Source organism: Pelodiscus sinensis, chromosome 9 (assembly GCF_049634645.1).
Source record: "Pelodiscus sinensis isolate JC-2024 chromosome 9, ASM4963464v1, whole genome shotgun sequence".
Classification (NCBI taxonomy): Eukaryota; Metazoa; Chordata; order Testudines; family Trionychidae; genus Pelodiscus; species Pelodiscus sinensis.
The window spans coordinates 42245067-42389245 of NC_134719.1; the positions used below are offsets into that span (position 1 = coordinate 42245067).

General features: G+C 41.0%; 1 long non-coding RNA gene across 1 annotated transcript; it reads right to left on the bottom strand.

Annotated features, from left to right (window-relative positions):
* Positions 1-37829: 37829 nt before the first annotated feature.
* Positions 37830-103182, bottom strand: LOC142830593 (uncharacterized). Its single transcript, XR_012905970.1, has 3 exons — positions 102976-103182; positions 81424-81514; positions 37830-38962 (listed from the first exon to the last, which is right to left on the bottom strand). It is a non-coding gene; the product is annotated as an uncharacterized LOC142830593 (long non-coding RNA).
* Positions 103183-144179: the final 40997 nt, after the last annotated feature.

Genomic DNA, 144179 nt, shown 5'->3' on the forward strand with positions numbered 1-144179 from the left:
TTCCCAAGTGAAGTTTTGTCCAGCTCATGATGGACAGTGTTTGGAGTATGCTGCATGGAGATAAAAGCCACGTGGTATAGCAGCCACTAGCCCAGGTCAGCTGACTTGAATTCATGGGGCTTAGACTCTGGGGCTAAAAATTGGGTTCATAGACCTTTGGGTTTAGGATGTAGCCCCGGTTCTGGAACCATCTATCCTCACAAAGTCCCAAAGCTCAGGTTCCAGTTCAAGCCCAAACATCTATACAGCAATTTCTCAGAACCACAAGCCTGACTTAGCTATTGCTGGCCTGCTGTAGGCTTCTTATCCCTTGGTAGACATACCCTTTGGCCCCTGGGCTCTGCAAAATCCTGTGATTTAGAAGAGACCTCAGTCAACTGTATGCAGACCCTTCCCTTAATAGCTATATTCCCTCTAGGTTCCCCATAATCTTCATTGCGCTCTACAAAGATGGAGGGAAGTATTTGGGTCCATATTTTTAGCCTCTCTGGGTCTGATTACTTGTTTCTTCTCTCGTGTTAGTAAATTCTCCCAATTTATTAAGTTCATTACAATGCTCTGTAATAGAGCTGGTGGAAATTTTTCAAATGGTTCTGTCTTCAAAAGGTGACATGTTTTCCAAAATACCTGAAATGGAAAAATATCTTTGCAATTTGTTATTTATCAAAAACAGTTCTTTTCCAGAAAACAGTTTACCAAAAAGATCAATGAAAAAAGGCATAAAATGTATTTTGATTTTGTGATCAGCTGTTGTTTATGCCTTCTTCCAGATCATTAACAGAGCTGTTAGATAATATAGCAATATAAGATATATTAAGAGCAAAGTCTGGATGATCATAGCCTCTCAGTTCTAGTGAAGGACCCTTATACCCAGTGTTACAAGACATTTTGGCAGGACTATAAAGAGATGGGCTATGTCTAGACTGGCATGATTTTCCGGAAATGCTTTTAACGGAAAACTTTTCCGTTAAAAGCATTTTCGGAACAGAGCGTCTAGATTGGCATGGACGCTTTTCCGCAAAAGCACTTTTCGTGGAAAAGTGTCCGTGGCCAATCTAGACGCGCTTTTTTTTGCGCAAAAAAGCCCCGATCGCCATTTTCGCAATTGGGGCTTTTTTGCGGAAAACAAATCTCAGCTGTCTACACTGGCCCTTTTGCGCAAAAGTTTTGCGCAAAAGGGACTTTTGCCTGAACGGGAGCAGCATAGCATTTACACAAAAAGCACTGATTTCTTTTAGTAGGAAGTCAGTGCTTTTGCGGAAATTCAAGTTTTTCTGGAAAAGCGGCTGATTTTCCAGAAAAACTGGCCAGTCTAGACACAGCCATAGAGTCTGTGCACTCTGTACTGTGCCTGTCCTCACTATATCTCTTCTAAGGATCAATAAAGGATCTCAGTCACCAGGACTGTGTCCACCAATTTTTGCCACAGTAACTTAGATGATTTTTTTATATTGTTTACATGCAGTGATTTTTCTGAAAAATCAAAATGTATAAAATATCACTATAAGCAGAATTTGTTCTAAATTGTATGCTTTTCAAAGTTTTCCATACTGAGTCACTGCATCTTTATGGTGAGACTAACACCTATTTTAGCATCAATTCAAAATCTAAATTGTGTATTTAAACCAAAATATTCAAACATCTGTGCATAGTATCACAAGTACAATAGCAGATGTAATGTCTTCACTCTCTTCTCCAAATTGGATAACAAATCATTAGCCAAGACATTTAGAAAACCTACACCTATTATTATTAGCATGACCACCTTCCTAATTGCTTACACCTAATGTTTAATTTTTCTTCCTTGACATCATAATTTATCAATTAAGAATTGGCACAGCTGAAATCTACAAAAGCAACAGGCACTGATGGGTTCGATGCCAGACTACTGAACAGAGGAGCAACACCAACAGTGTAAACCTTTAGCATGCATAATAAATCCTTTTAAGGACAAGCTGATTTCCTTTTCCATGGAAAACTGCCAAGGTGACTTCCCTCTGTAATGTAAGTGATGGATCAGACACAAGTAAATACTTACCTGTGTATGTCATGTTTCTCCTATTCAAAACTATTGAAAAGGTAGATTTACCACTGTATTATGATTTGAAATTTAATAAATGTTTACCAGTCTGAATTTTGTCCAAGACAATGTACCTTCATAACATTACTGAAATTTACCATCCATGTATGCATTCATACAGGTAAGTGACATCTGCGTGGGATTGTGTTTCTAGGATCTTAAGAATGCTTTAAATACATTCTACCACTCCATCCTCTGCATTAAATTACGTGCATTCAGACTATCTATTAATACTATTCAGTGGCTTCTGCTGTTTCTTGGAAACAGACTCCAAAGAACTTTTTTGAAAATATACAACAGGGGATATTTTATATGAAATTAGTGATACATCGGAGAGAGGCCTTTAACTATTTCTTTGTTGTGCCTTATTAATGGCATACCAAGATGTGCTCATGTCAAAGGATAGACAAATTTCTTATTCATGGAAGTAAATGTTGTTTTAAGAAAATGTGTCTGCAGAGGAAATGGTTGGCTTTACCAAAAAAAGAATTAATTGAATTTAACTGCAACAAATCAGCATGTTTAATTTCCATCTCACCAAAAACTTAACACTGTTATTTCCATTACTGTGCTGATCTAGGAAACGTGTCTTCCAAAATATTACCAGTCATGGTAATCTCTAGGGTTTGAAAAACTTTCTGTTTAGCAAAATCAGTAGTTCAGATTTGTGCTAGGAAGAAGGGACTTCCAGAAATAATTTCCGAGGGTCATCAATTTCAAGGCCAGAAAAACAAACATTGTGATCATTAGTCTAATCTCCTGTATGACACAGGCCATAGATCTTCCTCACAGTAATTCCTCCTAGCCTACATTTTTTAGAAAAGCATCCAGTCTTGATTTACAAATCAAGAGTGGTAGAGAATCCATTTGACCCGTCTCTTCTTGAATACACTGAGCTGACAAAACCAATGAAAAATCGTTTCACTTAAAGCAATAACACCATGTACTCTGGTCCTGCCCAATCTCAGTAGGGCTTCACCTCTTCATCACTTAAAACATGTAAGGCATATGTACTGGTGCTGGTGATTCAGATTGTGGTTCTCTTTACCCTCAGTCAATGCTAAATACATGCCCCATTATAATGAAGGGCTCTTTGAGGCTGACATATTGTTTTCCAAGAGACATACATTCAAATGCTCTGACTGCTTGTGATAAATAATAAGGCTATTTTTCCAAGAGTCAGAGTGTGACTGTTTTCCATGGATTCCTGGCCAAGTTCTAGTTTAGCCAATTCTACATAGGTATGTGCCCCATTCAGTTTCAAAATAGATAATTATCCTTCAATTCCTTTCAAACTGTCGTACTCTAATATAGACTCCACATCCAGGACCATTCTCTCTGTTTTAGACAAGTATAGATACTGTCAAAAATTATCAAATCTTATTCACATTCATAGGGATTATACATCTACATTATCAGAAAATCTACCCAAGAGATGTCTGTTATTTACATAGCAAGGAATTTAGCTTTGCATAGATTCATATGGAGCCTATCATAGCTGTATCTACAAGTGGGAAGGATGTTATGGATCTATTCATCAAGAAATTTAACATCCCTCTTGAATGTACACCAACATTCAGTAACATATTCATTTCCACAGCCACTCTATGTTTAAGCAAATGATCTGGGCATAGTTTGCAGTAATATTATCTGGCCTGTTAAGCAGATGTAATATTAAGCACTGCATGAGGCTGCCAAATTGGCAATTTAGATGAGTAAATCTCGTCATGGAAATTAATTCTCTGGAAGTCTATTAATTTGTGTTAAATGCCAGTGTGGATTTATTGTGTGATAGTACAAAAATACAAATAATGCGGTGGAGCGTGGGTACATGTAACTTTTCCTTCACTGGCATCCCTACCAAATCCCTCCTGGACAGAGAAAAATAAAAATAAAAAGCTGGAGCAGATATAAAAATGTACACAATTTTTCATATCATCCTTGTTCCCTCTTGCTAGTTTTGCCATAGCAACTAAGCTAACTCTTACTTACTTAGAATCATTAGCTTGATGATTTGGCTGCTGAGAAAATAAAGTTGGTATTTTGAAGAGTCTCTGATTCATTCCCAAATGGAAATCTGAAGAAAATACTTCCTTGGCCTGAGGTTAAGGCAGTCAATTCTGCTGTGGATCTTGATATATCTTGTTACTCATTACAATACAGGACTGGTCTCCGTCCAAATCCCCAGCATTTGAGAACCCTGGAGGACTTTTGTGCATTCCTTCTAGTTGCTTTAGTTGGTCTGCTCAGGCAAGTGATAAAGGAGAGAGCCTGCACTATCACCCATATGGATACCTTGGGCACACACTGGAGCAAATCCTGCCTTGGAAGAATTTGTTGTAGAAACTTTGTGGTTTCACTGAACAAAAGGAAGGTCAGATTTAGGGAGTTGGGAATGAGTCTTTACACCCACTCCATGGCAAACATCTAAGCTCCGTAGGAATTCAACAGTGTGACGGCCTTGACAGAGGCAGAGCTAGTTGACCAACTACTATGCAAATTCTTTCTTCACAACTCAAGGAAGAAATGTGGTTGGAGTATAGCATCTATTATAGCCCCAGGGCTGCAGAAGCAGAGGCAGAGTTGCTATCCTACTGCTCTGCAGGCTGGGTGGAGGTTGAAGCAGTAAAGATAGTATTGGAAGTCCTCATTTTTCTCTAGAAAGACACCCGGATCACACTTGGCTGTGGCCTTATTAAAACAAGGTTTTTCTAACCTCTTCAGATAGATTCTCATATCCTTCAGAAAGCAGGCAACCCTCACAGAAATTAGATGTAATCCTCTATTTAAGCCTTTTGAATGACTGCTCCACCAGTGACAGAGAGATGTTTAAAATATTTCCAGTGATGTTAGACTGTTTTGGTACCTTTGACGCCCAACCACAAGAGAGCGTTCAAGTGACCCATGTGTAAAGAAGGCTGAGTAACTATAAGTATATAACAATCCCTTTTTTTAGGGAACCACTCTCAGATGCACATGAAGCTAAGCACTACGTAAGACCTGAATATGGACTCTCATATACTTAGTTCGACTAATATTCAAGAGTGAAATTCTGGCTGACTTAACTGGAAAAATTCTTATAAACTTTAGGAAAGCCAGGATTTTACCTTTGGGTTTAGAATTTCTTGTAGCATGAAGCAATGGACTGGAGGATAAGAATCAATACATCTTTTTATATGATTGTGTGACAGTTTGATACAGCCGGTCGGTGCTAAAGCTAAGTTAGGTTATCTCCAAAAATAAACAAGGGGTGCAAATTCATGGGGGAAACATGTAAAGAAGTAAGATCAGGGTTAGAATCCAGAGTGATTAACTATTCCACAAATTATTTGAATTAGAAGGTTGATCTCTTCTATAAGTGAGCCAATAATACAGACACCAGAATTACTATGGCTAAAGCACCATAAGAGCAAATTTTTAACAGGGACATCCACAGCCACCCACTATTGTTAGAAAAACCTCTCTACTTTAGAGATTCCCAGAGTACCCTACAGTTGTTTTAATGATACAAGAGACGTGTCCAGGTAAATCCTGGTTATTTACATTACAGATTAGTTTTAATTCTGAGATATTTCCTGTATCTAAAATTTGTAGAGAAACTCAATTAGTTTTAGGGGTGGCAGTGCCAGAAGAAGAAAGAGAGAGAGGTAATACTGTTCTTTCTTCCCTTTAAATCACTCTCCTAGATCTACCAACTGATAGGTTTGGGTGATTTTGGCATTAGCTCCTGTGTAGTTCTCCTTCTGCACCTGACTGTCATTCTTCCTTACACCCTCCACCCCAGATATGATAAATTTGCACTAACTAGCACTCCCTAAAAACACCATTTCAGTACTTTCAACAACCTGCATCCACATGCAACCATTTTAAACCTCTAATATGAATGGAATGCTATGTGGATCAAAACTATTTCCCCTGAGAACAGTTATTCTTTGGGAGCTCAATAGAGGAGGAAACTGGCTGCTTATAAAAGGATGATTAAAGAGAAATATCAGATTAATTAAATAGTGAAACTTTGTATTTTGCTGAAAGAGATTATGAACTCTGATCACATCAATAATATTAAGTGCAGATTTAAACCTCTTCAATAATAGTTACTCTGGATTTAGAACACAGTATTGAGGGAGGTCAGCTACATACAAACAATAAGATTATATAATTTAATTAAATAGCTTTTCCATTTCTACCATCACTGAAATAATTGCACCCAATACCAGCACTATATTTAAGACAGAAAAGGGGGTGGGGTGCGAGACAGAGAAAGCAGCATTGATACTAGCACAAAATTCTATCAACTGTGGGTTAGCTCTCAATGGATCATCATTGCTGGATGGTCACAGCGTACAGATTCCCTGTATTTTGGGCAGTCTTGGTAACAATGCCTTGTGGCAGGTGGGATTATATCTAGGTGAGAAGCTAGCCACATTCAGTCTGGGATATAAGATATACCCGCTTGCTTAGGATTTTCACAGCTTGTTGGTTGCCATCTTCCTAATGGCAAGTTTGTTCCCATCTTGATAGGTAAAGCTGAGGCTCTAGAGAATCAGACATTTTATTCCACCTGCTTGGGAAACAATTTGACTTTCAATTTAATCTCTATATCACACCCAGATACTATTGTGATGGATCCATTATAAATTCTAAAGAATATTAAATAAAAAATATATTATCCCATTCCAGTCCTTCTCAAATTGCCACCATCTTCACTTGGAACCATTATAATTCATTACCTGGTTTTCCAAACAATTCACCTTAAAGACTTTGTTTTAGAACAACTTTGCAACCTAGCTCTCTGAGATGCAGTATTTTTCTGGTACAACACAAGTATCCTTTGTTAATAAAGACCAAAGTCTACAAAGAAAAATATTCAAGTTCAGATTTAAGGGACATTTGGAAAAGAAGGACAAAAGACACATTAGCATATTAGAATATTATTTGATAAGCAAATCAGGATCCAACAAAACCCATGTTGTTCCTATCACCTTAAAAATGTCCTCATACCCTTTTTACTTGTGTTATGGTTCTAGAATGATCCAATTCCTTAAGATTAACTGTAAAATCTGGATGCTTTATACCTCTGTATTTAAATAAGGGCAAACTCAGCTGCTTATTCTAACTAGCTGTTGAAAATTCTTCTTTCAGATCCTTCCTCAGTTCATGCTATGTTTACATTGCTTTTACTCTCAAATTGCACAGAAAGTGCTCTCGCATACAGTTATGCCTGAACTTCCTCATATATAAAATGTTGAGCGGACAAAACCTGCAACAGCTAGTATGCAAGTTCTAACATATCAGTTAGCTTTATATCACTAATATTACAAATATTTGGCATCCATTCATCATTACAAACATTTTTTCCCTCTATCTCAAAGCAAAATGATTCTGCAGCACCACCTAGTGAGATGACATCACTATCTGCCATGTTATTTTCCTTCTCCAATTACCACTGATTACTATTTCCAGAATTGGCTAGACCAGGAGAAACTCCAGGATCTCAAGATTTTGATTTAGAGTCTAAAAAAGAAAAATGTAATGAGAAGTTGTGTTTGACAGGGAGACATAAATCAACCCTTTGGGGTAGGGATATGCTTTAGGTTACAACACACATTAGGTTATTGCTGCCTGCTCTGTCCTGAGGTAGTGCTAGGATCTGGTTTGAAAGTGGAATTAAGCTATGGCTCCAATTTCTTTTACCTACACATTATGTGTTCCTGGCAGGCAACTTGAAACAGCAGTCCCAGGACTCCACTGAGTCAGACACCTTCAGCTGTGACAATCCCCTGCAAGATGGATGATAGGTCCCCTCTATGAGATATGAGAGCGTTCTCTGGCACCTGCAAAATGATGAGGGAGAGGACAACCTCAACCTAGACCTTGAGGAGTACCAGAGCCAATCCTAAAGGGGCAAAGAGACCCATCCAGAGGCCAAGTGGGGGCAGCGTCAGTACTGATGAGAAATGGGGGAAATCAGCATTGGTGGTACCAAATGAGAGACTCTCACCTGGTACCAGGAGAGGTACCCGTAGTAAAGAGCAGGACAGTACTGAGCTTGATGAAGGGTTCTGCCACCAAGACAGTCATGGTACCAATGGACACATCAATGCCAAACAAGCTATAACTGCTGGCAAAGGGGTCTGTCTCAGCTCTACAGTATGAGGGTTGGATGGTGCTAACTGTGGTACTGATGAGTCCAGTAACTCTGCAAAATGCCAGAAACCCCATGACCAGAACCTGAATTAATGCACAGGTAGCGAGTTATATGGGCCCATGGTGCCCATTCTCCAACAATATTCCTGAACATGGACTTGGCTCCACCGAAGTGCAATCTTATATTTTCAGAGCTTTCCCACCCATAAGATGGACTGTGACAATTGCCCCAGGCCCATGTTTGGGAGAGGGGTGTCCCCACACTTCAGGGGAAACAAGGTCTGTAGCAGCCTGGAGGACTAGTGACAGGAATAACTCCCAGCAACAGTGAGCAATCCAGCCCCAGGCTGCTCCACCATGCCCCCAACTTCACCCCTTCCCCAAACTCCCACCTACTCCTGCTCTACTCCTGCCCTGCCTCTTCCCAGTCCTGCTTTCATTTCACCCCTTCCCCCAAGTCCCTGTCCCACCTCCTTATGGCTTCAGCTCCCTCGAGCAATGGTGGGAGCTCCTGGGGAAGAATGGAGAATGTCAGGCTGGGGCAAACCAGGTGCCCTTGAGTCAATGCTACAGTCTCTTGCTGCCCACAATGCAGTATTAGAACATGTCTAAACAGATCTGTTCCATCTCACCTGCTGCTTCAGCTACAAGTCTCTGACCACCTGAGTCCTCTTTGTTTTGCAGATAGAGCACCACACTAACGTGTTCTTCACTGAGGCAAAGCAGCTCATGTGAGAATCTCTGTTGGGGGAGTCCCCCACCCCAACATGACAGACAATGCTTGAAGCCTGGAGAAGGCATCACTCAGGTTAGCCGACTACTCTAACAATGAGCTGATACTAAAAACTTAACCTAAGTACACTGCAGTTAGCGGTGCCAAGAACATTTCTCTCAGAACCTCAGATGAAAAAAACAAGAAACCATAAGAAGTTCCAAATGGTGAGAAGGAGCTGGGGTGGCACTGCCCTTCTGCAGCCAGGGCAGGAGCTAGGGCATCAGGGCACAAGCACCTCCCACATGGGTACTACTAGGCAAAGTTCTCTGGCACCAGCACATTAGGTCCCTAAAGGCACCAGCACATTTGACTGGACCTACTCAAAGAACAAAGATTCTCTTATATGTGTGTTGTCCAATTTTGTTTGTTTGTGTTTTGCAGGGGAGCGGGGAAGACTGTTCAAGCCAAATAAGGAACAATTTTAGTGATGCTCTTTACCTGTACCAATCTTGTCATCACAGGAAGTCTAGACAAAGGCTTTATTTTAACTGTGAAAAAAACCCCACTATCACTCAAGGAAAACTCCCATTTTAGCACACAGCAGATTTACATGTGTACAGATTGCAGAATCAAGCCCCAATTATTCCATTAATTTAGAAAAGCAAAGGATTTTATTGAAGTAAAATATATGCCGTACAACCAAGAAAAATAATGTGAAATATTTTACTATTCGTAATATGCTGACAGTAATTCCAATGCACAAGCATTTTATACCCCATCTAAACAGAAAGTTAACTTTGTGTTTATAACCCAAAAAGAAATATAAGATTATAAAGAGAAAATTATAAAGATGTGTTAGTGGTTGATAGAAAGTGTTTGCATATATTTTTAAAATGCTATATGTCAGCACACTAGTAGCAAACTGTTATATTTTGTGGGGCGGGGAATCAACTTTTCCTTCCCTTGTAATCTCATTTTAGATAGATAACCATACATCATGCTCCTCTTTCTCTGAAAGAAACCTGATTATCAAATCACCAGCTGAACCAAAGCTCATAATAATTTGCTTTCCTTCAAATGTTACTGAACATCTGAAAACATATGGAAGCTACTTGACAAACTGGCTTCTTGTAATTCAGATAGTGGAAAATTTGATGTTTGGAAATGACCCGTTGCTGATCCAGCTATTTTATTATCTACTCTGACATATCTGCTTCTTAAATGAAATTGGTATTTCTTTAATAGCTTTGGATTTTTTTCCCTAAAGGGGACATTTGATACTTGTGAAAGAGATGGACTAGTGGCTTTTGATATTCCTTAAGATAGGCACAATACAATCTGGAATTGTGCAGATTAGCTTCCCTACATAATATTTCCAATATAACTTGATTCTAACCTTCTGTACAACTACAGTTCCAGTATTCTGATTTTTATTTTTTTTTACATTCAGAAAAGAGTTTGAGGGACTATTAGCAACTGAAAAGATTTCTGTGAAAATTGCCTCTGCGTTTGCCAGAGGACTACAAAATAGAAGCAATTTCAGTGAAAATATTAAATGAAATTTTATTTAAAAGTGAATAATAATTGAAATGTGACACTTGTTTGTGTTACTTTTCTTCAGATTTCAAGGTTGTTTGTGGGAGTATGGTTAGACACAAAGATGTAAAAATGTTGAGCAGTTCTATCCATGAATTTGAGACAATCCAAGCTCTGCCAGATTGAGTGATGGTTGTTGTCTCTTTAAATGATTATTGAGCCAGAATTTTATACATGAACAACAGAAAGTGGAAAATATGGAAGTATATCAGTTTGTATCTTTTTCTATTACAGGAAAGGAATCACGCAAAGCAAAAAAATACATGTTCAGTGAGAACAAAAAATAAATGAAACAGATTCCTAACAATATGCCTTAGGATACAATGCCATCTTGTACCCCAACATTTGGCAAGAAATGTAACCTTTTGCATTTGAGCAATAATCACTATAATATTAAAGATCAGCCTGATCATCCACTAACTATTCATATGCAAGTAACTGCAATTAAATGTAGCCTAGGAAAGTGGATGCTCTAGGTAACTCCAAGGTATAGAAACCCAAATTTTGCCACTTGAGATAAAAACACTCCCTTGTGAAGCATACTTGGGACCGACAAGTCTAATAAACATTCTTTGCTAGTGACTTTTGACAGCAATTAATCTATTCTAAATGAAATAATTTCCTATGGAACATACTGAAACATGTTACCCTCAGTTGTCATTTTTAGAAACATTTATTTTGGATCCTGATCTTAGTTCCCTTGACTACAATAGGAGTCGGACCTTTGATTGCAATAGTTTCACATATCATGGAAAACATTTTGTTAGTATCCCTCCTATCAGAAGCTCCCACAAAAACTAGAATCTTCCACAGTAAACAAATGCAATGTTAGATAGTGTTCTGCAAACTTGTGCATTACAGGAAAATGCTTACCATTGGCATCATTGGGTACCTTCGCTACATTTTTCTCCCCCACAACAAATATGATTCATAGTACAAGGGTGTCCAAACTATGGCTTTCAAGATGCATGTGGCTCTTTCACAGACACACACACACACACACCCCTCCGCCACTTACCCTTCCATTCTCCACCTACCATACGCAGGAGAGTGCTCAGGGTCTTTTCCCTGAGGTGCAGTTAAACGCTTTTCCCGAGGTGCAGCTTAAGACACTTTCGGCAGGCACCAGTGGTCTCTGTCATAAGCCCCGTGTTGGGGGGGAAGGGTCACAATTTAAATGTCCTCCAACAGCTTTATTCACACTCCCAAACACACCCTCTCATTTACCTTCAGTGGCCCTTCCCTGCATCTCCCAGGTGTTACCTCTGCATGGAGTGGCAGCTACAAACCAGTGGGAACTGCCGGAAGGAATAGCTGCCTTTGCTCAGCAGGGAGAGGAAGCAGCAGCTCTCCCTGCAGGCCCCAGCTATTTGTTGTTGTCTCTCCCTATGGCCACAGCTCCCAGCTTGCAAGCTCCAGAAGCTGCCATGCAGGGAGGGAGCCCAGTGGTACCATAAAACTGAAAGGGGCCAGTAAACCCTGGCAAAAATGAAGGGAGGGGCATGCTTGCACCATGCGTTCCCTCTGGCTTCTGCCCACAAGGATGACTGTTTTGGGCCTTCAGCCCCATGAGAGATGCCTGCCCAGGGCTTGGGGCTTAGGCCCTGAATTCCAGCAGGTGTGCTCCTGGATCTCAAACTTCAGAAGATTGTCATATGCCACTCAGAGGATCAGTAAGTTTGTGTCCCTTCCCCCGACATAAGAGAGAAAAATCCAGGCCTAAATATGCCTCAAAGATTGCCAAACAGTATGGTAAGTGACTGATCAACAAGTACACTCTGATATAGCACAAGAGTCATTGTGTACAAGCCAGGAAGGAAGAAGGCATGGGCTAAGTTTCAATTTACATTATGTTATCAAGGTCTCTTAAAACTCTGAGACTGAGTAAATGAAGAAAAGTGCTTTCTGCTTCTCTCATTATAGTAAGCAGGGGGTAGCACATAATATAATTAAGATTTAGTTCTAGGTATCAATTCAGAAGCCCTCTTCAGTTTCTTCTAACTCTATTAGTGAAATTCTCTTTAAGATAAACTATCCCACCGTTGCCCTAAGCACAAAGGCAAAATTTTTGTGGAGAAACTTTGAGAAAATTGGTTAAGGCCTTTTTAAGCTAAATGCTTCTTGAAGTTGCATTTGGAAACGTGTTTGCATGACTGCAAATAGGGCTAATGTTATTATAGATAGCTTCCTTTATATCTCACTGAGATTTTAAAATCTGGCTTAGTGTCAAAAAAAATGTTGATAAGTAGTTTTAATGAATGTGTGACAGCAGCTTTGTGTGTGTATATTGGAATATTTTTCTCAATTTTAAAAATGTATTTTAAGGCTTCCCATGTTGAAGATGGATGAGCTGAAGTCCCTCATTAAAGAGGCCTCAAAATTCTGGTCCAATAAATTTACAAAATGAGGAAGTTGATGCACTCATATTCTCTAAGGGCATGGGTGGCTACATTTACCATAAATATCGATTCAATCAGATAAAGCTCAGTTGTGTGTACAAAGAATATTTATAAAGAAACTTCACTATATCCATGCAACATGACACTTTTTAATCTATAGTCATAAGCAATGAAATCTCTCAAGGCTCAACACCATTTTATGGCACTCCTAATCCTTTACTCAGGTTGAGTAGCCTGCCTTCAGTTAAATTAGCTTCCACTAAATTAAAATCTGGCTACCTGATAGGTCTCAAATGTAACTGGAAACAGACAAATATTATTAGGTGGCTATGTCCCTGATATTAGTCTATTTAACATTTTTATGAATGAGTTGGGGAAAAAAACCCCAAAACACTACTGATACATTTTGCAAGCAAGGCCATCCTTATCCACACACAGAATACACAGCTGTGTAGGGCTCCAGAAAATGTGGGGCACCACTGGATCTTAATGTCCACCCATCTGCCTCTTCCTGGCCCTGTTCTGTGACTCTACTTCTTTCCAAAAGGCTGTAGTTAATTTAAAAGGGACAAACCGGCCAGACCTATTAGCAGAATATTGAACCTGTGAACAAGCCATTCAAGTGGTAATGAAGACATTTAACAAGCATTTGCCAACCCCAGGTACATAATGTCAGTTTCTGAATTTACGGTATTAATCTACAGAACCTTAGTTTAAAATATTTAATCAGCGTGTTGCTTAAGATCATAACATTGCATCTCTAAAGCATCATCATTCCTCCCCCACTCACCCAGGCTGCCATCGGGCATGGGGCACCAGTTTAATAGTAATGCAAAGGGCTCCATAAAGCCTAAGGACGTCCCTGTTTGTAGATGAGACAAAGACGTAGAGATAAACAAAGATGACAGACGACAGATCACTTATACAAACTGATCTGTGTTGCTGGGTGAATGCACAGTAGTGTTTTAATACAGCCAATTGTGAGGAACACAAAATGTAAGCCAGAATTACTGGTTGGGAGACTATCCTGGTAAGCAAAGACTTTGATAAGGACCTGTGTGGATAATTATCTGAACTACCAGTGCAATACTGTGGCCAAGGGGTTAATGTGATCCTTGTATGTATGAACAGGGGGAAGAGTGAGTGACTGGAGAAACAACTACTGGAATATTATGCTCTGGACTGGCACCCACCATTCGGAAATTATATTTATATACTGACGGTTCAGATAAGTTCCATGAAAATGATTAAATTATTAGAAAACATTTCTTATGTGAGGGACTTAAGTAGTTCAGTCTATGTAACTTATCAAAGAGCACTGATTTAACTGCAGCTACAATGGGTGACAGAAATTAGATAATAGAGGACTCTTCGCCATTGCAGAGAAAGAGGGAACAAAAAACAATGGTGAGAAGTTGAAACTAGACCAATTCAAATTAGAAAAAAAGGCACCAACATTTTAAACAGTGAAGGTGATAAAACAATGAAACAAGTTACTAGAGGGTGTGATGGGTTCCCCATCACAGGAAATCTTTATATCAAGACTGGAATTTTTTCCCCTTAAACATTTGTAGTCCAAACAAAGATTGCATTAGGAAAGTCCTATGGTTACACAGGTCAGAACAAAAGATCACAATGGTCCCTTCTGACTTTACAATATAAAAATCTGACCTATCTTAAATAAGATATGATTTCTAGGACTCCTGCACTTGCCTCTCACCATGACTGACACTGTGTTAAATTCACTATCCTGGAGATATTTTCAGAGCTGTCTAGGAATTTTAATTCTATGTAAAGTTGTGCCCAAATCCCCTAGACTGCTTTGATTATCTTCAAAAATAGTCTTCTGTTTATTTGGATACCAGCTGTTTGTTTTATCTGTACTGCCTCACCAATGTTCATAAATGTCTGGGCTATGAACGGGAGTGACACCGCTAATTTATTTCACCAAATAACATTCAGCTGGGATTAAATCAAGCACTATCAATAGTAAGTGAGATCCAAACCTATGACTTGTTTTTTTGTTTTGTTTTTTACCAGTGAAGTAGATCATCTCATAGTTGGTGGCTCTTCTTCCTGCTTTTATGTTTTGCTCCTCAAATTTCATAAATCTCAGACTTGTAATTGCTTAAATTTCAGGCTTAGATGATATCCAGAATAGCACTGAAGCAGTTTTTTAAAGCACCACATAAAATCCTTACTGTTCTGCACTACTATAGCCTTAGAGGTATCATAAATGCAAAACTGATTCCCACTGAGCAGCTTATGTGTAAAGAAACCATTCTAATAAAAAAATAAAAACATAATATATTTGTGTAGCATACTTTCACCCCTGTAATTGTATTATGTAGTTTTTGATCCTTTTTATGACTTATCTTTAGGGCACACACATGTTGAAGATAATTAGTTTTTGCAAACATTACCATATCTATTGTACTAAAACTTTTAGATCTGTTTTTCCATACTCCCGTTTAAAATATCTAAATCGACTGGTCTGTATACTCCAGAGCAGTATGGAAGTACCTCATGACACAATCTCACCAATATTATGAATCTCTGTTCCCTCCAGTCGATAAAAAAGTCCCAAGAACAAATCTACCGTAAATACCTTAAATAGACCTTAGAGCAGTACCTAGAGATAGTGCTGCTCTTTAAAAGTCTTTCCTTTCATAATAGTAATTCATTGCCTTTCTGAAACATCACCTAATTATGCAGGATTAAACCCTGCCTTGTGCCAAGCTACCACATCAGAGCAGATAGTTGGAAGGATGAAGAAGTAAGTGTGGGAGCTGTAAATGCAGGATGAGAAAAATGGCATAGGAATATAGTTCTTCTATTTTGACTTATAGTAATGGAGGTATTAGAATCTTAAAGATGCAGAATAACTACTCCGAGGGGTGGCTATGTTAGTCTGAATCTGCAAAAGAGACTTTTTTGCCGGACTTTTCATCGATTTTTCAGAATAACTACTGTTGATTTGTTCTGGCAGGTGGATTTTGTTAGTTCCAGTCAGGTTAGAGAGAGATTTCTGAGTCCCCCTCAGGTAGAGAGAAATATGGACTGAGAGAAAGGAGGTCCTTAAGGAAGTCCTAGCATCAGATAAATGTAAGGAGAAAGAATAGGCTGATGTTTTCATTTTAATATTGTTCCTTGTGTTACCAATAAGACACTTCTCTGAGAAGTTGTACTACGTACAATAAGTTTTATATCAGCTTTCAGGAGGATCCTTTTCCCTGTGTACAAGCACAAAGGATGATCTCTGCATATAGTATTCCATGTAGTTTGAAAGATCCTGGCTAATATGCTGGCCCATACACCAGATGCCCAAATAACTTGATCTTTGGTTCAGGGGATAAAGCTTTGTTGTTTGTTGGGTACCATATGCACTTCTGTAAGAAGCAAGCACTGACTTTGGAAGCAATTTGCTCATCCTCCAAGGAAGTGCAAACTCTAGCCAGCAAACATCCTAAACCCAAGGATGCCTCGATCAGTGTTCTTACACTGGACTGCTATGGCAGGCTTTGGTCCTTATGGACAAAAAGGGAATTTGTTAGTTCCAGTCATATAAATAGAGAGGGAATTACCATCAAAATCTGTTCACAGGAAGCCCAAATGTATCAGCCATTTAGCAGGCTTTTTCTTTGGTAGGTATTGAAAAACAAACAAAAAAATCAGTTTATGAAAACAATACCTACACTTTATGCTAATGACTTTAGATACAGGCTCATATCACCAATATGGGCCCAATTGGGTGGGGAAGTGCAGAAATCCACACATAGGCACAAGCCCAAACAAAACCCTCATTTACCTGGAACAATTATCTCATTTCCAAAGACAAATTGACAGTTTGGAGGTACAAATGAAAAATTCAGTAAGGGTAATAGGTACACTTGCTTTTTTCCTAAATGCATCCATTACATTTAAAATTTGGCTCATCTATTCTGCGTTGAACTATTTCTTTTAATTCCAGAACAGTCTCTTTAGAGATTCAATTTCCGGTACGCCAAACAAAATTCATCATGGAAGAATTCGATCCCTCATTATTTCCTCCCCTTCCCATTTTCTTCGGCAATTCCACTGTCTCTCTATACTCAGAGGTTCAATTGCTCTCTTTCTTACTCTCCCCACATTGCTGCTGTCACCAAATAAGAATAATTATAACACATTCTTCAGCACCCTTTTGATCTGATTCACCTCCATAGACTGACTTTCTTCTCCTTTTATGAAATGAGAACTTAACCAGGGAAAAGTTGAGTTCATGGGAAAGAACAACGTACTGCCACTAACATAGTGGGACATGCTTCCTGATCATTTGATTCTGTTAATTCAACCCTATTTTTCAAAAATCATCCCCTTCTAAAAGATGTTTGCGAGCCCAATTGACTTCCCAGTGACACACATTGAATCACAACAATTCATCATTACAGTTGGCACCCTGGTTAACAGTTTCAGCAGAGATGGAAGGGATCAAATGGGTCCGATGTTCTCTTTAGGCAGGGACTGAGGCATATTGGCACAAGACGAGATCCACTGTGCTGCAGGTTTGCATGTGGCACCTGCTCTTTGCATAAACATGGGGCTTCTAACTCTATGGCAGTCTTTTAGAAGAGTTTTATCAGCATTTACATTTAATTCAAGTGATAAACCACAGTCCGCTGTATTGCCCTGTGCTATTCACATTATGTTATAAACATTCAATTCCTGATCAGAACCCTACCCTACAAATGAACTCATCTTCATGCAAGCTGCATCTCAGACCTTCTTGGTAATATACAGTATTGGGAAAATAATTGCTGTTTAAATGACATTCTATTCCAGAAATTGAAATAAATGACAACAATAAAATGTCAATTAAACACTGATTACATGGAGATTATAGGAGATGTTGTATAATTGACTTACAGAATGATCAGAAATTGAGAGTCACGGTGGCAACAAGAATAAAAGTTCTACCTACAATATCTACATGTAATCTAAAACATTTCACATGGAGAAATAGGAGTGACTGAAAAAAGACCAGGTCAGCCATATCAAAATTCAATCACTAAAAATCAGCTAAAGAATCAGATTTCTCCACAAAAAGCCAAGCTTCCAAGTGGAGATGCTTCTCCTTTATCTTCATTAAACCCCTTTATCTGCAGTAACAACTCATGCTCAAAGACCCAGGTAGGAATTTGATGGCAATGGGGTACCTTATTCTGTTTCCTTTGTGGACTATTTTATTAAAGAGGAATCAGAATTACTCAACCTCTGATTCTGCTTTATTATTTATTTATTTAGACATTCTACTCAATTAAGATGTAAGATTTTTTTAAAGCTAATCAGAGAAGAAAAATGAAAAATCAGCAAAGGAAGGCATTAAACAATAGGAGGACGATAGGGGAGAATAGAGTAGGTTGAGAGAGAGAAAGGCTAAAAGAAAATACTGATTTAGGATAAATGTTATTTTATTCTAAATGGCATTGATTGTAATAATCTTTAAAGGAATTTGTGAGTGGATTTTTTAAAAGACTAAATCCTTGGTTTAACCCTTGTCCCAGTGCTAACAATGACACTATCTATGTGTGACAACATGTCCAGTTATTTCATGTATGGCAGATGAACTCATGACTGAATAACTGGATGCAATCCAATATTTTCATCGGACATTTAGGTTACGTCTAGACTGCAAGCCTCTTTCAAAAAAAGTGTCTATACTACAACTGGTCTGGATGCTCTCTTTCGAAAAAGAACAGTTTGCATTACACATAGTGCCTTTTTCTGAAAAAGCACTTTCGAAAAAGGCGTTGTTCCTTGTAAAACAAGGTTTTCCATGGTTGAAAAAACTGCAGAGTTCTTTCTATTTACTTTCGAAAGAATAGGCAGCAGTCTAGATGCAGGGAAAGTTTTTTCAAAAAAAGGTTACTTTTTCAAAAAAAATCCTGTAGTCTAGACACACTCCTATTTTTCAAAGTTGGAGACTAATATTACTAGAAAGTAAAAGCTGGGGTAACTTCTCAAAATTAGCTTGATTACTCTTATAGAGGAGGCCCCCACAATGTGACTGCCCAAGTTCTGACCACCTCCCCTGCACTTACAACCATTTTTGTAAGTGCAGAAGGGCAAGAAACCCCCCGATGTACGTCCTCGGCCTGCATTTACGACAGCGCATGGTGCCTATTGTAAATGCAGGTTCAAGTTACGATGCCCCCAACTTGTGACACTTCCTCCGGAACCAATCATGTTGCAAGTGGGGGGCTTCCTGTATGTTTATATTCAGGGGGGTTAACCAAAGCTTGCAGTATGTCACAACAGATATTTGAAGCAGAGTCTTTCTAGACTGTGACTAGCTTAAAAACTAGGCTGCACTGATTTGATTGGGACATGTTGGGTTCAAGGCATGTCTCACCTGATTCATTTAAAACCCAGGAAGGCAATATCATAAAACAGCCTGAATGAAGGGCCAGTCACTCAGAGAAGGGAAAGTCAATAAGTCTTTGTCCTTCAGACTAATATGTCAAGCCATTCAATTAGTTCCAAGTTATAGATTTCATTGGCTTTGGTGATTTTTTTTTCTTGGGGTTGGTAACCAAGTGCAGAGACATCTATTTAGATTCCTTATTAGGATTCATAAGAATTGATTGTGTGCCTAATGCCAATTGGATCTTACTGCTAATTATTTTGATCATGTTTTTCTTTGTATTGTGTATGTTAGCATACTAGGCTCCTCTACAAATTAAAACTTTGATTTTCATCAAGAAATAGACTGATACAAGCTATCATGGAGTGGTCCCTGAAAATAGGAGTGTTACAATTGGATAGAAACACCCAGTTGAAAGTTTTCTTTCTTTTTGAGGAACATGAAAGGAATCAGTTTAGTCCCATGTCTTCTCCATTAGCTCAAAGAGGAGAGAGAGAGGAATCACCTTAGAGAAGAGGAGCTGTGAACAGATTAAGGCTGGGTGGAAGATTCCATTTCAAAGTGTTATGTTAAATCCAGACCCCAGAGAGGATTGTTATTTGATTTGTGAAAACCTTGTTGGGTTTATTGAGGAACCAAGAGGGGAAACAGACAGGGCACAGCAAAGCCACACCTGGCCACAAAAGGGTGGATTGCCTCTCATGTGCCCTGTTACAATTACTCAGGGATCCTATGAATGTCACTGGTTAAGCCAACTTCAAGTCTGCTTTGAACGCAGTAGATCTAAGCACTGTATGAGAAACAAAAATAGTACTATTATTTCAGAGGGTCTGGAACACATTTTTTCTGTAATTATGATCTAGATAAACAGTATAAACAACATGTGCACACCAAGTAACATATAGCATTTATAAGCCAAAAGATATAATATTGGGGATGAACTCTCTTATGATCAACTTGCCTCTTTTTTGCTATACACAGTTGACTTTGTGGTATGTAAAATTTGGTTCTGTTGTATAATATTCTTTCATAACTAAGCCATAGTCTGCTTTGGATGGATTCATGAAATCCCCATGACCTGAAAGAGTATCATGCAAATTGATTGCAGTATGGTCTTATGGTTAAAAAGAAGACTTAATTCTATTCCTTTCTCTGCCACATGCTTCCTGTGTGACATTGGGCAACTTATGGGCAATCATTCTGTGTTCTATTTCTCCATCTGTAAGATGAATATAATATGATCCTGCCTCACAAGACTCCTTCACAGGAATCTTGTGATAAAGTCATTAATTAAACAAGATGTTAAGATGCTGCAGTAATGACTGCCATAAAAAGAATATAAACAAAAATTGAAATCAGTGGGCATTTTGCCGCTGAATTAAATGATGCAAGTGAGGGCTCTAAATGGCTTTACAAATGTGAAGTATTCTCTCTCCTTTTCTGAGGCTGAACTTTATGAATTCTTTAGTTAGCAGGGTAACAGCAGATATATCGACTGTAAATCATTTTCTAAGTTAGGAATGTTAGTTTACAAGAATGAGGATCCACTTACTGTGCAACAGAAGGACAGAAATCCTTTCATAGCATAATTAAATTCTTATTGAAATGCACAGCCTACACTGATGAAAGCCAGCATTGCTATGGGGGAAACCCTTCCAAATTAGATATTTTATTGCAGTGGCTTATCTTTTTCCATCCCTTTCTCTCAGTGAAATATTGAAAATAAAATTAATTGAACACTGTAAATCTGAGTATCAGTCTGTGAGGAAAAATACGAAGGCATTGGGAATGCTCATCTGAAATTAACAAGTATAAAAAAGGTCTAGGATTTTAAAAACTGCTGCAAGCTCTTGTGATTATTAAAATTCAGGAGATGTTAAGTTAGAACATTTCAAAACAGTCTTTCTACAAGTATATTTATCCTTGTTCCTAAAGATGAGATTCTCTCGCACTGCGGCTATGTCTACTCTACAGAGGATGATTGAAACTGCCACTGTCAATCTTCCAGGTTTTGAATTACTGGTCTAGTTAAGACAACCAATTTGAAGTGAGAGGGACACTCCAGTCGATGCCGGCAACCCTGCTTTCACAAGGAGTAAGGAAAGTTGAAGGGAGAATGTTCTTCCTTTGACATCCTACAGTGTAGACAGCGCCAAAAGCCAAGTTAAGCTACTTTGACTTCAAATACACAATTAACGTAGCCGAAGTTGCGTATCTTAATTTGACTTTGTCCCGTAGTGTTTACTGGGTAGTATATACTCTGAAAGCATATGGGTAAACTCATAAGAAATCCCACTGTCGCACTGATCATCTCTGTCATTCATTATCATCTTCCTCACTCAAGAAGTACTGTAGCGTCTTGCACATTTTTCATTCTAAAATTACACATTTATTTAAAAGCTATTAATCAGATTATTAATCTTGGTGACTCCTAAGTAGGTCAGAAACAATATTTTTAACACATCAGACTCTTTAAGAAGAGCCCTGAAAAGAAAGATGTGAGCCATCAAGAAAGAATGATCTTGTGGTTACAGGACAAATCCTGGACTTCAGACCTCTGGACTCAATCCTGAACTCTGTCATAGACCTTTTCTGTGGTTTGGAGCAAGTTACCTCATCTGTGTAGCTCCAGGTCTGGGAAGCTCCTGTGTGCAAGTTTAAGTACATGTTTAAATGCTGCTCCTGAACAGGGATGTTCTCCCAAATCAGGGCTTTCGTACCTCACATTTCCATCTGTAAAATGAAAACAATAATATAGCTGTTCTTCAGCCCTCTGACTATCTTGTTAATTTAGGGCCAGATTGTCTCAGAGAGTCTGTGGAACTATTCATACAGCAAACTACAGCCAAATGGGCACGAGGGTGGCACAATCTTATCCAGACTTTGTAAATGTCTCATGGCAAGAATTGTCTTTTACTAGGTGTATATTCCGTGTCCATCACTGTGGGGTTTTCCTTGCCACTGGGCCTCAAGACATTACAGGAATGTCAACACTTTGAGAAATGCTAGATATAAATTTTCAGATACAGACTGAAATATTTTATGTGAGCTGCTGTCAATAGTATAAAACACTTTCCCACATCCTATTGTGCTATAGCATTCAGATACATGGCGCAGAGCACAGCTCTGTTTGATACCCTTTTGAAGATATCTTCATTCTGACCTTTATTCTCTTGTGGTCAAATTCTTAATACCTGATACAACAAAGGCTGAATTCAGCACAGCTCCTAAGTATGTACTTACATCCATTCCTATTCAGCAAAGCACTTAAGTATGGGTTTAAATGCTGTGAAGTCAAGTCTTGTCTACACTGGCATGTTTCATCGCCAAAAACTGCCTTTTGTCAAGAAAAACCTCTAAGTGTCCACATTATGAGGCAAATATTGGAACATATAGCCATTTTTGGTGACAAAAATCTTCCAGCCCCACCAGGGGCTGTGTCTCTGTGGTGGGGACAATCATGCAGTGTGTACTAGGTAGGCTTTTTCTGTTGAGTTTATTAGATTCCAGCATATATTCCACAATGTCCAGTTTAGCCACTCTGGACATCACCTTGAACTCTGCTGCCCTTCAGCCATTTAATGTTTTCAGGTAAAGAGATTCTCCCTTCTCACCTGCAAACCCCAAGAACTTTAAATCCACTTCCTGTGTCTTTGGCACCAAGTGTGCCATTTTGGAGGATAGGAGGGGCAGCAGCTGTGTGCTCTGGGCTACGGCTTGCTTTTCATCCCATTTCCCAGAAGGGAGTGAGGGAAAATTGCTTGTATTCCATGGAAGCGATCTCACCAGCCAGGTGAGAGGCATGCACAGATTGCAGGCAATTTCCACTCACTCCCTTAGCATCTGGGGAACAGGATGAAAAGCAAGCCACATCCCAGAGAGCACAGCAGCTCTCCCCCTCACCTTCCCAAAATGATGCTGTTGTACTGGTGCATTGTGTGATGGTTCTCAAGGCATCTTCTCTAGGAAATAGGGGTGGTGGCTACTGGTCCAAAGACACTTCTGCTTGGAGCAACGCAGAGCTTTTGGATCTAAGCAGAACGTGGAGTGAAGAATCAGTGCAATCAGAGCTGTGAGTGACCCGTAGTGACTGGGACACATCAGTCGCATTTCTTGAGCCCTGAAGCAGTGAGAAGGAGTTTGAGCAAGAAACCCCACAATGCAGAGCCAAGATCAAGGAACTCCAGCAGGCAGACCAGAAGGCAAAGGAGTCAAACAGAGAGTCTGGTATAGAGAACTGGATGGAATCCTGGGGCGGGGGGGAGGGAACTCCACAGCCAAACCCTGGGACACTGTGGATAGCTCTCAGAGAAAAAAGTAAAACACTTGTCCTGAATACACAGGTAAGTTGATGAAGAGATTGAAAAGGGCCAGGTGGTGAAGATCAATCCAGTGACAACCTTAGCGCCTGGCAGCAAGGAATTGTTCTCAAGTAACCATGCTTGTGTGGATGCTCAGCAAGTCATCGGTGAAGAGATGCCGCATGTTGAAGCAATGGAAGAGACACAGGGTATGTTGCTGTGTAGGCAGGCAGGGTTTGGGTCTGACTGTGCAGCAGCCATGCAGGGCAGTATGGAGGTGGTGAGTTGCTGCTCAGGTGCCCGGAGTTGGGAGTTGATTGGGTGGCACCCATGTGGGGGAAATATGGTGGCTTTCTGTATTTTGGATCTTCCAAAGCCTCTTCACAGCCAGGGGGATTTCCCTTTCTAATGTACACGTGTTATCATTACTACTATCATTACAAGCTAGAACCTAAAACCAAACAAAAAACGGGTAGCTCTTGTTTGCAAAAATAAAAAGATTATCTTGACATGCAAAATGAAAACAGGGATCAAAAGGGTGAAACTGATACAGATGAAGGTTTACCATTACTGTCTTAAGAGTGAATCACGTAGTGACATGGAGGGAGTATCTTGACTACTAAATGGAAAGAGTACACCAGCAGCTAGCAGACCATGTCAACATAGGTTCAATCAAACACCAATGGCCTCACAATGTGTATTTCTGGCATGATGTCAGCCATCATGCCTACACACATTGCACATTTTCATTTCAGCTAAGTGACATTTTATGTCCCACGCATGTTTTTTTTTCCAGAAGTGGGAAGAAAAGTTGCAAAGGTAACCACTGTTGATTGTGAGAAGGGCATTTAAGAAAGAGAGAGGAAAAATCAAGGACAAAGTGCAGGAAAAACTGGGAATGGTCTGTTTTGTAGAAATATCCTTGAACTGCATTTCAAAAACAGAGAAACTAGATAAACAGAATTTGTTGTTTACAGATTGCTTTACAAATTCTAAATGGCAATGGGTAAATGAGTTATCAACTCATTTGACATTGCTAAGGTTAAACCAAATGCCATTTCTCAGGATGATGTAAACAATAATGTCTCTTATGTTTTACTGTTGATCTTTAGCTTAATGTTGCTGTCCTAGAGAAAAATACTCCTAACATGCAATAAAACAAGACAGAGTGGGAACAAACTGGGGGAGGATCAATATTAATACACCAATTTCCATATTTTTCAGGTGGGATATAAAATAAACATTTAATTGAAGCATTGACCATAATTTTAAGAGCTTAGAAAATTGAGGTTAATTGGAAACAAATACCCAGTGTGAAGCATCATTATTCACTTTATGTTCAACTTGCTAACAATTTTGTTTAAAATTAGTGGGCATCATTTGTTCTACTATAATCTTACACATTTATTAAATTATTTCCCTGGAGAGACCTGAAATTAAGATCCTGATAAACTAGGTTGAATAACTCCATGGGCTTCCAACTACTGTCTTGTTGTATGTATATTTCTTGTTGACATAGCTTATAAATATTTAAAAAAAAATTAGGAAGAAGCACCACAATAGTAACCTTCCCACATAAATATTTTGATCATTATAAAAAAAGAGAAGACAGCATTTGTTTTTCGTTCGTAATTATTGTATCAGTTGACTTACTTTTCAAGTTGTTACTTATCAAGGCCAGACTTTTAATTAAAGTCCTCATTAGGAGACAGATTAAGTACAAAAGCATGGATTTTATCCTTGCATATAATCATACAATTCCTTTAGCACATTACATCTGTGAGCCTTACCTTAGTCTACAAGATTGCATGACTCAACAGTTTAAGAATGCCAGCTACTAGAGTGGATAGGAATTTTTAATGAACTGTTTTTTCCATCAGAAACCAAAAAAACAAACAAAAAAACCCAACTTCATAGGAATGCACTGAGTTTGGTTTTGAACAGAAATTCATTTGAGAATTGTTTTTCATCAAAGACAGACAGACCCGGGAATATCCTAGTGCTGTGGGTACCTAACTGACTTCATGTCGCTGCTTGCCTGATTTAGAGCCTTCCCACCAGGTTATTGACTATTCTGGAGTGGGGTAGGGATGAGTGATCTCGTCTCCTGAATCTAGTTTTACCTTGCCAGCTCTCTGTTTCATCCCAATGCAAAACAGGCAAAAAAAAAAAAATGGAAACTCTCAGAAATGTTCATGGAATGGGAAAACCATTTCTCACCCCGTTCTACCAGTTCCTGTTAATCACAATCAGAGACTAAGATTTTCACAAGTGACTGATGATTTTGGGAGTCTCTCAATTTGTGTTTCCCGACTGGAGATAATACATATGACCTGATTTTCAGAAAGTGTTGAAAATAAGGCCCCTGTAAGGTGTTTCACTTTGGACATCCCAAATTATTGGCAGGTTGTATGATACTAGCTCAGGGGAGGTGGCTAAGACCTATTACCAATAATCTTTATTCATCTCTAATATATCAGGCTAATGAAAATCAATGGTCCAGGATCTGATCTCATTTGCAATTAAATAAATACAAAGTAACTTCTTTGAATGCTTTATAACTCACATCAGAATTGGGCCTATTGTGAAATACAAATGGCCTTTTTTGTCAATCTGTCTGAATGTAAGGATATCTACTAGCGTGTTGAATAGAATTATTCACTACAGGTGTTATTTTATCAGATCATTTTGCTTTGCATTCCCTCTGTTTCAAGAATCTATTATCTAAGCTGTTAATGAATCCTTCCTATGGCAGCATTCCCTAGCTAGAACAGTGATCTTCTGTCGTTATTAAAAAGCACCTGTTTGAATGCCCTTAACTACTTCTGTTTATCTACCAGCAGTATAGCACAGGTAGGAGCACTAAGTTTGCCCATAATTCCCCCCTCAACCTTTAAAGCAGAACTGGATAATTAATGCTACAGAGGCCACATCCAACCCACCAGATAATTTTGTGCACCCCACTACAGCCAATTGACACCAGGCCAGGAAGATGTGGAGTCCCATCAACCTACATTTCATGTGATATTGTGGCAAGAGACAATGGGCCAGAACAGGGAGCAAAGCCCCATGAAATGGAATAACCACTGCAAAGTGAATGTGGGACAGACCCACCCACCCATCTTCCCTCACACATCACAAAATTAGTCCACCAAAGGGTATTACAGGTTGAACCTCTCTAGTCCTGCACACTCTGGTCTAGAAACATCCATGGTCCAGCATGATGCCCACTTACCATGGGTGTGGCCATGTTTTCCGGAGTCCCATACGGTGTGTTTACTGCTACCAGTCTTAGCTCTCAGTGTTCTGTGCTATTAGTTAGAATATATTTAGGGATAAATTACAGCTAAGAGCCCAATAAGCAGCAGAAGTGTCGGTAATGTTGCTAGACGACATTGACTTCCTGTGGTTCAGCAAACTCTCCTCTTTGGCATGCATCAGGTCCCAAGTACACCAGATTAGAGAGGTTAGACCTGTATTGGATTTTGCAGATACCTACTTTCTTACAGTTACTTACCCCTGTCTTATAGAACTCTGGAGCCTCCTCAATATTAGTAAACTTAAGGTGAGGATACAGAATGATAGCCTTAGGCTTTTTCCTAAGCCATTTCATCACAAGTAATTCTAGAACTTCTATTAAGAAAGGGATAAGGGTCTAGGTCTGTGAATGAAACAACCTTTGAGAAGAGTCAGAAAGATTTCATAAAAATGGAAGGACACTAATACAAGAAGGACACATGGGCCAGAAAGTCAGAACAGCAGAATAAATTTAGAGTTTGTAAGTGAAATCTCATACTAGAAAATCCTCTCTCATCCAGAATAACTTTCAAAAGTTTTTCCTTAAAACCACTGTAGTGAACAGGTCATGTCACAGCTGAAGATTACATTCAGGAAACTGCTGCTTTCTACATCTCTTAATTATGATCTACTGCTTTTCTCTGGGAAGGAATAAAGAAAAGGAAGTTTACTAGAAATGGTGCTACAGGCAGCCATCAGGGAGAAAAGTCTTTGTTTTATCTTTTCTGATTTTTAAAGGGAAATTACATTTACAACTGACACTTGTTTAACAGGTCCTGCCAACCGTCTCAACAGCTAAAGAACAGAACTCAATGCAAAAGGATAGAAGGGATAGAATTCAGTACATGATTGAAGCAGTTTCCCTGATGATATTGTGGATGTAGTTTTAGAGAACAAAGAAAAAAGGGAAATCAGGAGGCTAGTTGAGACCATCCTATGAGCAGAAAGATAATTATAATGTAGAGCTCAGTAGCACCCAGTAGCAAGCCAAATCCTTCTCTTTTCAACTCCCCAGGAGATTTTATTTTTCTTTAAGAAATATTTAATTCTCCTGTATTATTTAAAGAATCTTCACTCTAGACAAAACTGTGTTTTCTTTTGAGCCATTTCTATATCTGTGGAGAGGAGAAAATTGTGCACCTTTCTTTCAAATTCCACAGGAATACCTCCACAAAACTTCCTTGCATCAGTATGTGTATAGAGAAGGGGACGGAACATACAGGAATGAGGAAGAAAGATAGCAACTATCATATGACACAGCCTGATTCCTCCATTTCCAAGCAGGAACCTGCAAAGGAATTACTGCAGGTCAATTTGTGTTAATTCCTCTCTAACTCTCAATCCCTTTTTCAGGGCATACCTTCATTGCTCGTAGCAGAAAATGTATGATGCCATCAGGGAATGTGGATGTTGGAAGATCTTCATAGATCTCCACTTAGCAAGGAGCAATCAATTGCACAAATACAAAAGGGAGTATCTAGGAAGGAGTCTAGGGATCACAGTGGACTACAAGTTAAATATTAGTCAACAATGTGATAGTTGCAAAAAAAGCAAACTTCATTCTGGATGTATTAACTGGCGTGTTGTAAACAAGACATGAAAAGCAATTTTTCCTCTCTATTCTGAGGTGATCTGCAATATCATGTCCAGTTCTGTGTGTCACACTTCAGGAAAGATGTGGACAAATTGGAGAAAGTCTAGAGAAGAGCAACAAAAATGACTAAAGGTCTGAGACTGAAACAATTGGGGTTTTAGTCTGGAAAAGAGAAGACTAAGAGGAGTCACAATAACAGCTTTCAGCTATCTAAAAGTTTGTTACAAGGGGAAGGGAGAAAAAATATTCTCTTTAACTTCTAATGATAGGGTAAAAAGAAATGGGCTTAAATTGCAGCAAGGGAGGGTTAGTTTGGACATTAGGAAAAAACATGCCTGATGATCCAGGTGATCAAGCACTAGAATAAATTGCCTAGGGAGGTTGTGTAATCTCCATGATTGGTGATTTTTAGGAGCAGATACCTGTCAGAGATTATGGTGCTTGGTCCTGTCAGAACAGCAAAGCCCCTTATATACATCTTTCCTAACACCCACATTCCTTCCTAAGTAATCACTGTATCACAGCCTTCATGCTGGGCTTCATAACTTTTCAGGAGCCAATCCCAGTTAAGCATGCACTATGTACCGTTCATGGAAAAATATGATCTCTACATTCCAGGTTTGCCTTGTCTGTTATCCCTAGTACCAGGGTGTTCCTGCTTATACTAGCTGACGACACCCTAATGTGTTATGCCCTTGTTTACAACTTTCCAGTCACCTTCCAAAACACTACTACCCACTGAAAAATCAGGTCTTCCTTATGTCATGATACTCATATCATGATAGATTTACAGAGTGTTCCTAACTGTGGGAGGCAAATTGACACAGGCTAGGGATGCAGGTGCAGGGGGAAAACCACTGACCTGACCAATTTCTAGCAGTATTAATGTTTTAAATCAGTATAGCTACTGACAATGTGATCTAGAACATCACTCCAGTCACAATGCTACTGACATCTGAGTGGAGCCCCCCCTCTTCTCAATGGAGGGGCAACCAGGCCAATTTTCAGTGCCCTGGGGTGCAGGATGATAACATCACTGAATTGTGGGCCAGTTGCTCCTCTGTCCAGAAAGAGCAGCAGCCTGGCCAAATGGCATTGTAACCTAGCATATGTGAAGTCTGTTCCAATACAACAATGGCACAGGAGAGACTGCCAATGGGTGGACTCCTAGTGTTACCAGTTCATGTGTATGTAGGTGAGAGAAGGGAGACTCAGGGTTCCTGAAGGAGGTGCTGTAAAGGGTGAACCAGAGCAGAGTCGCTGTTGGGATGGGGGAAAGTATTTGACCCGCCCCCAAAAAAATATCTGAACTGGCACAATTGACACTTACAAGGAATGTTGTGTCATTCAAGGCCCATTGCTCTGAAGGATCCTTGCCCAAACCCACTGCAGCAGAGGGCTGTTTGTGACATGAGGAAAATGCAGTTGACCCAGTCCCCCCCTCCAACTCACATACACCCCTAGGACTAGTAAGTGTGAAGAGGGAACCTCCACTGTCATGCATGGGGAGAAGAGCACCTCAACCTGCTGCCTCATTACTGTCACTCCAAGTGGGGCCACCATAAAGCCCCTGACGTGATGTGCCGAAGGCCCTAGATGGAGTGTTTATCTCTTAATGTCTTATGGGATTTTCCTTAGCAGGGAGAACATTTAATCTAGTGTTATTTCATAGTAAGAGTTATTTTAATGTTTTGTTAAACAGTATACTTTATAATTGCTATGCAATGACATTTTATTTTGATGCAAAAAGCTTACGGAAAGTGAAAGTGTTTAATTGAGTGTGAAACTGCTCATATGCACTAATGTGTTTTAGGGCAAGTTTAGTATGATGATTATTCTGATTTGAATGAACTGAAGTAGAAAAGAGCAGTGGAGGTTTAAGATTCATCCAGAAACTTGGGCTGACTGCTAAAAATTACAGTTACATTTGCTTATACCGAATGGAATCATTTGTTAAAAGACTGGGGGGGAAGGAGAGGGCAGGTGGAAATTTTTGACTCTGTTAGTTAAGATTGTAGATGGCCTGAAACTGGATCAGATACAAACTCCTCTGAACTTTAAGATACATTTAGAACCAAATCAGAGTATGAATGTAAATAGAGGGGTTAATCTTTATAACTGGCTAAACTGGAACCCCACAGAATCTAAACATCCCCACACATCAGATAGCGAAGAATAAATACCACTTGTAATTAACAATGTTACACCAGTATAAACTAGAGTAAGTGAGCAGAGTATCAGGATCACTGTATCTATACAGCACAGGAACAGGCAATCAGGAAACAAAATATGGTAAAAAATAAGGATCAGATCTTATTTTCATTAATGGGAATTGCCTCCTTGCCTACAAAGCACAATATGGACAGAGCTTTCTTTTAAGAGATTTGTCTCTTCTGTATATTCTTTTCTGAGATCCAAAGCCTCCAAGCCCAACCAGACACCTTAAGCAGGGGGAAGCGGTATTGGACTTCAGACCAATGGAATGGGCCTTTCTGATACATGGTTGATCACTCTGGGTATGTCTACACTACCACCCTAGTTCGAACTAGGGTGGTAATGTAGGCATACCGCACTTTCAAATGAAGCCCGGGATGTGAATTTCCCGGGCTTCATTTGCATAAGCCGGCCGGCGCCATTTTTAAATGCCGGCTTGTTCGAACCCCGTGCCGCGCGGCTACACGCGGCACAGGCTAGATAGTGCGGAATGGCTTGCTAGTTCTAACTATCTGTACACCTTGTTCCACGAGGCGTGCAGATAGTTCGAACTAGCAAGCCATTCCGCACTATCTAGCCCGTGCCGCGTGTAGCCACGCGGCATGGGGTTCGAACAAGCCGGCATTTAAAAATGGCGCCGGCCGGCTTATGCAAATGAAGCCCGGGAAATTCAAATCCCGGGCTTCATTTGCAAGTGCGGTATGCCTACATTACCCCGCTAGTTCGAACTAGGGTGGTAGTGTAGACATACCCAGAGTGATCAACCATGTATCAGAAAGGCCCATTCCATTGGTAGTGTAGACATACCCTCTGATAGTAAATGACTTGGTTTGCTACCTAAATTTAAACATAAAAGCAAACATGAGGCAACCTAAAAAATTAGGTTATAGATCTTAACCAAAACCAAGGGCACCACTTTAAGGCCCCAAATGTTCTATTCAGCCCTTAATATATTAAGGCAGCTAAAAATAATGCCTACTTCAGCAGTGGGTTTTTATGAGGAGTGCATTTGTTCTCCAGAAGCTATTATCATAAAGGAGCCAGAACGCTATTCCAGTAGCTATACACAGAAACAAAATGACATCTTTCCTGCAGCTGCATGGAAGTCACTGATCTGTAGAAAAAAACAACATTCCCCACACAGCTGGAACTCTCACACACACCATGTGGGTAAGGTCACACTGGAGGGGCAAATCGGGACAACATGGCTCTAGAAACTGGAGTGACACAAAAATTACCTTCCCCACTTCCTGACCCAAGCTTTATCTGTTTTCAGATGTTGAGTGCAGTTAATATTTGCTCAGTCAGTTCTTCAATTTGATACCATTCACCATTGCACTTCTTTAGAGGAGTGGATCTCTAGCTTTTTTACCTGAAGCCCGTCCCACTCAACACAAACCTTTCTGCAGCCCACCAGTCAACCACTCACTGTGACAATTCATTTGCTTATCTTTATGTACCTTAAATACTTAATTATTCATATTAGGCTACTGGAACATTGAAATGTATATATGTAGCTATAGCATAAAGGAGCATATATAACTGGCAAAAAAGAAATAATATTAATAAAAATCAATAAACAGATTAAGCACTTAAACTTTATCATGCTAATTTACCAGACTTCATGTACTATATATTTTGAAGTGTTTATGGATTTGTTTGTGTAAAATAAATCATACATTGGGATTACCTACAGATTCCAAATTTTGCATAAACAATCCTGTCATTTAAATTAGCTGAATTTACTCCTTTTTACAGCAGAATATGCTGAGTGAAAGGTTTAAATAATTAATTTTGGTGGTCATCAGAAAAGTGTCATGACTATTATGATTATAGTTCTTAACTAGATTTGCTAACAAAATTAAAATCAAGTTGCCTATTGAACTGTCATTTCAGTGCAAAGAAAATGTTTACTGTTACAAATCACAAAATAATTCAAATTAGTTTCAGAAAGAGTAATGGAAGCTTTATGAGTTTCTGATTCAAATTTACTATGTACAGTAATTATTCAATAAAATGAATAATGTTTGAAGTTGAAATCCTACAAATTTAAACCTGTTCTTTTACTTTCCTTTTGCAAGCACATTAATAAAAATTCTATTACATATATTTAATTTCTAGAATTTTCCTATAAGTGTAATCTATGCAAAAGGACTTTGTTTGGTCAATGGCGGGCCTGACCTCCTAGTTTTAAATAAAGTAAAATATTGATTTATATCCAAAACAAAATGTTTCAACATTGTCTTTTTTTATGGCAGGAGTGAGGAAACTTTTTTGGTTCAGGAGCCACTGACCCACAGAAAAAACAGCCAGAGCCACACAAAAGTGAGAAACAAACGAACAAACAAACGAATCGGGGGGAGGGGGAGGGGGCAGTGGGAGACAAACTCTCACTGCAAATCCAACATTGTGTTTCTGGAACACCAAAACATGAAGCTAATTTGTGGATCTAGAGAGGGGAAGAATTCTGTTATGTTTTCTTGCTCACTGTTTTATGTAAAGAGGGATTTTCTGCTCTCATTTTAATTGCTATGGATTGTATTTTTAACAGGTATCAGAGACCGGGATCTTGAGATTTATCTAAATCCATCAACACACTCTTTATATCAGTCTGAGCAAAACAGGGTCGGTGGGCCATATCTGTCCCACCAAGCCACTGGATCCAGCCTGCAGATGCAGCAGGGAGCCTCAGGTAGACTCCCCGCTTGCCCCACCTTCTCCTGCATGTCACTCAGAAAAGTGCCTGCTGGGCCATTTGTGTTTCACAACTGGGGTTGGGAGAGAGGCTTCATGTGCTGTCCCTGCTCCAGCACAATCCTATTGGCCAGCTTCTGGCCAATGGGAGTGCCTGTTTGAGGAACAGGCAGCGCCCAAAGCACCACTCCCCCCTCCAGCTCTTATTCACAGATGCACATGGCCCCTGGAGCCTGTACAGCAGCAGGGCTGGCAGGGAGCCTGCCTGAAAAACATGTTGGGCTGCTGGCTGGGAGTCACCCAAGTAAGTCTCCCGGTCAGAGCCTCTCTCTAGCACCCCAGCCTCCCGCTCCATCCAACCCTCTGCCCCTTACCCTACATAACCCAAAACCCTCTGTCCCCCTCTTTCACCCATATCCTCTCCTAGGGTATGGCTACACTAGCCACCTTAGTTCCAACTAGGGTGGCTAATGTAGTCACTCAAACTTACAAATGAAGCCAGGGATTTAAATATCCCGGGCTTCATTTGCATGTTCCCAGGTGCCGCCATTTTTTGCCCGCCATTTTTTGCCCCCATTTTTTGCCCAGTAGCTCGAACTACCTGCCTGTGGCTACATGCGGTACGGGCATGTGGCACGTTCCACGAGGAGTAACGGTAGTTCAGAATAGGAAGCCTAATCCGAACTACCTAGTTCATGCCGCGTGTAGCCGTGGGCATGGAGTCCAAACTAGCGGACATTTTAAAATGGCGGTGCCCGGCAATATGCAAATGAAGTCCGGGAAATTCAAATCCCGGGCTTCATTTGCAACTCCGATTGCCTACATTAACCACCCTAGTTCGAACTAGGGTGGTAGCGTAGACATACCCTAATAGATTAGTAAGACAGGATTTCCCTTTACAGAAACCATGTTGACTTTTGTCCAACAAATTATGTTCTTCTACATGCTTCACAATTTTATTCTTTACTATTGTTTCGACTAATTTGCCCGGGACTGAAGTTAGACTTACCGGTCTGTAATTGCCAGGATCGCCTCTAGAGCCCTTTTTAAATATTGGTGTCACGTTGACTACCTTCCAGTCATTAGGTACGGAAGCCGATTTAAAGGATAGGTTACAAACCACAGGTAATAGCTCAGCAATTTCCCATTTGAGTTCTTTTAAAACCCCTGGATGAATGCTATCCGGTCCCGGAGATTTGTTAACATTAAGTTTTTCTATTTGTTCCCAAACCTCCTCTAATGACACTTCAATCCGGGACAGTTCCTCGGATTCATCACCCACAAAGGACGGCGCAGATTCGGGAATCTCCCCAATGTCCTCAGCCGTGAAGACCGAAGCAAAGAAATCATTTAGTTTCTCCGGAATGGTTTTATCATCCTTGATTGCTCTTTTTATGCTCGATCATCTCGGGGGCCCATAGGTTTTTTTAGCAGGCTTCCTGCTTCTAATGTATTTTAAAATTATTTTGTTATGTCTTTTTGAGTTTTTGGTTAGCTGTTCCTCAAAATCTTTTTTTGCTTTTCTTATTACATTTTTACACTTGATTTGACAGTGTTTATGTTCCTTTCTATTTATCTCACTAGAATTGGACTTCCACTTCTTAAGAGATACCTTTTTGTTCCTCACTGCTTCTTTTACATGGTGGTTAAGACACGGTGACTCTTTTTTAGGTCTCTTGCTATGTTTTTTAATCTGGTGTATACATTTAAGTTGGGCCTCTATTAAGGTGTCTTTAAAAAGTTTCCATGAAACTTTCAGGGAGTTGGCTTTTAATTTCCTATGCCTTTTAATTTCTGTTTAACTAACCTCCTCATTTTTGTGTAATTCCCCTTTTTGAAATTAAATGCCAGGGCGCTGGACTGCTGAGGTGTTCTTCCCACCACAGGAATGTTGAATGTTGTTATATTATGGTCACTATTCCCAAGCGGTCCTGTAACGGTTATTTCCTGGACCTGATCCTGCACTCCACTCAGGACTAAATCGAGAATTGCCTCTCCCCTTGTGGGTTCCTGCACCAGCTGCTCCAAGAAGCAGTCATTTAAGCCATTGAGAAATTTTATCTCCGCTTCTCTTCCTGAGGTGACATGTATCCAGTCAATATTGGGGTAATTAAAATCCCCCATTATTATAGAGTTCTTTATTTTGGTAGCCTCCCTAATCTCCCTCAGCATTTCAATGTCAGTATCGCTGTCCTGGTCAGGTGGTCAGTAATATAGCCCTACTGCTAATTTCTTATTATTGGAGCATGGAATTACTATCCATAGCAATTCTATTGAACGTGTTGATTCACTTAATATTTTTATTTCATTTGATTCTACATTATCTTTCACATACAGTGCCACTCCACCACCCACCCGGCCTGCTCTATCCTTTCGATATATTTTACATCCCGGTATGATTGTGTCCCACAGATTTTCCTCATTCCACCAGGTTTCAGTGATGCCTATTATATCAATCTCCTCATTTGATACGAGGTACTCTAGTTCACCCATCTTATTAGTCAGACTCCTAGCATTTGTGTACAAGCACTTTAAAAATTTGCCACTGCTTATTTGTCTGCCCTTCCCTGATGCATTCGATTCCTTTATACGCGGTTGTTTGTCTGCTCTGGCCCATTGTTTGCCCTCTCCCCTCCTCTCTTTCTGACTACATCTTAGAGAATCTCTATCAATGGATTCTCCTCTAAGAGAAGTCTCCCTCCGATTTACGTGCATCTCTGCACCAATCGGCTTTCCCCCATCTCTTAGTTTAAAAACTGCTCTACGGTCTTTTTAATGTTTAATGCCAGCAGTCTGGTTCCACCCTGGTTTAGGTGGAGCCCATCCTTCCTGTATAGGCTCTCCCTCTCCCAAAAGTGTCCCCAGTTACTAATAAATCTAAATCCCTCTTCCCTACACCATCGTCTCATCCATGCATTGAGACTCTGAAGCTCTGCCTGCCTACCTAGCCCTGCTCGTGAAACTGGAAGCATTTCCGAGAATGCCACCATAGAGGTCCTGGATTTCAGTCTCTTTCCTAGCAACCTAAATTTGGCCTCCAAGACATCTCTCCTTCCTTTTTCTACATCATTGGTACCTACATGTACCACGACCACCGGCTCCTCCCCAGCACTACACATAAGTCTATCTAGATGCCTCAAGAGATCTGCAACCTTCGCACCAGGCAGGCAAGTGACCATACGATTCTCCCAGTCATCACAAACCCAACTATCTAACTATCGAATCACCCACTACTAACACCTGCCTCTTCCTAACTGGCATTCCCTCCCCCTCAGGAGCTATCCTCAGTGTGAGTGAGTACCGCAACATCCTCTGTGAGGAGGGTCCCAACTACAGGATGGCTTCCCTCTGCTCCCATTGAATGCTCTGTTCCCTTGAGACTTTCATCCTCCTTAAGAGCACTGGGGCTCTCAGACTGGAGGTGGGACAGTACTACAGTGTCCCAGAAAGTCTCATCAACATAGCTCTCTACCTCCCTTAGCTCCTCCAGTTCAGCCACCCTGGCCTCCAAAGCCCAAACTCGGTCTCTGAGGGTCAGGAACTCCTTGCAACGGGGTGCACACATATGCCACCCTCCCACAGGGCAGGTAATCATACATGTTACACTCGATGCAATAAACAGGATAGCCCCCACTCTGCTGCTGGGCTTCTGTCTCCATTTTTCTAATGAATAAGTTTAAGTATAAACTGGAATTCTTTTTAAACCTCTGGAATATAGATTATTATAAGGGTTATGTTTTAAAGAAGGTCAGAAGTCACTAGTGCCCTCTAACCTCCTCCTCTAAACTCCCTCTCCAAACTCCCTGTTAGCTGTTCCTGTTCGCAAGCTCCCTGGTCCCTGAGTCAGAGGCTTATATAGCTCTGGTAGCCCCTCCCCCTGACTGAGGCTCAGCCAATTAACAGAGGCTTCTAGATTGCAAACCTTTTAGACGCTCCTTCAAACCAACCAACCAACCAACCAACCAACCAGACACAAGCTCAGCACACAGCAAATAACTCCCCCACACACAAACACACACTCCAGACAGACACTTACCACAAGTGTCCCATTTTTACTCCTCTTTTACCTGGAGAACTCCCTCTCCAAACTCCCTGTTAGCTGTTCCTGTTTGCAAGCTCTGTTTGTATCTAGCTACTGTCAATTGTCCCATATCTATAAGTTCCTTTGGCCAGAAATGGCATTTTTGTTCTGTTTGTACAGCACCTAGCACAATGAGATCCTGGTCCATGACTAGGGCTCTGTGGTGCTATATCAGTATAAATAATAAATAGCACAGCTTTGAAATACAAAAATATTTGATCATTTCCCCCATTGGCATGATTTATTGGGGGAAGAAGAACAACAAATGCCAAAGGCACTTGCTCTATAACATGGTCTAGACACAGGAACATCCTCGTCAGAGAGTGATTTACTTTCAAAGCATCCCCCTGCAAGAACAGGAGAGATTTTTAAGTAGTAATTTTCTAGCCCCCCTGCTGTTGATGTTCACATCTGCCATGCAAACTGTAGGAAAATGCTGCTATTTTCTGATATTTTTTATTAGTAAATACTTGAAGAAATGTGAACATCAGCTTGCAGAGTCATTGAAAAAACTGATAATACTGGATCTACAAACAACTTTTCATACAACATAGTGTGCCTTATGAGATAACATGGTATACAAAACCATACTAAACACAGCATCTCCTCCACATTAGCCCCCCTCCCCCACACACACAGCATGTCTATATATTTGGACTTAACTTTGCCTTTAGACATAGCTGTCCCTTCCACATATGGTGTAAAAAAAGGCATGTGGAAAGGTTTCAAACCTTTGGGGGAATTATTGCCTTGTAATTATAGGCACACAGTGTTTATTTTGTGAGTTTTGTAAACCTGTGCACTTCATGCCATGGAGCAATGTGAGGCCAGTAAATACAAATGTGATAATTATTTGCCTGGACTATGGTTGTCCATCTATAGAAACCCAAATATGTGAAAGGAAAACCGACAAATTGCAAAACAATGGGAGCATTTGATGTGTTCTTTAGCGCACACGTCAGTAAAGATTTTACTGAATGATTTACATGGGAATTTCAAATTGACCTAAAATTGTAAAATTAGCAAACTATGGACATTTTAATTATGCTTTAGGGCCCCAACTCTAGGACAGTTATGTCAATGGGAAACTTTCCACTGACTTTAAGGTGCTTTCAAACAGGCCCAAACTCCCAATTCTACATATTCATACACATGCTTATCTATACTGCTGTGAGTAGCTCTATTTATTTCAGTGAGAATGGTCTCAAAGTATAAGCACATTAGAGTGTAATTCTCAAAACAGCCTTAACTTAGTATCATTGTCAACACCTTCATAGGTTATCACAGTTATTAATATGCAGCAATGTCCAAAGAGAAGTCCTTCCAAACTGTAGACTGATCATTTCTTAAATGAAGTTTAACTTCTTGCCATCCATCCGCTGCATGCCTGACTCTCTTTTCACACTGTTTTAATAAATCCATTGAAGTCAATGGGCTTAAATTACTGTAAAACAAGATGGAACTGGAATCAGGGTCAGACTCAGACTCAGACAAAAAGTTTTAGCATGTAAAAAAAATTATTCAGGATCTCTCTTTCACTTTCCTCTATGATACTCCAACCAAAAAAAATCTGACCAATTCAGCAGCTAGTAGTTATTGTTACAAAAAATGCATCTATTTTTAACCTTAATTAAAAGATGCTGAACCAAAGAAGTTTTCAATAACAAGATCTCACCTAAGTTCCCTTGATTTTCATATAGATTGGATGACTTTCCTTTTTCTATGGAAGTGAAAATACTTTGTGTTTTTGCGCCTTAAATACTATGGCCATAAAATAATAGCAGTAGAAATATTTGTGTAGAAACAGTAACCAAAGACAGAAGAATAATTTACACATTCTGTCAATACAATTAGTTTGCAATTTTTGGATGTTCTCTTGATTGTTACCCTCAAACATAGTGCTAAAATACACAGTACATTAAAAGAGGGGTAGTATTACACTGCTGAGTTTTAACATGCAAGCTTCTTCCTTCACTGTTAAAGCTACACTTCAGAGTCTACAGTTTGATTCTAAGATCCATCAGTCAAGCATAATACGGCAGAATGACAAGCAGTAAGTTTCTAGAGGTTGACCTTCTGAGGAGGGTGCCCACTTGTTATGGAGGAGGAGGGAAACATCTAATAAAAAGGAAATTAAAATGATCTCTCAATATTCCAGATCAATGGTTGTAACTAGCTCTCTGCCTTTCACATTTTCGGAGAGTAGCTGCTAAACACCAAATTGCTTAGCTAGCTTCAAAAAGAAAAGAAACATAAAAGAGAATGTGAGGACTTAAAATAAAAAAAATAACACTGAATTACAGTTTGTTGCCTTGGTTAATGCATTCATGGAGGGGGAGTTCATAGAGTTACATAACTGTCTTAAATTGGTTTTCCATTCATATATGGCATTACTCACATTATGGCATTAACAGATTTACTGTGGTTACAGTACACATATTTTAACTCTAGATTAAATTCTCAAATGCCTCCAATTCACAGCAGCATATTGAATTGTTATTCATTTGCCCTCTCTCAATGTATTATTAAAAGAAATAGAGCCACAAAGTGATACTTTATTTTAAGCTTTAAGAGTGTGAGAACACCACTCAAGAGGTTAAACCATAAAGCTCTACAGGGTTGGACCAATTCTGATGGATACTGTAGGAAAAAATCATCTTTCATTTTTTAATGAACCAGTAAAGCCAGATTCTCAATCACTATGTCCCAGTGAAACTCCATTACAGCCAAGAGAGTAATGATTATTTACATCTGTTGGAACCTCATGTTTCTAGTCCATCTTTGAAAAATTATACAGGTGTAAAAAATATGAATAGACTCAGAGTTTAGGGCCAGAAGGAACCATCATGATTATCTAAGTCTTAGCTTCTGAACATTGCAGGCCACAGAACTTTGCCCACCTATTCCTGAAACAGAACCTAACTTCTGACTGTTACTGAAGTCTTCAAATCATGATTTAAAGCAGCGGTCACCAACCAGATCATCGGGATCTTCCAGTAGATCTTGGAACCTCTGATAGATGATCCTGACTCACTTGGCAGGAAGCTATCAAGCACTGTCTCGCTCCCCTCCCCCATGGTAATGCTGCTCCTGCCCTCTGCCTGGGGGCTGCCCCACTCCCTTCAGGGAGCCTCCTGCTTGCTGTTCAGGCCTTGGGAGGGAGAAGAGGAAAGGTGCTGATATCAAGATGTCCCTCCCCCCCCCCCACACACACATTTTGATGCCTTATCTCCACACAGAGAGAAAGGGTTGGAGGGAGCTTGGCAATGCAAATCTCTGTCACTCTCGCACACTGTGTGTGTCTGTCACACTCACAAACACACACTGTCCTTCACTCTCTTCTGACCCAACACATATGTGGGTTGTTGTTGGTACTTCTTTTACTGCTTGCAAAGTGTGTTATTTTGTCAGAAGACCGGATACTGGGCTAGATGGACATTTGGTTTGACCCATTATGGCTGTTCTTATGTTTTTGCCCCAGCTGCTCCCCTTGGAAGGCTGTACAGGAATGACCCTCCTACGAGGGTTAGAAACCTTCAGCTAATTTCAACCCTAAACTTGCTAATAGCCAGTTTATATCAATTTATTCTTCAGTCCACATTACCGTTTATGTAAATAACTCCTGTCTTCCTGGTATTCATTCCTCTAATGTTTTTATGGACAGAAATAATATCTACCGTCAGCCTTCCTTAGGTGAGTCTAAACAAGCTTCTCAAGGTAGGTTTCCGATTTGCTCTGTTTCTGCAACAAGACGCTGGATGTGTTTGTAGGACTTATAGATCTCTCTAGTGCAGTGGTCCCCAACCTTTTGAGGTTGTCGGGTGCCAGGGGGCGTGGCCGTTCGCCCGCTGAGCGCCGGGGGGCGGGGCCGTTCACCCGCTGGGCGGTGGGGACACTTGCGCGCCCGGGGGCGCCCCCCCCTTAGCCGCATGCCCGAGGGCACCCCCACCCCATAGCCGTGTGCCCAGGGCCGGGGCCGGCGCTTCCTCCTCCCCGCAAGCGCCGCGCGCCCGGGGTCGGGGCCGGCGCTTCACCCTCTGCCCCCCGCAAGCGCCACGTGCCCGGGGCCGGTGCTTCACCCCCTGCCCCCCGCAAGCGCCGCTCGCCCGGGGCCGGCGCTTCACCCCTTGCCCCCCGCAAACGCTGCTCGCCCGGGCTGGCGCTTCACCCCCTCCCCTCCCGCAAGCGCCGTGCGCCCGGGACCGGCACTTCCCCCCCGCAAGCACCGCGCCATGTGCCCGGGGCCAGGCCAGCCCCGAGCACCTGGCAGGCGCATGCAAATGCCCCCACGGGCGCCATGGTGCCCGTGGGCACCGTGTTGGGGACCACGGCTCTAATGCATACACCTTTACCTAAAATGGGTCAAATGACTTTGAACTACATTCCAAGAACCACCACCGAAAACCTCCCCAAAATCCTTAGGTCAGCACTAGGTTAGTGCCATGATAATGATGGACGGGGACTGGCTCCTTTAGGTGTAGGAGGAAAGCAAAACTCTTCTTGCAGGTCCCATTGAAATTAGTAAAGCCACCTCAATAAACTCAGAACTTTTCAATAACTAATAACTAACTTTCATAACTAGTAGCCAATGAAATGGCCCCGATTCTGTTGATTTTCTTCATTATGGACATGATCAAATGGAGCAAAACTATAGTGAAAGTTCTGCTTGAGCAAGCACTGCAGGATTAGGCCTTTAATGAAATAATCTCTTCTACCTCAGTTCAAATGCTGGATGTATATAATTAATGCTGTAATGCATATCCTGAGTGTGATTTTTTTTGGATGGTTATAGTGCACAGTAAAACTAGATACTTGAGTTAACCCCCTTTTTTCTAAGAAGTTACAAATTAAAATATCAAAGGAAAAAAATCCCCATTTAGATAATTTTGAAAAGGCTGGATCTATCAGGATGTTCCATGAAATTACAACAGGACAATTTATTATAACTAGAGATTTATTTGAATTGCCTTGATGGAAGGCATGTATCTCTAGTTACGGCAAGACTGAATTTGCTACCAGAACAGATATTATGTAGCCAGTAATTAGGACAATTCATGGCCCAAACGTACAACTCATTTTATATTCACAAAGAGGAAATATGAACACTTGTTAAAATGCTTTATTTTGAGATTACTTCCTCCACCATGTATTCTCAGTGTGAATCACTCCTCATCGGATCAGAAGCATTGATACATAGACATTATGGAACATACAATGAAAAAAAGATCTCTGCATGTTTAGAGAAAGAAAAGCAAAGAGAATTCCTTAGTAATGTATGTCAGATGTTTTTCTCTTTTATTCTTAGAAATGAAAATCTGCAGCTGAAGAAGGCTCGGAGAAGGAAGTTGAGAGGAACTATAATTGTGCCAAAGAGGAAAGGAATGGCAGATGGTACAAAATATAGTATGAAGAGTAGCACCAACAAAGCACCCTGCCACCCATCATAGAAAACCAATCCCCCTTCATTTCTCAAATGATGAGCATAAGCAGGAATAGATGCTGCTGCTAAGATGCCCGATTAACAAATTGTAATTGGTTTTTGCATAGTAGCTTTCATCACAGAATCTCAAAACACTTTACAAGAGCTCTTCATTTCCAGTATAGTATAATCAGGCCAGGTGCCGAGTGTCTCTCGCAATGACATTTGAGGGAGTTCAGCACAATGGAGGAGGCACTTAGCAACATGCATAATCAAGCCCTTTGGACTTACAACACCACTATGCCTCTATGGGACACAGTTAGCCCAGGAAGGGCAGGAATGATCCTGGGGTTCCCTCAGCCCCCTCTACATCTGCCTAAAGAGCAGAGGAAAACATTGGGAACAATTCGACACCAACTCCTGTGAGTTGTACAGTGAGGTCCTGTGTGTAACAGCTGCAGTTTGACCTAATATCTCCATTTAATATGGTCATAATTCATGTGGTAGTATACTTGGCACAGAACCCAATTAGATAAAAACTAGGATAGCCATAGAAACTGAAGTGACCATCGACTCCAAACTCAGAATGGGGTTACTTGTTTGGCTATAAGGAGTAACCCCTCACATGTTTTTCCCTCATACAAACATTTGTCAAGAACTGAAACTAACCTGCTTTTCCTCACGATTTTCTTCTATGTATCTGCCTACAATACCTGGCCCTTGCAGGTACTGAAAGCAAAAGTGAGGTGGGGGGGAAGGAGAGGGGCAATAAGAAATCATCTTGTGGAATTCATAGCCTAATCTTACAGATGAGAGGTTCAGATAGTTTGACTAAATATCCATTGTGTGTCCAAGGTTGCACTCTATGTTGGTGTAAATACATAATACATTTGGGCTACACCTACACGGGCAAGATTTTGCGCAAATACATTTAACCCAAGAGTTTTTGGGTTAAAAACTCTTTTCTTGTTCTCACTTTCACTTTGGGCAGCAGGTTGGGTTGCCAGACAGAGTACAGGCCTTGTGCTGAGGCCGAGGGGTTTGGAGTGCAGGAGGAGGCTCTGGGCTAAGTCTGGGACAGGGTGTGGAGGGAGTGTGGGTGCTGGGTGGGAATTTTGGTGCACAAGAGGTCTTTGGCCTTTGGCAGGAGGTTAGTGTGTGAGGTTTGGGAGGTTGTTTGGGTTGGGACAGAGGGTTGAGGTGCAGAACGGGTACAGGCTCTGGGAGGGAGTTTGAGTCAGGGAGAGACCTCAGGGACAAAGCAAGGGGTTGGGTTGCAAGCTCTGGGAGGGAGTTTAGGGTTAGGGCTGGGGCAAGGGATCAGGACCTGAAGGAGGTGAGCATGTAGGCTTTGGCCAGACAGGTCCCTACCTGCCTTGGCCCTGCATAACTCCTGGAAGTGGCTGGCACATCCCTGTGGTCCCAGATTCATGGGTAGGTAACAATGACATAACTCTATGGGTGTGCCTTGACTACTGATTTTTTTTTTTATAAGAAAGTGGCCTTTTTTTTAGAAAAAACTTCGCCTGCATCTAGACTGAAATTAAATCGAAAGAATGCAGTGTTTTTTCTCGATATTGGTAAACCTACTTTTACCAGGAAGAACGCCTTTTTTAAAAAAAAGAGCTCTTTTGAAAAAAGGCGTTCTTGAACGCAAATAGAGATTTTTTGAAAGAGAGCATCCAGATTGCCTGGTTGCTCTCTTTTGAAAAAGTAGATTTTTTTTTTTTGAAACCCTCGTGGCTGTCTAGACGATTTTTTGAAAGAGGATTTTGTTTGTCTAATCTCTTAAAAATCTGCCATCATGGGGATTCCACAACCACCCTAGGCAATTTATTCTAGTGCTTAATCACCCTACAACGTTTTTCCTAATGTCCTACCCTTGCTGCGATTTAAGACCATTACTTTATTTCCAGTCCTCGGAGGTTAAGGAAAATATTTTTTCACCCTCCTCCTTATGACAACCTGTTATGTCCCTTCTCAGTTTTCTCTTCTCCAAACTAAACAAACTCATTTTTTTCAGTCTTCTCTCAAATATCATGTTTTCTAGACCTTTAATTATTTTTTATTCTTCTTCTCTGGACTTTCTCCCATTTGTCCACATATTTCTAACAAAGTGGCACCTAGAACTTGACAACAGTCCAGCAGAGGCTAAATCAGCACTTAGAAGGTGCATGCAACTCAATTGTTGGTAAGGGGTTTGGATTTACAGATATAGGGGGACAAAAATAGTCAATTTAAAAAAAATCATTTTTAAAAACATTCCCATTTCTTCTGTAATGTAGGGGATATGTGCAGGAAATATGATGGGATGTATAGACTACTCATGAGTAACCAAAATATGCCAAAATTATGCTGATTAAAATCTTTTTGTTACGACTCATCATTGCATATTATATCCCACTGGCCTCCACTTTACATGAATGTAAAAGTAGAAGATAGGCAGCAGCCAAAGGGCACAGAAAATGTGGTGGAAACAAAAAAAACCATGATCCTCAGGCCAGGGAATGGGGGTGGAGGATAAATGTGACTACACGTCACAAGAGAGAGAGCATGCATTCCATGTAGTAGTCACCATTTAAATGCTGTAAATATTGGTACTCTTCCCTAATACCTCACCCTGTTTGTAGGCTACATGTTTGTGCTTCCACTGATGGCTGGTGTCCTCTACTGCTCTTTGACTGCCACCTGACTGTGGCTTCTGTATTTAAAAGTGTTATATAATAAAAGCATATGATGAAGAGGAGGCGAATGCCTGTCTTGTCTCACCCTCATAGAAGTTATTTCTGGTTTGGGGCACACTACTGCCTCTCTTCCTCCCAAAATCCTGGCAAATCAACAAGATCTGACATTTTCCCCTGCAATTCTACATATGAAAATGTTAGTGTCACAACTAAAAAATAGAAAAGAATAAATGAAAAATTTTGCACAGATATAAGATTTGATTTGACTCTCACTCACAGGAAAATCATGAATAAATCTACTGTGCTCCATAGTCACACTGCTGTAAAATTGATGTAGCAAATGAAATCAGGTCCATCCCTGAGACTCATTGATTAGTTCATGGGTGGAAGGGGCAACAGTGGCCAGCCCAGCCCCTGGTGTTTGCCACAATTTAAGAATACTCTAAGGCTATGTCTACACTGCACGTTTTGCAGCAGAAAATATGTTAATGAGGGACTCATTAGCAAATCACAATCACATTAGTATATTTTCTGCCATTTCTTTCTATGCAAGGGTTTTTACACACACAAAAAAAGCAGTGTAGCTGCTTCCGTTTTCTGCTAAAACCATGTTTTGCGCAAGATCCTTAATAACTGGAGAGGCATTAAGGATCTTGCACAAAACGGAAGCGGCTACATTACTTTTTTTTGAGCAAATGGCAGAAAGTACGCTAATGAGATTGTGACTTATGCTAGAGTCTCTCATTAGCATATTTTCTGCTGCAAAAATGTGTAGTGTAGACAAAGCTTTAGTTCCCATACTCCTCTTTGCCTGCTTTGCTCAGCTATGCTGTGCAGGAGTGCTGTGTATTTGCATCACTTATTTGTTTATGTGGGACTTGAGTAGAGTCAGCACCTCTAAAAATCAACCTAAGGTCTTCATCCAGAATATATGTAATACCATTGCCACAGAGCCCAAATCTCTTGCACTTACAATGGTATTAATCAAAGTTAACTCCGTTGCATTAAATGTGATTATACCAGTGTAAATTTGGCATACTAAGCAAACAGATCCAATGAATTAAGTAGGAAGTTATGTATAATTGTACTTATAAATGGTGATAATTAAAAAAAAAAGAAAATACACTAATGAAATTCCACCTGAAGGGACAGTTTTAAAAGGCCTCTTGATTCAACAAAAGACAGGACTATGCAGCACTTTCAAGTCTAACAAGATGGTTTATTAGGTGATGAGCTTTCGTGGGCCAGACCCACTTCCTCAAATCTGAGAAAGTGGGTCTGGCCCACGAAAGCTCATCACCTAGAACACCATCTTGTTAGACTTGAAAGTGCTGCATAGTCCTGTCTTTTGTTTCAGCAAGACCAGACTAACATGGCTACATCTCTATTACAGTTCTTGATTCAACAGATATGTTAAGTGCATTGTGACCAAATGTACCCCTGTACTTACATCCTACACACTATTGCAGTAAGCAGTATGTGAAATGTACCTTGTGAAGTATCATTTGAAAATGAATAACTTGCTGGTCAATATTTTTTGGTAAAATTTATAGAGCAATATTATATGTAAAGTTATGAATATTATTAATTCCTCTGCTATGATGTTGGTAGCATATCTTCAAGCCCACAGAACTCTGATTAAGATGCACTAGTTAAACAAGTCTCTCAAACAAAGGGGTGCATATTTGCCTCAATTTACGTATAAGTAATAAACAGCAGCCTTGAGACAGCAAGAGAGTGAGAAGGCAACTCTTCATTTCAGCATTTCTGGAAAGAGGAACTAGCTCGACCCCACCTTTTCCCCCCCAGACTCACTGCTGTTTGAATAAACTTTGAATTGAGGGATAAGCCTGAGAAGAATCCATTTCAAAGGGGAACTGGACTAGATAAATGAGGGGCAAACATATCCCAGTTCTCTCTCATTCTTTTGCCTGAAACAAAAATGGAGGCAGCTATTTGGACTTCGAGGGCAGAACTTGACTTGAGAATTTGGTCAGTTATGTTGCAGGAGACATGTGGTAAGAATTTGAATTTGGACCAACTCTCATTGGTTAAGTTTCAGCTACTAGGAAGTATTTTATCTTTATTTCTCTTGTAACCATTTCTGGCTTTCATTCTTTTTGCAATTTTTTAAAACTGAAATGTTTTATAACACCAGTTAAGGCAGCAAATTATTGTATATTGACTCCTTATGGGGCAATGGACCTCTACTATCCCAACTGTTCAGGAAAGAACACGTTTTGGGGGAAACTTGGAGTTGTGTTGGAGTCACCCTGTAAATGGTAACCAAGTCTGGTAGAAGCTGTTGTGTTAAACAGAGGTTGCGGTCATGCTGTATCTATATACAGATGCTCAGGTTATGAACTGCATATCTGACTATTTCTGAGGGACACAGATTGCGAACTAAAGCAGCCAATCACTGCAAAGCACCCAAGGACAAATAGTGACACAGCCCTTCACTCATCTGGATTGCATTTCAGAATGTGAGATGCACCTTTCATGAAATGCTACCTGAAACACTCACAAAGCAATCTCAATAGAAAAGAAACTTTATTTCGTATTGTGTGTAATCTGATCACCAGGAATTGGATCACCAGGGTTCCTAGATTTTGAGTTTCAATATAAACTTGCAACTTTGATTTGTTCACTAAAGCACATGAGCCTTTTCGTAAACCTGGGCCAGAGTATCACAAACTTTGCATCAAAATCATGGAATTGTCACAGTTTTGCATGGTTTTAACATGAAGCCAGGTAAAAAACAGCTGAAAACTGAGTTTTGCTTTACAGCTGTTTGTTCAAAATGAAACATAGGGAGGAGGAGAATGTGAACCCAGGTGGCTTTAAATCAGAGAACATGTCTTCACAAACCCTTGAAATGTTAACACTGCCAAGTTTTCCACAGTTCTACTAAGCTCCTCTTTTAAAAGTTCCTCTTTTCCCTTTTGTTCCAGTCATTGTAATTCAAGCCACAAACTTTACTGAAACTTCAACTCAGTTTAAATTAAAATAAAATAAAATCCTTCACTTCTTAACTTTGAAAAACCACTGTCTTTATTCAGACCCCACCAGCAATAAGATCAATAGCTTTCTTTCTCTTGGCAGACTTACACAGAAAAGGAGAGAGGAGAGTTTAATGGCATCTTATGAAGCACTTCCGTACAGAGTATATTATTGGATTTGAGAAAGTAAATATTTTTCAAAGAATCTTTACATTGTAAACAGTCTCATCCCTAACTACGGAACAGAACAGAAAGAAAGAAGCCTGATTCCTCATTATTTCCTTCCCTCCTCCCAAGTAATTTAAATACCATAAAGGGATACACAAAGCTACCTACTATTAGAGATGAGCTGAATTACTAAAATTTGCTTTCCCAGATATTAGATCTTTTGACTAATGAGATACAGGCAGAATAAATATAAGGGGATTTTAAGTGTATGGAAATAGAGAGAAACCCAGATAGAAAATATCTGAAACTAATTTAAAATTTGTTCTTTTGTGATGTCCCAGAACACACACTCATTTACTGCATCTTCTGCTTAAAGGCAGAAGTTTAAAATTATTCAACAGGTGCCCTATGTCCATCTCATACTAGATACTTACAAAAACCTGCTACTCAAAGCCACCATGAAGCTGCCCCTTATGAACATAATCTATAACTATTCTGCAAAAACTAGATTTGAAATTTAATCAAAATTAATTAGGTTCATGAAACCACTTCCGCAGAACATTAACATGCAGAATCAATAGCAAAATGGAAAAAATAGAAATAGGAAAAGTAGAAAAGAAAATAAATAAGAGAAGTGGTTGTTTTTTTCATCATTCTGTGCACTCTGAATAAGCAACAAATGTGCAAATACTTATCCAGGAAATAGGCATTGGAATAGCAGCCCCTCTACCCTGCCTTATCAACTGTTCTAATCCAGCTTTACATTTAAAGTTCTCTCACCTGGGTGAATGTAAACTACTGAGTTACCATTTGCCTCTTATTACAACACAGTGGTGGCTGAGATAATGTATTCCCTACACTCTGGGATTATCTACCATACTATTGTGCAGTAACGGTATGCAAATATTGACTTATTAAATGTCAGCTAGAACTGAGCGAAGAATTCTTGGTTTGGTAATTAACTGGAAAAATCTAAGGTGTGTGTTGACCCAAAACATGTTTTGTCATCTCCCCCTCCCCCCCCCCAAAAAATGAAAACTCAAACAAAAATTCTTTCGTGTCAAACGAAACATTTTGTTTGACCGACATTTATACAGGGGAATACCCTCAGGTCATAGAAGTATTTTTTCTTTATCCCATGAAATTCTGTTCAGTTTTGTCCAATATGAACTATGGAAGTCACCCAATTCCCTTCTTACTCACACAGATCACAGGAAAAATGGGGCAGGCTGCCAAAAATAGCTGAAGATGTTAATATTTTAAGACTAAGCTTGCACAGCTGCCAAAGCAGCAGGAAACACCTGGGAGTGGCTACAAATGGCTTAAGAGGGTGTGGAGGAAAGGTGAAAGACTGGACTTCCCAGCAACTGAAACATTTATGGTGGCCCATGTCCACATCCCAGAGAACCATACGGGACATGAGCAATGCCAGATTGGTTGGAAAAGCCTGAATGATGTGACTCCTCACTTCCAGTTTTGAAACTGGTGGAGTTCCAGGGATGGGCCAAGAAATTCACCATGGGGGACCGCATTCTGGATCCATGGGCTATGGGTAGAGTAGGAGGACCAATCAGTCCATATCCTGAACAGGGTCTCAGCAACCTATCCCACTCTCTGAGAGTACCAGATAGGGTAGGAACTCTCTTCCCCCAGTGCTGGGGTGGGGGAGAGGGGAGGAGGAAAGAGAAGAGATGCATGTGTACACCAAATTGGGCCCACTCTGGACCCAACTCCATACCGAAGCACTTCAGCACATTTTTCCTGTTGCTGCCAGCTGGTGTCATGTGTTCTGTAGACCATGTGGCAGCAAACTATGTTGCAATGCTAAAGGTTCATTGTTCAGCCCCTGCTTATAATGTGTCCTGGGAATTGTTACAGTTGCAGTTATGTTTTTGCATTATTTTTTCCCTTTAAAAACACCGACAAGTTTCATGCAAAAATTAGCAGAAGAATATTATGTTGCAAAGTCAAGCACCAGAAAGTTAGGCAATACCAGATTTATCCTAGTCTGTGCAACATTAATTTCCCTCTCCACCCTCCCCCTCACAGATGTAATACGGAATTACATGATGAAAGTGTTCTATTCTACAAGACTTCCTGCTTCATTTGGTCAGATGGACGCATAAGAAGTCAGAATAAAGATTGTATGGGCAATCATAAATGTGGCATTTCTTAAAACACTCGTTGTCAGTCAAGTACACAAACTTAAAACAGTTTTGTGCCCTGGATGTATCCTGAAAGGGGTCAGTTTTAAGAAGCCAAAACAGACTTTGGCAGGACACGTTTTATGTTTAACGTAATGGGCTCATTTTTTAATCAAGCTGACCTCTGAAGAATTCATGAAAGGCTTATCAAAATTTGATTATGTGCTTTATAAATCTGTGAGTTCAATACCTTTTTAAAAATGGGAAGCAATAAATACTGACTCCCTTTGAGGAGTATGATGCAATGTAAATGGAATACATGGGTGTTACAGAATAGCGGCCTACAGGCAGTATGTGAGTGCTGAGCTGAAAGTTGAGCATTGTCTTTCCAAGCTGGACACATTTATCTTCTGGTAACCTGTTATTTGAATTTAGGGGTCTGCAGCTCTGCTGCTGTAGTGCTCCAGTGCAGATATTACCTACGTGAGTGGGAGAACTTCTCCTGTAAAGCAAAAGCAGTCGCTATGTTGAGGAGAGCACCGTCTGTACTGGGAGTTAGGTTGATATAATTGTGTTGCACATGGGTGTGGATTTTCCACAATTCAGAGCAACATGGTAATACCAGTGTATTTTGCTAGTGTAGACAAAGCTTAATTCTGGTAGGCGGCACCACATTTGCCAGCGCCAGAGACTGAAATGCTTACATGCTACCCTGGACCTAGCTTCAGGGCGAGGGCCACATCACAGGTGGTTGGTGGCTGCTCCTCCAGCAGCCCTGGCCAAGGCCAGAGATGGAGCCATGTGGTAGGGGGGCTGCTCTGGTGGCTCCCTCCAGGGCCAGAGCACATGGTGGAGGGCACCAGTGCCGTTCTGGTGGCTGGGGCTGCATGGTGTGTGTGCATGGGAAGGGAGTGTCAGGTCTGCTTCAGCAGCTGGGGCCATGTGGTGGGGCAGTGCTTCCTGGGAGACTCTCTTGGGGAACAACAATGCTGGTGGGAACCACATTGGCACACATCTGAACAAGATCACTTGACCTCATTGTGGCCACACAAGACAAAACTCACTCAGCTCATGGATGGAAAATCTTAGAGGAAACACTGGCTGGCTCCCTTAAAATTCATCCATAATCACCGTACTCTGTCATTATAACCAATGGCCATACAGTAACCTCTTAAAAACCATCAAAATATTTGGCTCTGAGTGGTCTCAAAAGAAAGACAAGCTATTATCACAATAAGATTTTGCTGTCATGGCGCAAGAAAATAGCAGCTCCTATTTCCTGTTATGGGGGAATCCAGCTAGGCAATAGACTCACTTATGTTTAGCTCCTTCCTGTGACAACAGGCAGAGTGACATCCATATGAACAATAGTCACTTCCAATTCATAGTACAGGTTGTACCTCCCTGGTCCAGCACCATAGGAACCAGACCAGTCCTGAACCAGGGAATTTGCTGAACCAAGAAAGGTCAATGCCAGTCCCTCTGCTGCCACTGGCTTCAGGGCTCTACTCCAGCAGCATCAAAGGGACTTGGAAGGGATACTTGGGGGAAGAACCAGGGTGGCTATGCTCTGTAACTGGGAACTAGGAGTGCAGCCCCACAGGAGTGCACCAACTCCATGGCTGCTGAGCTGCACAGCCACAGGGTTCCACTGCACCCTGCCTCTTCCTCTCAGCTTCACCCTCAGACCTGCTTCTTTCCTTCCCTCCCCAAGTTTAAATAGCACAAAAGGAGTTATCCAGATGTTTCCAGATGAGGGAAGTCCAGACTACAGAGGTCCAACTTGCATAACTTTCTAACAAAGAATGTACACTGGAAACATCCCACACTGCTATTGAGGAAAGAATGTCTACTGAAGCAGGGTTCTCAGAGTTCCACATAGCATGGATCACATCTCAAAAGAGGTTCCATTATATGCAATATCTCCTTCCATGTGCACAAAACGCTTCCCTTTCACATCCAATAATATCCCTGCAACAAGTAAACAAATTGCTTTCATGAACAATTATTTCATGAATTTATTCTACAATATAGCGTAGCAGCTAAAAATGAGGAGCCTTTCACAATGTGCTCTACCCATTCCATAAATCAATGTCTCTCAAGCTCTCTGGAGTACTGTATCCCTTTCAGGAGTCTGATTTGTTTGGCATACCCCCTTATAACTCACTTAAAAATACTTTCTTACACAGTCTCGCATAAAATACAAAAATGTCATAATACATTGTTACTGAAAATTGCATACTTTCTCATTTTTTACCATGCAATTATAAATAAATTTGAATATAATCATTGTACTTACATTTCAGTGTATAGTACTTAGGGCAGCATAGCAAATCATTATTTGGATAAAATTTTAGTTTGCTCTGACTTTGTGCTTTTTATGTAGCCTGTTGTAAAAAGCTAGGCAAATATCGGCAAGAGTTGATGTATACCCTTGAAGACCACTGCATATTCCAGCAATACACATCCCCCTGGTTGAAAAACATTGCTATAGTCTACCAAAAAGAGTTCCTAGAAAGGTCAATAGTTCACAAAAACAGCAGAGAATATTCTGTACTGAAGAATTCATTTAGATTCCAAGGTCGAACATAATTACACTTAAACATTACTTATGTTACTGATTGCTTTTTGAAGTATGTATTATGTAAAGTAACTGAGTCCACATCAAGAATCTTGTGGAATTCTACAGTTGAATTTAATATGTAGGACAGAATGAATATGCCACACCATGTTGAACTTTGCTTTTTTTCCCTTCAGATGAAGTCCACTGTTTATAAACAAGATCTAAATCCCTCCTGGGGTTAATCAAATAACCAGAAAATGCAAACCCAAAGGAGAGAGCACCTTCAAAGCTGATATTTGCTCAAAACCTGGAGCAGTTGCCATGGAAATCATATTCTTTTGATCCATAAATATAGATAAAAAAATAGTAGGAGCATCTGAACTAGGACCAGTCCACGTGGAATTGGAAAATGACAATTGTGGAGGGAAAAGGGCTCTGAAATGTCCCAATACATGGAATTTAACGCCAGCATTTTGCTATTCCCTATTAAAATCAATGTTTAATAAAATTTACTTGTTGCTGTTCAGAATCAAATAGATTAGTGAAAAGCAGCTTCAAAAACTGCAGAGACCATAAATCTAGAAGTACGTTGTATATTCCACAAAATAATTCTGCATTAAAAAGTTTTAATATTTTAAAATGAATTCAGCAAGATACTTAAGCACATGCCAAAATAAAAGTTTGTGCATAGTTTCATTCAAGTTGTCAACAACAACAAAATCCATGGAACTACTCACCTGCTAAATAGCTTACTGAATTGGGGCCTAAATGACAAAGTTAAGGTAGCCTCCTCACTGTGCTTCTCATGGATGGACACCACAGCAGAATCATTTATACATGCTTATAATGATTCCCATGATATAGTAGAATATATATCTATTTCCACAAGCTTAGAAATATATTTGGAATCTTCTAATACTTGCTCTCTCTCATACTAGGGAAAATCTGAGGATGGTGTCAAGAACATGCATGCAAACTGGGGAAATGTCTGAGAAGCAAGGTTCCCTCTAAGATGTGTGGCAGGACAGTCCCACAGCTGTTTCATCAGCCCTGCCTAGTCAGGGACTCAGGGCTCCACGAACAGAGCTGACTGACTGGGCAGGGCTGATTAAGCAGCTGCAGGGTTGTGCTGCTCGACAGCTTAGCGGGAACCTTTCCAGGAAGCAAATACTTGGTTTCCCAAGCCCACACCAAGAATATGTTGCTGTCTTGATACAGTAGAAGCTTGACTTGATGCCAACATGACTAGTGTTCTATGAACATTTTAAATGGACAGTTAAAATGTCACTCGGGTTGTCAGATGGTTGAAACAAAAATACCCCCCCCCCCCAAAAAAACGGGAAAAATTCTGTTAAAGGGGAAAAAGGGGGAGGGGAGGAGACCAAAGTTGTTGAGCAAAAAAAAACCTTCAAGCCAAAAAAAAAAAAATGAAATAAAACAGCATGTTCTCTTTAAGAGTGAGTGCAGGGATAGGAACAGGGGAGCAGTTGAGCACTAAGACTCAGGAGAAAGTATTGCTTCCCGTAGGTCTTTTGGATGGCAGCCATTTTGTGCCGGCAGCCTTGGGGAACCAGGTAAGCATGGGGGCTGGGGTCGGGGTGTTGGGAGCTGGAGCGGGGCTCGGGGGGGGAGGCTGGTCTCTGAGTGTTTGTAGGGTTGCCAGGTGCCTGGCATTTTCGCCTCCTGGCCGGGGAAAAGTTAATAAAATACCAGATGGTATTTTAGGTGTCCGGTATTCTCTGAATTTTTTTTACCTGACAGGAGCTGAAAATACTGGATACCTGGAAACCCTAGATGTCACAATGCCAACATCCCAAAGCATTCTTACAAAACTGGATCCCAGTGACTTTTGAGAGTTTACTTCTCAAATGATCCTACTTATGTCGAATCACAGGAATGCCACCCAGGAATCAAACTTTCATTTTAATATAAATCAAACTGCAAGACAAGAAATGTATTTTAACAGAAGCAAAAGCCTTGAAAAAGATCTATTAGAGGATTAAAAGTCTCTATCTTTCCTTAGAGTCACAGCAACCAAACAATAGGAATAGGTCTACACTGCAATGTAAGGGAAGGGTTAATAGAACTTGAGTTAGCAACTCCTGGGCTTAATGCAGGGACTAACCATCTACACTCATTTATAAGTCAAGGTTAAGAATTGTTGAGCCCTGGACGCCCAGCTGAGGCTCTGGAATCTACAGTGAATTATGTGAGCCTGACTCATCACCGTATCCCAGATTTCCTGGTGCCCTCCCCAAAAATGGGCTCTTTAGCCCTTTGTTCTTGGTGTAGTGTGGCAAAACGTGACTGTTTACTTAACTTGACTATCGGGGGGGTGGGGGGGGAGAAGTCAGCCTATGGGACTGTGGAATATTTTTTGACAAACTCCTAATGCATGACCCCAGTGGGCTACCTCTATACTGCTACACAATAGAACTTGAATCCTGATCATAGCTTAACTCAGTCTCAGACCCTCCATTCCTGTGGATCCTAGGATCCTGGATCAGCATGATTTGTATGTAGAAGGAAGGAGAGTTCAAGCCCTCAGGATTATACTACACTGTGTGCATGGCCTAGAATGCTAGTTCAAAAGGCCCTTAATGCAACAGACTTTATAGCAGCTGTCCTTTTCCCAGAAAAATTCCTAGTATTACATAGGCTGCATCAGCATTGTCTGAAGTTCCATAACGGCATGAGCCCATCCTCAACAGTGTGACAACAAAGGAAGCGAGCGGGTAATATCACATTGGCAAGAGCAACAGCACCCTTCTTGATCCGTGATAATACAGGACAAATCCACATCCAGTTTTCTACTGGTACAACCTGAGACAAACCTTTCATAAACAGGACTGTCTAGGTTAAAAACAAATGAAAAACAATGACATGACTACTGAGAATACTTGGTCTGGGACAAGGATTCAGTCATTTAGCATACGATAAACTGAAACAGTCTTCAAGCAATTGACCCTAGATGTTGGCTCACCCGAGCTTAAAGGATTTATATAATTACCACAAGCATCCTCAAAGAAGCACTGTATAAGCCTCGTAAGAGATAAGTGTTCTCAGTAACTCAAGTTCTGATTTCTTATTACTAATTTGTTAGTTGCGCAATTTTCAAGCAATTTAGTGAATGTGATGGAACTTTGAGTTAATCCAGCATGGTGATTTTACAGTACGTTCACCTCTTTATTATGACAGACTCCTTTTTTTTTTTAAATTGGGCAATACTAATTATTTCACAATAGTGCCTCTAATTTTTCCTAAACCTGAGACTAGCATGTTTAAACTATCTAACCCTCAAATAGAACACATCTGTGTTCAAGATGTGATACCACTATTTAATATTTAGTAATAACACAAAGGGGCTTGGATGTCCCTATCAGGCTCAGGACAGTAGCATGCTAGGCACTATGACATCCTTACAAAGACAGTTCCTATCGGGAAGCACTAGGGCTATGATCCTCTTCTGCAAGAGGAAATGCAAATAGAGTGCTCATATGTTGTGCTCTCATTTGCATTTCCTCTTCCTTTCCCTTTTGCTCAAGATGGTTTTTTTCACCCTCATTTTTTGAGGAAGAATGGCTCTTGCACAAAAGGGGGGTTTTGAGCAAAAAGGCTCTGTCTACACAGCGCTTTTTTGCACAAAAAACCTCTTGCGCAAAAGGGAAAGGAAGGGGAAATACAAATGAGAGCGCATCATATGCAAATGAGTGCTCCATTTGCATTTCCTCTTGCAGAAGAGGAACATAGTTTAGACGTAGCCTAAGAGTCAAGGGTGGGTGGTGAAAAAGATACAATCGCATGTGCACTATATTAATATACTTTCATACAGTCTCAGACTTCTTTTTCAAAATGAGATAGATAAACTCACAGCTCACCTCCACATGCCTCTTAAGTAATCAAAAACTGACTAGTTTCCTTATAGGCATCACAAAAATCAATGAGTCTTTAGGAGCCATTCAAAGGAGATGTCTGCAATCTTACAAACCAGTTAATGGAAAGGGTTCAATGCGTGGGATAGCATAGAAAGAGGCACGGGCATTTGGAGAAGCTGACAAACAGGCTGTCATTGTTGGCATAGCAGAAGAAGGAGGGGTGATGTGGTGACAGACAATCTAGAGTACAAACCTAATTTTATATCTATACTAAACAGCAATACCACTGATGGATGGTAATACCTAAGTATAGAAGCCTGTTATTTTTATGACATAGCTGAACTGTTAAATATTATACTGTACATACAAATCATTTGTACTAATGGTTTTGAGGCAAACATTTTTCCAAAGCATTGGTTAGTTAACATATTTAGATGTTTATTATGCTAAAACTGTATTGGAGGTCAGCCAGAAGATTAAAAGGTCATCTCAGAAACATTCTGAGAGGCTCACTGAAACAAATGGGCATGCATGCAAGTCAATAATGATGCGATCAAATGGCTTCTATGCAAGTTAGGGGCTGAAATGAAGCAACTCCACAACAGTTGCAAGATGACCTAAGAATTTCATATGGCTTAGGCAAAGATCTGTTTTTCCTATAAATACTAAGTACTTCTTGGAATGACAAAGCGCGCCTGGTATTTTCAACTGACATCCCTGATTGTTGCACACACCTATATCCCTGGTATCTCAAGCTTGTCTAAAGAAATATGGTTTGGGACCTCTATCCTGTACACACAACAAATGGGAACACAATGGGAATTGTTTATGTTTGCAGGTATTTGCACAGTTGGGGTCTTATGCCCCCAACTTATCCATAGCCCTTGTGCCTTTATCTCTGTGTAATGTCAGAGCATAGACTGACAGATTTCAGGGCTCTAATAGTGTTTTATGTGACTGGACAAATGATTAAATACATGCTTGGGATGTCAATGACTGTTTGCAGATGTAGGCTTTTTGTACTCTTGACACGCTGTCAAAGAAAATATTTAAAATAAAATATTTTAAAAGAATTGTGTCTCAGCATCTCTTGATGCATCTATTATATCCTTGCTACAAAGCCGTGGCAAGTGTTTTTTTGTTTTTAATAAAAAAAGTGCTTGAATAAGTTATATCTTTTATGTGGCAGTGGAAATCCAGATTCTTTCCATATTATTAAGTGTTGTGTGACTGTTTTGTAAATAGACTACTGCCATGACGTTATGGAGGTACAGTATAAATTAAAAGTGGAGTTTACGTTCATCAGAAAATGGGTGCAGATGGCAAGATAGCGCAAGGTTTGTCTTACACAGACACTTAATTCATGGCAATCTGGTGTGTAAATCTACCCACATTTACTTGGTGCACACAAACTACTGCGGTGGACCTTGCTGCTCTGTGTTAACAACTCTCTGGTGAGCTATGATTTACTCTGCTTTGGAAGTTGTTCCAAAGAGTACTAAGGAAATTGTTAGCATGTCCACACAGATTCAAGTTTGTGTTTAGATCTCCACTTAAACTCCATTTTCCTCTGCCAACAACACCATGCTGGAAACCCCATTTGAAAACCTCTTGCACAAGTGTGTCTGTGTCTTCCCCTGAGCTGACCTAATGGAATGGTCTCCCAAAGCCCATTTGCCAAGCTCTCCACTTGTTATTTTTGCTGTACACACACTAGGGCTTCTTTCTTTATTCTGGGGAATGTTACGCACACCTTTATGCGCAGAATATGTAAGAACAGTCAGCCAGCCATGAGAAAGCCCATGAGTACACAAAAAAGAGGGGCTATATTTGTCTGTGAACATAGAGGTCCCAATGAGGATACCTTTACATGACTATATAAATTACACCCTGCAGATTGCTGTTAGTTAGGGAAAGTCAAAGCACATGGATCCCAACCTTTCCATTGCCGGTAGGAGTACCACCTGCCACTGTACTTTTTTTGGGGGGGGAGGGGGAGGGATTGGGCAGCAAACAATAGGCCAACACCTGCCCTGTTCTGGGGTTTCTTTTATTTATGAATACAGTACTGGCCTATTGTAAGGTGGGTGTTTAAACTTGTATCAGGCTAAATTATTCCTTGATTTGAACCCCACACTACCACACTGATTTAAATGCTAGATTTCCTCTCTGCCATTGGGATGCTTAGAACAGAATAATTATTTCTTTTCCTCCATTAAGTGATCCTTGCCCTGCTTCTAGGAGTGTGAAAGGAATAAAATTAAAAAAGAAAATCTAGCATAGCCCCAGCACAGAAGAATTGTGAATAAGAATACAGTGTAATCCAGTATCCCTGCTGCGGGACTACACACACAATAATTTGGTAAACAAGCCTCTATATGGGAAATATGTGTAAAATACTAATGGGCTTGGAACCTAAAGAGAGTCAATATACACTCTGGCTACATCTAGATTGGCATGATTTTCCGCAAATGCTTTTAACGGAAAAGTTTTCCGTTAAAAGCATTTCCAGAAAAAAGCGTCTAGATTGGCACGGACGATTTACCGCAAAAGCACTTTTTGCGGAAAAGCATCCGTCCCAATCTAGACGCGCTTTTGCGCAAAAAAGCCCCGATCGCCATTTTCGCGATCGGAGCTTTTTTGCGCAAAACAAATCTGAACTGTCTACCCTGGCCCTTTTGCACAAAAGCTTTGCGACAAAGGACTTTTGCCCGAACGGGAGCAGCATAGTATTTCCTCAAGAAGCACTGATTTCAGACAGTAGAAAGTTGGTGTTCTTGCGGAAATTCAAGTGGCCAGTGTAGACAGATGGCAAGTTTTTCCGCAAAAGCAGGTGCTTTTGCGGAAAAACTTGCCAGTTTAGACACAGCCTCTGCGTCAAGTTCCTGTCAGATGGAATGCTCCCTCTATTTGATAGTTGCCCTCACTCACCAGACTCAAAAAAGAAATCATCATATCAAATGACAGCTGGGTACAATCATAGGGACCTGGTATCGGTTCTCTCTCCAGTGCCAAAGTGTATCCAACCTGAAACTGGCAATATATATACAATTTTAGACCAAAACAGTTTGTAACAAACTAGTTAGATTTATAATTCAGCTCTTTGGGCAGCACTGATACAACAATAAATTAGAAAAACAGCAAAAATTTATATTGAAACATTTAAAACACATGATCCAGTAGGGCACTGTAACAACAAATATCACAACATATTGGAATCTATTGACAGTGAACCTTCAGTGAAATAGATTGGAAGTCTGATGCTGTCTCATTGTTACTGCAATATGTACATCTTTTATAACACCCATCCTCTTAGATAGTGAAATTTCCATTGGGGAAAAAAAATGGCCGTTGCCATGGGCCTGGTCTAATACTTTTAGCAGTCAACAGAAAAAATGCTGATGGTGAGCTCCACTGGAAGAAGACTTAGACATTTCCACTAAACCAAGTTATTAACTTTACCTAATTTAATCCTCAAATCAGGATTATTTGTTTCTTCAGATACCTGCCGGGCTATTATTTTAACCTTTTGTGATGAACATGACGATAAGATCCTCTCTATTTGATGCCAGTTTAAAAAAATCAGTTTGTTTACCAGTCCCAAAAGAGGAGTAGCTACATGCACTGTCAGTACCTTCTGAAATTGGCAAAAGTAATCTCAAGAAACAAATATATAACATAAAAGCAGGTATGATTTAATTAAAAGCCAAGATATGAATGCATTGTTTCAAGTGCTTGATAAACCATTTTCCTTTCTTTACAATGACCAATTATAGAATGTTTACATGTTGCTTTGCATTTTATTAGTTTCAAAAACTAGAACCCTAAAATATCATAAGTAGGTCAGTTATATCATTTTTAAAATAAAATCTTTACAAGAACTGTTATAAAAAGCTACATGGGATATTTGAAAGGTTTGTTTACTTTTCACTCTGGAGGGGCAGTTAAAATAAGAGATTTAAACTTGTTTAGTAAATCTCCATTTTGATTGAGCTTCATTAAATGATTTATCATATTGGTCATAAACATTCAAAGCGTACGCTATAATGGCTCCCTGGGAGCTACACTGAGATATGCTGAGAATGCATATTAGCAATAATACAGAGGCAAGGGGAACCATTATCTTATTAGTTCTTAGCCAGCCAGAGGGGCTTCTCTCTGCATTTCCCTCAATCTTTTTAAATTGCTTTACAGAAAACAAAGAAATCATATAATAAAATACTATATTAAAACAACAGGAAGTGTCTGATCGGACCTACAACATCCAAAAGAAAAAAAAAAGAGGCTTTCCTTACTCTCCATCTGTTATTCCTTGGTAGTGACAGAGGATCCAGACTGAGTAAGATGATATATTAAATTCACAACATACAACAGAATGAGTCAAGGATGGCACTTCTCAGCCTAAACTGCGTGTTGCATGGAATGGGTTACAATGTTCGGTAACACTAACTTGAGGTCGGGAACCATTTTCCAGGAGTACTTTAAGCTATATTCTGCCTGACCTGAATAAGTGGATACAAGTGAATTGACCTGTATTCCATCTATCATTTTTCCCATTAGAATTGCTTTCCCTTCAAATTTGTCACAATCTATTCTATTTTCACTCTGACCCCCTCTGTTATTTTACTTGCTTCATTTTTCCAGTATATTTTTCCTCATTTTTTAAGACCTTCCTGAATGGAACATGATGTCTTCATGAGTTTGTCCATTTAAAACAAAAACAAACCAAAAAAATCCCTTTCGTCCACAAATGTTCTGTCAAACTGGCAAGACCTGGTAGGAACATTACCTTCTAAACAACCAATTGAAAATAAATGATTTCCAAGTGTTGATTTCCCAGTTTGTTTTGCTTTCTTTGCACACCAGTGTTGATGATTTCTTTTTGAACAGGAGAACCTTCTCCTGGCACAAACCTCACCAACGTGGCAGAGCTAGTGTCTGTGCCAATCACTGCCAACATCTAACTTGGAGAGAGGAAGAGTAGCGGAGCAGTTCTCCATCATTTCTCACCTTCAGTGGCATAAATAAGGTCCCACAACAGCAGAGAACGGTAAGTGGCTCCATACATGCCCATGTGTTGCACTGCTTCTGAGCAGATTTCAGGGGTACGTCTAGACTACAGGCTTTTGTCGACAGAAGTTTTGTTGACAGATACTGTCAACAAAGAGCATCTAGACTACAGCCAGTTCTGTCGACAAAGCAAGCCGCTTTGTCGACATGACAGTGTAGACGGAAAGGACAGTGTAGATGGAATAACACCTTCTGGTAACAGAACTCTGTTGACAAAAGGCGTTATTCCTCGTAGAATAAGGTTTACAGATATTGACAAATCTGTCATAACTGGCAGTATAGATGTAGATATAGTTTTGTCGACAAAAGTCCACTTTTGTCGACAAAACCCTGTAGTCTAGGCACACCCACGGAGTGGAAGTCGGAGCCTTGAATTCACCAGAATTTAATTTCAAGGATTATGCTCATTTTATCTACTGAGGAAACACAATCACATCATGTTACCTACAAGCAGACTCCAGTCAGACTCACCAATACAACTTAAACTTCAAATACTTGCAAGCAATCTACAGAGCAAATACTGCTTCTAGAAGTTACTGAGTATACTTAACACACTTCCATTTGAAAAAACATTAAACTCTTCACAGAACATTTATGAATGGGAAAATAGGTAAAATTCATCATATAAGTTATTGAGCAAACAATTTTTAGCAGATAAGCCCTCATAAATGTCAAAGTTAGTTTCAAACCTCAACAAATGACAACGTATTAATATAAATGGAAACAGTTTCATGTCTTCCAAATGTCTGAATGTGTAATCCTGTATATCCTTAGGTAACCTGAAACACTGAATTTTCACACTTTTAAGAATAACACACTGTTAGACAGCAAAGAAGTGCAGAAGCACTGCCATTTTCTACAAAGGGAGTGAAACCCGCACCATCCACAAAGCCTGAGTGTTTGCAATCTATAAACATGGAGAACTTGAAGAAGTGAAACCGTGTCCCTGCTATGAACATAAGAATGATGATAGTGGGTCAGACCAAAGTCCATCTCACCCAGCACACTGTATTCTGACAGTGGACAATGCTCAGTGTCCCAAAGGAGACGAATAGAATAGGTAATCATCAAGTTCAATATCTTTGTTCAATATCTTTTTTAATGACCTGGATGAAGGGATGGATTGCACCCTCAGCAAGTTTGCGGATGACACTAAGCTAGGGGGAGAGGTAGATACACTTGAGGGCAGAGACAGGGTCCAGAGTGACTTAGACAAATTGGAGGATTGGGCCACAAGAAATCTGATGAGGTTTAACAAGGACAAGTGCAGAGTCCTGCACTTGGGACGGAAGAATCCCAAGCATAGTTACAAGCTGGGGACCAACCAGTTAAGTAGTAGTTCTGCAGCAAAGGACCTGGGGGTTATAGTGGATGAGAAGCTGGATATGAGTCAACAGTGTGCCCTTGTAACCAAAAAGGCTAATGGCATATTAGGTTGCATTAAGAGGAGCATTGCCAGCAGACCCAGGGTATGTCTACACTACCCCGCTAGTTCGAACTAGCGGGGTAATGTATGCATACCGCACTTGCTAATGAAGCCCGGGATTTGAATTTCCCGGGCTTCATTAGCATAAGCGGGGAGCCGCCATTTTTAAATCCCCGCTGCTTCGAACCCCGTGTAGCGCGGCTACACGGGGCTCGAACTAGGTAGTTCGGACTAGGGTCCTATTCCGAACTACCGGTACTCCTCGTGAAACGAGGTGTACCGGTAGTTCGGAATAGGCACCCTAGTCCGAACTACCTAGTTCGAGCCCCGTGTAGCCGCGCTACACGGGGTTCGAAGCAGCGGGGATTTAAAAATGGCGGCTCCCCGCTTATGCTAATGAAGCCCGGGAAATTCAAATTCCGGGCTTCATTAGCAAGTGCGGTATGCATACATTACCCTCCTAGTTCGAACTAGGAGGGTAGTGTAGACATACCCCCAGAGATGTCATTATACCCCTTTATTCGGCTATGGTGAGGCCACAGCTGGAGTAGTGTGTCCAGTTCTGGGCCCCCTCCCCCCACTACAAAAAGGATGTGGATGCATTAAAGAGGGTCCAGCAGAGGGCAACCGAATTGATTAGGGGGTGGAGCATATGACTTATGAGGAGAGGCTGAGGGAGTTGGGTCTGTTTAGTCTGCAGAAGCGAAGAGTGAGTGGGGAATTGATAGCAGCCTTCAACTTCCTGCAGGGAGGTTCCAAAGAGGATGGAGAGAGGCTGTTCTCAGTAGTGACAGATGGCAGAACAAGGAGCAATGGTCTCAAGTTGTGGTGGGAAAGGTCCAGGTTGGATATTAGGAAAAACTATTTCACTAGGAGGGTAGTGAAGCACTGGAATGGGTTACCTAGGGAAGTAGTGGAGTCTCCATCCCTAGAGGTGTTTAAATCTCGGCTTGACAAAGCCCTGGCCGGGTTGATTTAGTTGGGATTGGTCTTGCCTAGAGCAGGAGGCTGGACTTGATGACCCTCTGAGGTCTCTTCGAGCTCTATGGTTCTATGATTCTAAGTGAATCCCTCCCCTGTCACCCATTCCCAGTTTTTGACAAAGAGGCTAGGGCCACCATTCCTGCCTAACAGCCATTGATGAACCTATCCTTCATGAATTTGTCTGGGTCTTTTTTTGAACCCTGTTAAAGTGCTTGTCTTTACAATATCCTGTAGCGGTGAGTTCCATAGGTTGACTGTGTATTATGTGAAAAAATAAATCCTTTTATTTGTTTTAAATCTGATACCTACCTGGGATTAATGTACAAAACTACTCTTCCAAGCCAAGCATCTCTCTTTCAGCACCTATAGACTAGAAATGACATTACAGTCCCTCCAATCCAGCACACATGGTGTTGTGTTCAATAGAGCCCCTGGACCATCCTTCTTGTGTTCCATCTCACTCTGTAATAAGCTGGTGCACGAATTGGTTCGTTGTCCCATTGGAAGCACCTAAGTAGCACTACTGCACAGGGACTGAACCCACAGTTCCCTGATATAAATGCTACACAGACCCTTTGTACCATGGAAGCATTTCACGCAATAAGATTTATAGTGTAACGATCCAAATCATGACCCATTATTTTAGAAAATGGTAATAAAAGTCATCCTTGAAATGACAGACTTGGATCCATTCTTAGTCTCTTGCTTCCTATACTGATGGGTTGCTGAGTGTCATCGAAACAGCACGGATTCCAGGGGTGAAAAAGTGTCATCCCAGGGTTGCCATCTGGGCAATCTTTGATTGGCCTGTCTGGTTTTATGGATTTGCTAGTTACGAAAATAAATAAATAAGTCTGCTGGATTTTATGTGGGTTTAAAGATTATGGCAATGCAACAGGCTACCAAATGTTAAAAGTGTGCAGTTGAAGCTATGCTGTTTCCCCTTCCACAGTTGAAGTAATAACAGATCAAAACTGTTGACAATAGAGCAGCCGCTAGCCCACCAACGTACATAAGCGCACCACGCATGTGTGTGAGAGGGGGTTTGAGTCACACGAGAGTGAGGAGATGCGCAATATTCTCTCTTATCTGTGTGTGTTGTGTCTCTAGATGCTGTAAGTGGTGGGTGAGGGTAGGAGGGTATGGTGAAGTTACCTTGTGGTTAGGATGTCAGCAGGCTTAACTTGTCATGGGTGGGGAAGGCGGGCAGTTTTTTGTGCATATCAAAGGTGGTAACCTTACAACCATGTCATTGACAGTCCTGAAAAGAAGTTTCATGTAATGCTCATTGAACAGAAGGGTAATTGGGACTACAGGATGGGTTCTTGGAAAAGAATATTACGGCAGCTACAGTTATTTATTTTATCTTATTTTCTTCATGTGCAGAGTTCAGCACATTGTGTATTCACTTCATGGATGCTTCACTTGTACTCTCTTACGCTACTGTCCACTTACAGCATCCATTTGTGTTTGCTTATTTATTTATTTTACACAGAAATACAAAGGTGTAAACAAGAAGTTAAAATGGAATCCCTGAAAAACACTATCTCTGTACCCCAGCATGAAAATAAGCAAGAGCATTATGTCCAGAGCCTGCCTTCATTGAACTTTACAGGATTTCTTTTTAAATCCATAAATTTGAAATTTCTATTTTGTACTGCAGATGCATCCCTACACAGCTACAATAACCAGCACTATTGTTTATTTATGCCAATAAGAGATTTAATGTAATTACGATCTAAAAATAATACCAGTTACTGTCATAACTGAAGAAAAATTATTAGCATATATGAATTGCAATATTCAATATAAATCTAAACCAACTTTGAAATTCCTAGTCATTATTTTGCTGCGGTTTCTCTCATATTAAAATTTGCTAGTGCTCATGTAAACCAGAGATTAGATTTACATTCTAGGTTGAATAGTCTCCTAGTTACTCTATATGCACATTCCTGTAAATAAACCATGAAACCATTGTTGTTAACTAGAGCATTATCTCCCAATAATTTGACTTGAAACTATATTTTTAGTACAGGCAGTCCCCGGGTTATGTACAAGATAGGGACTGTAGGTTTGTTCTTAAGTTGAACCTGTATGAAAGTCGGAACTGGCATCCAGATTCAGCCACTGCTGAAACTGACCAGCGGCTGACTACAGGAAGCCCGAGGCAGAGTTGCTCTGCCCTGGGGTTCCTGGAATCAGCCACTGATCAGTTTCAACAGGCTGACTCTGGACGCCAGTTCTTACATACAGATTCAACTTAAGAACCTCAGGCGTCCCCAAGTCAGCCGCTGCTGAAACTGATCAGCGTCTGATTCCAGGAAGCCCGGGGCAGAGCAACTCTGCCTCGGGCTTTCTGTAATCAGCGCTAGTCAGTTTCAGCAGCGGCTGACTTGGGGATGCCTGAGGCAGAGCAGCTGGGGTGCTGCTGGGTTGCTCCAGTAGCGCCGCTCCTCGGTGCTACTGGACCAACTCAGCAGCACCCCAGCTGCTCTGCCCCAGGCGTCCTGATTCAGCCGCTGCTGAAACTGACCAGAAGCGGCTGAATCAGGACGCCTGGGGCAGAGCAGCTGGGGTGCTGCCGGGTTGGTCCAGTAGCGCCCAGAGCGGCACTACGGGACCAACCGGCAGCGCCCCAGCTGCGCTACCACAGGCGTCCGGAGAAAAGCCTGGTCTGCTGGCGGGGGGGGGGGGGGGCACTAGCTACACCCCCTGTCCCCCCAGGAGACCAGGGAGATGCGGGCGGCGGACCGAGACGCACCGCGGTCCCGCCGCCCGGGTCCTCTGCGGCTTTGCTCCGCGTCTCCCTGGTCTGCTGGAGAGCAGCAGACCAGGGAGACGCGGAGCAAAGCCGCGGAGCATGGAGGCAGCAGGACAGCCCAGACGCGCCGCGGCTGTCCTGCTGCCCGCGTGCTCCGTGGCTTTGCTCAGCGTCTCCCTGGTCTGCTGGGGAGGCTCCCCCCACCCGAGCAGACCAGGGAGACGCGGAGCAGCTTTTCTCGCCCCGGAGGACGCGGGCGGCGGGACCGTGGTGCGTCTGGGCGTCCCGCCGCTCCTGTCCTCCAGGGCGAGAAAAACCCCATTCGTAACTGCAGATCCGACTTAAGTCGGATCCGCGTAACTCGGGGACTGCCTGTATGTGAAATAAACAGAGAAATTCTCCTGAAGGGTCTTAGCTTAGTTTAAATTTGTTTAGGACATCCAATGTTTGTGAAGTATTAGAGATGGACTCTTCATGAAAAAAAAAAAAAAAAAAACCCTCCCGTTGTTCTGAACACTCCTTTTGACTTTTTTACTTCACTTCAACCATTGCTCATTCGACTGAAAATTCATTCCCCTGGACTTGAAATTCACCCTGGTAAATTCAGGACAAATTTTATTTGATAAAGCAATATATCCTCAATTAAGCCCCCACAATTATAGAAATACACACAAATGTTTTGACTCGTTAAATGAACATGGGACATTTCAGGTGTTCCAATTATTTGATATTAGGCCCTCAAATGAAAATCCAGGACTATTCTCAGAAAAGCAATTTCATATGCTCACATTGGTCATGAGAAAGTAATAATGTTTGTTTCATTACTGAATTATTGTGTTCATACAAGCATCCTAGAGGTGAAAGCAATTTATCCCATTAGCAATTTTCTAAGACTAGCGGGAACAAACAGAGACATTCATTTTCCAAAAGTGTGTCTGCCCAATATCTGAAATCCCAGCCACAAAAAGGTGTCAAGTCAGGCACACAAAAAACTCATTAGTTACCTCTCAATTTTTTTTTTTTTTTTTACATTCAGCCTGTCTGTTTTTCAACATTTCTACAGCTGTTAGTGAAATAGCCAAACTGTGTTCAAATACAGACTTGTCCATGGCTTAAAAGTGATTTATTTTGAATTTTCATGGCAGTAAATTATAGTATGGGTGCTGAAGTAATCAAGTAATATTTCAGAAATTAAAATTTCATAAGGACGGTAGACATTCAATCAGAGAGACTCTAATGTAATGATTTGTGTTTATCCTAGTTGGAAGTGTAATTAGCTGAATCAAAACTAATAATCATGGCCATTCATAAATTGCATTTAGATATTTGAGAATTTTGTTTCATATTTTCCAAAATAACTACTTCTATTCCCTCAAGTTCATCATTTCATATGGTACAGATGCAACCCCAGAGGTCAAAATTTTGCATAATAAAACCATTACAGCTTTATAAAAACATGGCTAAAAGAATGTGGCTTCAATTAGTTACAAATGGTAAGTATAGTAAATCAATCTTTAAATCAGACAGGTATTTTGCTGCAAGACCTTATATTACCTGTTATGTGATAAGGAAACAAAGCAAACTATTTTGTCCCTTCCATACTTTTCACCACTGCCTGCTCTGATAACTATTGACCTATTTTAGGACCAGCTTTTGTTCCAGAGCTGAGCATTTTTATATAGCAAGTGACTTAAGTGCCTAAACATGGACTTAACACAGTTTAATTTTAAGCTGCTTATTTTTTAAAATCTTGCCCCTTCCTTCCGCAATTTAAAAGAGACATTAAAGAAGAAAAAGTTACAGGTTTGTCTGCTGTTTGAGGAAATTTTCTACCCTGATTCTGCAAATCCTGCTGCTTACACTCACACAAAGGCAGTTATAATATGTCAGAGCCTTAAATATTAAACTGTATTTCCACTAATTAATTGAAAATATATTTCCCTTTCCCTTTAATGTTATAATGAATACTTTTTGGAAACTTTGAACAGAATGTTTTTATAAAATGTTGAAAATGTTGACTGAAAAAACCCTTAAGTATTTTAGTTGGCATTTTTCAAAACTTAAATAGTCTCTTAAAATGAGAAACAGGCACCTGAAGATAGTCTCTTTCTATGGCAGTTTAGTAGGTAATAATGTGAATCCCTTCTGTGCAAATAAATTAGGATCACTAACCCACTGGGTTCAAAATAACTTTTTATTGAAAATAAAAACATAAGAGTCACTTCTTCTTACAGCTAGGCACAAGCTTATTTTTGTTCATTCTAGCGCGGCAGGGGATAAATTTGCATCCAAGCAATGTAATGGAATGAAGGCCAACTATTTACTAAGTACTTACCAGGGCAGGATAATGGGAGAAACTGCAAAAAGACTAGGGCAACAAAGATGTCCTTTATTTGAGAGAAAAATGAGAAGAGTGATTTCTTGTAAACTAAATATCTCAGAGCCAAAACAGGAAATTTCCTCCATCCATCAGTCCAGTTTCCCAGCATTGCTGCAGGAATGCACTAGCAATCACACCAGCAGAAGACAGCCCATGGTATTTTAACTTCTGTCAAACAAGTCCTAGAAAACCTAACAAGACATAAGGGATTCCAAACATCCACCGACCTGTTTCTCAATAGGAGAAGATTAATGGCATGTAGCGAGAATGAAGACACTGCACTGCCTGGCACCAGGAAACAGAGCACTCATGAGTGACAGTATAGTAATTCAATATAAAGAGGCAAGATATTTCTGGGATCTTAAGGAGATGCTTCTCTTTGGATATCAATGAAATCAGCAACCATATTTACAGTTATGAAAATGAGAGCTGTTCATGTAAAAGGGGTGCATTCACAAGTAAAGACAGTTGCAATGTAAATGCTAGGAAGGTGAATGGAAGCTGTGGTCTTCTTTCAGAGGGCCAAATCCGCCTACCCTTCATCCCTTGAGAAATCCCACCAAAGGTGACGGGTGCAGGTTTGAAACTTTAGTTAGGCTATTATACAATTAAAACAAGTCAAAGTAATCTTGATCTTCAAATAAGTATAAATGTATCAAAATAACCTCAAGCAGATTAAGATTGCTCTGAGTAAGCCTTGCATTCAGTCACCATTTCATATTTCAGTTGTGCAATCACATTTCTAAGATGGTATATTAATTTTATAATGTTGAGAACAGAGAACTTTTGATTTATTTCAGCCACCAGGTAGATGCAGGGCTGGATTCACATGTTACATTTTCCTAAACACAGGTTTTTGGGAACAGTCCTGCCTACAGCGGACCTTCATGTTCCACAGAGCTTTAGAGAGGTAAGGCACCCCTAAAATGCCAGTGCCCCAAGGTATGTGCCTATTGTGCCTAACTGGATATCTAGCCTAGCATTGCCAAATTTCTAACTGCAGAAAACCAAACATTTTTGCCCTGCTTCCTACCTTACCCCTTTCCTTGAGGTCCCACCCCAGACCTGCCTCTTCTCTGAAGCCCTGCCTCTCACTCTGATCCTCCCTTTCTCTGGACTAGGGGAGGGTATTGAGGGCTCTAGGGCGAGGCCAGGGAGGAGGGATTTAGGGTGCAGAAGAAGGGTCTAGGCTGGATCAGAGGGGGGAGGGCTCTGGTGTGGGAATGAGGGATTCGGGCCGAAAAAGGGTGCTCAGAGATAGGTCTGGGGATTGAGGTATGTGGAGGGGTGGGCTCCAGGCAGGAGTTTGAGTGAGAGAGGTGACTGCAAGCTGGGACAGGGAGCTGGGGTGTAGGCAGGCCCACCGATACGAGGCATGGTACAAAGGGAACAGCGGCCCTGGGTCCTGGCAATTCAAAGGGGCCCAGGGCTGTTGGTCACCACTACTGCTAGTGTGGCAGAAGGGGTGGCCAGAGCCTTGGGCCCTTTAAATACCCACCAGAGCAATGCGCTACACACAGCACTCTGGATAGCATAGATGGCTGGCTGCCCTAGCCCCCCACCCCTTCTGCCGAAGGCCCTACCCCTTCCAAGAGCACGAAGTTGTCCCCCACCCCACCACCCAGGAACCCGTAGAGGCTGTCGGCACTCCTTGGTGTAGGAGGGGGTGCTAGGCCATGGCAGCATTTACACAGCATTTCCACAGCTCTCAGGAAGTGGCCTCCAGGTCCCTGAAGCCTCTAGGCATATTTGGTACCAGGAAGTCTCTGCATACTACCCTCATGCCTGCAGGCACCACCCCTGCAACTCCCATTGGTTGCACAGTTCCTGGCCAATGGGAGCTGCAGAGCCAGCACACAGCCTGAGGAAGAGTGAGGAACCTGCTGTGCCTAGAGGCTGCAAGGGCCTGGCAGCTAGTTCTGGAAGCTGCACAGAGCCAAGGAAGACAGAGCTCCCACTGAATAGACTTTTAATGGCCCAGCTGACTGGATTCACCAGGATCTCTTTTCAACTGGGTGTTCTGGCAAAAAAAAAAAAAAACAAACAAACAAAAAAAAAAAAACACACAGACTTCTGGCAACACTTTAGACCTGCTGATGGGGGCAGGGGGCAAAGTGGCAATTGCCCTGAGGCCCGACAATAAAGGGGTCTGCTGCTGCAGTACAGCGGCCAGAGCCCCAGGTCCTTTAAATCACTGCTAGAGCACCACATAGCACATTCTAGGGAGAACTAAGGGCTAACGGGTGGTAACACAGTGCTCTCCAGGCAGTGTTAAGGGTTGCCTAGCTCCAGTACCACCTCTTCTGCCTGAGGTCCAACCCCTTCTGGTGGCATGGAGCATGGCTCTTCACCTCACCCAGGTGCCTGGCGAGGATGTTGGTCCCACAACAACCCTTTACATTGCCCTGGGTAGATGAAAGTTGCTATGCCCTAATTATTTTACCACAACAAATAGGGCTAATAACCAATTAGCCTCTTGACTAGAATAAATAAGGAGCTAACCCTACAAACATACACTAAATAGGGTACAAAGAACTAAATAGGGTACAAAGAACTATGTTCAGCAGTAAATAATATCTTTTCACTTTCACACATTCTTTGCTGTTGATTTTCTCTATTTTTCGTAAACAGGATTTGGAGGGGATATATTCAAAATATTTTAAAAGGGCCAGATTGTAAAGTCCCTAATCAGTTTTTATTCCATCCTTACTCACTGACATTTCTGAGATATCTTTTTAGGATTTGGTCAAAATACCTCTTATTACTAAAATGACATTATCTAGCTAAAAATATGACGGTGATAAAACACACGTAACTGAAACACCCACTCCAAAACATCTCCCTGAGAAACAGATTTAGTTATTTCTCTAAAAATAAAACCTTTTAACCCACAAGTGGTGCTTTTTTTAAAATATACCTCTTGCCAGGAAAGTAAACAGCCAGAACAAAATTACACAGCAGTTTTACAAAGTCACAGAAACCTTTACATCCTAACCTCCTATCAGAGACTCTTCAATATTCATTTTAGTGTAAATCATTTTAAGAGCCACTTAAACAGTATAAGCTTGTCCAAGCTCTTTAACCTTGGTTAAAATAAACAACTTAAAGACAGTCAAGGTGAAACCCTTGTTAAGCAATATTGTTTTGCTAGTGGCTAACTGTAGATTATATTTGAATAGATTTGCTAGAGGCTAATTTTAGAAATTGTGGTAACCCCATGTCACTTTGTGTTCAGTTGTCATTCATCCTTAATTGACTCGCAAAACAAACTTAATTAAAACCGGTTTTGAGTAAATCTTCACTTGTTTACATTATATTTATAATTAATGTCAATCTCACCCCTTTTCTCTTTACTTTCTCTATTTTACTGTTCTTTATGGTTTTTATACAAGAGGTATGGCTGGGAAAGGTGGAGCACCTGGCTGTCTAGCTGCCTCACACCACTGCAGAGGTACAAAACCCTCATTGCATAGCATGTCTGAGAATCTGGCCCTACATGTTTGCTCACAGATTATGGATTTTCAGATCCATCGTCAGAGGAAATTCTCTTCTTTGTAGCGGTCATCTCTTGGAAATATTCTCTCTCAAGTACTACAAGATCCTAGAAAGAGAGGAGCAGAGCTGCTCACACCTAATCAATATACTTTCCCTTCCAATTTTGTCTCTGACAGAATGGACTAAGACAGCAGTGTTAAAGTGCCAGTCGTGAGAGAGAAAGGTAGGGCTATTTAAAATGCCTGTGTCTTTGTAAGAAGGCTTGAAATGGCATCAATTCATTCTCTTTAAAGTAAGAAGCAAATTTCCATTAGTGGTCTTAGACTAAAGCATTTACCGCATAGTCTATTCTAAATGATAACCAGTTCCATTGATCAATACTGTGATTAGCATGGGTACCTCAGACATATCACAATCAAGATCATATTGGCATATTGGTCTGATTACCTGTAACAGGAGTTGTGCCCATACAGAAACAGCACCTTCAATACTTTATTTAGAATATGTCACCCTATTTGCACACCTTTACACAGTAATGGATTATTGTTGTTATATAGGTATGCATTCTGGATGAAGATGTATATTAGAGAAAATTTTCCCCTGCATGTAATTAACTCAGAATTGCAGAGGCAATAAATGTGAGATAATTAATTAAATTTGTAAGGAATGTGTAAGTATTCAATTAGCATTTGACAAGAGTGCTTTAGAAAGGAAGTTATAACCTTCCAAAATATCAATTAGGAATTATTAAGCAATAAATTGTTATTTTATGATCTTGCTACACTGCCTTTGTTAAATGCCATTTAGAAGATTGCCATCTTCTCAGCCAAGTCTTCAAAAATTGCAAGCATTAGATTTTCTGTTGTGAAGTTGTACAATGTTACCCATAAATACAGGAGAAAGAGGTGTGTTTTGTTTGTTTACTAAGACAGGCTAAAGATTTGGAGAGTTTGTTTGGGTGACCATTGAAAGTTCACATGATTCCCTAAATCTGTAAATTTAAAAAAGTTCCCTGCTTCTCATCATCCTAACTTCTTTCCTCCCCTTTCCATTCATGTTTCTGTAACAGTATCTCTTCCACCCAATAGTACCACTTCCCTTCCTTGTGTGCTCCCTCTTTCCCCCCCCCAACATTTGCTCTGACTGAATTCTACTTTTCAACCCATGTCATGACCCAATCAGCACACGGTAGCAGTCCATGTGACATCCATACCTGTAGTGCATATATTGTGTGGATACAGTCTGCATAACACAAGGAGCTGCTTATGTAGCTCATAATGGTGAATAGTTTGAGAACCACTGGCATATGCCAGTGGCTCTCAACCAGGAACATGTGTATACCTGGGGGCATACAGAGGTCTTCTGGGGGTACATAAACTCATCTAGATATTTGCCTATTTAATAGCAGGCTACATAAAAAGCACTTGCTTTAGTAAGTGCAGACTAAACTTTTATACAGTCATTTTTTTACACTGCTCTATTCACTATACAGTGAACTGTAAGTCAATGTTTACAATCCAGTTCTCCATTTAATAAATACACAGTAAAAGATGAGAAAAAACAATTTTTCGGGACTAGCATATGGTGACCCTTGTAATTTTATGTCTTTTTTCTCAAGTCATAAGTGAGGTGAAACATGGCAATACAGGGGGAAAAAAGCATCAGACTTCTGAAAGGAGTTCAGTCATTTGAAAAGGTTGAGAACCATGGGTTTATGCCATTGAAAATCATCTCTGTGTATCTTGACAGCTAGCATCATTGTCCTACCAGGACACCACTGTTAGTCTCCCTCTATTCTTCAATATCTCTTCCGTAGAGAAAGATCTGAGAAAGGTTTCATGTGTTCCAGTGGCAGCTTGAAGGACTGCTCTATCCTCACCACCACCACCACCAGCACACAGGGTCCTGTTCCCCCTGTGAAGGCAATTTCTCTGCTGGCCCTACCATTCAAATTCTTGCAGCCAGGAAACTCCCTGTCTAATTTAAATCTCTCTCTGAAACCACTTGTTGCTCTTTTTGATTGCTGATGCCCTGGAGTGCTGCTAACTCTGCCCTTTTCTAGAATCGGAGATGGAAGAAGAGAAAAGTTGTGCCTGTCAAGGATAGGGTGGAAGCTGCAAAACAAGGATTATACTCTAATCACAATTTTAGTCACTTTTGAAGGGTATGTACAATCAAGTATAACAGGAGTTAACTGATTGGTAGTTAGGTCACATTAGCTAAAATATTTGCACATTAGCCCACATACTACATTTGACATTTGTTCCTGAAATAAATTTTTGTGGAATATTTGGACTAAGACGTGCAAATGTGTTTAGTTGAAAACAAAAGGAAGTAATCCCTAATGGCAAAAATACCTGTGTAACTAAACAATAACTGCTCTCTGACTGTGTTCCTATGAGCAAGGCATCTCCTTGTCTATGCCAATCAATTTTTTTGTAAGTTTCATCAGGAACCACTCAACAGTCTATAAATCCAGTAACAAAAACTGATTCATGCATGTTACCTCCTATGTCTGCCCCATCTGCCTTGTGAATTGTTAGGCTTACACAGTAAGTAATATGTTAACCTTTAAGCTATACATTTCAGATGAAACATGGAGAAAACCTGGAAAAATAAATGCTTCTTTAAACTAGAGAATGTAAAGCCTTGCACAGGGAATAACTATCACAGGATGTCAGTTTGTTGGCCCAGTAATTGCTTTGGGAATGATCCCTTAAAATGAAGCAAAACTATAAATATATTGGTGAAGACATCTAACGGGGTCAGCTCTTGAGTTCACTTCTGCTGATGACGGACAATATGATCCTTGTTACTCACCTGCATATCACTCAAAAGAAATATGCTAATAGCACCAGGTAAAAATAAGGTAGCTAATGGGATACAATATCTAGTTAACACACCAAATCCAGTAAAATAAGAGAATTAAATCTTAAAACTCTCAAGTGAGCCAGAGTAGATCTGCAGTTGCTAAAATATGTTCACCATTTCTGTTATCTGACCTGACTATCTTTTTCCTGTACCTCTATTAACAACAGTATTGTTGAGAAACTGTTTGTTTTTGCCTATGGGGGGGACTGTGAAAACTATCAAGAACATCATCTCCTCATTAACAGAGTCACAAATTTCATTCTCTCTTCATTCTAGTCAAAGACACTGTCTTGCACAACGTGTGAGAAAAGGTGGTGTCACTGACATTCACAGAATGTCACTTCAGAAAAAGCTGGTGATTCTTTGACTGAAAAATAGAAACAAAGCTGGAGCATGGATCATGAGACAACGTCACTATATTGTCTCATTAGCTTCCAACTGTGCAATTTTGTTCATATTGCAAATCTGTTTAGCAGCATATTAATCATAGGGAAACAGAGTGGGAAAGTCTCTTCTAAACTGCTGATATGCCTGCATCAGCAAGGGTGGGGGGACTCGGGAGAGAATATTTCCTAAAGACTGGCAGACAGCAGTGTACTTTCCAGAGTCCCTTAAAAATCACATCACAAGTGCTGGGTAAAGCCAGTGGTTTACCAGAGAAAACAGAAGTAGACAAAAATGGAAACAAGCAGATGATTTCAGCAATATCCTATAACAGTAAGGTCTGCATGTTATAGTATTTCCTTTCATCTGTTTTAAATATGTTACCTTCAGTGTCTTTTTTATCTTGCAGTATGGGAAACAACACAGGAGGACACAAGTGGCCTTCTCTAGATTCTCTTTCTTTATATAATGGGCCATAACTTATCTGCTCTTGATTTTCCCCTTTCCAGTTGCTCTGTCTTTCTCCAGCTACCAAAGACCTCCATGGTCTGTTCAGATAAACTGGAGATCAGCCAGATTTTGTAGTGGCCAGCTACATATCCTTTTCCTCAGACACATCCATTGTGCTGGGGGGCTGGAAATGGAGTGGCATGAGTCAAATGGTGGCACTACACCTCCCAAGGATTTGTTGGGAGGAAATATTTATGTGTCTGGATCCACTGACTGAGGAGATGCTTTAAGACAGCAGTATCAAAAAAAGAAGCCAGAACATTGGAGAACAAAGGCCTAAAAATTCATTTTACACTAGCTTAATTTAAGATCTTCCTATACTGTGATTCCTTTTAGCATTTGCATATATCCCGCCATGTATTAGATACCTTATCATCCAAATAAAATGCAAGTCTTCACTGCAGATAATACTCTTACCTCTGTATTTTCCCAACCCTCTGCCCCACCACACACAGAAATCTCTAACACAAGTTTGGTGGTGCTTTAATGCTAAGATTGCTGACCTCTAGGGACTGTAGGCTAAAACTTGAGTGCTGTTAGTCCTCCGATATCTTCAACAATGTGCATCCAGAAAGACAGACAAGTTCTCTCACAATTCACCAGGAAAAGAATCATTAGAGTAACTCATAGGGTTGCCAGGTATCCGGTTTTGAACCGGACAGTCCAGTATTTGAACTTTCTGTTCAGGAAACAAATTGAGAAAATATAAATAAGAAAATATAAATGTCCGGTATTTTCTAAATAAGATGTAATGTAGATTGTGATGTAATGTCAAGTATGTCCGGTATTTTTGTTGAAACCATCTGGCAACCCTAATACAGCTCTCTGTAGCACAAAGAACTATGGGATATGCCCTAAGAAATCCCACTGACCCTCTCAGGTTATTGCAGCACCAGCAATGACATTTCATTTGGGTATGGCTAAGTAGCATGGCCGTTCGTATCTAAGCTGGGGTGTGCCAATCCCAGGAGTGCTCTGCCCCAGCTGTTAATCATCAGTAACCCTTGAGAGTGTGTCTGTTGGGTTTTACCTCCAAAGCACAGTTAGAATCATGTTCCATGTGTAGCTCTGACAATCAAAATTTGAGTTCTTAGAATGGGTGTTTTCTTCAAGTCACTTCTTTCCCATCTGCTTAACACAGGCACTACTAAACATATAGTATACCTAAACTGGTATACCTAGACTTTAGCAAGGCATTTGATATGGTATCGCATGATATTCTTATCAATAAACTAGGCAAATACAACTTACATGGGGCTACTATAAGGTGGGTGCATAACTGGCTGGATAACCGTTCTCAGAGAGTAGTTATTAATGGTTCACAATCATGCTAGAAATATATAACAAGTGGGGTTCCACAGGGGTCTGTTTTGGGACTGGTTCTGTTCAATATCTTCGTCAACTATTTAGATATCGGCATGGAGAGTACGCTTATTATGTTTGCAGATGATACCACACTGGGAGGGGTTGCAATTGCTTTGGAGGATAGGTTCATAATTCAAAATGATCTGGACAAATTGGAGAAATGGTCTGAAGTAAACAGGATGAAGTTTAATGAAGACAAATGCAAAGTGCTCCACTTAGGAAGGAACAATCCATTTCAAACATACAGAATGGAAAGCAACTGTCTAGGAAGGAGTATGGCAGAAAGGGATCTAGGAGTTATAGTGGGCCACAAGCTAAATATGAGTCAAGAGTGTCACACTGCTGCAAAAAAAAAAAAAAAAAAAAAAAAAAAAAAAAGAGCAAACATGATTCTGGGACGCATTAACAGGTGTGTTGTGAGCAAGACACAAGACGTCATTCTTCTGCCCTACTCTGAGCTGATTAGACCTCAGTTGGAGTATTGGGTCCAGTTCTGGGCACCACATTTTAAGAAAGATGTGGAGAAATTGGAGAAGGTCCAGAGAAGAGCAACAAGAATGATTAAGGGTCTACAGAACATGACCCATGAAAGAAGACTGAACGAACTTGGCTTGTTTAGCATGGAAAAGAGAAGATTGCGAGGGGACATGATAGTGGTTTTCAGATATCTAAAAGGTTGTCACAAGGAGGAAGGAGAAAAATTGTTCTTCCTGTCCTCTGAGGTTAGAGCAAGAAGCAATGGACTAAAACTGCAGCAAGGGAGGCTTAGGTTGGACACTAGAAAAAAGTTCCTAACTGTCAGGGTGGTTAAACACTGGAATAAATTGCCCAGGGAGGTTGTGGAATCTCCATCTCTGGAGATATTTAAGAGTAGGTTAGATAAATGTTGGAATGGTCTAGACAGTACTGGGTCCTGCCATGAGGTTAGGGGACTGGACTCAATGACCTCTTGAGGTCCCTTCCAGTCCTAATAGTCTATAATATGTTGAACATTGTGGCAGGTTCTGAGTTCTGCATGTGTTTTGCAGCTAAAGCTAGAATTCCTTGGGTTTCATTAGTCTTAACCTTCACTGATATTATTACTGTTTGCTGACCTGGTCATGATTCATATTCTACTTACTAAATTTGTGAATGATGGGGTTCAAAACGTTAAAAGGAATACAGAATCAATAAATACTGAAAAGACATTTTCAAATGAGTAAAGGAAAGCCCTATTTTCAGCAGAACTTCTTGAAAACTAAGAAAAAATTAACTGTATCCTTGACCTCAGCATCTTGTGTCAAGAATAACAACACTAATGAAGAAGTCTTGTAAAAGACAAGAGTACAGGATAAAAAAAATTGATTTTATGCTTTCACTTTAAGCAAAGAGTTTGAAAACGTTGAAGCTTTTGCCATTTAGAGAATTCAGGGACATTGCCAAGTGACTTAGAGAAGCTGGAGGATTAGCCACAAGCTTGTTATTTTTGTTATTGCAAAGCAATTTGTTTTTGTTCTTGCTGTTAAGAAAAAAACTTCAAAAACCATTATCGAGAAGTACAATGAGAATTCAGAAGGCCAGGAGATTCCCATGCTGCCAGTAAAAGTCAAACCCAGTGACTGTCAATTGAGAGACATCCCTTCTTGTTGCCATTTGTCGATGAGGAAACAAACCTTTGAAGTGGCTGTAAACCACTTATTCACATCGGTAAACTGTTACTCACATGTGAAGCGCCACTGACTTCAGTAGAACAATGAATGTGAATAACTGTTCAACAATGTAAGTAATAGGTTCAGAAACTGTCATGACAAATGTTTACCATGTACTACTCATTCTTTACCTCTATTATTTGGCAAATAGAGATCAACAAATATTACTCAGTGTTATCTTATGCACTATGAAACACTGTTGGGGTTTTTATGCATAATTACATGGTGCAGAATGATGGTAAACTGTTACGATAGGCTACTATTTTAGACATTTTTTGGCAATAGTCTTCATAAATAGTACTGTGTTCAATTTATCCTATGTCTATTAACATTAAACTATCCTAAGTTTATTAGCATTCTAATGTGGGATTACATATATGCTGTTTTTCTCTTTCATCTATATCAAAAAATGTTGATCCCTAGTTAAAGCACGTCTATAGCTAGCCAGTATTTTGCAGTGGCAGCATGAGATGGGTCCCTATTTTACAGATATAAACTATTACAAGCCTTTTAGCTTCTTGGCTTGGCTCATCATGTGAGGAGAAACACAGAAATGATGACAGAAAAGTAGGCCACTTCCAACATTTCATCATTGTCAGCAGGAGTGGCAATGAGGTAAAAGGAATCTCCACATCACAGTTAATGATTCACAAGCTCGGTATCTATAGAGCCAAATCCCATCTTTACATATAACAGTTTCAATACAAACCTTCTCAACTGAAACCAGTGGAGTTACTCCAGCATCACACTGGTTCAAAAGAGCACATCATCTTTTCCAGAATATTTTAATAGTCTGTACTGCCATTTTCTTAAGGGACTGTATGAAAGTGAACACTGAGGAACCTACAACTGCACTTAGTCTGTTTGCTAATAGAGACAATATAAATGGTTCAAATACAATATTTGACTGTGAAAGTATGCCTTGATGACATGCCATTCAAAGAATGTTTGCATTATGAACTAGACAACCAAATTGAACAGAGGTTTATATTAGGTTAAATGCCACAGAAATCACACAAGGGATAAAAATAACCCAAAGCTAAGGTTTCCTGTGTTATCAATAGAAGGTGTCATACTTTTTAAGTCATATACAGAAAAAAGTAGAATAGGGTTACCAACCTTCCTAGGTTGTCCTGGAGTCTCCTGGAATTAAAGATTAATCTTCATGTGTTGATATCTCCAGGAATATGTCCAACCAAAACTGGCAACCCTAGAATAGAATGATAATAGTAATAAACCCTACAGTGGTAGGAAAAAAGCAAATGCCTTTATTAGATTTAAAACTTATGAGTATTGGAAAAGAGACCTACAAAAAAATACTGTCACTTTAACGGATTGTTGAAAAAATTTTTTGTATTGATATTTAAAAATATATAGGCTGTAGTTTTATTAGTTTTTGGTCAGTTGTCATCTGTTCAAGCGAAGTCTTGCAGGCAATAGCAAGCCATACCATTCTGACCTTTTCAAAATTTGAAAATTTTAGTTGCTGGCCATTCTTACCCCTTCCTCCCTGCCTGTAGCCCTAATATTCTGTGAGCAAAAGAAATATGGAATGGTCACCTATTCAAAACAAATAAATTGTAAAGGTCAAAGTAGTAAAAAAAGATTGGGGCTGTCATTTGCAAACAATACAGGGCATAATGATTATGTGGTATTACTCAGATGACAGAGAATGTAATGGAAATAGAAAATGGTAGAACTTGAATCCATTTTCATATTGGTGATTTTAGAAAATACCAATTTTAGTCCAAATTCAAGAGCATGCTTAGGGACCTGCTGTCCACAAGGGAATAGCTTAACTGGAGTTAATGAAGTACTCGTGCTTACAATTGGGCACATGCCTAAGTATCTTACTATATGAGAGTCTTAATTATTATCTTATTGAAATTCTATTCCTCCTCTGTGGTTCCTGTTGGTGGTGGCATTGTATCTGGTATACAAGATTTAAAAACAAACAAACAAACAAACAAACAAAAAAAAACACACAACCCTGCATGCCCTAATGTAGTCACATAAAGCCCTGGAATAAGAGTGGAAATGTAGATCTAAAAATAAATAGTATCTGTTTATTTCCTTCAGAACTAAGATTTTTTTCCCCACCAAATTAGAACACAGTTATAATTCATCAGCAATCTCAAAATAACTAAAGTAAAATAAGAACTTGTAGGAATTTCTGATAAATACCCCCAGGCCTAATAAAAATCAATCATAGTTCCTTCATCTCCAATTATAAAGAAATAGGCTTCCTACAATAAGACATTTAAAGAGAACAAACATTGAATGGGATGTCAGCTCATCTTCATATGTAAAAGGAAAATAGATATAGATTAATAAAGTTACTTTCTAAATTAAAATGTGGATTATGAAAGAAGGGAGACCCAACAAGTATGGATAAAACCACTTTGCAGTTCTTTGAAAACATTGTGAAAGATATGACAGATAGTAAGCTAGATCAAATGGATCTCAAAAGAATTTGTCTCCAAGTTCTACCTTCTTGACACAACTTTCTTTTGCTTTACTAATGTTATATGAGTGCATAAGCATGTGTTGATGTCTCTTTACCAGGCAGGAAGGCTGTTTAGGATTGTCAATTAACTATTTTTATGCATGCATACATCAAAGAATAACTTTAAGCTTAAAAATTAGATCACGAGGAACATAAAAAGATTTCCATATCACTCAAAGTTCTGCAAACAGAGGAATAACAGTTATAATCAATGGGAAAATATTCAATAAAAATAAAGCATGTGTGCACTATAATTTGTTCTTGGTTCATAAAATCCCATCCTCTGACTGAACTCATTCTCAGAGGGCATAAATTGAATCTTAGAATTAATGTGTATTGGGCTTTTTCAGGGTTGCTTTGCATTCTTAATAGAGAGAGAAATATTTGTATTGTAAGCCAAACTCAGTCAACTTCAGATTTGACATTTCCATATCTCTTCATTAACCCCTTGTGCAAAAATTTAGCAAACCTTGACAAAAAAAAAAAAAAATGTGGAAACTGCTAGAAGACTGATGAATCTTTAGCCTCACTAACAGCCTTCCGCTTGTGGGTCCCTCCCACCTGAAGATACATTTATCATTGTGGATATATTCATAACTTCTAGGGATAACAATCAAATATCATAATTGGACCGTCTCATGGCTTCATTCATCTCAAATTATCTAATGTAAGAAAGGACTGGCTATAGTTCTTTTTGATGGATAGAGTAGATGGGGTGAGGAGTATAGTGAAACTCCCCCCTTGGAGTTTTAGGCTTTGTTAAATCTCCTCTGAAGTTTCAATTGTTTATGCCATATTTTACTTTCTCGTCTGAATTATTCTGAAGTGATCTTGGCACTAATAATTGTGTACTGCATTCCACCACAGAGGTGCATGCATTTCAGTAACATACAAAGCAATTATATATCATGCATGCAAGCTTGCACACAAAGAAATCACCCTGGAATTTTTTTCCCAGATAAAAAGCTGTGTAAACTAGTAGTATACAGTAGGTACTATTAGCAAACAGTAACGAATTTATGAGGCTTCCCTAAAAGTGTCTCTGAAGTGATATGTGTTTGCTGGAGTCTGAATCTCTGGTGAACAACATGCTATATCTCTAATAAAAGGTCAATAATTTGTTCTATGGGGCTCACATAGCATCCATCTGGAAACAGAATGTATTACACTCAGGTGTACATAATAGAAAAAATATACTGTGGATTAAATATCCTGGGGGGATTGTACTATCAAAACTCAGTTTTAAGGTCAAATAACATTTGATTACAACACTTAGAGGATTGCCCTGATTTCTAAGTAAAATGAAAGAGTGAAGAAACCTCAGTGGATCCCATATATTTTAATATGGTCTTAACATACAAACATAAGTTAGAAGTATAAATTCTTGTTTATAGCTTTATTCTCAGCTCTCATGCTTTTCATAACTCATTTGAGAAATTTGTGGCCCTAATGGGGGATGAACAAGTCTAACTTGATCCATATCCTAAGTTGCAAAAGTAATATGAAAAGGTCACATAATGGAAACAAATCGTGGTGTCTGAACCTCGTATAAGGTTATAAACGTAGCCTCGTCAAACCCATTCCAATCAGAGGACAACATACCATAGGCAGATACACAGATCACTAATCAATGTGTTTGGTTTTTTAGTCCTTTGTTTTTAAATGATGAGTTTGGTATATTAAACGCAGCTTCACAACCTATTTTGTTTGGCTTAGTAGAAAATGACATGAATAAGAGCGTTCAATGACCAAAAAAGCTGCAATGCAGTAAGGACCAAATTCTACCAACATAATAAGAGTCAGTTTTTCTGGCTTTTGTACACCTGACAAGGGGGAGTTTAGAATGTTGTGGAATTAGAGAGTCATAGGGCTGGAAGAGACCTCAGGAGGTCATCAAGTCCAGCCCCCTGCCCAAAGCAGGACCAACCCCACCTAAATAATCCCAGCCAGGGCTTTGTGAAGCCAAGACTCAAAAAACCTCTAGGGATTGAGATTCTACCGCTTCCCTAGGTAACCCATTCCAGTGCTTTACCAACCTCCTAATAAAAGAGTTTTTCCTAATATCCAACTTCAAGCTTCCACACGAGACCATTACTCCTTGTTCTGCCATCCATCACTATTGAGAACAGCTTCTCTCCATCTTCTTCGGAACTTCCCTTTAGAAAGTTGAAGGCTGCTATCAAAGCCTCCCTCACTCTTCTCTTCTGCAGACTAAATAAGCCCAAATCCTTCAGCTTCTCCTAAGTCAAGTGCTAAAGCCCCTTAATCATTTTGGTTGCCCTCTGCTGGACCCTCTCCAATGCGTCCACATCCTTTCTGTAGTGGGACACCAAGAACTGGATGCAATATTCCAAATGTGGCCTCATTAATGCTGAATAAAGGGGAATATCACTTCTCTAGATCTGCTGGCAATGCTCTTCCTAATGCACCATTAGCCTTCTTGGATACAATGGCACACTGTTGACGCATATCCTGATTCTCACCCACTGTAATTCCCACATCCTTTTCTGCTGAACTGCTATTTAGCCAGCCGGTCCCCAACCTGTAACAATGCTTGGGATTCTTCCATCCCTAGTGCAGGACTCTGCCCTTGTCCTTGTTGAACCTCATCAGATTTCTTTTGGCCCAATTCTCTAATCTGTCTAGATCACTTTGGACCCTATCCCTGCTCTCCAGCGTTATCTACCTCTCCCCCTAGCTTAGTGCATAACACAGTTACCAGTGTACATTGGGCAGAGAATTTTATAGGAATTATGTAAATATCATTACTGAAAAGCATGCACATTCTCTGGCACAAATATCTGTAATATTGTAAATGTTAAGGACCAATCAAGTTATCACTGGTATGCACTAAACATGGCTTTTGGATTACATAGCTCTTAACTTGGACTTCATAATTGAAAGCTGAGATTTTCATAGTTGCCAAGAGAGTTAGATATGCACTTCTCATTAGTTTCTAATTAGCATTGAGAACCCCATCTAAAATTGTTATTATAAGTAACATAAAAGAACTACCGGTATGTAAAATTAACTTCCTATTCGGAAACCTCTTTGTACATTAAAACAATTTTCCCACTATGTTTGTGGACTGTCTCAAAAGGGGCCAAAAATCACAGGACAAAAACAATTTTATAGGCTCTAATAAATGAAGCTGCACTTTGCCCTAGAACAGGGGTGGGAAACATTTTTTGGGACAGGGGCCACTGACCCACAGGAAAAAAAAAAAATCAGTCGGAAGCCGCAAACAATTGAGAAGCAAAAACTCCCCTAGCCCCTCACTGATGTGACCCCACACCGAGAAGGAGAAAGACTCCCCCACATTCTTCTCCCATACCAGAGTTTGGGGGGCAGCCTAGTAGATTTTGCATGCTCCAGCCTTGCAGTAGAGCAGTAGGGGCACTGAAGCATCAGCATGGTCTCCCCAAGGCTGGGGTGGGCCCTGAGCCTAAGGGACCAGTTCCAGGCAAGCCAGAGGCCACATCCAGCTCCCAGGCCTGAGATTTCCCACCTCTGCTCTAGAAGTAATGAACTCAATATTTTTAAAGTATGATATGGTAGTTAGGGCTCTTTCTACACATGTGGGTGAGTGCAGGATTCCTGAAATAACACTAAGAATTATTTTAACAGGAAAATGGCAAAGCAGGATCAGTAATGTGGTAGTCAGTGCTTAATTCATTCTGGCAGAGATCAGAGCAGTCAAGAGAAGGAAGAGCAGTGTTGTGAGGGCCCATCAAATATCCATGATATTCATATTGGACATATTCTCTGCCCATGAAAAGTCTTGCTAACAAAAATTCACTTCTAGAAATTCCCTTGGGAGCAAAAAATAAAGAGGTCATGGATACAAAAGCAAATGTTTAACTATGTTTGAATAAATCCCTATAACTTTTTTTTCCAGCATTAGAACAATGAATGCGACTCCGGACTACTAATCTATGTAGGTAGTAGCTGATGGGAATTACATCCTTGAAGCAGGTGACAAGCCAGGCAAAAGGACCAGGGGAGCAGAGTATTGTCTGATTAGGGCTCAAGTACCAGCATCAGTTATTCACCAGCTGTCTCAACAGCTTCATCAAGATGATTATAGAGGAGACTAATTAATAAACTTCACAGGTGAGAGTTTAGGAGGCAAAGGACCCAATAACCATAGTCACTTTTTGGAATTGGTCTAAGAAGGATCTGAACCATTTCATGTTGTTTTTGGTCACCCTACAGTTTGTCAGAGGTGGGAACAGGAGTATTTCGTGATGAACAGTATCAAAAAGAGTTACAAATTTTTGTTAAAAATAATATAGGTCCGTCTACACTGACAACTTCTAAGCTAGCAGGCACTTATAAGGAGAATGTGCTCATGCCATTTTATTTTTCACATGTACTATAATCAAAAGTTTGCTGAAAACTTTGTGCTTTCTGATACCTTTCTTCTCACCCATGTGGACGTACATAGCCATTTAGATGCTCTCTATAGTAGGACTGATGGCTTACACTGAAGCAACTCTGCAGTGACGACCACTGGGACTATGTTTTAAATGCCTCTATGCTTATATTTACATATTTTCCATTTATACATTTTTTGAAGTGAACAAACTATTTATGCTGGCCTGGTGTCATTTTTACACTATTATTTGTCTAAATTACTGAAGTTTAGATATCAGCCTGTAACAAATCTGATCTCTATATCTCCAAGCTTTGGTGAGGTTCAGATCCAGATGCAAACTTTGTGACTGAAACCTATCTTTGTTTAATTTAATTGCATAGCCTTATTCAAAACTTGGTATGTCCTGTTTTGGCCCTTCCCCCAATATGGACAGACATTATCAAGGCAGTGAACCAAACTAAATCCTATATATTAAAGGAAACCACTTCAAGCCAGGTGGTATAATAGCACCTCCCTGCATCCCTAGTTCCAGAATCTATAGATCCGCTGCCAGCAAATGGAAATCTGACGACTGAATAAAGTATCTATGTCTCTATGGGCCTCTAAACTTACTCCCATTGCAGATGGAAGCAGGAAATGAGGCAGACTAACAGTTGTATTTCCAGTCCATAGATACATTCCAATTGATTCAATGTCAATTTGCCATTTACTTCTGCAGGTGCAAGAGCACATCCTAACACTGTGAATAAGCAACTTGATTTTTTTAAGCTTTTCTAAACCAAGACCATAAACCTTTTCAGGTTAGCTCACTCTCAGACTCTCCAGACTAAATATGAGAAGATCTTGGCCTATGTAAGTAATGTGCAATTAGCATTTAAATCTACTGTGCCTCTGAAAATTGTGCAGTCCAAGTACCCTGCATTTTACAATGCCCAGGAGATCAACCTTCAGAAAGTAAAGGTCATCAGTTTATATTTGCAAATCAACACACACACAGCTTTAGGTACCAATTTTCAGAACATTAGATGCCACTTGAATGCATGGATCCACTCACTATAAATTGTAGGTCTAAAAAATTGAAAATAAGGCTTTTGTCACTACCATTTACTAAAATTCTTTACATTCGACGGTGTACTTTGAAAACAGATGGAAAACATTACTTACAATTAAACTTATTTCTATATTCAGAGAAAGTAAGGGGATTGCTTTACTTTTTCCTCCACAATAAACTTACATTTATTTCATAATAATCTGCATGAAGTCCTTAAAACAGACTTTCATTAAGAACCTCAAGTGATATTTCTTTATTATTATCCTTAGTATTTTCCAACTTTGCCTTTGATCCTTTTGTATTCCAGTAATGCCAAATGTTTAAATCCTTACAGAATTCAACAGTTAAGAAAAAAGATTTAGCTTAACAAAAATGCTAACACTCTTCCTCCATAAATCTATGCTTTCATGATTAGAGATGAAAGAAAAACCTGTATTTTTAAAAGAAATAAAATATGATTAAAGATCAGTATGTGACTCAATGATGAAAAGGAAATTATTCCCTAACTGTTTCAAAATAGTATGAAAATAGATAATTTAGAATAATTGCTTTAACAATTGTCTCATTGTAAGGCAGTAATGTTTTAAAGTAATTTAAAATATATCAATTTTTGACTTTTCAGAAAGGTAAAAGGCAATCGATATGAACCACAATTTAGAAAACATTTCTGCTCCAATAATGAAATTAACACAAATTATTTGTTATAGTACTGACAGACATATGTGCAAAGAGCTCATATTGTGAACAATGTACCATCCTCTGCAGCATTCAGAACAGTTTTAATAATTGCCAGTAAATTCACCACCTCTAAAAGTCTTTTCTTTATCTACGAAATGCTAAAGTGCAAGTTTCCAAACATTGCTCTTCTAGTGACGCTTAAACCTAATCTCCAGAGAATAATGTTCAATCACTATGCTCTTTCAATCCTTGAGTTTTCTTCTGAGACTGCCAACAAGGATGGTGGCAAAAATACATTGTTACAAAGTTGGATATACAGAAATCACCTTGGACTAAAAAGCCTTTAATTGTTCATGCAGCTTTTAAAGGGACAAAGGCCACAAGATAAAGGTGGATTTAAAGGATTATATTTGCACCACCTTTGCAGATAATTTACATTTCAACACAAAATAAAACAGTTGCTTGGCATTCAGTTATTTGAGGGGATAGGTCATAGGGAAGTTAATTGCTGAATAGGTCATAGAAAAGTTAAATTGTGGAAAAAGATTTCACAATTAAGTGGGCAGAACCAAGTGACATCATGTTCTGTAGTAGGTGCCTAATTCTCTTTGACTAGTATCATTCAGGGTGGTCTGCAAAGGATGTGTTATGCTCTCCCATCCTTTCTCCTTTATTTATGATGTCCTTGAAGATTTACTGGGTCTTTAACTCCGTTAATGTTTGTTTTTCTTCCTTTAAATCATTGCTTTCAGGTGGGATTTTCTCCCAGGGCAGCCTGCATACTGAACCCCTTATCCCAGCCCCACCTGAGAGCAATGATTTAAATGAAGAAAAACAAATATTAATTGAGTTAACGATCCAGGTAAATCTTTAGTAAAGTATAACTGTCCCTGCTAGCAGTCCACTCCCTTTCAATATTACAAAGAACAATCACATTCCAGGCACATCCCATTGTTCTGGTACAATGAACCTCTTACCTTGCTTTAAGTCATTATAATAGGAAGCTGCATACCAAATTTGGTAGCCCTAGTACTTACTATTTAGGAGGAGTTCATGAATAAATGGATGGACAGATTCACTCACAGGCAGACATATTCTTTCAAATATATAGTAGATAATGTTGCAAAGGTGAGAGCTTGGTATTTTTGCTTTTTTCACCTACAATAGCCTTAGCCACATTGAAAAAAACACACACACATGCATGCAAGCCAGAATAGGCAGGACTGCTGTAGACACCATTAAGGTTGCCAGGTATCTGGTATCGAACCAGACAGTCCATTATTTTCACCTCCTGTCTGGTAAAAAAATTCAGAAAATACCAGACACTTAAAATGTCTGGTATTTTCTGATTTTTTCCTGGCCAGGAGGTGAAAATCCCAGGCTCTCCAGATCAATATGGAGGCAGCCTGGCAACGCTAGTGCTTAACAAGGAGCTGTCCATCCCAGCGCAGGGAGGCAAGATGGCAGGCGGTCACTGGCAGCCTATTACAGTGAAAAAGCCTCAGCACGTGGTTTTTAAAGGGGCCATGGTGGTTGATTTTTTTTTCTTAACTACTTTTTCCTGGCGTGCTTTTTTTTCCTTGTTTGGTATTTTTTCTGAAACCATCTGGCAAACCTAACATGATTTGTACAACAGCTGCCTGAAGCTGGGAAAGGCGCATGGGTTCAGAGCCTTTCCACATCTGCATAGAAAATAGATTTTTATTCTGTCCTGTTCTTAGAGTGACACACAAAATTAGCTACAATACTTCAGAAATGCAATACAGTATAACAATATAATACAAGAGTCTGGCTAATAATTTAGGGAGGTATTGTTAAAAGTCAGGGAAGTGTCAATCCCAGTGAAGATCAGTGGGAGTTGGTCACCTACCTGCCCTTTTTGTCTCTGAAAATTTTCTCCATACCATTGAAACATACTTACTCCTGGTGTCTGCCATTCTGTAAACTTTACAGAATGGCAGACACGTGTAAACTAACAATCCATTGGAGAATGTCTATGGACCTACCTGCTTTTTGTTATGTTAGTATTAGAAGACAAGCAGACACTCACCACCACAGAATTTGGTGAGAGATAAATATTTTACAAGAGATCACAAAAAACTGCTCTGAGGTCTTGCTATGAAAATTTAGTATAAAAGATTAGGCCCTTTTGTAAAAATAATAGAAAGTCACTGGCAAAATGACAATGGAGCTATCAGCGTGGAGGCGATAATTCAGACACTGACTAAAACTGAAATGGGTCAGGAAAGAATAGAGAATAAGGGCAGGAATAAGCCTGATTCATATCTGGATAAAACAAAGTATTACTTAGCACAGCTGGAAATAGACTTTGATGTAAGATTACAGAAAGTGCAAGGAGAGGTTGAAGCTTTGAACGTTACCCTGCAGTTAGCAGTAATGGAGGGTGAAATGAGCGCTATCTATATGGGTTTCTACCCCTTTGTAATCAAGAATTATTGGTTGGCTGTCTCCTCAAAAAGTCATGCTTCCTGAGACAGGCACAAAACCCATGTACTTATGATGATAAAGGATGCTGAGCTAAAAATTTTGCTTGTAAATTATAGAACATTAAAATCCCTTTTTTAAGACAAAGAAAATAGAAGCTGAGCGATCAAACAAAAGCAGTAAAGTAACCACTTTATAACACTAAAAATAGGAAAAGGTAACCTGTACCATCGTGACACTATTGTTTTAGGCTCATCTCATTGTGTGTCTATCACTGGTGCTCAAATAAGAAACTGGGCAGGGAACTTGCTAATTCCTTCAGTATCATTCACAGTCCCTCTGGGCAAGCGTTGAGCCACAATCTGGCCCACAGTAGAAGTGCTTAGTCTTCAAAGTTGCCTAGGGGAATGAGAAAGGGGCAAGAATCCTGCTCATTACCATGCACAGCCTCCCTGCATCTTTCCTGCAGCTGTGTGGGGTTAAGTAAGAGGTCTGCTTCTGGAGTGGTGCAATGATAATCATCTCTTATTCAGGGTTAGCTGTAAAAGCCGAATCTCCCTCTGAGTTACTAATCCCTACTTGATTGTCATATACATAAGCTGAGTTAAGCAGCTACCCTACCAGAGTCTGGCACAGAATACCATGCATTTAGCAGAGGTGGAACAAGTGTAACCAAGCACAGATGTGGGTGTTCAGTGCCATTGAAAAATCAGGCCAAAGACATCCAAAACCACAGGTGTCCAAAACAGTAGATGCCTTGAAAATGTGGCTGCAGGCCATGTTGCCAGTCAAACATCAGATTTATGACAGAGCCAAGAACAGAACCAGACTCTTTTCCTTGCCTTAACCACAAGACTATACTTGTCTCTTTCTGGGCACATCTACACAGCAGGACTAAAGTTCAATTAAGCTATGCAACTTGAGTTACATCAATTGCATAGCTGAAGTCGAAATAGCTTAATTTGGCTTTTGGTGCTGTCTACACAGCAGGAAGTCAAAGAAAAAACACTCTTCCTTTGACTTCCCTTCCACCTCATAAAATAAGGGTTACCAGGAGTCAGATTAAGAAGTCCTCCAGTTCGCCACTATTTCAAAATAATGACTTGTAGTGTAGTCACACTGAGTTATTCCAAAATAATGTTGTTATGTAGACATAGCCTCAGAGGCAAGATCTTAGCGTTTCTATCTTGGCTGAAAAAGATGAAAGGAGGTTAGCCTGTGATCAAGCAGGTAGCAGATATGACTTTAGGTCCCACATCAGCTTCTTGTGTCTGATACTGTAGAGAGGGGTGTTTATCTCATTAACTACAGTGAAAACGTATGTTGTCAGAGCTGCAATCCTCCAGGCTAAAGCCTGCTTACAAGTTGCCATTGTTGGCATAAAGCCCTGGGGGCACAGTGGACGTTTCAAGGATGAGCAGGGGCATATTCAGAGTATTCTGCTTATGGAAAGGACTGAGTATTAGCTGGCATTCTCTGTGAGACCAGGTGAGTCAGTATCGTTTAAAAGAGTCCTTAGTTTGCACTCCAGAATGCTGAGGAAATTTTCCCCCTCTACCAGCTGTAAGATTCAAGAACAGAAAGGTACCATAGAACCCCTTTTCCATATGCTCAGTACATCTGAAGATCTAACTTAGACTTGCAGGTATATGACTTTCATATGTTTTAGAGTGCACAGAGGGCCAGGTCACAAAGGAAAACTACTCAATGCAGCTGACTTCCTAGTTCCAGTCTACCCTCCAAAGCAAGATACCAAAGGTCCATTGAAGAAAATTAAAAAAAAAAAGCCAACCTCTTACAAAAGGTCCCTTTTATAAACTGGATATCAAAGCAAAAATAATTCTGCTTCAGCAGACCTCCCAGGGTCTATGGACTAGCTACAAATATAACCACAGAGTGAGCTATGGGCTTCATTTCTAGAACAGCACAATTAGACTCATGGGCATTGGACAGTAGTGTCCTAGCAGCTTCCTGACCCCTAAAAGCTGACCTTATATTGACCCCTTTATTAGCAATGATATGCAGCTTCCCCAAAGAGACCTAGCTATGCTTCCTGGACTCTTCAGATTTGAGAAGAAAATAGTTCTGGGTTCAAGCACTGTGGATGTTATCTATTCCCACCGCGCCTTTCATATGGAACATGTACATTATACATATGATTTTATTTGAAATGAAATATTTTTTAACTAATCAGTCAGTTTCACATGTGTCTTACAATTGATCTTGAAGGAAAACACCCATCAACAGATACATTTCACAGGCATTCAGAACTGTTTTTGCTCACTTTCTGGTATTTCAGAGACTTCTGAAATCACTTTTACAAAAATGCAAGTTACACCCAACTATAAATTAATTAGCCTTCACATGATGCATGAGAGTATAGGGACAGGAGTCTCCCCTTTCTTCCATCTACTTTACACCAGTATAACTGATTTCATTGGAGCTATTCCTGATTTATTACAGAATGAAATCAGAATCATGACCAAACTGTACAAAAAGTTAAAGAACATACATGCTTCAACTTATATGCCAAATGTACCCTAGGACTGCCATATTGAAGGCCACATTCTTGTCTAAAAGTTTACACATCAGTCATTTTTACTCTACAACTGCAGCATTGACTTCTTTGGGTTGTGGCACTCTCAGAAAGAAAAGATTTGGATATCTTTTACCTTGTGATACTTTTAGCCATGTTTTCTCAGGAAGAGCAACAGAGTTTGCAGCTAACTGTTGGACTCCATTTTGAATGAGGCAGGGGGGTTACTATTTGTATCTTCATTCAGCCCCACCTAATGTTAGAAATGTAGTATTACCCACTGACACTGCATGGCAACCTAGTGGTTGCTGAGTGGTTAGAAATAATGAGGAATGGCGCCACAGTCTTCAGCCCTATGCATTTGCTATGTAATCTGGAATTTGAAGCTCTATTCAGCATCTTGCTCCAGCTGTAAGAGTTTATTCCACTTTAGGAATTATTGCGTGATCAGGGTGGCATTTACAGGGGAGGTCTTGGAAGTGTACTAGGATTGCCAGATGGTTTCAACAAAAATACCGGACACACTTTACATTACATCACAATCTACATTACATCTTATTTAGAAAATATCAGACATTTATATGTTCTCATTTATATTTTCTCAATTTGTTTCCCAAACAGAAAGCTCAAATACTGGAGTGTCCGGTTCAAAACCGGACACCTGGCAACCCTACCTGCCACTTTAGGCATTACTGTTATTCACCAAACCTCTCTGTTCAGCTCTGCCTAACCCTGTTGGTGCATATATATCCACTGTTAAAGTGCCTCAGTTTTGGTATCTGGCCACATGCTGCTGACACTGCTCAGCAGCTAGGTACCTAATTCATGCCTAGGTCCCATTGGGATTCACAAATAATGAGTTTCCCTGCATAGCTTGCCTTCAAGGCCCAATGTGGTATATGTACTCTGAACCCATACAAACTGGCCAGGGGAGGAACTTGTGCCCTCCCGTTAGCTCAGTACTTTCACCTGCACTGGGGAAACCCTAAGTTCAATGCAGAACAGAAAGCTGGGTGTTTCATTAATGGTCCCTAACCACTGACCTAGTAAATCACACACACAGTTCTTTTCTCTGGCCCAATGCAGGTTAAATTATTTACATGTCTTGGCATAGCTTCAACAGGAGAACCTGCTCTAACACTTCTCCATAATTCTAGCTAAGGTACCCACCTGGTTCAATTCCCTGCACCTTAGCAGTGGGTGGGGGGCAGAGTTGAGAAATCAAACTCAGGTCCCCTGCATTCTGAACAAATGGGTAAAAGGTAAGAAGTTAGAATTTAGCTCTACTTAGATTTCAGCTCAAGCATGCTAATCTTCTTGCCCTTAGAGGATTTTATGAATGGGTGACTATTTCACTACTTATTACTGGGACTTTGTAACAAAAATTAATGTATTGTTGTTTCTTCTTTGATCTGAGTCAAATTTCAGGGCTCTAGAGAGATAGATAGAAATTGGTGATAAACAAAACTGCATCAAAGAAATGCCTATTTACAAATCATGGACAATACCGTGTGTCTCTGAAGGCAGAAGAAGCAAATAGCACAAAGGATTTCTTTTCTTCACAGCACCAAGAGCAAAATTTTCAGCCTTTACACCAAGTCAAAAACCTCTCTCCAAGTTTATTCCAGGGTCAGACACCATGCTTCCAGCTACTTTTTCAGGTTCTCTGTGTATTTTCCTGTTTTTCTGTGTTCTGCCCTCTCTCTCTCTTATCTCTCCCCAAAAATATTCAGGAAAAGTTCCTATTCCCTTTCTCTTAAGTTCATGCCTATCAATCTCAATGAGTTCTTAATTCAGAGTTGAACAGTAAGTGGTCCAAGGGGCAGATGAGTTTCACTGCTGGTGGGCTGCCAAATGCTTTATTTACCTGAGTATCTGCAGGTACAGCCATTCTTAGTTCCCATTGGCTGTGGTTTGTTGTTCCCAGATACAGGAAGTAGTGCAGGCCGGGCCACCATTTCTAGTAGCCACCATTGGGAGAGCCAATGGGAGCTGTGAAGCTACATCTATACTGTACTCTCTGGTGGAAGTAAATATGCAAATGAGGTGAAGCAGTGAATATCACCATGCCTCATTTGCATACTTAATTAGTTGCCATTTTTGCACAAGAGGCTTTTGCGCAAAACCCCCCTCTTGCGCAAGAGCTGTTCTGCCGGGGAAAAAAGCGGCAGAACAGCTCTTGCACAAGAGGGGGCTTTTGTGCAAAAAGAAGAGATGTAGATGGCTCCTTTTTGTGCAAAAGCCCCTTGCACAAAATGGTGGCTCATTAACTATGCAAATGAGGCACAGCAATATTCATCACTTCCTCATTTGCATATTTTATTGCGCAAAAGAGCGCAGTATAGATGTAGCCAGAGTATCCATATCTGTGGATACTCAGGTAAATAAAGTATTTGGCCACCCCTAGGTGGCAAATCCTGATGAATCTCATCCAGCTTGCAGGCTGCTTATTGAGCAGGGTCTTAACTGAACCATTTACAGTACTGTAATGGACCAGATGGCTCATTACTCTGGGAATAAGTATCAGAAGGCTCGCCATGTTAGTCTGAATCTGCAAAAACAAGAAGTCCTGTTGCACCTTATAGACTAACAGTTTTATTGGAGCATAAGCTTTCGTGGGCATCTGATGAAGTGATTCTTTACCCAGGAAAGCTTATGCTCCAATAAATCTGTTAGTCTATAAAGTACCACAGGACTTACCATTGTTTTTACTCTGGGAATCTTTCCACCACTCTGTCTGATGTAGAGGGAAAGGGTTTATCTAGCATTGTCCATTTCAACATCCACCAGCACAGAGCTTCTTAATCTGCAGAATGCAGGAGAACAAGAAATATGCTGATATCAAAAGGGACCTGTCTCTACAGTCAGATTGTGGCTAATGCAAGAGCAAGAGCATCAGGTTAGGGACAGCAGCAGCTAGCATCTGGCTATGAAGGGAAGGCTACGGAGCAAACAATTTGAAATTTAGGGCTGGAAGTTTGAGAGTTTACAGAGATGAATCCTTCTGTTGGCAGGGGACCAGCAGGAGAAACAGATGAAGCCATGAATATGAAGTAGAGAGGCTGCAATGGAAAATGTTTTTATACCCTTGCACCATACTGCCCCTAGGGGCTGCATTAGGAACTTTTGCTTTGATTACCTTGGTCATTATAGTTGTAAGTATTGTCCCTAAAGTATTTGCACTATTTAATTTCTTGCAGCCCCAGTAAAGGAATTATCTGTTTCTAGTAGCTAGTGAATATTTATGGAAACCTGCTGTCATCCGGAGAACCTAATGCTTGGAGCACATACGGTTACTCTTCTCCAAGCTTGTGATAGGCAGAACACTACCAGACATCAGAGGGGTTAGTGTACCAGAACACTCACAACAAGAGCTTGCATTGAGGCCAGTACAGGATATTTATGGGATTGTAAAATCCCAAGTATTGTGTCCTTTTAAAACATGGCTGTAGTCTGCACATACTGCGTACGCTGTTGCCGTAAGTCCACAGCATACATCTCCTGCTCTACACTTGTAGCATGACAAATTGCTTTAGCCCTTTTACCATTTCCATCATCCTCAAAGTCTCATGTCACCAGCTCCATCATTTCAGTAGAATAGCATTGCATGTGATGCCATTGGGAACTTATCAGTGCCCCCTCTACATTAGCCATAGATGAGAAGAGTGCCAGTGAGGTATTCCTTTCCCTCATTAGCTGAGTGAACTTGGCTCCAGTGCAATCAAAGCTGCTACTTGCCCTGCAAATCTGGCACCAAGTCCAGGAACTATACTCCTGACCTGTCCACAGCAGAGACATGAGCTGTCTCATAAATCAACCATTTAAATTTGATTCCAGTAAAAACTTTACCTACACATTTTCAGGCTGGGAAGCAAAATTCTTTCCATACGAAGGAAGGAAATCAGTTCAACAATTTTTTTCTCATTTCAGTTTCACTGAATGGTCTGTTGTTACAAGCCCTCCATTCAAATGTATAAGGTTAAATATGTTCAGCCAATTGAGCAATCAGATTAGCAGAACATTCTTAAGTGCTTTATAATGACACTGAAGATCTCACTTAAACCTACAAAAAAAAAAAGGTAAGTAGGGTAATTCAATTTCAGTTGGCTCATCCCTAGTGCAATTCAGCTTATAAAATATATTTAATATGTACTGTAAAATATCGCATATGTGAACATATTACACACACACACACAATATTAAAAGAATACTAAAGTTGTAAAGTCCTTCAAAGGTAGGGAATGCCAGTATTACGGTTGCCATATACCCAACGAAGAGGAGGATCCCCAGTGGGCCAGTCCGTATTCCTACAGCCTTCTAGGAAAATTACTTGGCGGCTCTTTCACAGAGCCATGAGCATGGATGTATACCTGACATGGTTCACGATCTCCCTTGACACCTGCTTCTTCTGTGGTGAGAGGGAGATTCTGGCATAAGCCTCGCTTTCGGCATCTTCACAACCTCCTCCTTAAGTTTGATTACCCCGATCTCCTGATTTACACACATCTTGTGCCTCCCTCTCCCCCCGGTCACAAGACCTTCTTGATAGCTTCCTCTGGGCACTGGCCAAGGTGGCAGTCCACAGTACTAGCAGGGAGAAGTGGAACAGGGGTATACAGTGTTTTTCTTTGTGTGACTCTGCCCTGGAGTCATGTCTCTGGGCACAGTTTCTCTGGGCTGTATTTGCTGGATACCAGTAAACCTTTGAAGAGCAGTGCTGTCCAAAGTTCTGTGCTCAGTATCCTGCTCTGGATCCCTGATTATGAACCAGATTGTGAATCTGTAACTCCCCAGTTTCATCCCTGTTTTTTCATTAGTTGTCACCATGATCATTTGATGCTTGTGGCTTCTTCCCATAGGCTGGAGGGAGGATCATTTAAATGCATCCAGCCCCACACTTGTACATCCCCAGTGTTTCAATAGATACCTTTCCCATTAGACCACCCTTTATCTTGCCTGGCTCTTGGGCTACATAATTCCAGTTTCTACAGCAAATGAGGATCCTTCTTCCAGTTTCTGTCCCAACCAGTCCGTGTCTCCTTCCACCATCCCAGCTTTTCACCCAATCTCAGTCTTCATACACATTGGATCCCACAGTTTTAGTGTTTCAGCCTCCAAGTCTTTGTTCCAATCTTTCAGACCCAGCTGTCAGCATTCTAGTCCGACTGTTATTCCTCCTTACTGCCTGGGTGCTGACATGCAGAGCACTGAGTTCTGGTGCCTGCTGCTACAACATCCCCTGAAAGTTGGAAGGAGGAATTGAAGGGAAAATCCTGCTCAGTGCCTATATCCCTGGTTTGAAGCATGATCTGTGCACATGGGTTGTTTGATAAATTAGCAGCCAAACAGTAAAAGGTATATGGTGAATATTTGCAAACTGAGATTTTTCAAGAGCTTATTATTCAGCCAGACTTTCATAGGGTTGGCAAAAGGTGCATTTCCTGCATCTGGGAAACCCTGCCCTTACCACATTTCAAACCCTTGCTCCAAAACCTGCAGGCACTAGAGTTTCTCAGTGAAATGATTGCGAGAAGCTGGAGGGTTTTTTTAAACATGGGCAAAACAACCTATCTTTCCCCAAACTTCATCTCAGAAACATCGGAACCATTTTTAGTTGAAAACTTTTCCAGTAAATCAGCCTGAAACAGATACCCAGCATGACATTTTCTCTCCAAATGGTTAAAGTAGGACAGAATTACCCAACAATTGAAAATGCTGTCTTATAACTGGAAGAGCTGAGTAAACTTAACTATACTTAGCATCACCAATTCCAGCTATAATATGCACCAGGCACACATACGTTACTACTAATGTAATAATTCTATGCAAAATGGCTAGGAATGAAACAGGTACAAAGAAGGGTCACTAGGATGATCCGAGGAATGGAAAACCAGTCTTATGAAAGGATACTCAAGGGCTGCGCCTAGACTGGCATGATTTTCGGCAAATGCTTTTAACAGAAGTTTTTCCATTAAAAGCATTTGTGAAAAAGAGCATCTAGATTGGCACGGATGCTTTTGAGCAAAAGCACTTTTTGAGGAAAAGCATCTGTGCCAATCTAGACGCGGTTTTGCGCAAGAAAGCCCTGATCGCCATTTTCGCCATCGGGGCTTTTTTGCGCAAAACGGTTCTCAGCTGTCTACACTGGCCCTCTTGCACAAAAGCATTTGTGAAAGAGGGCTTTTTCCTGAATGGGAGAGTCATTGTATTTGTGGAAGAACACTGACAATCTTACATTAGATCATCAGTGTTCTTGTGCAAATTCAAAGTGGCCAGTGTAGACAGCTGGCAAGTTTTTCTGCAAAAGCGGCCACTTTTGTGGAAAACTTGCCAGTCTAGAGGCAGCCAAGGAGCTTGGCTTGTTTACCTTAACCATAAGAAGGCTGAGGGGAGACATGATTGCTCTCTTTAAATATATTAGAGGGATAAATATCAGGGAGGGAGAGGAATTATTTAAGCTCAATACCAATGTGGACACAAGAACAAATGGATATAAGCTGGCTGTCAGGAAGTTTAGACACAAAATTAGACAAAGGTTTCTAACCATTAGAGGAGTGAAGTTCTGGAACAGCCTTCCAAGGGAAGTAGTGGGGGCAAAAGACCTATCTGGATTCAAGATTAAGCTAGATGGGTTTATGAAGGGGATGGTTTGATGAGATAACATGATCTTGGTAACTAATTGACCTTTCACTATCAGTGGTAAATAGGCCAATGGAGGGATGATAGGAGTTACTATAGAGAACTTTTCCTGGGTGTCTGGCTGGTGAGTCTCGCCCCACATGCTCAGGGTTCAGCTGATCACCGTATCTGGGGTCGGGAAGGAATTTTCCTCCAGGGTAGATTGGCAGAGGCCCTGGAGGTTTTTCGCCTTCCTCTGTAGCATGGGGCATGGATCACTGCTAGAGGATTCTCTGCATCTTGGGGTCTTTAAACTATTTGAGGATTTCAATATCTGAGATATAGGTGAGAGGATTATTCCAGGAGTGGGTGGCTAAGATTCTGTGGCCTGCATTGTCCAGGGGGTCAGACTAGATGATCATAATGGTCCCTTCTGACCTTAAAGTCTATGACTAGTTAGTGATAGATGCTTGGGAGCATCCACCATCCTTGTGCAGAATTATCATGTGTAACACATACTTATGGGCTGGGGGTGGAGTCCCCTTTTGTGGATTCTAGCCACAAGCTCTGCCCCGTCTGCCTGCACTGCCCTCCATGGCCATAATCCTATGAACCCCTTCATCACCCACAAGCCCTCCATCCCTTTTTCCCCCCAGCAGCCAGAGGACCCCTGAGCTGGCCAGAGGCTTGAGTACCCCACTCCTCTCAGCCAGAGGTGCTCCCAACTCCCCACCTCCCTGATGGAATCCCAAGCCAGCCATGCCACGCCTGCCCTCCTCAGGCCCCAAACCACCACAGGGAAAAGCATCTCAGACTCTTGTCTGGAAGAAGCCTTTGCTATGCCTGACTCAGATTCTGGGGCAGCAGAGGAGGTGGTGGCATTTGCTCCTCAGCTTCCTGGGTTTATCAGGAACTTCTCTAGAATTCAGGGAGATTACTGATGATAAACCCAGAAATACTGCACATTGCCACCCCAGCGCCACACTCCTGAAATGAAAAGATTGCATGAGAATTTCAGTGTTTTAAAAAGTTGTCCATGTTTATACATAAAAATGTAAAAAATACGGCAAGCACGGTACAAAGTGAGAAATGTCTCAGAAACCAGAAAGCAAACCAACCCGCACCAATTATTACTTTTATAAAGTCTCATTATTTGTAAGTCAATCACATGATATTTGGGCATAACTCATGATTGTTGAATGTTTACAGTTGCCAATATGGGATTAGCAATAGAAGTGGATGCCCAGTTTACAGTTTGCCTTGTCTCCCACAGAGAATAAAATCCTCAGAAGTATGTAGGCGATAACTCCCATTGAAATTATTTTTTTTCTGACTGTGATATGTTACTATATAAGATTTTTAACCTCATTAGTAACTCTTTTCACAGTATATCGTGCAATGTGCTAACATTGTGTGATAACCTCAGGACAGACTGCACTGAGGATGGAGCAAAATAATACTGCTGACACTTGTGCATGTAAGTAACTAACTTTACTTATGGGATTGATTCCATTGAAATCAGTGGGATTGCTTGTGTGAGCAAGTGTTGGCAGGATCAGACCAGTAGTTCTTAATTCTCATCCCTCTGGGATTAAATCAACATGTTCATGTTATTTCACCACAATTCTTTGTCTTCATGTGAAGAATAGTGGCGTAAAGCCAAGCTAGATAAAAGATTGCCATTGTGAACATCTCTACAGAATGAAGATTGATGGAGAAACTGGGGAGCTGCCTTGACCATACAAAGCATTGGAAGTGCCTTACTTTTGTTATTTTGTACAGACCTACTGGCTAACATATCTAAAAAGTCATCTTCCTAGGAACAGAAACTTTACTAGAATGCTTATTAGACACAACACTTCTTTTGAGAGGCTGGGAAAATTTTGGTTTGGAAAATATGGTCATGAAATGATAAAATAATAATAGTAAATCTTTTCATTTACATAGCTCTATACATGTTTTAAATGCTATACCAGTATTAACTATGGAGTAGTGGTAATTATGTAATGGCCTTAAGGCTCAATCCATCCCCCATTAAAATCAATGAATACAATTCCTATGATTCCAATGGCAGCCTAGTCAGGTGCTCAACAACTGAACACAGATGACTTCATGAGTCATTGATTGAGCTGGCTGACCAATACTAAATCTGTAAGAATTTATTTTTTAAGGGATTTCCTTGGCAGTATTCTTGCCCTACTATTTTCACTTTTGTGTTATTGATTTTTAGGGGGCCTTTTTCAAAACCCATTGAAATTACTCAGCAGAAGTCATTCATTAAATAAACAAGTGCACATGGAAAGCAGAAGCTAACCTCTCATGCTAAAATGCATACAAAAAGCACATTTCAATATCCATTCTAGGAGGATTTCCACCAGAAAAGTGATTGGAAGGATTACATACCTCTGATCAGGGAATACAAACGCCATGTGAAATATATATGAACAAAAACCACTCACTCTGGACATTAACGCTCATCATGGAACTGTGGCCATTCTGCCTCGAGCAAGAGGGAAAAAACAAACAAACAAGGAGTCACAGGCTTTTCCTTCTCCCACTAGATTATGCTACTCAGGAACCTGATGTTTTGGAAAAAATGCCCTACACATCCAGTATGCTGCATTCAGAAGGAGGGGTAGAAGGGAGGAGACCAGTGCTAGCTAAACCAACCATTAGCAAAATTATCTGACAGGTGTTTGTTCTTACCCAGCTGGGTGTTATTTAGTCTTGACTCAGTGAGCTTGAAATGCTTTAGATACACCTCAGGGAGTCAAGCTCCCCGCTGTTCAAATGACAGTGACTCAGTAAATGGGTTCCTTATATATGTGCCAGCATACGTTGCTTCTGCCTGCATGATTACACCTCGACTCCGACAAAAACCAGATGAGTTCCCATTAGGCAGAGAAAGACTGTCTGCAGCTCATACGCCTGAGTGCCCATATAACTATGCAGGCTCCATCATGAAAATATTACCTGTATCAGTCCTTTTATTACAGAAATGTTAGGCACAAAATGCCCTTTCATGTTGCTTTGCAGTTAATGAAAGAGATGAATAACCCAAATCTCTAAAAACACTAGAGGCTAATTGGGTTACCCCATCCAGCTAATAGCAAAAATGTTTTAAGTCCTCCTCAGTGCTTAAAAATATTAAGCTAAAAAGAACTGCTGAATGTTATCTGAGAAGCATAATGAGGAGCAGAAGTAAACCACAGAATCATCATTATTTATTTTAAGAAATAGTCCTAAGACTGAGTTTCCCCAAGTATTAAGGTGTCCACATTCAGTGTTCTTGTTCATTCTACATAGTGTAGGTGCAAATGGTGAAATATGGATCCAAATCTGTCCTTCCTTAAAGTTCTGGTGATTCTAGTTTGAGTCCTTCTCTAATTGCCATCAAACAGATCAAAGCAAATAGAATCATCATTCATATGAATAGACTCTCTCACCTTGCTTGCTGTAAGGATATAATAATAATAATGCTGACATTGCAAGGTAGAAACTATGAGACAAGTGATATATAGTGTGGGTTTGACTGGAAGCATAGCTTGGAAGAAACCATTTTATAGCAAAGCACAAGAAACTGAAATTAAATATAGGTCTGAACAACTTGGAAAGAGGATCAACTGGATCCCTAATGGATCAAACTATATCATCTGATGGAAACAAATCAACAAGAACCATTCTGATGGAAAAGCAAAGGAGAAGACCTAAAAGGAACAGAAAGAGGTAGCATTACTAAGCTTAATTTTGAAAAGCCTTGTTATTCAAGCTCTCCTATTGATTCCAACGGGTCTATTTGCTCAAGTATTATGTATGCGAATAAAATTTCTCAGAACTAGGCCCAAAATGTGGAACTATATAACTTCTGAAAGTAGCGTCAATTTGTTTCATTTCTGTTATGATAGAAACTATGAAAATTGCATTAGCACTGCAAATGACCGAGTAACAAGAAAGCATTCTACAAGTACATTAGAAGCAGAGGAAAAGCAACGATATGTCTGCTATTCATTTGGAAGAGGGGGAATAGTAACAGAAAATGTGGAAACAGCAAGTGCTAAGTGACTTTTTTGTTTCATTTTTCATCAAAAAGTTTAGTAGTGCTTGGACATCTACCATAGTGACTTGCAGGGAAACCGAGGTAGGATCTGATACTAAAGTAGAAAAGAACATGGCAAGAATTACTCGGGAACCAGCCAGCAGTGGTGGTATTTGCAGATGCAGGCTGCAGTAGAGAGCATGGAGACCCCTCCAGGGGCCACACAGAAAGTGCTTGAACCAGCTCCAGCTTTTCCAGGAACAGAGTGGAGTCAGGCAGAGGCACTGACCCCTGTGCTAGCCCTGAACTGGCACCCAAGCCCCCTCCCAGAGACAACACTCTTCACTCCATCCTGCCCCCCACTCTCTGCCCCAGCCTAGAACACCTCCTGTATCCAGAACGTTTGGCTGCAAGAGGGAGTGAGGGGCGCAAGCTCTGGGAAAGAGCTTGGGTGCAGAAGGGGGCTCCAGACTGGGGTAAGCTCCCTAGCAAAGCACTCCTGCTCCCCAGCACTCTTCCCAAGTCTGGAGTCCCTTCCCACATCCAGACTCACTCTCAGCATCTATGCCCCTCACTCTCTCCTGCACCTCAACACTCTGTGCTGACTGTTGCTAATCACCATATTGTCTTCTTGGTGTGAAGTCTCTGAGAAGAGATTGGGTAAATCCTTGGTTGCTCTTAAATTAAAAAAGTGATCTTGGGAGTAAAAAGTTTGGAGACCACTTGTCTAGATAATATTTAATCTTGCCTCGAGTGCAGGGAACCGGATTAGAATGTCTCTCGTCATCTCTTCCAGTCCTACGGTTCTATTTCAGTGAGGAAATTTGGAAGATAATTTCTCAACCTGATGCTGAGCCATAGTGCACATATAATACAGAAAACAAAAGATGAACTGTTGGCTATTATGGCCATTCTAGTCACTGGATTTGAACCTAACAGTCAAAATCACTAGTGAATTGAAAAAAAAAGTACGGTAAGAAAATATATAGAAACAGAGAGCAATTTATACAGTCTATCATAGACATATGGAAGATCGTTCCTTTCACAAAGACTTTAGTTTGTATTAAAAGTTAGTGGTCAGCCCAAAGAGCCATATTCTTAAAAATGATGTCTGTCTGCCAAATTTTGCATGTCAGTTTGCATGTAAAATACCCAAATTTGCGCAAGTAATAGATTAATACATGCAGAACTTGGACACCCAATGGGCTATAATTGAAAATCAGGTGTTCAAAGAACTGAACAGAATGATAAGTACCCCATGAACAGAATGTGAAGTACCCACCCTATGACCAAGCTGCAGAATCATCCTCTTCCCCCCACCATACGCTCTCACTTTTCTTTGGCCCAATGATTCTTCCACATGCCAGGTGGATGCTTTAACCACTGGGTGGAAAGCTATAAGGTGGAGGAGTTTGTGATTGTGGATTGTTAACAGAGAGATTGGTGTTTCCTTGTAAACTATGTTTAATCACTGTGAAACTTTTTGGGGTGCCAAGAACTGTGAATCACCTTGTTACCTCCCTGCCGTCAAAAACACGGATACTTGTCAATGCTTAACCAGGTGTCAGCTCTCTGACACCACTAGCTTGTTTGCCACTCAAATAATCTCCCCAGGGTAATGTTGGGGCTCACTATGATTTACAAACTAACGAACTAACATCCCAGCCCCCTAGCCCATTTGATGAAATCCTCTATGATACCCAGCACATCACTGACTGCTCACAGAAGTACCAAGGGGACAGTGTACATATTACCTTGTATGAGTCAAACGAGGATCAAACCTTGTATAACATCACCGCACTGAGATGTATTTATAGTGGAAGCAATCATAAGTTTATTATCAAAGGCTAAGATTTAAGAGATAGTGAATAAGGATACGTGTAAAGCAAAATCATAACAAGCTTTCTAGAGATATATTTTATTTAACAGGCTAACCACCCAACTAAAGTAGTCCTAATCTCATCCAAACTCTTCTTGCAGAATTTACAAACGAGACTGGTTGGCATTCCCATTTTCATGAATGTAATCACATGGCTTAATTACTTCCTACAGTTCAAAATAAAAGTGTCTTTTCCCTTCTCTCCCCCAAAACTCATTGTTGGTCCCCCAAAGTCCAGATTACCTCCTGTAGTATATTCGCTGGATAATTATTCCCTGACTTCATGTTGACTTCACATCCCATGCTGACTTCATATGCAAATGAGGCTGCCGTTGTTTTGATTTATTTGCATGTGAATTTAGACAGACAGGTAAATAGATATGCTTTGGAAGAAACCTATTTGTCAATCTTCCCACGGACACAGATTTCAAAACATATTTTCAATATATATGTACACACTACCTTAAATATCATCTGTACACATTGTGTAAGTCCCTAAGTAGATCCAGGACATTCACTAACTTCAGTGGCTGTACTTCTAATTTATAGTAGTGGAAGTAAGGGTACATCTACACTGCACTATAACTATTCCAGAATACATTATTTCGAAATAGCATGTCTACACTGCAGGGAAGCCTCAAAATTAGGTCGAGGCAGGCTTCCCTAATGTAGACATGCTATCTTGATTTAGACCTGCAGGAGGCACTGGGGAGGAATAACTTAGAAAGGCCCTGGTGAGGGGCTATTTTGAAATAGCAGCAGTGGAGCGTCTACACACATCTTATTTTGAAATAGCTATTTTGGAAGAGGCGTTATTCCTAATAGAATGAGGTTTACAGATTTCGGAATAAGCTGTCTGTTATTTCAAAATTATTTTGAAATAACAGAATGGCTGTGTAGACACTTGCATTGTTATTTCGAAATAATGCTAGTTATCTGAAAATAACAGTGCAGTGTAAATGCACCCTGAGATCAGAATGAGGCCCAGTACAATTTAATATCTGACAATCTCTTGTAAATAACAGTGAGAAAGAACAAAATACAAACTATTCAGCATAGCTAACAATTCTTAATTTTCAACCATTGTCTATACACTGTTGGTGCAATTCCCCTCTCATTTATATTAGTGTAAATCAGGAGTATCCTGAAGTAATGGAGTTATACAGGACAAACTATCTTTGCCTAAAATTATCTACATACTACAGTTCATGCAGTAACAATCTAGGTATGCACTCTTAGAAAACTTCTACAAAAATCCAGTCAGAATAGCATGTGTGTCTTAATTCCCAAATATCAATTGATCTAGATTTCCAAAATATACTTGTCTGTATTTAAAATATTATTGCAACCTTGGATTGCTTAACATAGTCCCATTGATTAGGACAAGGCAGTGTGATCTATAATAGTTGTGCACTATTGACCTCCTAGCTAGTCAATCGTTTTATGTAAAAAATTATTGGCTGGCTAACCACTGATGGAGACAGAGTAGTGTGATCTTTGACATAAAATATAGAAGCCTCAGCAATGGAAAATACTGATGGTGCAAGAATGTTTACTTAAAAAGACATTTGAAACATCACATCAGCTTCATTTTGTCCCTTCCTTTGCATCTTAAGTTTTTAAAACATACGAGAAAACCAAAATTAAGAATAATGTTCATCAAAATTGTGCAAAAAATATTCACAATCTTGGGCAGGACTGATGTCCTAATATACTTGGAGTGACCTCATCATTGTACACGGAATGACAGTAAGACAAAACTATTGAAACTCAGAATTCTTCCATGTAGGGTTACCCAGGATGGGTGTTGCTAATTCCAGATTTGTTCCACATGGGTTAGAAATTAGGTTAGCAAAACCCACATGCAAATTAGATGGCAGCTGTCACTGGTGTTTCAAGCAATGTGTCACTGAACCATGCAAGGTGTCAGCAATGTCAGCTTTCTGAAAACTGATCTGAGAAACATTTAATTTGATCAAAAATCTCCAAAGGGCAGGCATGCATAAGATGAAATAAAAAGCTAAAAGAAATTCCAAGATGGAAGAAAAGGCATTTCTCCCATTGCATAGTCATGGATTTCATAACAAAAATATGTTGCTTGGTAGGGCCAAGAGAAATCACAAAATTGGCTATGCTTTTGCAATATTTAATAGTCCTTTTTGGTAACTACAGTTTCTAAAACCTGTAATTGCTGCTCTGAAAAAAAAGGGAGAACTAACTACATGGAAAATTCTCATGGTGCAATATAGAATAGATTGTCATCTGTAAATGGGACAAGAATAATTAATCCTGCAGAGTAGGTAATACAATAATTATATAGATATCCTCAGACTGATTATTCTCTCAATCACTCCAGTAGTATACATGCATAAATGATGACTTCTGTGAATTATTAGACATTTACACTTGTGAAAAAGAAATCAGGCTCACTGCATTTTGAAATGAGCAACAAATTGACAATGAAACAAATTTCTTCTAGCCCCAAAATAATCCCCAGTTCAAAGTCGTACTGGATATTATCTTTTGTGCCTCATGCTTAAAATTAAGTCTATACATTCTTCAAATTAGGTACCTCCTCCTTCTATAAGTATCTCTATAGAGCTCAGCACTCTTTTGAGCAGTATAAAGACATAACAATAGAATCTATGTCAGCTATACATAGAAGTCATCTATTCTGCAGCATGGTGGTAAAGGTGCTTTTGAATTCTAACTGCAGGCAGAGAAATTACAATTTGTGTGGATGTCCTGGATCTCAAATACTTTTTCTTATAGGCTACAATTTGATCGGTTTGTTATCCACTGAAATGCAGGTATTGCAGAAGGGAGAAGAATTCAGTGCTTTGGGTTCTGGCAGAGAATGTATCATTTTTGTTGTTGTTATTATCTTGGACAATCTCCAAGCAGGAAACCTAAGGAAATCTAAATACCTCTCAACAATGGGTGTCTAATGAATAGGCATGTAGTTCAGTTACTAGACAGTGGTGATTAGAATAAACAGTGCTATTACTCTTTGTACTTTAGTCAATATAGCCTCTTATTTCCACACAACAAAGAACCCAACTGGTAAGAATACTAATTACTATAATTAATAAATTAAATATCCTTATCCCTTTCCATCTGAGGATCTGAAAATCACTTTACAACATTCAAGAATGAAGCCTTGCAATACCTTTGAGAGGGTCACAGTGTAGATTTATTTTAGAACATTTTGGGAACACAGCATTAAGGGGACCAAAACCGCAGGTAAATCCGTCTTACTCTGTATAAAAGTTTTACATAGAGGCTCATAACTTTGCTCCCTTTATCAATGAAAAAGGAATGTGCACAGTTATTGCCCCTCCCCCATATAACAATTGTTTGTACTGGGTTTGATAATAAATAAAGCTGTTTTTATTAAGTATATAAAGTAGGATTTAAGTGGTTGTAAGTAATGACAGACAGATCAAAGTTACTGAGCAAAAAAAAAAACAAAATATACCAGCTAAGCCAAATACACTTAAGCTATGTCTATACTGCACCTGTTTTGTGCAAAAAATAAGCAAATGAGGCGAAGCGTGGAATATCGTTGCACCTCATTTGCATAATTAACGAGGCTCTGTTTTTGCACAAGAGGCTTTTATGCAAAAAGGAGCCGTCTACATGGCTCCTTTTTGCGCAAAAAACCAAGAGCCTTTCTTCCTGAAAAAAATGAGGAGAAGTTGTTACAAATTATAATTTTTCACCTTAGTTCTTATTTCAGGAAAAATTCTTCAGGCCAGAGCTAATCTTGTTTCTGGCCTGGGTCTAGCATCTTCTCCCCTCATTAGAGTTCTTTTCTTTCTTGGGCCTTTAATCTGTCCTCTTGAACTGGAGAGCTTCAGTGATGCCAGCTGAAGACAATCAGATTTATATCTAGGCCACACCCTAAAAAAACCCCACCCAAATAGGGACAGTCAACCCTTGGATTAGATGTTGTATTATACAATCTAAAGAATTCTGGAGAGGAACTTTGATTTCAGATCTATGAATAACTAGGATTTCAGACAATACAAATTATGGCAGAAATTAGAAAGCATATTAGTATTCATAATCCATACATACATACCCCAGCATATGGATGAGCATTCCCTATGAAATATATAAGGAAAGTTTATCTTCATAGCAAAAAACCCAGCTGATGTTCACTTTTATTGAGATAAATTACATTTCTCTTGTTATCCACTGGGAATGTTATCATATACAGGCAGTCCCCGGGTTACGTACAAGATAGGGACTGTAGGTTTGTTCTTAAGTTGAATCTGTATGTAAGTCGGAACTGGCATCCAGATTCAGCCGCTGCTGAAACTGATCAGTTTCAACAGCGGCTGAATCTGGACGCCAGTTCTGACTTACATACAGATTCAACTTAAGAACCCCAGGCATCCCCAAGTCAGCTGCTGCTGAAACTGATCAGCGGCTTATTCCAGGAAGCCCGGGGCAGGGGTTTCCTGTAGTCAGCCGCTGATCAGTTTCAGCAGCGGCTGACTTGGGGACGCCTGGGGCAGAGCAGCTGGGGTGCTGCTGGGTTGGTCCAGTAGCGCCGCCGCTCCTCGGCGCTACTGGACCAACCCAGCAGCACCCAAGCTGCTCTGCCCCAGGCGTCCTGATTCAGCCGCTGCTGAAACTGACCAGCAGTGGCTGAATCAGGACGCCTGGGGCAGAGCAGCTGGGGTGCTGCCGGGTTGGTCCAGTAGCGCCCAGAGCGGCGCTACGGGACCAACCGGCAGCGCCCCAGCTGCTGTACCACAGGCGTCCGGAGCAAAGCCGCGGAGCATGGGGGCAGCGGGACAGCCCAGACGCGCCGTGGCTGTCCTGCTGCTCTTGGGTTCCTTGGCTTTGTTCTGCTTTGCTCCCCGTCTTCCTGGTCTGCAGACCAGGGGGACGGGGAGCAAAGCAGAGCAAAGCCGCGGAGCACGCGGGCAGCGGACAGCCCAGACGCGTCTGGGCTGTCCGCTGCCTGCGTGCTCCGCCGCTTTGCTTCCTCTCCGTGGTCTGCTGGAGACCAGGGAGACGGCCCCATTCGTAACTGCGGATCCGACATAAGTCGGATCCACGTAACTCGGGGACTGCCTGTATATAGTAGCCCAGTGTCTGAGAGTCTGTAATGCCGAAATGCTGGCTGTTCCCTCTGGGGGGGCGCTGTTTCATGAAATGCTGTCTGCTCCCTCTGGGATGCCCGTGCTGCATGGGGAGTGCAGGGCCCAAACGGCCACTCTCTTCCCCGCGGCGGCCTGGCTAAGTGGTGCAGAAGTCAGCCGAGCGCCACGGCGGGAAGTGAAGGGTGGCGGGGCGATGACGTGTGGCATGATAGCGGCTCCAGGCCCCGCCCCCTGGCTGTGAACATCATCACCCCACCCCCTTCACCTCCTGCCATGGCGCTCGGCTGACTTCTGCGCTGCTCATCTAGGCTGCTGCGTAGGGGCAAGCGGCACAAGCAACCGTTTGGGCTCCGTGCTCCCCATGCAGCACGGGGAGTGCAGAGCCCAAATAGTTCTACTGGACCAAGGATATTGCCAGACGAAAGAGTCCCAGTTTAGAGAGCACACTCAATAATTATTTTTTGTGCTGATTCATAAGAATACACAATCACATTACTTAGACAATCACTTTTTTTCCAACAAGAACTTTTTAGTACACAGTATGGAAAATGATCAATGAAGCAAATAGTCAACATTATTATTTTTTTAGCCTCATCAGCGAGTATGTGGTCCCCTACCTTATTTAGTACACATCATACAAACCTGGAATTTGAATTCCAGTGAGAGTTCTAGAAATACCATGAAAATTAAATATAATAAATGAAGACATCCAATAGGCAAAAACTTTGCATTTGGAAACCCTACCCTAGAGAAACAGTATGAGTATCTATGATCAGAAATTTGCCTGATATATTTGAGTCAATTCAGATAAATACTAGATACAAAGTGAAGAAATGTAAAACTGATTATTCACAGATAAAAATTAGCAGATATACTTTACAGGTCTGTCTGGTGAAATGATGTTCTTATAACTAACAAAGCATTAAAGAGTTTAAGTTTCTATACATAGAGAAAATGGTTTTTGTGGATGAAAACCCTGCCTAATGAGTTATATGTAATGGATAAGTCTTTTATAAAAGATTATTTTGTGCAAAACAATTCTCCTGAAACTGGGATAGGGGTTTTTTGTTTTGTTTTTTAAGTGTCTAGACTATGTTTGATAGTTATTTTATAGCCCATAATAGTCAGATACAGATTTCTAGCATCATATTTAATTCTGAACTTCCAAGTATGTACAATTAAAACAAAGCATATAGAGAAGTTTGAGGCATGAAATAAAAAAGAAGCAGACAGCTCCATTACAACAAGGACAAAGTCATCAGCCACAGGAAAAAAATGCAGGAGGTCACAGACAAATTGAGAAATGGAATGTAATGCGTTTAGTAAACACAGCTAAAGAAAAAAGCTTTTGTAATCAGCAGAGACATTAAAGTGCAGCAATAGTGGTAGAACACAGAGATACAATGCAGTCTGAATTCAGGAAAATATAGGAAATTGGAAAGCCAACATTCAGAGTAGAGGAAACAAGAGATCACCTCAGAAAGAAAATGACCTCAAACAGACCTTTGAAAAAATGCTGGCTAAAATATAGACCTTTGTAAAAACAAATAACTTCTGATCACAGAGCTAATTTGTTTAAAACCTTGGTATTAACCAACAGAGGTATTAACCAACTCAGGTATATTCAGTTGAGTTGGAATGGCCTCAGTTGGGGGCAAACAAATATTTTAAACTGGGATAGGTAATTGAAGGCAGAAGCAGGGAAGAGAAACAATGAGGACCTAGGAGGAATGAATTTAGATATTGGGTACGACACTAAGAACTTTTGAAATGCATAATCAAAAGAACTTAAATATGATTTTCAACAGGAACATAATGTTGGAGTAATTCGTGAAAGTATTCAAGGAACTAATTTCTGCAGATGATTGTTACAATTGCAAATGAGACCATATTACATAATTAAAATTAGAAAATATGCAAAATCAATACAAGGAAAATAACTTCAGGATCTTGCTAGACAATTAGGGCCCCAAATTCTGATCACAATTACGTAAGTTCAATCACAGACTTCAGTAGGGTTGCATGAGTGCAAATGAGGGCAGAAATGTACCCATTGGTAATAACAATGAATAAAAGGGGGGAGATGATTTATTTCTCTACCTACAGAAGCCACTACTAATTTCCAGGCAGACTGTGTTCTGGTCTGAGAAATGTGAACAGGCAGTTATAATAGAACTGCCTGTCTCCTGAAAAGACAGAGACAAAAAAGAAAATGAGCTGGAGGCAGAAATATAAAAGCTTTTGTAGCGGAAACACACTGATGTAGGATGCAAAATAATGTGCCTGCTAGCAGCACTACATTAAAAACATACCACCACTTTACCAATCCCATTTTCGACAATCAATGCACTAAATTGTATGCATGAAAACTATAACACGCATATGTCTGTGGATGTGCAAACCGGAGACTGTACACTAGAAATACATTTTGCATGTACAGCAGCTAAACATGCAAAAGCATGTGTACAATTTAGCATGTTTGTTTTGAAAATTTATTTCTTCATCAGAGGCAACAGGTGATGAGGGACAGGGTGAGCCACTGGCCACATGATATCCCTCAGCCTGGGGAATGCCTGGGAGAATTCCTCCCCCAGGCCCTGCCTCTCTCCACTCTGCTCTGCCCTCTCCCCACCTTTGCGCTTCTCCTCTGCTCTTCGCCATCCTTGTTCCACGCCCACTGACTTTCCTCTAATCTGAAACAGCCCCCAGCTTAATGGGGCTGGGTGTCTGGAGTTGGCAGCAGGGGTGTGCCTCTCCCACAATTACTGGCAACAGCAGGGGAAGCGGATCAATGCAGCCACACCTCGCCTTACTCCCCCTGCCATGTCACTCCATTTTCCACCGGGAAGCATGGGGGAAATCCCACACTCTCTCTCATTGCTCTGTTTATCCCACTGCTACCAGGCCCAGGCCCCCATGCTAGTTCTCTCACTGACTGATGGGCAGCCTCTTGCCCCCTCCTGGCCACCACATACATTTCCCCTGTTCTTTGTATCTAGAGTCAGTCAGGGTATGCCTACACTACCCTCCTAATTCGAAATAGGAGGGTAATGTAGGCATACCGCAATTGCAAATGAAGCCCGGGATTTGAATTTCCCGGGCTTCATTTGCATAAAGCCGGCCGGTGCCATTTTTAAATGCCGGCAGTTCGAACCCCGTGCCGCGCGGCTACACGCGGCACGGAGTAGCTAGTTCAGATTAGGCTTCCTCGTGGAGTACAGCTAGTTCGGATTAGGAAGCCTAATCTGAACTAGCTACTCCGTGCCGCGTGTAGCCGCGCGGCACGGGGTTCGAACTGCCGGCATTTAAAAATGGCGCCGGCCGGCTTTATGCAAATGAAGCCCGGGAAATTCAAATCCCGGGCTTCATTTGCAATTGCGGTATGCCTACATTACCCTCCTATTTCGAATTAGGAGGGTAGTGTAGACATACCCTCAAAGACTTGTAGTGCCTATAATGATGATGACAGCTAATTAACATTTTGCGAAGCTAACTAAAGCAGTCATAACATAGGAGCACACAGGGCCGATATCACACAAGGATTTATCAAACGTAGGCCATAAAAATCCTGAAATCATTGAAATGTTCTAAACATTTTATATGTGAGATCAGTTTATGGGCATCAGGGCACCAGTGTTTTCTGTCATGAAGCACACGTGACAGTGAGGGGAGATACAATTCACAAGTATTGTTTTCAGATGTGGTAACTCACTTGGCTGTGGTACAACTTCTATATCGTACAAGTTAATCTACATGACAGGATTTTCACTTCAGAGAAAAGCATATCACATATGACCAAATGCAGCAATCTTTGGCAACATTTTGCAGATGCAATTTCCATTCCAGTATATTTGCTCACCCAAATGAAAGCCAGTATTGAGCAAAGAGCCAGCACAAGACTCACACACCAAGTAGAACTGTGATGACCCTCTACACGGGGGACAAGTTTCAGCCACACACTCTGGTTTTATAAAATATTTAAAAGAAAATTTCACCCATTTTGTTTACCAGAAGTATGATATGATGTTTTATAAGATCTTGTTGAATGTTTTTTCCCCCGATTGGTGCCGGTGCTGTTAATCTTTTGAAATGTCAGTGTTTATCTAAGGAAAACGAGTAGTTCTCCTTCATACAACAGACCAAGTTGTTAAAAGATTCTGGCACAGATTGTAAAGTGCAGAACATCCACAATTGGAACCACATTTCCAGATGAGCTCAGTTCCTATTTAGGTACCTGAATAACAGCAACATTTTTAAGGCTCTCCAGATCCAACATGCTGAACTCATAAAAATCTACCTCAATTGCAATGGGAATCCTTGTAATTCCAAAGGACTTCAGTAGAACTAGATTTGCCCCGGAGAATGTCAAATAGATTTGTAGGACACTGTCATGGGGTATGTCTACACTACCACCCCAGTTCGAACTAGGGTGGTAATGTAGGCATACCGCACTTGCAAATGAAGCCCGGGATTTGAATTTCCCGGGCTTCATTTGCATAAGCCAGCAGGCGCCATTTTTAAATGCCGGCTTGTTCGAACCCCGTGCCGCGCGGCTACACGCGGCACGGGCTAGATAGTTCGAACTAGCAAGCCATTCTACACTATCTGTACACCTCGTTCCACTACAGATAGTGCGGAATGGCTTGCTAGTTCGAACTATCTAGCCCGTGCCGCGTGTTGCCGCGCAGCACGGGGTTCGAACAAGCCAGCATTTAAAAATGGTGCCGGCGGGCTTATGCAAATGAAGCCTGGGAAATTCAAATCCCGGGCTTCATTTGCAAGTGCGGTATGCCTACATTACCCCGCTAGTTTGAACTAGCGGGGTAGTGTAGACATACCCATGGGGTGGGAAGCCTAGCCCCCTGGGAGGCTGGGCAGGGTGCCTCTTAGGCCCCATCTTCATTGCCTCACCCTGTAATCTGGCCCCTCTCTATAGCCTCTATCCATGGGGCAATACAGCTCAGTGGCCTACTAGTCTATAGTAACCCCATTCTGCAGGGCAGTAAGACCCAGCAGCCAAGTCTGTAGTAACCCTAGTCAGTGGGGCAGTAAGGCCCAGTGGCCAAGTCTACAGTAACCCCTGTCAGCAGGGTAGTAATACCCAGCAGCCAAATCAGTATTACAGTTGAGGCGCACTGCCCTTTAGGGTGTCAATGGGGATGGATTAGGGGACCCGGGCCCTCCTTCTCCACCTAGCCCTTGCACAGGGCCCTGTCAGTGGTGGGCATGTCCCACCATTAGCTCAGTGGGGAATCCACCTGAAACATGCTGAGCTCGCTAGGAGCCCTCCAGCTCCCCACCATGGGCTACTTCCTACCCTGTCCGACAGCCGGCTTCAACCTCATCTGCGTCCTCTGGGCTAGTCGCTCTCCCTGGTGTCTGTTTGCTATGATAGTGGCTGCTGCCATTGTGGTTGCGGTGGCCATGGCTGCTGCTGCTGTGGCTCCTGTTGCTGCTTTTTGCAGCAGCAGCAGTTGCTGCTCCTATGCTCAGGCAGGAGCTCCTTCCCCTCTCATCATTGGCCCTTACTGAACTGCTCCCTTGGCTTTTATACTATGCCTGCAGCAGGGCTGTGGAAGAGGGGCCTTCTCAGCCAAACAGGCCTGGTTAACCCCTCCCGGGCCAGTGCAGGATTGGCACACCCTGTCACAGACACTATATAGTTAGACCTGGTTCAAAAATGGAATATCACTTTTTCAGACAATGTCAGATCATTTTCACTCAGAGCCAGAACCAAATGTAGACATTTTCTACAAAACAGCAAAGTCTGATCATTGAAAGGGAAATGCCGTTGCTTTTATTTGAAATCAAATGTCAATGTTTCATATAAATTAGAAATTTCAACTCAGAGGAGGGAATGGAAGAGTAGCCATTTTGAATGTATCCATCAGTGGGCAGGGGAAGGGAAAGGTAAGATGTCTATAGGCTCTCAGCACATCTCTTCCCAATCAATACAACAGAACATCCCTGGACAGGGAAGGGTAGAACACCGGCAGAAGGAGGTGGGAAAGAGATGATAAGGATGGGGGACGAGGAGGAGTTAGGCTGGTAGAGCCTAGCAGCACTAACTACACCACATGTGATCAGGCACACCTCATGTGAAGTCTGCCTAATTTAATTAAAAGAGCATCTAAGGGAGTTCAAATTGCAGCAGTCAGTGAGACAGTCACTGGCCCAAATACATTCTTTCTCCCCAAAGATTTGTGTGAAGAGGATACAGTTCAGCAGCCTTATAGGTAATCCCACAAGCAGATGGCCAGTCAGTGTGAAAGCAGCACGTAGATATGCTGCACCAAAAAAATCCACTCTCCTCCTGTGCTTTGTGGTGGGACTGGCACAGCTCCTTGACCTTGACTCTGCACTGTCACATGTCCCTGGAATATCCTTTAGCCCCCATGCAACTTGTGATCCTGTTGTATATCTCAGCATTCCTCCTGCTGGTTCAGAACTCATTGAAGGTGGCTTCATCCCCCACACACCTCGATGAGGTCTAAGATCTCCTAGCTGTTCTATGCAGGTATTCTTCTGTGCCTCTGGGAACTGGAGCCCGTGGGAGCAGAAGTCCTTAAAGTTATTGGACTGTTGTTGGGATTACTCAACACCGTCTTAACATGTGCCGCAGTGTGCTGCTCGTTCAAAAATGGGCTTGCAATGTTCAGTTCCAGGGATTTCTGAGCTCAGCAGGAGAGCAGTAGAGCTACAGTCAGAGCAGGAAGCTGTGGGAGGCCTCCCAGTAGCCAATAGCATCCACTTTCCAGCAATGCTGCATCTACACTTACGTAAATTTGACTGTTGTGGTGTTTTAGATACTGCTTGTAATTATTAGAACTAGGAGCACTGGATGTTGGGAATCTGGAAGCACAGGACACAGGAAGAAGGGGGGAGGAGATGGGTCAGGCCTGAGAGAGAGCTAAAGAGGGGAGCAGCAGCAGTTTTGTAAAGAGGTTTCACCTTTGTTAAATAAAGGCCTGTTGAAGTTTGTTACTACCTTGCTTGCATGATACAACAACTGTGTAAGGATGGGAATAGTGTTACTCCTAGTGAAAAGCAGTACAGAAGTTGACTTCTGTGGCCTTCAAGGTCAAAGAAACAGACTTGGTAGCATGGCCACATCACTTAAAAAAATCGATCTGATGTGTCTAAAATCAAGCTAAAGTCCTAGTGTAGACCAGGCCCTAGAGCACTGCCACAGAGACCAACAACATAATCTAATTTGGGGGAAAGGAGAAGCAATCATATACCCCTTCCAAATGTTAAGGGTTCCTCCCACTTTCTGAATAGTCTGAATACCTAGGCTTGTCAGACAATATTGTTAATTCCTGCTCCTCTAACATATGCACAGACACCTACAGAGTTGCCTGTCACTAATATCAGCTTTGTAGCAATATCTGGAGGAGTGGAGAGGGGAGATCCAAAGAGATTAAGGAAAGAATTTGAATGACTACCCAATTTCCCAAACTGGACCAATCTGGCAGGGGAAAAGAATAAATCACCTGTGGTTCTGAGGGTTCTTTACCACCCATCACCTTGCTGTTTATGCCAGGTGATGCTCTGAGGGTATGGCTACTCTGTCTTTTTGGGTGGGGGAGGGGAAGAGTTATGCAAATATCACTCGCATTTGCATACCTTCTTCCATTTTTTTCCCATGAAGAGACTTTTCTGCCATTTGGCACTGTCTACATAGGACCAAATGTTGGAACCCTCCCCCCTCTTTCAAAAGCCCCCTTCTTCCTCACAAAATGAGGTTTACAGGGGGCTTTCAAAAGAGGGTTTTTTCCCAACATTTGGCCCCGTGTAGACTGGGCCAAATGGCGGAAAAGCCTCTTCCAGGAAAAAAAAACAGAAGGTATGCAAATGTGAGCACTATTTGCATACCTCTTCCGGAAAAAAAAAGACAGTGTATCTGTACCCTTAGGAAGAAGTATTCCAGTTCAGGAAGGAATCCTGGAGCTCAGGCAGTGGAAGGCTAAAGCTCTGCAAAGCTTTTGTGCATTTGACATTTTTTGCTGCTCGTATGGCTATTGCTGGCCTAAAAAAGGTCAAGTAAGGAGACTTGGCACCCAAAAAAAGTGGAAACTGAAGATTTAGAAGGCTCTTCACACCTTGCCTCTTTGTTCTAACCCTTCCTGTTGGCCTAGGGGTGCCTGAGAGGACCTAACAGCAAGAGAACCAGGCTTCAGATCTATTTCTATTCCTTTTATCCAACCTCCTTTACAATTCTCTTCTGGGTGGCATAATGAAGGGATGACAACAAAGAGTGTCAGTAAAAGCCTGAACAGTATTGCCTGGCCCCAGCCATCTGACAAAGATGCCCCTATTATATGGCAAGTCTGAGAAGTTACCACTAAGTGCAATGGCACTACTGGATACTGTTACTGTGTATGTTAAAGTCACCATGACTAACACATAGTCCACATCACACATACACCCTTTTCTAGATGTCCGTGCAATACAAAAGGACTAGAAATATGAATTGAAATGTTAATAGCACAAAACATTTTGTTTCAAATCTGTCATTCATTCAGCAGTGAACATATAGGATCATTGCCATTCACCATTACTTAAAGAGTGACGAGGCCAAATCCTCGGATGTTGTGAATCAGTATAGCTCTATTGTGAAGCTACAGTGAGGATTGGGCACCTCCTGTTTACTGTGAAAAAAAGTGTGAAAAAACTGAAACCCCCTTGAGTGATGGAATCCGGAATTGAAGACATTTTATTGTATCTCTTAAACTGTACGCTACTATCGTAAGAAAACTTTTGCATCTAGTTAAATAAGCTTAGCAAAGGTGAATTTATTGACTACATGTCAAAGTTATAAAAAAAAATCATTTTTGAATGTCAAATGGTCTTTCATTTCTCCACCTTGAGATTCCTGTCTCTATTCTTCCTCTACATTTCATGTCTACTTGTTCTTTTAACCCCCTTGGAGTGCAGCCAGGCTCTACAGCCTACAGTATGAATATGCCTGCTATATTCCTGTTTGATCTTCTTCCCTTGATGTGTCAGTTTCTTTGTGGCCTGCCTACTTGTCAAACCATTTTTATTCTTCAAAACTTTTTATGAATTTTTAAATAAGTGGTGCGGATCTCAAGGTATTTGATGATTTTTTCAAAAGCTAATCACACTAAGATATCACAAACACTGCTGTTTATGTATTTAATATACTGGGGATAAACATTTATTTACAAATTTCTTTAGTTAAACCAGCCAGCCTGCAACAAAATGCATTTAAAATACACTGACTTATATGTAAGAAGGAGACCGCATGCCTCTTTTTTACATTAATGGGATAAGTTTGCCATTAAAGATGTAGAAAGCAGCAAGAAGCAATTAAAAGAGTCAACAAATGTAGCATACACAACTAGAATAGGAGACTACAGAATGTATAAGTAATGCAAAAAGGAAAACAAACAACAATGCTCAGCTTTATAAAAAACAGAAAAGTAATGCAACTTTTAAATATAATGGATTCAATTATAAAATGGCTTTATTACTATGTACACAACTGGAGGTTTCTGATTGGCTCTCATTGATGTCATATCCTTCTCCAAGGTAATGGGACCAGTCACTAATGGATGGATCAATGGACAGATGGATGGATAATATCCATTTGCTAATAGCAATAAGATATGCTTGACAATACATTTTAGGAGATTATTACACTTCTCAGGTCATTAAAGTCAATTGTCCTTCAACTTTGTCCCTCATACTACCAGAGGCATGAACTAATCATAAAGAAATGCAATGCTTCTTGTGTCCTAAGGCTTAAATAATTCACTTCAAGCATCTTAGGATGCTACAATGAAAATACGCTAATCTCTAGGAAGTAATGCATTTAAAACTGCATGCTCAGCAGATTATAAATTATGTTGTTGCACTTGAAAAGCTACAGACAAGGCCATCCTGAGACAAAAAGGGTATCAGCTATAAAGTTAGACTAAAATAATTCATCTTGCCCAAGCTGAGTGAAGGTCAGATAAAAGAGTACTTGACTGAAGTGTACAATTTTTTAAAAAGTATAGCTAAGGTCAACTAAAGTTAATGTTGTCAGTTCTGTGATGGTACTAGACAGCGGGGCATAAGTGAACATATAAGAAAAACTCATACAACAAATACCAGAAAGCAAGTTTTTCTTACAGAGAATTAAAACATTCTATTCAAGGTCACTAAGGCACAAGCTCTCAGTTAATCAGAAAGTAATTAGAAGGTATCGTGAAAGAAAGAAGTACTGCCATATGCAAGAAATGAGCTTAACCATGCCAAATGACTTATTTTTTGCATACCTCTTGTCCTCAAATAAACTTAGTTCACCCATAATTTATAGACCTTAGATTTTAATTGCTATAGTGTGACATTTACTAATTTTGTGTAGTTCTCTAAAACTGATATAGGACAAGGACATTCTCAATTTAAGAATATATCAGCAGAGCTTTCATGTAAACAGTCTATTTATTTTTGCAGTTTGCTCTCGACAATACTTCCAGATCGATTTGCAGAAGACACTGTGTGAAAAATTACCTTATTTTTCAAATAACTTTACTTTTCAATAAGACAATAGACATTACTCAATGCACTTTATTCAATCTGCATTTTCTATTTGTAACATAAAAACCTTGTCCCTGATACATCTATATGACAACATCTCAGAGTTCTTATGAGACAGTTTCTGCAAGTAAAGGTATTACGCTGAAAATAGGTTTTACTTTTGCCTCAACAAATGAGTTCCTGAAAATGAATTATTAGTGTGGTCACCTGAAGACAAGTGCTTAGGACAGGAACTTATTTCTACAAACTCAGTATGGGCTGAAATAGAAATATACAAATTGGTCTGGTACACTATTCCCAACACAATAATGGATTTTCCCTGGCACTTGTATGCTTTTCCCTGATGTAAAGCCTAGATACCTAGAAATTCCCATACCAAATCAGATCAATGAGCCATCTAGTCTAGTATCCTGTCACACAAAGTGTTCTCAACCAGCTGATTCAGAACAAGGTGTAAATTGCGATGAGGTAGCTATTTACATAAATATTAATAATGGTAAGTTCAATTGTCACAAATCACAACTTGAGCAGACAACTCAATGCAATTCACACTCATAGAAGAAACATGAGTAAACAACCCAGAGGTTTAGATTATTCATTAAATAAATATTTATTTGTACTTGGCGCTGTCCTAGACAAAGTTAAAGTTAGATCCCAGACAAAAGTTTATGGAAGGAAAGAAGAAGAAAAGCTCACTGAGCTGTTGACAGACTATGTTTTTAGTCCTCTGAAGTACCATTCCTTGGTTACTATAGAAGTTTGACTTTTCAGGTTACTTCCCTGAAAGGAGTTAGATGTAATACTCCCTGGAGCAGTCTTCTGGGTTAACTGGTTTTATTTTACCAAACAACTTATCCATGCTTGTTGTTCAGGTAGTTTTTTTCTACATTCCACAACAGTGGGGTCAACAATAAATTACTTTATCTCTTTGCCTTTCTAATTCATCCATATCGTATCTAGGTGCCCTATACACATTTAAGGGTCACAGTACCACAAAGGCACCTCAGATGAATTTTCCTTACCATAGTACCTAACATATTGCAATGGGGAATTCATTTTCACACAGTGGCTACTGTAACAAAGCAACTCTTTTAAGCAACTCTTCTACTTTAAAGCAACTATCTTGGATGTGTATGGTCATTATGCTATTTTCTTGTGGGGGCCAGGCCTGATTAGAGGGATGGATCTGGTGCTGGGTTTCAAAAGTGTCAAGGCTTAAACTCAGGCATATCTTGAACTGTTAGTAGGACCTTGAAATAGTATGATGGTCTCTTGCACCTTTATTTTCATTGTGGAAAGAGATTGGGTTATGTTGACTTAACTAAGCCAAAGCCCATGATCCCTTGTAGCATGGCCAAAGGTGAAATGGAAAAACACTAAATTTTGGTAACATATATTGCTAAATGTTGTAGGGCAGTTATCAGATAAAGAATGGACTTTATCAAGTTTTGTGAGAGCTGACTCTTATAAACAGATATATTGGGAAAACACTTCTCACAAACAGAATAATTAATAAGGAATATATATTGCTTTATTGCTAAACAACCAAAAAATAGGTACATTTAGTGCTATTAATGTAAAATATTAATCAAAGCACAGAAGATGTAATAGCTATCAGTGTTATTAAAACTGAGATGTTACATAACCAAAATAAGACAGTAGATAGTAGTGAATAAGTATAGTACATAATATTTAGAATGCTTTTTATGTCATGTTGTCTAGCCAACAGATTATTTGAAGTGGCTTAATTCTAGTCTTAGATAAAGAGACATACAGAGGGACAGAACAAGTCAAAATTGTTATTCATGGTTAGCTAATGCCCTCTATACTAACGTATAGCTGGCGCAGGATGTTTCTAACTTTAAGGTGAAACCAAGGCAAGAAATGGGGTACAAACTCTGCTCTGTTTACCATTGGGTCTCTGACAGCATAGCAAAAAAGTTTTTGAATATACATTTAAGAAAATGGATAAGAATTATGTTAGGATTGAAGTAATGCAAAATCTATCTGTTATGAACAACCATATTATATGCAGAAGTAAAGAGAAACTACAATTTAGATAGAGGTGACCAGCTACACTGCTGCCTCCATGACCAAGTGGAACATATTGGCCTTCCTTTCTACCAGATTCATCTTTACCTAATAATCCTTGATGAATAAAATTGATGAAGCTTAGCTATTTGACATCTCTTGTTATTAAATTAAATCAAGCTTGCAAGTTATTTTCTTGACATACTTTTATTGATGTGAATTATTTATTTCCAAGGTAGAAAATAACGGTAATATTGATCAAAGGGGACTCAATCAACAGATTTCCATTATGTATCTGAATCTCATAATCAACAATAAAGCAGATGTCAAGCAGCTGATGACAGCACAATACAGCTGTGTCTCACTCTGATGGTATGTCTACTCTACAGTGTTATTTCTAAATAACGAGTCTACACACAAAATGCATTTCGAAATAGCATTTTGTTATTTCAAAATAGCGTGTCCACACTGAGTGGATTCTGAATCGCATTTAAGGCTGGCTGGAACCAGCTCCAGCAGGGCACCAGGTCAGGACTTATTATGTGATGCTGCTGCCTGAGGCTATCGGAGGCCTGTGCTTAAAGGGATCCCCCCCAGACAGCCAGTTCTCAGGTTTCCCTGCTTGCTTGTCTACCTCAATGAGGGACAGCAAAGCATTTTGTCTCTGTGTGCTCTGATTGCCCTCACTTGGGACACCACAGCACTCTGCAACATGGAGCCAGTGCATGCAGGCTGGTTGGGCTGCTGGCTGGTAAGTCTCCTGGCCAGAGCCTGTGCCTAGCACCCTATCCCCTCCCTTTCCCAACTTTCTGCCCCACCCACCACGCAACATACCCAAACCCTCTGGTTCCCTCCTGCACCCATATCCCCACCTAGCTCTGGTACCCCAGTCCTATATCATAATCCCCACCTACCCTAGGCCACAACCCAATCTCCTGCACTCTAGTCCCCTGCCCTAGGTCGCAACTGCCTCCTTCACCCAAACTCCCTCCCAAACCCCACTCTCCCTCCTGCACCCCAATCCCTTACTGCAAGCTCCTTTCTGCACCCAACCTCCATCCCAGGCCATGTACTTCCTCCATTAATAGCATGGAAGAGTGCAGCCCTCAACCACTTTCCAAAATCTTGGAGTGGCCCACTGGCAAAATTATTTCCCACCTCTGCACTGTGGTGTGCTTTCCTCACTTCACCTTTACATCACCTCAAGAAAGTCTAAGACACTATGTGTAGTAGAAGGAGTGATTTTTGGGAATGAGAGTAAAGAATGAAAGAACACAACCCAGGAAATACTGAGGAAAGGGAAAGAATAAGGGGAGAGTGGAAAACTGAGGAAAGATAAGATTAGCTATCAAGGATGCACAACTTACGGAAAGAATAAAGTATAGCAAAGGATGAAAAGTGGAAAGAAAGAAAAAAAGAATACACACAAGGAAGACATAGTACATTAATTATTTTAAAAATATATTTAATAAGAACATTGATTGGTTTAGGAGTGCTATAACATTTCTGCATTTAGATCAGTTTGTGTATTTATACACATGCACCTATGAACTCTCTCTCTCTCACACACACACACACACACACACACACTAGCTATTCCAAGGGCCCTTTCTCATCCTCCACAGGTCAAATAAATTTTTGGCCAACCTTGCATTTGCATTTCTTCGGGAGCAGAGACATCATGTACCTGTGTTTGTGTTTGGAGACTGCTGTTATTTCAGTCATTTCTTCATATTCATGCTAAGTTAAGAGTGGAAGTTGTGTCCCAGCCCATAACTAGAAGAGTTAACCCAACCCAAAGTAATAAGATAAATGTGAGGGGAGCAGGTGACAGCTGAAAAAGGAATGCAAAGTGGTTGATATTTGAATTTGTTTTTCAGATTTTATGTCCAAATGCAGGTAAAAAACAGAATACAAATTCAGTGCATATGCATGTTGTTTCTTCTACACTTCCAACCTTCTTTTTCTTCTCTTTTCCCCAGCCATTCCACATGGAAAGCATACCCATATATTCATAATCAAGTGTGTGTGTGTATGGGTATGTGTGTATACATAATGTACACGCACACCCATATGTTATATACATAAATTAAAGCTATTGTTTTGACATATCAAAACAACTCAATATCAATAAACCGCACAATGTTTTTTAAAATGATTATAGCATTATGGTCTTTCAGAGTTGATAACTTGCCACCTTTCTAAAAAAAGTAACAATTGTATGCTGTCTATGTGTAAAATATACTTAAAAACACATTTTCATGTTGTCTCCGTAATGGTTTGACAGGGGGAAGAAAAAAAATAAAAATGTTTAATTCTGTTTAAATATTAAACACTAAACACTGTAGCATTAGCCTTCAAGTCAATGTACAATGTTAGCCAGAATTAGCACACACGAGTCTGGTCAGTAATCTGAGTCTTCAATCTGTTTAGAATTGTAGAAGAGCGGCACCATTGCTCTCATCTTAGTGGTCGAGCAACCATAAGAGAGAATAAAGACAGGAAAAAAGAAATGTTTTGTGATGTTATTTTTCCCCCCACAGTTCATTTTATGAGTCCAAAATACACACAAAAGTCAAGCCCTGAATTTTTTCAAATTAACAAAACCTTGTTACAAAGCATATCAAAACTTTTAATATCTCTACCCTCATTCACCACAAATAATGTACATAAGCGACATTAATAAAAACTGCTCCACAGAGTATGTACAGTTTCTTCTACAGTCTGTGCATTTCAGTTGAGTTTCAGATGGAATAAACTGTCCTAAATTCTGGGTGTTCCAGCTGAGAGTATATTCTGTACTAATTATTAAAGTAGGCTTCTCCTTGGGATGCTGCCTTATTCAAAATGCATTTTACATCCTCATGCATGCAAATATTAAGGTCAGGATCCTGAGGACAGAGTAGATAGAACCCCTCTGTTGTCTATGTTTCACAAACAGCCATCAAAATATATTAAAATCCTCTCTCAGATGCATTAAACGCAAAAAGGAATGGTTCAGAAACTCCTCAGAAGCCTTATTCAGAATTGGGATTTCTGTTTAGTGAAAGGTAGAAAGTGGCTGTTGAATCAACAGTCATTTTGAAACTGGTGACAGTGTATATATTCTCATCTCCATGTCTTCTGTTTTGTGCCCCTCACCTATCATATGGATGTAGAATATATTTAAAAATCCAAACAGCAAGTAGTGGCAATAAAGAAGTGGTGATTGAAGTAGCCCTCTTTCCTCTGCTGAGTATTTAACAGGCCCTCCTCTGTGTACTGCTCCACCAATTCCTTCTAGGTCCGTGTGGCGCTTTAGCTTAGTCCGAAGCCTCTACCCACGCATCTGGGCAGGGCCCCATGCCAACTGCCGCCTTAATGTCCTCCAGATTCCCGTATGTTAGGCCTTACCCAACTGTCTGAAGTTCGATAGTCCTGCATGCAGTGTTGGTTGACCCCCGCCCATGTAAGGACTACCGTCGCCCTCCAGTTATGAAGGGAGGAGGAAGGGGAACCCAGGCCCTCCCTCTCCACTGGGTCCCAGCCCAGGGCCCTACGGTATAGGGACGCGTAGCTCCCTATCCAGCTGACGGGGTGCTTACCCGAAACTCGTCAGCCCACGGGCGCCAGTATCGCCCTGCCCCAGGCTGCTTCCTTTCCCCATTGCTGTCATTGTCCCGCTGCTCACTGACCGGGGTTCCTACTAGACTCCCTGGAGCTTCCTCCTTCTTATCGTTGCTGTGGTCCTCTCGTGGCGGCCGCCATTCGTCTCCTGCACCAGTTCCGGTTGTCTCCCAGTCTCTCTCTGGACTCCGCCATCCTCCGACATTGCCCCTGCTCCTCTGGCCGTTGCCCTTTTGAATGGGCCTACTGCTGGACATGCCGGCCCGACGCTCCGCCATACTGGCATCTGGTAGTTCTGCCAAGTCGCCTTCCCCCCGGCTTGGCCCGCCCCCACCCATCACCGGTGTACGCGGGCAGCCTGGCTTTTGCTGGTGGCACGGCTTTTCTTCCTCCACGCTGTTTCCCGTGCCCTCCCGCAAAGTGGCGGAGGCTTTGCCAGACCCAGTGTGGGTCCCCACGGACCAGTCACGGTCTCTTATTAGAGAACCAACGAGGACATTGTTGGGCTGGAAAGTGCAGGGAATATTTCAGCCCTCAGCCCCATGCATTCTGCCATCTTTTAAAGAAAGCTCAAGGCTCATTCCCAGGGGGATGCTGGAAACAGACCAATAGGTAGCTCCCTGACTCTTTGCTTTACCACAGTTTCAGCACAGACCCTTCTGCAATTGCAGTTCCTGCATCACACATGTCATTGCATTTAACAAACTAGCAGTTTTATTCCAGTAGTCAACTCAGAAATACTAAGTTCAATTTTTGAATATGTACATTTAAAATATATTTCAGCATCTTTTCTTAGTGGAGAGTGAGTTTTAGCTTTCTAATTTTCCAGCTGTTGAAATAGGATTAAGTGAAAAGGTCATTCAGTGATTTTTTTTCTAATGTATTATTTATTCACATATTTCCCACTCATTTGAAAGATGCTACACTCGTTCGAGTTAATATGTAGCAGAAGCATTTATTTCTTTCTTTAACTAATATATATTTAACAGAATTTTCTGTCTGTCTTTCTGTTTGTTCAAGAACTCCTCATAAACCGTAAGAAGTAGGACCACCACATTTGGTGTAGAGCTTCCTCTTATAACTTAAAGTAACATAAGAGTTTGGTTGGGTGAGGAAAATGGAACGTGCCTGGAATGGGATTGCTGCTCATAAAACCATACAGAAAAGAGACAGCATCATGAGGCAGGTGAAAAGGGTTGGCTGGAGTGCCCCAGCCCTGAGTCTCCCAACCCCCCTGGTGCCTTTTTTGGGGGGAAGGGCTGCCATTCTCCCCACCCAGATCAATACAGAGACATTACTGGCTATTCCCCTTCATCAAGAAGTGAAGGAAAAGTGCACAGTTGGCTGCACTCCTCACCAATGTTCCCTCTAAGTTTTTCCATCTATGTGAGGAATACATTTTATCATGTGCACCAATGCATATGCCGATGTGCACTACTAACAGAAACACATGCTTCTGGAAGTGGTGAGCTGTGGGCACTCTATCAGTCAGCTGGATGGCACCTAAATCTCTCCTGGGGTCCTGCCCAAGCGCTTAGCTTACAAGGAATGTTGCTCCTCTCTCTGACTCCTGCAGCTCCCTGCCCTGGGACCCTCCTTAAGGATCTAAGCATCACTAAGTAAATATGTTTATTATAAATGCATCCCTCTAACTGTCATGAAAAGACCATTGCTAGAATTTCACCATAAACCTGTGCATAAGAATATATTTCCCCATGGTGACAATGCTAGGACAGAATTTTACAGAGATAAAGGAGTCAAGGAGACCTTCTAGGCATGTGCTCAATTTAGCTACAAAGCATTTTGGAACCTTAGAGAGAGACAATTTATTATGGATCGTGGGGCCAAATGGTGCTCTCAGTAACACGTATAAATCCAGAATAATCTATTGATTTCAAAGAATGAGCTTTTACTAGAGTAATTGCTCCAAATCTGAGTAATCTAACTACTTTTCATGTGAAGTTTGATAGAGTCTATCCTCATTTTTTACAATATGTAAGCAAGATAAACCTTCAATAAAACAAGAATTCTACAGCTTCTTAGCACAAATAAAATATTAGATCAAGTAACTAAAAGAAACTTTATACCATCTACTTATACAACATCACACTAGAAATCTTTGCAAAAGCATAAGTGTTTACCTGAGACCTATTGCCCCATTTGAAGTTTGCCTAATCATTTTTCCAGAATACGGTCTTGAACAGGATTTTTTTTTTTACAAATTTTTTTGTTACATTTATTTGCAACTATCCAAGATAAAGCTCACACAAACAAAGTTCTTCTTATGTCTCGTGCTAATGGGGCACTGTTAGTATTTGCATCATATACTAAATCACATTATACTGTTTCTATTCTTACTTTGGCTCAACCAAGCTTCATAAACAGGCTTTTTTCCTGTTTGAAAATGTTCTATGAATATTTACATTTGTTAGAAAAATCTCAAAAAGGAAAATAGCCCTTACCAAATCATGCTTATATTCAACACACACTTTTGCTTTCAGCTAAATTTATGATTAATAATAAGTTATTCATAAAATATTTTTCCAGACAACAAACAAAATGTCCAGTGTGAACAACAGCAAAGTTATTCAGCTGGTGTTTTTTTTAAATATTATCCATAAACACACTTTAATAATTTTCATTGGGCCTGCTCCACACAGGAATGATCTTAGTAGCAACTTTCCAAAGACTTTCCAAAAATAAGAAGCTCAATTTTCTAATTCACCATCAGCAGTCATTCATATTTTAGCTTTGGTTTAATATTTATCTTGCAATCAGCAAAATCTTATTTACTATAGGAAATACTATTTACTGTTATTTATAAAGGTAACAGAAAAATAGATTTTTATTATTTTTTTGCAAAGATGTCACCAAAGGAAATTTTGTGACCAGCTCTGTAGCTGGTGAAAACACTGGAATATTTTTTTTTCCCCTCACAAAAAAGTTAGTGTCCCTTTTCTTCCCACTCCACTTCACTATTCAAACATTCCTTTTTCGAAAAAAGTATGTTTTTCTAGTTCTTCGTTTTTCACATTTCTGAAATCTGACCTTTCACTTATTCGTACACCAAAAAAAAAAGGAATATATGCAACAAAAACTCATAATTTATTTTCACAATGATTTAACATGAGCTAATACATGTAACTACCCACCTGGTTTTTTTTAGTATACTGACTATGAAGGTATGTGAGCACCTGTCTATCCATACCAGTATCTGTAAAGTGGTACTTCCAGTGATGTACTGTACAATAACACATTGTTATAGAAACAAAACACAAACTATGTTTAAATTACTAACCGCTGTCCTACAAATATTCACTATTAGTTACCTTTTTAAGATTTCACAGAAAAGCTTTAAGGAAATACCAGATTAATACATTTTTACAAGTTAATTTATTAGTAGGTTTACAACTATATTATTTTATTTTATTTATTTTTGTCACAAAAAATTATGAGGCCATTCCAAATACACTATGTATCAGATAATGTGCTATGCTCCTACCCTGGAGTGAGATGGGGCAGCTTGTTTTATATACTTCCTGTCACAAATTTGCAGGACTTTTAAAAATGATCAATAAAAGCTTTTTTCTCCTCTAAATAATCACTTTACTGCCTCTCTATATATTGAAAACTCATAATATTCTCATAACCTTTGTTTTTGTTTATGAAATATGAATCAACATTCCACTAAATTATTGTGACTGACTTGAGTTTTAAAAAAATCTAAAGAAACCAAACTTTCCTACAGTAAGTGGAGGAAGGCAGGAATCAGGTCATAGTTTTTATTTACTTATTTATTTATTTATTGGGGAAGAGGGGAACACACTTTCACTATTCCACAAGGTGTTCTCAAGCTGTAGCATTACATAACTAGTCTCCAAACATGCTGAAAAGTTGTTGAATACAGGTGTCTGCTGGGGAAGAAGTATATCTTGATAGGACCATTTGCAATAAAGGGAACCATATATACCACTGATAGGGAAAATATCTTGAAGAAAATGTATATGAATTAAATATGCATCAATTCTATTCTCTTCAAGTGGTCTTACTCCTCCGGAAGACACGTCTCAGAGGGGTGTCTGTGTTAGTTTGTAACAACAATGAAGGGTCCTGAGGCACCTTAAAGACTAACAGATTAGTCTGACATCCAACTAAGTGTTTTTTACATGCAAAAGCTTATGCCAAAATAAATCTGTTATTCTTTAAGATGCCATGGGACTCCTGGGTAAGAAACACCAGAAGGCAGTATCTGATGCCAAAAACAAACTTTAACTGTAAAAGGCTTTATTTTGCCTAAAATACCAGGCTCAAGACTTTTTCTATTAAAATCAGTGGTAAGACTCCCCTTGACAGACATGGGAGAAAAAAATCCTACTCAGACTATTCAAATAAAGAAGGAACACAGTTGCATGAAGTATATTTCAAAATTAATAATTGTTCTCTAATTATTATTTATCGTATCCTACTTATTTGTTTTGTGCTGTTATATATAAACCTTAGGCAATTTATGAAAATTCCTCTCATTTGCATCCCATGGAATTACTTTTGTTTGCTTCTTTTTCTAAATGCATTTGTATTATTATAATTATGTAATTTTAATTCAAACCTTGCAAAAAATCCTGCCAAATGTATTATCATCCGTATAAAGAAACAAATAAACTAGGACAAGCTCATATAAAAACTGACCTGAGCATTTTCCTAAAATTCAAACTAAGCTTGAATTGAACCTTTTTTGAGATTTAAAAAAGATGCAACCATTTTTTTGTCCAAGTATTTTTATTGTCTTGATCCTCTACTTTCTTGTTCAGATCAGAAGCAGATGGGGGGAAAGGTATCACACTATCTCCAGTGTACTTCTATAGCCTCACGAGGTTCAAGGCAGAGTTCAGATAAGACAAATTTGTCCGACATATTTGACATTTTTGAAATGTGTCCATTGTGTTAATTTAATTGTCTATAGATTTTGGAGTGGGTCATTTTGGTTGGCAGAACCAGTCCAGTAATGCATAATCTTAATTTGGGTTACTTTTCTGAGCAAACTGAAATGGTCTAGGTTTTTGTTTTCTTTTTTTCCCTTCCACTAGTCAGGCTCTTTTGAAGGCATAATGGACACAAAACTTATACATCTCTATTACATTATATAGAATTAGTTAGATGCCAGCAGCTTCAAGCAGATTTCTAGGCCCAGATGCTCGGTCTGGTTTGGTCAACCTGCTCTCCATGTGGGATTCAAGGAGAGAGGAGCAAGAGTGGTTGAGGGTTGCAAGTGGGGCTGCAATGACTCTGTGTCACTTAAACCTGGTCTACACTAGGACCTTAGTCTGAAATTAGCCCCCCACGATTGATTTTGTAATGTGTCCACACTACTAAGCCCATGATTCTGGAATAAGGGGCTGCAGAATTCAAACTCTGTAGTCCTGCTATTCATGAGGAATAAAGCTATTCCTGAATTTATAAGTCTGAAATAATGTTAGTGTGGACACTCCAGTGTTACTAATTAGAACTAATTGGCCTCCAGGAGGGCCCCTCAGATCCTCAGAGTGCTTCATAGGGTTCTGAGTCTGAGATAGTGCAACCACATTAACAGAGCCTGCCTCGGACTACGTTCGATTCTGCCCCATAGTGAGGTTGTGGAACTTCAAACTAGTAAAATTGGGTGCCTAGAAGTGAAATTAGTAAATTCAAGATAATCTTATTGTAAACATGGCCTTAGAGATTCTTGGATGCAGGACATTAAGACAATATTGGGTTTACTATCTCCTTGAACTCCTGGAGGAATATAAAGGCCCTAAAAGGCAAAAATTATCCCAAAGTAAAAGAAACAGATAAAAGATCAAGATTTCCGGGGCCTTATATTTGCTTACTGAAAACATTCAGAGACCTGTTTCAGAGAATTTGCCATGTTAGTCTGTTTCAGCAAAAACAACACAGAACTCCTTGTTGTTTTTGTTCAGAGACCCTGAAATTCTGAAATCTTAATTACTATGATTTTGCACCATTCATACCAGTAGAGAGCTTTTCCAGTTGATAGGCACCCATCACTCCAGCATCTAAGCTTTCATATACAGAGAAAACCTCAAGGTAAAATCCTGACCACAGTAAAGTCAGAGGCAAAATTCCCATTGACTTCATTGAGGTCTTATTTTACCTATTTTTACCCCTTATAGTTACAAAGATAACCCTCCCACTGTAAAGCAAATGCAAACCAATGAAGTGTTGTCTTCCTAGGCCTTCAGCCAGAGTGTCTTTCATGTTGGCCAGAGTTTTTTCAAACTGCAACAAAGTCAAAAAGTCAAACGTGATCAATCTGGTTTGATTAGTTTCAACTCAGCTGTTCAGAATTCCTGGGGCAGCACCAAAATTGACTGATAATTCCTCTGCTCCCAGCAGGTGCTTATGTTGCTCCACTTACTGGTGATTACGATGGAGACCCTGAAACTCCTAACCAGGTTCCAGCTCCTCCAACTGCTCCAAGTTCTCCCACCTAACTAATCCTTATTTATCAGTAGGGGAAGGAGAAGGAGGACTTCTGGGAGAACTCCAAGTCCAGGACAAAGAAAGAGAGGAAACTAACGTTCTGCTCTGTAGCATACAAAGAGGAGGTATGCTCCCATTCACTTGCCTTTATTTAGACCCTGCTCCGGAATCCTACGTTATTAGGTTGATAACAAGGCTCAGGCATCTGAAAGCTCAATGGTTTAGCATGGCCATTTACTAAGTATATGTATACATGGCATTTAGACACTCACAGATGCCCTTTGCCTGCTGACTCAGCCTCACAGGGCTTGGGGTATGAGGGGTGAGAGTGTTTCACTGCTGCACAGACTTCTGAGCTTGAACTGGAACATGGGCTCTGGGACCCTGCCACCTTGCAGAATGCTAGAGTCCATGCCCAGACTGTCCCCAGAAGTCTACACAGCAATGCAACTGCCCTGCAAGCTCAAGTTTTCTTTGCTGTGTAGAAAATAACTTACACCAGGTCAAGAAAAAGATTACAAAGCCAAACCTCTAGTTTTCTGGGCTGATATCCATAGAGGCCTGTATCTTGAAGACTAACTTATCATTGTTAGTATCCTGGGCTGATGCAAAATCAAAGGGTCAATAGCTGAAGAGTTACCCAGGGTTTTCAGAACCAAAGCTGTTTGTCTCTCACCAACGTTATGTATAAATCAAGGGGAAGACAGCTCCTTTCTCTCTTAAGTGATTGATATAAACCAGAGTGTTTTTCCATAGCACTACTTCATACTATCGCAGCAGGATCAGAGCACCCCAAATATTTATAGTTGCCCAAAGTCTTAGATAGTTTTGAGTGATGAGCAGACAAGCTTCTGGGGCCCTCCTTCTGCCCAGTGGCTGGGAGTTTAAGTATTAACTGCTTACCTGAAGAAAAGTTCACTCGGACTGCCTGAAAGCACACTTTCTAACTAAACTCTTCATAGATTTTCTCCAGACAAAGAACATAAAGCATAATAGCTCCTAATAGAATACCAATTTCTGTAGCAACAGCCAGTAACAATTCATTATTCTCTTTATCTGCAAAGCAGCTTCTGCAAACAACTTTATGAACAAGGTCAGCTTTCTATTCCATGCCTTCCCCCCTCCCCACCATTCTCATGAATCCATCCTTTCACTTAGTAAAACTGTAGCAGGCAGCTCTTTTTGTTTGCTTAAGCAAGGCTGGATAGTTCTACTGACTCTGTAATGTCCTAGCTTCCAGCTACTCAGGGGAGTCAAATACACAAGATAGCTGTGGTTTAGATGCAATCACGTTCTCTGACTTCTATCATAAGAGATCTAGGCCAAGTCTCTGGTCTCTGTGGGCATGTCTACACTAGGAAATAAATTTGAAGTCAGGGGGAGGGTTAGCTCAGTGGTTTGAGCATTGGCCTGCTAAACCTAGGGTTGTGAGTTCAATCCTTGTGGAGGCCATTTAGGGATTTGGGGCAAAAATTCATCAGGGATGATACTTGGTCCTGCTGTGTAGGCAGGGGACTGGACTCAATGACCTTTTAAGGTCCCTTCCAGTTCTAGGAGATAGGCAATCTCCATTAATTTTTAAAATCAAAATAATAGTTCCCGAAATAACAAAATTAAAATAGCAAGTCCACACTGTTTGGAACCTACATTGGATCTAAAGCCCCTGGAAGCACTCTAGGGAGGGAACCAGGAGGGCAGATACTTCCTGTGGCTGCTTGCTGAGGCTAGTTCAGACACATGCTTACCGGGGCTCAACTCTACAGTTGTGTCCCACACACCACTTCTCCACTGCCTACCCCATTGCAGGACACCAAACTCATGCTGCGTGTTCTGGTTGCTCTTGCAGATGCCACAGTACTTACAGCATGGAGCTGGAGCTTCTCCAAAGCATTGCCAGGCTCACAGGCCCCGTGCTGTGCCCCATGGTGCAGTTCATTCGCACTGGCCATGTGCTGCTTCAGCACAACAACTAGCAACCCAAACCAGAGGACCTCTTTACGCAGGCTTTGGTGCTTCTGCTGCTGCAAATGACCCTCAATCCCCTGGGCACAGAGGAATGCTGCTTCTGATGGAAGAAGACCCGTTCGGACTGGTGGGAGCACATCACCCCATAGCGATGGGATGACCAGCAGTGAATCCCGAACTGTCACATGTGGAAGGCCACCTTACTGGAGCTCCCACCATCCACCTGCAGAAGCATGTCACCATCACACTCTGGAAGCTCGCAACACTGGACAGCAACCGCACCATCAGGAACCAGTTTTGGCATTGGGAAATGCATGGTCAGGGCCGTTGTTCCTGCAGGTAGTCCAAGCCACCAATAACATCTTACTGAAGAGGGTTGCCGCTCTGGGGAACGTCAACACCATCATGGATGGCTTTGCCACCATGGTCTTCTCCAACTATAGGAGGTGGGGAACTTAGACAGCACTCATAGCTCCATCCTGGCCCCCAAACACAATGCCTCAGATGATATAAACAGAAAGGGGTACTTCTCTGTGGTGGTGCAGGACCTGGTAAACCAGAAGGGATGGTTCATGGACATTACTGTCGTCTTCTCGGGAAAGGCGCATGACATCCACATCTTCCAGAACTCCTGCCTGTTCCAAAAGATGCACGCCAGCACTTTTTTCCCTGACCATACCATCAAGGTCAGTGACGTGGACATGCCGATTTGCATCCTGGGCAACACAGCCTACTACTTGCTCTCCTGGCTTATGAAGCCCTACACGGGCAGCATGCACTGCACCATGGAGAACTTCAATGCCAGGATGAGCAAGTGTCAGATGGTTATGGAGTGTGTCTTTAGTGGCCTAAATGAGAGGTTCAGACGTCTCCTCACCTGCCTGGACATGAGTGAGAGCAACACCCCCTACATGGTGGCGGCCTGCTGTGTGCTCTACAACCTATGTGAGAGCAAGGGTATACTTTCCTACCAGGGTGGGGGTGCAGAGCTTGAACGTCTTGCCAGGACATTTGAGCAGCTGGACACCAGTGCCACCAGGAGAGTACATCAAGGAGCTATGCTGATCAGGAAGGCCTCAAGAGAGAGTTTTAGCCAAGGCCAACTGTGAAACTCTCCTCTAGGCCTCCCCACAAGGGACCCCTGCATTCTGGGGACCCAGAAACCTCTGGGGGCCTAGGAGTGGAAGCCAAAGGGGGGATGAGGGTGGGAGTGGGGAGTTGAGGGAATGGAGCAGGAAGTTGGGGACAGGGGTAGGGTCTTGAGGTCTTGGGGGGATGGGACAGGGAGGTGGCTGATGGCTCACTCCTTGCATGTGGCCGTGCACTCTGTCACAGAGGTGAGGGAGGAGCACGTGGCCTTGTGCTGGTGTGCCAGCTGGTCCCAGATGGCCTTCCATTGCTCCTGGTCAGCCCGGCACTCCTCCTGGTCAGTGGCCCACTCCCAACACTCCTCACTGAGCCCCCAGAAGATGGCCAGCAGTCAGGCCATCTGCTCACACAGCAGGTCTTCCTGGGTTCTCTTCCTCTGGCAGATCCCGTGGAGTCTGGAAGATGGCATGGGAGGTAGTGGATACAACACACTTACAGCTGGAACAGCTGTGAAGAAAAGTTACAAGGGCAGTCATCCCAGAAGACATGGTGGGATTAGCCTAGCCCTAATCTCAGAGCTGACATCAAAGGTCTTGGTTCAGATGATGGTGATGTGCTTCAAACAAGGCCATCTGTTCCCTAGACAGCAGGAACTTTCCTGCATGGGCACAAATGTTCCAGGGGAGCCTTGCTACCCCCACACTTCAGAGTCAAGCTGGCATGGGAAGTGGCTAGTCCAGGAGCCTGTGGGAGGCTGGGAGGGATGGTACAGCTCGGCTTCCTTCTGTGTCCCTGTAGCGGGGTACCCACCCCGCCACAGCGCCACCTGCCGTCGTCTTGGGGAATTAGTTCTGCCAGCAGGTGGCGGGATCCCTTTTCAGGACACTGCCCTCCGGCAGTGCCCACAAGAGCCTGAGCTCCTCCCTGTTCCAGGGGAGCGGGTGGTGGTTGGTGATAGGCCGGTAGGCCTTCAGGAGGCGGTACCCCCGTATCCGGCACGGGGTGATATGCCTGTCCCAGCACGCTACCGTGCCTTACAATCATCCAGGGTAGCGAGTTTATTTCCAACCTTGCTTCAGGTCGGGACAAGAGGTAATCGTTCACGCGCCCGGCCTTACCTCAGGTCCGGGCCGCTGAGGATTAAGTTCACCACTTGCAAGTCTATTATCACCCAGTTCGGGGCAGGGCAACCGTTTGAGTCCTGTCCCTTTAAAAGTTCCCGCCCAACGCACAGCCATAACATATCATAGGTAAGCCCGAGCCCTCGAGCAGGGCGGGCAACCAATCCAGTCTATAAGGCCCGGCCCTCGAGCAGGGTAGGCAACAAACTCATTAAGTCAGTCCCTAGCCCTAACTCTGGGTGGGGCAGCAAATGGCGGCCAAGCCTTGAGGCCAGGCATGGCTGCAAACAAACACAAGTCTGTAGAAGCTCCTACCTCCGGAGCGAGGCCGGTAGTGCACCCGCCGCAGCGGTGAGGGGAGACTGCCACCTGACTAGTGAGTGGCAGGCGGGGGCGCGCAGGCCCACCCGCCTCACTGCGCCCCGGCCCAGGGGCCCTGAATGCAGCAGTGCTACTGCGACTGGCTCAGCAGGGCTCCAGCCCGTAACTTGCTGGCCTAGGGCTGCTCTCAGCCCATGCTACCCCCTGGGCCACTTCTCATCTCCCCCTTTCCAGCTACCTGTTTCTTCAGCAGGCTAGGGAGCCGAGGTCAGTGTCGTCCCAGCAGGGTCCGGGAGGCCCAATCCAGGCTTCAGTGAGTGGGAACCCTGCAACATCCAGCAGGTCGGCAAGGCCCCAGGGTCCCGGCAGGCATCGGGGTTCGAACCGGTCCACCGACTCTGGCAAGCCCTCAGGGTCCCCGTCAGTCTGTAGGTTCTCTACCTCTGGCAGGACCTTAGGGTCTCCGGTTGTCCACAGGCCTCGGGCTTACGCAGGACCTCTATCTCAGGCAGGTCCTCCAGTTCACCAGGCACCAGCAGAGCCCCGGGTCCCTCAGAGTCAGAGGGTAGTGCTGCTGGCTGGCTTGGCCAGGCCTCGGCAGCCCTGGCAGGGCCCTCTTCCCTGGCTGCGTGGAAGGCAGCTATGGCAGCCCCAGCCAGGCCTCAGCCTCCAGGTCAGGGAGCTCAAGACAGGCCTCTGTCTCCCTCAGAGGCTGGGCCCTGACTGCTCTCAGCCTGGCTTTTTATAATCCAAGCCCCGCCCCTTGCCTTCCCATCAGGTGACTGGGCGGGGCTATACTGCACCCAAGATGGCTTCCGGAGGGGTATTTTCTCCCTTCCGGTAGTGGGGGGCAGTCTCTACCCCACTACAGTCCCACACACACCAGGTCTGGCACTGGCAGTGGCCTGCAGACAGAGAACTTCTATCCCTGCCTGCTGACATAGGTGGGGGGGCATGTCGGGGGAGTTGTGTATGAGCAGAAGAGGCCGCTTGCTGAAGAGAGTGGTACAGTGATCCCCTTTTCATCCTCCCCCTGACAGGTTCCTATGCACAGGATCAGTGACCTCCGCATAGCTGCACTTGTCTGGGAGTGGATGCTGGGATGTTTGGAAGTGTGGGCCTGTGCTGTGTGCAGCACTGCTGTGTGTTTCCATAACCCAAACCTCCTTAGTGGTGGCTTGTTGTGGGAAGGTGTCATACAATGAAGTCCAGAGTAAGGCAGGCCAGTGTAGGAACCTTATGGGAAAGAGCTAGTGGTTGCTGTGTGAGAATGTCATGGAGCTGAATGCTCCAGACTGGCGCTCGATGTGCACCTACATTCACAGGCTGTTGTGCAACCCCCAGGCCAAGAAGGGCAAGTGAAGAGTGTGAAGCCCCTGGCAGCCCACAGCCTGCCCCCACATGTGTATATGGAAAATTATATAACTCATCTGAAGTCCCTTCCTCAGGATCGTCCGAGGCCTGGGAGTCATCCAGGGAGGAGGGAGGGGATTGGCTGCCAGGTGAGGATCAGCTCCTGGCTGGCATGCTCCTCCTCCTCTTCATCCTCTGCAACCCTCATGGAGGCTGACACCTGGCATGTCCTGGCTGGACTCAACAATGACAAGAGGGGGAGAAGTAGCTACCCCTCCCCCCCAGGATGGCTCGAGTTACTCTTAATAGTGGCAGCTGTGAAGATCCTCCCCAGACTTTCCACTCTGCTCCCAGACCTTGGTGTAGGCCTGCTGGAAAGCCTTTATTTTCATGGTGACCTGATCAATGGTCCTCATGTGTCCTTTTTTGACCAGCCTGGCAGCCATCCAGCTAGAGACATCAGTATTCCTCATCCTGGTACAGATATCCTGAATGGTGGTCTCCTCCCACCAGTCCTCGAGGAGGTCCAGGATCTCCACACCAGTCCAGGCCAGTGTCCTCTTTTGTCCCTGGCTGGGCCAGTGAAGGGTGCTGGCAGCCATAGTGTGGGGGGAAGAGGGCTCCAAGGGAGCCCTGGGGTCAGATAAGTCTCCTGGGATGGGTGCTGTGTGGCACTGGGCTGTGAAAGGTATACATGTGCCATAAGCCCTTTTCCTTCAGCTTGCTGCTTTAAGCTTGCCAGAAGAAAGGGAGAGATATCAGGTGTGGCCAGAGTGGCCACAAGTGCAGCTGTGAGAGGCCTCTGGAGGCCAATTATTTCGAAATAGTAGCAATTGAGTGTCCACATTCATGCTATTTTGAAATAAGAATTTTGAAATAAGCGTTATTCCTCCTGAAAGCGGGAGTTATTATTTTGAAATAACCAGGCCTTCATTTTAAAATAACGGACTTGGTAATGTGGACACTCCACTTGTTATTTCAAAATAAGGGGAGTTATTTCGAACTAACTCCCTAGTGTAGACCAGGACTGTGAGAGCTGCTGGTTCAGTTGCTATACATGAATGGGATGGTATCAGTACATAGACCTTTGTGAGGTATTCATTAAGGCCATGTCTAGATTACATCCCTTTTTTGGTAAAGGGGTGTAAATTCGGCACGTCAATATTGCAAATTAAGCCGGGATTTGAATTTCCCGTGCTTTATTTGCATAATGGTGGCTGCCACTTTTTTTCAAAATGGGGCTTTTTCAAAAAACCCCGGCAGTTTAGATGCAGCATTTTTGACAGAAATGACCCATTTCGAAAGATCCTGTACTCCTCATTTTTTGAATGATTTCTGAGTACAGAGTTCTGAGACATTTCTTGCTCAGTCTCTTGAGTGTACTGGAATCCAAAGTATAGGCCTTTGTAACCAAAACTAACTTCTGGCCTTTTGTCAATATATAAGCCTGTAAGAAGAGTTCATTTCCTCAGCCTCTTTACCTTTCTGGTCTATTGTTTAGTCAGACGGCTCTGATGTCATTAGATCAGTAATTTTAGTATTCTGGGCTCAAGTTGTGGCTGTTGGCTCAGTAGGTCTAGATTTATGGGCCTTGCAAAAGAGGAAGATAATTGCTACAGGGAAAGAAATGTAGAGGGATCAAATAAAGAGAAATAGAAAGAATCGTGAGAGAAACAAAGAAAGAAGGTTGAGGAAGGAAAAGAAATGAATGAATGCAATAGCAACTGTTCCAGAAGTGAGTCTATTCCCCCCCCTATTCATACTGAATATGAAAACAATGTTATGCATAAGTAATAAATAATAATTCCAATATTAGTCACTTTATAAAGGCCCCATTCCACAGTCAATAGTTGTTCTAACTTCCGATTAACACCCGTGGGAGTTCTTCTGGTGATGACAATTAGAATGTAGTCCTAAATTTATTCCCTATCCCACAGACCCAAAAGGGAAAGAGTTTGACTCAACACCACCAATGTCTCAAAGCAAAAGTTACTAAACATCCTAAAACAGAAATCTGTAGCAGAATGAGAACATTGTACAAATGTTTTCTTAAGTAGTGTTGCATCTATGACGTTTGTAGGATAAAATAAACAGTGGGAATGAATATCCAAATAATCTACATATTTTATTAGCCATGGATAATTAAACTAACAGTGATGAGATAAAAGATTATTCTATGAAAGATCATGCTTATTCAGTGTGAGGTGAAACAAGACACAATATATATAATTGTGTGAAAGTGACACTATGTTGTACTTGTCAGAAATGATTCACACTGAGCTTATCATGCATTAAGGTTACACATCATACCTGAAACTGAAAGAAATATTCCCCACTAAAGATCAGATGGGAAATAAAGTTAAGTATCCTGTGAAATGGTCCTTATTTATTTATTCAGGGATAGATTATAACTTTACAGCTGCCCAAGTAAGGGGACAGGCACAGTTGCAACTATGATTGGGGTATTCCATATTCTTTATATGAATATGCTTATAAATATGACATAAATGCAATATGCTTTATTCAAGGTATTTCATGTGAAATACCATTTGTAAGGTAGTAATCTACCAAATGTGTTTATCCCATTTGTGTCAACATATCATTCCAGTATTTGAAGTTAGCAATATGGAGTATAAACCTGTTACTAATTTTATTGTGCTAAGAGATCATTAGTGACACCCAAGGAACTTAATGGCCCATTACTCAAAACAATGATCTGTGAATAATTTTTCCTTGGAGGAGTGGCTAAGATGTGGCCATGTCACCTGATGCTGGGATCCATCTTGGATGCTGTATTTTTCCACAAGTGGGGAAAAAATGAGACTGAACACAAAGGATTCCCACTTTATGAAAAACCTATTTAAGAATGGGTAGTGAGGTAATCCAGGTCATCTGTTCTCTCATTGGACCCAACCCAACATGACTGCTGGAACAATCTAAGACTGACCTGGAGAAAGGATTGGGAACAGGCTGGAAGACTTCCCAGTCTGTGAAAGCAGCTTATTAGAACAACTTTGAGGGTGAGATATGATATATAACCAGTTTTTCAATATATTAAGCTTAGCTGAACTGATCTATTCTGTTTAGTAACCTACATTGTTCTGTGTGCTATCAATTACGCTCACTTACATTACACCTTTTATCCTTAATAAAAATCAGTCTTGTTTATTAATAAACCCAGTGTAAATAATTGCTAACAGGGATCAAGTGGAAAGGAGTCTGTGCCTATCTTTCTTTACATTGAGAAGGAGAGCTGGAGTAGCACTTGAGCAGGTCTAAGCATGGGATTAAGGAAGGAGGAGTATGTCTACACTATTTATGTGTAGTTCGAATTAGTTAATTCGAATTAAGCTAATTCAAACTAACGCATCCAGACTAAAAAACTAGTTCGAATTAGCATTTTGCTAATTCGAACTAGCATGTCCACATTAAGTGGACCTTGAACAGGGGTTAAGGATGGCCGGAAGCAGTGCCGGCAGGGCATCAGATGAGGACTTAGAGCATGCTGTCTCAGGCTAGCCGAGGGCTGTGCTTAAAGGAACCCGACCCCCACCCCGGACAGACAGTTCTCAGGGGTGCCCTGCTTGCAAAGCAGTCCTGGCTTGGATTGCCCGGACTACCCACACTGGGCACATCACAGCACTCGGTCATCAGCCCGGCTGCACTTGCCACAGGCTGCCATCTGGGGAGAGGGGGCAATTGGGGGGCTGCAGGAGAGCTTCCACCCCCAGAAGCCCGCAGAGCCAGCCTAGTCCTCCCCATCGGGGGCTTGTGCCCCATTCCTCCCTCACCTCCTTCCACTTACCCTTCCCTAGCCCCTTTTCTTGAAGTACAAAATAAAGATAACGTGTCTTCCAAAATGGAATCTGTCTTTATTGAACAAAACTGGGGGAGACTGGGAAAAGGAGGTGGGAGAGGGGAGGGCAACTACAATGATCAGAGGTTTGGAAGAGGTCCCATATGAAGAGAGGCTAAAGAGACTGGGACTTTTCAGCTTAGAAAAGAGGAGACAGAGGGGGGACAGGATAGAGGTCTCTAAAAGCATGAGTGTGGTGGAGAAGGTGCATACAGAAAAGTTCTTCATTAGTTCCCATAAAGAAGGACTAGAGGACATCAAAGG